Raw genomic sequence first — 133,903 nt, forward strand, 5'->3', positions numbered from 1 at the left:
GGCAGACGCACTGGTGGCTGCCAGAGACTTGGGGCAGGGGGGAAGAGATTCACAACCAAGGGACACAGAAGAATTCTCAGGGGTGATGGAATGTTCTATCTTGACTATGGTGGTGATTATATGAATGTGTGTATTTGTCAAAACTCACAAACCATGAACTGAAAAGAATGTAAATGTTTAAACTGGTGTGGGAGGAGCTGTTTTTCAGTCAAGTTTATTCCTGCCTGGGAGCCTCTGCCCTCGCTGTGCCCTCCACTGGAACCCTCCTGCCCAGAGCTTGGCGGGCTAGTTCCTGCGCAGCATCCAAGCCTCTGCTCAGAGCCCCTTCCTGAGAGAGGTGGTTGTAACCACCCTAACTTCAGCAGCACTTCCCCAGTGCCACACCACACACACTGGCCCTCCCTCCATCACTCGCTGTCCCTTTACTCTGCTCTTATTACATAGTTTCTTTGCAGAAGCTATCACTGCATGGCCTCATAGGATATAGGCGTTTCTTGGTTGATCTGCATGTGACCCACTCCAAGGTGCTTCACAGGACTGAGTCTGCCCTGCGCTCTACATATTCCCCCCTCAAATAATACTTAGCACACAGTAGGCCGGCATGAAGTATTTTATGAATGGTGAATGGGTAAAATGCTTAGGGCACTGCCCGCCACAGGGAAAGAACTCCTTGAGCCTTAGCTATGGCGATCACTACACATTATTACAGTCATCACTATGGTACTAGCAATGGGTCCAGCCCATATGTCGCCTTTACTAAAATGACAAATGCTACTGAGGGTAATGTAAATAGGCGTCTCTTCCTTTCCAACTGAAGGACCACACACACTGCAAAGGCTCAGCCAAAGGCAGGTCCTTTTTTTCTGGCCATCCAGGCATAGAACAGTTGCTGCAAAACCCCAGCAGCAATGTGGGGTGGTGCAGTGTAGACCATCATGCGGCCATGGGCCTCTCCCTGCCCCATGCGCCGCTGTGATAAGTTACCTTTCTTGGGTGCCAGGAATTCAGCCATGCTGAGAAGGGAGCAGGGTGTGTGTGTGGCGGGGGGGGGTGGGGGGAGCAATTAGGCCTCCTGGCTCTGCTCTCAGCTCTTGCCCCAACTACAACCCAAGAGCCCCAGAGCTCTTTCTGTCCATCCTCAGCTCCTATCCACCAACCCTCCCACCTGCCACACACACCCATCAATAGCAAATAAGAGCTCTAATCTCAAAAGGTGGAAACAGACTGCACTTCAGGCAGTTTGGGGCCTGGACTGCTGGTGGCTATGAAGGAAACTGGGCTGCAGGGGTTCTACACTAAGTCAGACTGGCCATGGGACAAGCTGGGAACTCACGCTTAGATACATTTGTGTGGGGACAGGGAAACTTAAGGCCTGTACCAAGTAATACCCTAGGTGTCTATTTCTTTAAAAGTTATCCGAGTCTATTTTCTGTGGTTAATGTTAAGATCAGCTAGTTAAATAAAGTCATGTATTTTGAGATACCATGCAGAAAAAATGAATATTTATAATTCTAGGGTGGCTTAAGTGAAAATACTGCTTCTGCCCCCCAAAATATTTTAAGGTAAAATAAAAGCCTCATTGCTCACATAAAGCCATGACTAGCACCTTTTCAGAAAGTTAACCATGAACACTGCATCTGCTAAGCCTATTTCTGGTTTATAGTCCTCTCTCATCTCCATCCCTGGGCTTTCCTGCTTCTTGTCTCTCCTCTCACCTAAAGTTCCCCTGCCCGGATCCACCTCCTCTCCCACATCCTTCTTCACTCCCCTCCCTTTTACTGTCTGGCCCTCCTGCCTCCCCTGTGAGCCCTGCGGTGCCCTCTCCATGGGGGGCTCTGGTGCTTACTGTCTCCCTGCTCATCCTGACACACTCCTCAGTGCAGACCCCATCCTCCTCTGTAGCTCTGCCCTCATTTCTCCACTCAGACCTTGGCCTTGGCACCAACTTCCCACTGCCCCCTTGGCTGCTGTTGACGGAGGCCCTGGCTTCCTGCTTTTTCAGTCCAGGACCTCTAGAAAGCAGAGCCTGAGGCAAGGGTCATGTGCTGCCACTTTATTTGGAAGCGCTTGCCCAGGAAGGTGCAGGTGCAAGATGAGAGAAGTGAGACAAGGGAAGCTGTGAGCAATGTGGTGTGGCACCAGCCGTGCAGGCTAGCACGTCACAGCAAGCGTGAAGAGATGCCGTGGAAGCGTGGCAGCGGCAATTGCTCAGCCCTGGGACTCTCCAGAAGAAAACTTCACCTCAGAGCAGCCCACAGGGAGGAAGAAGGAGAAGACTTCCTCATCTGTTCCCTCCCTCCTCCCCTGTTATGGGTTGAAGTGTGTCCTCCCAAAATGATATGTTGAAGTCCTAGCTCCCAGTACCTCAGAACGTGACCTTGTTTGGAAATAGAGTCTTTACAGAGGTGATTAGGTTAAAATGAGGTCATTAGGGTGGACTCTAATCCAATATAATGAGTGTCCTCACAACAAAGGGAAATTTGGACACAGACGTGGATGGCAGGGAGACGATGCCAAGAGACAGAGAACACAGGCAGAAAGGCTTGTGAAGACAAAGCAGAAAGTAGAATGATGCATTTACAAGACAAAAATTGCCAGCAAACCACCAAAAGCCAGGAAAGAGACAGGGAACAGATTCTCCCTCCCAGCAGCCAACTCTGCTAAAATCTTGATTTCAAACTTCTGGCTTCCAGAACTTGAGGCAAAAAATTTCTGTTATTTTAAGCCACCCAGTTTTGGGTATTTTGTGATGACAGCTTTAAGAAATTAATACATTCCCTTTCCCTTTGGACCAAGGTTCTCACTGGTCGAGTCCCATGGGTGGGTGCTAATTCCACCACATTTCTGGGTGTGTCAACAGTAGCTCAGGAAGCCAGACCTCATCCCTGCCATGTAGCATTTTGTCAGATTCCAAAAGCAGAGGGACCATTGGCTGGGATGGGAGGCAGTCCAGGGACCCTGAGAAAGTACCCAAGGTTGGGGTCCACACACCCTGGTGACAGTGGCCACCTGCCATTCACACCTGTTCCTCCGTCCTTCACACCTGCCGAGGCTCAGGCAGTTCACAGGAGGCAGGGCTGAGGCAGAGGGGAGGTGGCTCTCCAGCAGGCTCTGATGACAACCTTGTAAGAACAGAAAGAGCCGGGTAGATAATAAGAAGAATCCTGTGTAACCAGTTTCACTGAAGGAAACCTGGAGGGGATAAATGACAAGTCCTCGGCAGTGAAATTATTTGTCCTTGGCAGGCAGTCCCCATGGAGGCCACAGTCACCGGCACCGCTAGTCCACCAGGCCCCTTTGTGATTCTACTGCCCATCAGCCCAGTGTCCACTTACTTCCCTAGGACTTTCCTTGGCCTGCACTGGGGCTCCCACCTGCCACGCCCAGGGATCGTGGGGCCGCTGAGAGGCCTGGCCAGCATCCTGGTTTGTGTTTCTGCCTCTGGCCAAGGCCACCAGCCCAGGCTCACACAGTGATTGTCAACAGTGTGCCCTCCTTCCCAGACACCCTCACCAGCTATAGGGTGCAGGGAAGAGGGAGGAGGCACACAGCTCCCCTCTTTGCCAGGTGTGGCTGGAGAAGCCTGTGAGCCTGCTGAGTTCGGCCCGGTGTTGCCTTGGGCAGACAGGCTGCGGGTGGCACAGGGGCGCGAGTGGGCACTAACTCGCGTCCTCACCCTGCAGCCAGGCACCACCCCCGCCCCACAGACCCCCCAGCGGGGGCAGAGCAAGGAGAGAATCTTCTGTCTTAGGTTATCTCTGTGGAAAACAGGTGAACGAAAGCCTCTTTTAGAAAGAAAATATAAGAACAGAAAAGGAGTATTTTCCTTTAAGAATTAAAGTCTACTTTTAGTAGTAAAGTTCTTGCTGCCCGAATGTTTTAAAAAAGACTCAGAGCACAAGCTTTTTGATTTCACTACTGTTATTGTTCTCAAATTTCTAACAAAGCACGACAAAGAGAACTCTCCTAATCCAATGAAACTTGCTGATTTCTTTTTGCAAATAATACACATTAAAACCTTTATGTTTCATTTGTACGAAAGACTGAAATATTTTTAGATAAGCTATTTAAGTCATAAGAGAATAGCTAGAGAAAATTAACAGTGATTTTAAAAATTGTATGCAATGATGCAAATGATTCAGCAGTAAACTTATCAAGTGTTTTTTTAAATGACTAGTATTCAAGGACTTATTTTTCATACTGCAAAGACCATTGTGGTGTCAAGGGAACAATTTCACTGCTATCTTCCAATAAAAAAAATTTTTTAAATGATTTCTTCATTTTCCATTAAAACCTAAACCCAACATACTGATTTTTCTTCCGATAGTTGCTGTCTTCTACATCTCAGGCAAACCATGCCCTATCCTCAGCTCCCACCGTTGGGGGACAAATACACCCGAGGCTTTGGCTGTGACCCCAGCCTGTCTCCCTTTCTCATGTGGACAGCTACCCCAGGGCCTACCTACTCTGAGGTTTTCACAAAAACCTCAGCAGCTATTAACCTTCAGGTTACATCTATAAGAATTCTTGAACTTTGTAGCTTGCCTGCTTTTGTAGCCCTCATCTGTATCCACAGAGCACAGACCTTTAAAATCCTGAAAACAACGAGCCCAGGAATAGGCAAGTGCAAGGGAGCTGAGTCCAAAGTCAGGGTCAAGAGAAGCGAAAACCCCAGTTACAGTAGCTGGTGGAAGCTTAAAAGGAAAGAAAAATAAGCTGGGCCTGGGACTCTGTGGGAAAGGAAGGGGTCACTGGGGACTGGGATTCCTCCCTGCAGGAAGGCGGTGGGACCTCAGACTCACCCACAGCTGGGAGCCAGACCCCTGAGCCACTAGCCTTAGGAAGGAAGGAGCCTCCCGGTCCCGCCCTTCACCTGAGGTGCTGGACAGCTGGTAGCCTGTGTGGTGGCCACGATGGCTCAGGTCACTGATACAGGGGTTGGAGACATGACTGCAGCAAGAGGAGGGCCGCTGGCAGCAGTGAGTGACGCCCCGAGGCAGGCTCCATCATCCACAGTGTTTTCTAGAAGAGTTTCTAGAAGAGTCAGTTAGAATAAGCATCAGAGCAGAATTTTCTGTAACAGAAAGCACTAAATGAAATAGACAAAGCTTGAGAAAAATACACACCAACAAATACATAAGGGTCTTAATTGATCATTTCAAAACTTCTCCAACAGAGCAAAACAATGCTAACAGAGCCCTTCTCAGAGGTTCCAGCTGCCCCAGGCTGCCCATTCTGGTAGAAAATTAGATTGGAAAAGACAAACAAACAAAAAACTCACATTAACACACAACAATGAAATGTTGTCATGTGGACTTGGAGGAATTGTCAGATGTTGCAGGGCCTGGTGAATCTGAGTAAGACACACAACACAAATCTCCCAGGTCCATTTTGGGGTCAGCCTGATACTGTCACACGGAGATAATCATTTTCCTAAGAGGAATGTCAACTTTTTTTTTTATCACTGATGACCTAACGTCTGAAGCCTCACAACTCCACACTTGGATGCAAAATGCTTTTTGAGTATGTTTTCTAGAGTCACAGCTGTGTCCTATCTTTTGTGAACAACTGATTTCACGGGACTTCCAATCTAAGTGATAAAATGAGTTCTTCCTAAAACAAACCAAAAAAAAAAATAATAATAATAACCTGGCAAAAGCCCTCAGGATAAATGATATGAAATGAAGATGGAAAGATGCTTGACTAGGACGAAAATATCATTTTGCAGTGTCTGTAAGAACATTAGCTTGCCCCCGCACACGCGGAAGAATTTATTACCCAGCCAGGCACAAGCTGCACCACGTGGGCTAACACCAGTATTCCCGTGAGCGCTCAGCAAAAGAGCAGGGCTATGTTAAAAGGGAAAGAAGGAGTATAAAGAAAACTGAGCAAGTACTTTACTTCCAAAGCCCAGAAGCATCCAGATAGAAAGCTGCTGGGTAGGACAGTGGCAGGGAGGAGAGGTGTGATGTTATGAAATACATATTTGGTCTTCATCCAGTGACAGCTCCCAAAACTCTTTGGCACCTCTGAAGTGATGAAAGTCTTTTGCATGCTATGAGGTGGCTGGTAGCCCCCAGGTAGCTTCAGGATGAGGGCTGGTCGCAGGAAAGACCAAGGCATGATAAGGGGGTTGAAACTTTCAGCCCACCCCTAACCTGGGGTGGGGGCAAGCAGCTAAAGGCCAAGTTGATCACCAGTGGCCAGTGATTGAATCAATCATGCTTACATAATGAAGCTTCCATACAAACCCCAAGGGACTGGGTTTGGAGAGCTTCTGGATAGCTGAAGACGGGGAGGGTCCAGGAGGGTGGCGCCCGCAGGGCGGGCATGCGAGCTCCACGCCCCTTCCCATGCACCCTGCCCTGTGCATCTCTTCCATCCGGCTCTTCATCTGTATCCTTTACAAATAAGCTTTGTAATGAATGGGTAAACATAAATAGTTTCCCTGAGTTCTGTGAGCCTCTCTAGCAAATTAATCAAGCCCCAGGAAGTGTTGGAGGGAAGCCTAATTTGTATCCAGAGAGTCAGAAGTTCCAGAAGCGCTGACTTGGGACTGGCGTCTGGAGTGGGGAACAGCCTTGTGGGTCTGAGCCCTCAACCTGTAGGCTCTGACACTACCTACAGGCGGATGGTATTAGAAATAAATTGAATTAGAGGACACTCGGCTGGAATGTGCTGCAGAATTGACAGCTTGCCGGCTGTGCGAGGGGGGCGGGGAACCCCACACATCTGAGGTCACAGAATGTTCTGTATTAAGTGACTGGCTGAGAATACGAAGAAGCACTTTGGTTGGCTTTTTCCTGTATCTACTCAGGAGGCACAGTGGCTCAGTGTTGCTCAGCTTGCTGTCCCCCGGTCTTTGGGCCAACACCGTGACAGACTGAAAGCCCTCCCCTTGTGCCCGCATGAAGAAGCTGAGCTGTCCGTCCCAACAGAAGAGGGCATACCTGTGTCTGGCACGCTCCAAAGAGGCCGTGTGTGGTTTCCTCCCAGGTGGGGGAAGAGGTGAGAACAGTACACAAGACAAGTTCCTTTCATTTGTTTACTTGTTTTGTCAGCCGTGAGGTTTGAAAGGGTGGAAAGGGGAAGTGGTCGTAAAGCATTGAGGTTTCCTTAAAACAGAGGCACACAGCCATTTCCTTACCACAGCTCAACTCTTGTCATTTTGGTCCGTAGCATCAGCATGTGGGCTTCACATCTCATGACAAGAAAGGTCACAGAACGCCAATACAAATCATAGATGTGGCACCACGGCACTGTGGCGGCCCCAACACCTCTGGAAGCCGTTAACCACTTGGTGGACCGCAAGCCCTACTGCACAAGGGGACCCGCCTCTGAGAGCGCCGGGAGCCTTTGCTGCTCCTGCCCCTGCACGACAGCACACATTCAAATCTGGGCAAAGGTTCACAGGGGACAAGGACCATCCAGGACACCCTAGATAACTGCTAAGAGCTGTCTGGGCACCTTTCAAAACCCCAAACTCATATCTAAGGAACCTTTGGGGCAGGCTCCCTCCTAGCCCCAGAATCACGCTTCCATTTAGAGCCAGGTGTTTCCTGTGAATATTCTCACAGTACAAGTCAACAGCCTCTTTGTCCTTCACCAAAGTGTTTCTCTGATTTGAGAGCCACTTTTCACATACATATAGACACACACACACTCACGAAGACCAGTAGAGAACCACCAAGACATGTTTTTAGGATTGCTGACCAGTCTATAAGGCCCACTCACTAGCTACGCAACTTATGACACACACCAACATCACACACAGAACACATGATTCAAATTTTGTATTTGCAAATTTACGAATGGCTGTATGCTATAGAACTGTAGGTCATTCACGGATAGTCAAATTCACTGATTACAGAATTCTAAAGGTCATTATAGTCTTTACAACGTTCCCTCCTCAGCAGCCTGTGCCTGAATCCACTCCCATTACCACACAGGCTTTGCTACCCAAGTCACAGGCCATCCTGAAAAAGTCGTTCGTGGTGTCATGGATATGTCAAACACCTCTGGACTTTCATAATTGTCTTTTTGCAGCCAGGGGTTGGGGAGAGGGCCAGGCAAGGAATTGCCACATAACTGGTTGCTGTTGGCTTCCTAAATTTTGTAAATCCAAATGATAGTCATAACCCAAACCATTTAACAATGTTTTATAGCATAAGCTTCCTCTTGTGAAATTCCAGCACAACCACATGGACCGCTCTACTCTGGCCCTGGTCTGTCTCACCCACAGGAGTTGCAGGAACTCTAGCTCACCTCTGCCAAGGTCCCAGCACGGGCCTGGCCCTGAGCTAGGCACCTCGCTGCATTATTCCACGCAACCCTATGGGGCAGGTACAATTAATTTAGTCATAGTCCCATTTTAGAAAGAAGGGACAAGTTCAGTAACTCATTCAAACTCACCCAGTTAGGAAGTGACAGAGATAGGTGTCTGTCTGCAGAGCCTGGATGCACAACCTCTGTTCTCAGAGTATTTCTCCAGGTGGTGGTCACAGTTGGGACCCACAAACCTGCGCCTCACCCCAGGCCATACGAACCTCCTCTAATCTTTGCAGGACATCAGGCCCCCCTGCATCTCCATAGGGACCATCCCTGTTCCCAGATGGAATGTCTGCAATTGCACTCAATTATTCTGCCTTGCTGCCAGGGGCTCCCCCAATGGGCCCCAAACTCAGAATCCCTGAAGAAGACTGCATGCTTTCTGAAGAAAAGGTCACAGTGTCACTTGATTCCAAGGAAACTCTTGTCAAGTCTAAGTGGGTCACACACAGTCTTTGGCTGATCATTTGTAGACAAGAAACCAAACATGGAAAGGAAGGTCAGGTAGCCCAGTACAACACGCCCAGAGAGGGCAGCACCTCCCGCAAACAGCACAGGTCCCGAACACGCACAACTTAGACCATGTGGCCAGAAATCTGATGCCAAGGAGAGGCTGCATTGCTGAGAAGGCCTATGCAGACACCATTTGTGTCTGATTTCTTCCTAATTCTGGAGAATCCTACCCTGAGGCCCCACATTCCTCTTAATTTGTTAGGCTGCCTCCTTCATTTAATGCGAATTCTTTTGTTCTGCCCCCATTCTCCAAGTCTATAGGAAACAAGGCAGTTTCTTTGTTTTGTTTTTAATGGTTTTTTGTTTTGTTTTGTTTTTTGTACAGATTCTTCTTCTCTCAGGATCCCCATAAATCTCTTCTTTCTAAACAGGACCTTGGTCATGGAGGTACTTGCGATGAAGCTTTTAACTGCATTTTGCCCATGACCTTCCTAATCTTATCATATTTGTTTGAAACAAGTTGTCATCACTCCTCTTCCTGGCCTCTGGATTTCCCCTTAAGGCATCACGGTTGATGGGCTTCACCCTTGCGAGGTGGGTCTCTGGGTGCTGCACCTACTGTTCTCACTGTTGCTCTGTAAATGTACAGCTCTGACTCCTGACATATTGTTACATTTTAAGTACACAGCCACCTTCGGTTCTTTCATAGTGACAAAGGTGCAATTCTTCCCCCATCTGTTCACAATTTGGAGCACATCTGCTCTTTTCTCTAGAATAGTAATTCTTAAAACTCTAGGCTACATCAGAATTACCTGAAAGGCCTGTAGGATTACAAATTTCTGGGACTCACCCCCTGAGAAAAGAAGAGAAAAGAGAAGAGAGGAGGGGTGGGGAGGATAGAAGCAATTAGAGTTTATCACATGCCATAGAGTCAGTGGTGTAATATATAGTTATTGTCTGTCGGGCAAAAACTCTCACGAACCACTATTCTGTAATCCCTTTGCTAAGAGTTCCTCCAGCTTCTGCTTGATCACATCCAGGGCGGGAGAAGCCCGCTGCTTTCCAAGGGGGCACCTTCAACCTGGGGGAGCTGGGAAGAGTCACACCCTGTGTGGAAGGCAGGAGTGACAACCAGGAAGTCAGAGTCATCTCTGAGGATAACCTTCCACACACATCTCCCACACAATAGTCTATCTCGTAGGGGTTATGTCCTCTTATTTAATGAATTTGAGGCGTCATATCCCCAACTTTTTGTTAATCTTGTACATAGTTTTGACTTCCTTGGTCCACAAGTACTAGATATAAAATTAAAACAATGACACATTTGTGATCTGTAACTTCATGTAATCGAGATTCCTCATGTAAAAAAATGGGTCTTATTTTTCAGTTATTACTGACTATATAAGTAGGAGCTTCCACTTTTCTCCTTTTGTTCCTTGTGCTACTCAAGACAGGGTATAGAAAGGCCTCTTTGGCTTCCACTCAGGGAAACTCTGTCTCAAGCTCCACGGGACACCCGCACTATACCCAGATGAGGGCCAGGCCAACCTCAACCCTCAGGACAAAGATTCTGATTATCTCCTCACTCATTTGGCAAAAGACCCCATAAGACAGACAGATGCCTCCTCCAGCCTAGGCTGTAAATAGTCCAGCAACTAAGTATCTCTGTCCCCTGGCAGGGAAAGTGACTTCTAGGACACTCTTGGGGAAAGGGGACACTAGCAATATTTTATTCATTGGCCCTACTAAGAGCTCAAGTGGCATGGAGACAGTGAATAAGGACACATGAATGGACACTTTTCGGAAGGAGCTGGAGCAGAGTGGGCCTGAGACCCATAGCCTGGCATCAAGGGCACTGACCACCTGCTCTGGGGCAGCCTCCTCTTCTTCCTCCTGCTTACATGGAGCAAAGGAGCTGGTATCCAATCCTGAGCCCATAAAGTTACAGGGCTGCAATGGGGCCGGGAGGCCTTTCAATCCATCCTCCTGCTAAATGCAGAAGACCCTTCAATAGTGTCCATGACCCTGGTCACTAGCTACTGTTTAAATGCTACCCGGGGAGGAGAGCATATTACCCACAGGGCACAATGTCAAGAATGTGAGAGCTACCAAAAAAATCAAATATAGGAAATTTCATAGCCACACTGTGTATGTTGTTGAACTACTCTAATTATTAAAAATGCCTTCCTGAAAACTTTCTCACTCTAAAAGTCATCATTTGTTTCCACATTCTGTTCCTAGCACACGAAGTCAAATCCCCTCCTCCATTAGAGTTGCCTCAAATAGCTGAAGAGCCACAGTGTAGAACAGGCCACTATGGGAGAGACAAGGGACTGGAGGGCCCTCATGTCAAGACCCCACCAGCAGGCCGGGAGCGGTGGCTCACGCCTGTAATCCTAGCACTCTGGGAGGCCGAAGCGGGAGGATCGCTCAAGGTCAGGAGTTTGAGACCAGCCTGAGCAAGAGCAAGACCCCATCTCTACTAAAAAAAAATAGAAAGAAATTAACCGGACAACTAAAAATACATAGGAAAAAAAATAGCCGGGCATGGCCAGCTACTCGGGAGGCTGAGGAAGTAGGATTTCTTGAGCCCAAGAGTTTGAGGTTGCTGTGAGCTAGGCTGATGCCACGGCACTCTAGCCCAGGCAACAGAGTGAGACTCTGTCTCAAAAAAAAAAAAAAAAAAAAGAGAACAAAACCCCACCAGCAGAATGCAGACATTATCTAAGGGGGGCCTGTTTTTCATTAAAATGTCACCATTCAATGAAGTTGCAGTTCTGCGTCAGACTACTAGGTGGCACTGACATTATGCATGGCGGACACTGTGAGGGCTGAGAATGAGATCTCTTTTAAAACTGAAAACCTACACGCACTTTGAACCCCAATTTTGATGTAAATTGTTTCATTATAACATTACTCAGAGGTATACAAATACAAAATCTATACACTTTATGCTTATCTCAAAACAATATAATTAAAAGTATAAAAATAGAAACAAAGCAATAAAATTCAAGTTAATGTTAATTTAATGTGGTGGGTAATGTTATTCTGCTGGAACTAAATTGGTGATTTGGAATTTAACAGGACTAATGTACATTCACTTTTTTTGGTCCACTGGTTATGGACTTAAGTCTATTTACAATACACATGATGGACTATCATTTAAGTCATTTTTAAAATTCCTATTTAAAAATTAACTAATTTTAAACCGTCAACTCATCATTTTGATGAGCCAATAAATTGACAAATACAACCCCAATAATTAGATTCACCCATACCCCATTTTACACAAGCTCTTGCTGTACTGATTCATTATAATGCTAATTAACTTTGAAATACTTCCCAAAAAGGGTTATATATAAGTGCAAACCATTGCAGTAACTATTAATATTTTTCTTGTGCCTTTCAGCCAATGGGAGCTACCCAGACCTTGGGGAGCAGAAACTGTCCGATCCACTTCATCCTTCCTGACACCCCCACAGGGTGCAACCCGAGCCAAGAGATACAGCTGCTTCACCCCTGCCAGGGAGGTCCTTGTGATCCTAGGGCCTGACCACAGCTGGCTTTTTCATCAGAAACGACTTACCCCAGAACCCTGAGCTACATCTCCTAGGTGAGGCTAAATACGTGGCTTCCCCTCCCTACGCAACTCAGCTCAGCTCAGCTCAGCTTAGCCACCTCAGCTCTGGGCCTTAGGGTGCAGGTCTGAAAGAAGTCTTAAGCAGAACAGCATGCAGAACAGCATGATGTCCTGGGAACACAACTGGAAAGCTGGGGATTCATGCCAGGGCTCCCTTCAGCCCTAGCCTCTGAAAATGAAAGCATCAGGAGCAAAGTGCCATCAGTTCATCCGAGCTGCCAGTTCTTTCCCACAGTGCTGTTGCACACAACAAATGTGAGGATGTGGCCAGGCATCTATGGGAAAATTCCCAAATATTCATTGTCATTCCAACATTCCCTCCAATAGTCCGCCATGGGAGCTGACCTGCATTGAGTGAGCATCTCAAGAGTGAAGAATTACTTAATTCCGAGTGAACCCAAATCTCAGCTCTGCAATGGCCAAGCTACCCTGCTCTGCGTTTTGTTCCAGTAAAACCAACTTTGTGACTTCTGCAAAGCTATTCATTCTCACCCAAGAACGTCTCCCAGAAAGGTCTGCTATGAGCATTGTTCGCCAGCCTTCTGTTTTCCTTAAGCTCTGCTCCTGGAGATAGTAATGCCAGTGATACTGGTTACCAAGGGGGTTGGGCCTTGCAGCAATGAAAATACCCTCCCCCCTCCCCGCCCCACATATGTGCACGTGCGCAAAAATCAAAAGAACACTAATGTCCCTGGAGAGCACAGTCAGCGCATAAACCCAGGGCCGTGGCCCGAGGTGCAAGTGTTTCCAACAAATCCAGAGAACAACCACAGAGACCAAGCTCTCAGAATGTAGCTACCACAGTCCACTCTCTAAACCCACCTGTGTCAATGACTGAGTAGCTTGACAGAGAACATCAACATCTGACCTTCCCACTTAGGTTCTAAGGGAAAGTTGCTAACAGGAAAAGAGGTGCGGTTTTACTCATGATATCTTTAGGCAAATGACACACTAGATTGTCCCCGTGCCCATATTGAAAGTAAAAAACCTCATGAATCTAATACAGTCGTAGAAAAGTTAAAATTGTTCTCTAAGGAACACAAGGAAATCTTGTTATACACTTAAAATTGGTGAATTTTACTCTACATAAACTGGATCTAAAAAGCCATCAGCCCCTGAAGAAGAACCGTGCTCCCTCCTACCTCAGGGCTCTTCACATGCCTCCCCCTCTGCCTGGAATGCCATGTCCATTCCCTCCAGCTCCCAGCTCCTTCATACTAGATCTGGTCTGCAGCATTTTACTTCGCTTTTGAAGCATTTATCATTTGTAATTAAGGACTATGTGTGCCTGTTCCTTTAGCTTGTGGTTCTCTATATCATATGCTTCTCGAAGGGCCGTTCTCTCATCATCGCATGAAACTGGTACATCTCACCCCATCCTTGGTGCAAAACAGAGGGTCCCCCCAAGAAGACTCTGAGTAAATCCTTGTCTGGCATCTGGGGCCAGTCCCCACCAGTCTATACTGTCCTGAGCCCCCAGGGCCTGTAGACCTGTCTCAGGGATTCGACAAGCTCTGTTGGCCTTTGAAGGATGTATTCATTCATACGTTCATTCAAACCACCACCACAATCAAGATATAGAATATTTCCATCACTTCAAAAAAAATCCCTCGTGCCTCTTTGCAACCAATCCCCTTCCCTTTGGATCCCCCTGGGTCCAAGCAATACTGGTCTGCTTTCCTGCACTAAAGTTTTGCCTTTTCTAAAAATATATGTAAATGGAATCATACAGTATGTACTCTTTTGTTTCTGATTTCTTTCACTTAGCATAATGCCTTTGAGGGTCCTGCATGTTATTGTGTGTGTTGGTAGTTCATTCCTTTTTGTTGCTGAGTACTATTTCATTGTATGGATATCATACACTATGATCATCTATTCACTGAGACACATTTGAGTTGTTTCTAGTTTTTGACTATTACAAAAAAAGCCACTGTGAACATGCATGTCTTTGCGTAGACACATTTTTCTCAGGGCTGGGCTAGAATGAGGCAAGGTAGGCATCTAGACTACAAAATTTAAGGAGGCACTCGCTCTCAGAGTCGTGCAAGTGCAGCCCTGGGTTGAGTGCCTCCTTAAATTTTGTACTGTCTCACCTATTCCCAGCCCTGGTTTTCATTTCCTTAGTAATGGGATTGTTTAGTCAATATCTTAAGAGTGGGATTACTAGGTCAGGTGGTAAATATACGCTTAATGTTGTAAGAAACTATAATACCAATTTCCCAGAGTAGCTGTGTCATTTTGCATTACCTCCAGCAGTGTAAAAGAATTCCGGTTCCTCCAAATTCTCTCCACTACTTGGTATTTTCAGCCTTCTTACGTTAGCCATTCTAGGGATAATATCTCATTATGATTTTAATTTGCATTTCCCTAATGATTAATGATGTTAAGTGCTTTTTCATCTTTGATATACTTCTTTGCAACCTGTCTATCTTCTTTGGTGAAGTGTCTATTCAAATCATTTGCTCATTTTTTGTTGGTTGTTTATTTTACGGAGATCTAACAGTTCTGTATATAGTTTAGATATATATCCTTTATGAGATATATGTTTTGAAAATATTTTATCTCACTTTGTGGTTTCCTTTATCATTTTTCTACAATATCCTCTCTCAGTTTGAGGAAGTTATCTTCTATTCCTAGTTTGCCAGCAGTTTTTATCATAGTATTAAATTTTATCAAATACATTTTCTAGAACTATTGAGATGATTACATGGTAGTGTGGAGAATTATGTTGCTTGATTTCAAATGTTCAACCCACCTTGCATTCCTGTAATGAACCCCACTTGGTCAAAGCGTTATATCCTTTCATATGTTGTAAGATCCAATTTGCTCATATTTTGATAACGGATTTTGTGTTTATGTTCATGAGGAATATTGGTCAGTAGTTTTATTTTCCTGTCAAGTCTATGTTTGGTTTGGGTATCTAGGTAATGCTGGCCTAATAAAGTGAGTTAGAAACTGTTACCTCCTCTCCTATTTTCTGAAAGCATTTATGTAGAATTGATGTTATTTCTGCCTTCAGGGTTTAGCAGAATTCATCAGTGAGCCATATGGGCCTGGAATTTTCTTTGTGGGAAGATTTTTAACTATAGATTTACTTTCCTTAACAGCTATAGAACTATTCAAATTATCTATTTCTTTTTAAGTAAGTTCAATAAATTGTATCTTTCAAGGAATTTATCTGAATCATCAACATAGTCAAATTTATTGATAAAATTGGTTGAGATACTTCTTTTTTTTTTATTTCATCTTATTGTTATGGGAGATACAGAATTGCAGGTTACATATGTTGCCCATGTACCGCCTTTCCCCCCAAGTCAGAGCTCCAGGCGTGTCCGTTCCCCGAGATACTTCTTTATTATCATTGCAATCTGTGTTGGGTCTGTAGGTAATGTTCCCTCTTTTCTGATGTTGGTATTTTGTGTCCTTTCTCCACCTTTTTACTTATTATCTAGCTAGAAGGTAAATAGTTTTAATGATCTTTTTTAAAAAATCAATGTTTGAGGTCAGGTGTGATGGCTCATGTCTATAATCCTAGCACTATGGGAGGCTGAGGCAGGAGGATCTCTTGAGGCCAGGAGTTTAAGACCAGCGTGAGCAACATAGTGAGACCCTGTCTCTACAAAAAATAAAAAATTAGCTGGGTGTGGTGGCATGTGCCTGTAGTCCCAGCTACCCTGGCAGCTTGAGCCTAGGAGTGTGAGGTTGCAGTGAGCTGTGATGATGCCACTGCACTCTAGTTTGGGACACAGAGCAAGACCCTGTCTCAAAATAAATACATAAGTAAAATATAACATTCCTTCTGTGCTAGTATCTAAAAAATTAAAAAAAAAAATCAGGCCAGGCACGGTGGCTCATCCCAATAATCCTAACACTCTGGGAGGCTGAAGTGTGAGGATCCCTTGAGGTCAGAAGTTAAAGACCAGCCTGAGCAAGACTGAGACCCATCTCTACCAAAAATAGAAAAATTAGCTGGGTACAGTGGCCTGTACCTGTAGTCCCAGCTACTTGGGAGGCTGAGGCAGGAGAATTGCTTAAGCCCAGGAGTTCGAGGTTGCAGTGAGCTATGATCACACCACTGCACTCTATCCCTGGCAACAGATAGACCCTGTCTCAAACAAACAAACAAACAAAAAACAACAAAAAATCAATGTTCAGTTTTGATAATTTTTTCTCTATTGTTTTTCCACTTTCTGTTTCATTGAGTTCTATTCTTTTCTGTATTGTTCTCTTTCTTCTGCTTACTTTGGGTCCAATCTGCTCTTGTTTCTCTAATTTGCTAAGATAGAAGCTTGGATCATTGATTTGAGAAGTCTCTTACTTTTTTGTATCAGCATTAAATGCCACACTGCTTTAGTTGCATCCTCCCAAAATTAATATGTCATGTTTTTATTACCACTTACTTCAAAAATACTTTATAATTTCCTTAATGATTTCTTCTTTGATCCAAGGGTAATTTAGAAGTGTGTTGATAGTTTCCAAATATCCATGGGGTTTTTTAGATATTTTATATTTTTTGATTTTTAATTTAATTCTGTTGTGGTCAGAGAACACATTCTATAATATTTCAATATTTTGAAAACTATTGAGACTTGTTTTATTGTGATCCAGAATATAGTCTCTCTTAATGAACATTCTATATGTGCCCATGAAAAGAATGTATATTCTGTGGTTGTTGGGTTCATAAATGTCAATTAGGTTAAGAAGGATATGTCGATCAGACCACCTATATTCTTACTGATTTTTTGTCTAATTATTCTAATAATTTCTGAAAAAGATGTATAACAGTCTCCAACACAGTGTTATAATTTTTGCTATAAATGATTATGTTTTTTTTCCAAGAATCAAGAGAAGAAAACCAAAATTATGTATATAGTCTTTTATGTTTATCTGTCTTACTCATCTTTTGTGTACCAGTGCCTGACATCACCCAGCCCCTGGAAGGTGCCAGAAAATGTTTGTTGACCTAAAATTAAATGAGGTGATTGGGGTCAGAGCCCCAGCAAAAGCAGGACTTGATATAGGCCTGTATCTGGGGTGTCAGAGGAGAGAGTCAAAGACAACACTGAGGTTTGAAGTCTGGGTGAACAAGAGAATGTGGAACTGTTGGCAGAGAATGGGAAGTTGGGAGAAGCAGACAGTTTAGGACTGAGAAGAAAGTGGGGGATGGGGGAATGCGAAGGTCAGATTCAGACAGGTTTTGATGGAGACGGGGGCCATCTGGTTAGAATAATGTGCTTAAAAATCCACCTGGCAGTTCCCCCACCCCCTTCAGATCCACCTGGCTTGTGACCTGACCTTGAGGTCCTGCCCTGGAGCTGCTCCTAATGGGAGAGACCTGAGCCACACCCAAGAAACCCAGGAGACACAGCCACCTATCAACACCTAGCAATGCAGAGTGTTCGGTCAGGGTGGTGTAGAGCCCTGCAGTGAGTGGATGGGAGGGGTCAGTCTAGGAGAGCTTCTTGGAGGAGGAGGAGGAGGAGGAGGAGGGTTGGCTTGACCAGGAGGGGAGCAGTTAGCTGCACAGGAGGGGAAGAGGATAGGGGTGGGGCTTGCTGACTGCAAGGAAGATGGGGCTTCCTGCCCTTGGCTGGGATTCTGGGCAGGGTCCCGTAATCCATCAGCAGGAGTGCTGGAGGAAGAGCAGATCACAGCTGCTGTGAGAAGCTGCAGTGAGATCTCTGGGGAAACAAGGACAAGAATAACTATTCTAATGTCCAGGACCGTTCCCTAGCTCAGCTGCCTTCTCTCCCTGCCATGTGGTCACCCCCCACTCCCAGCGCCTCATTCCTCATTCCCTCCTTCCCATGGTAACCCAACTGTGGGCCCAGAGAAGAGCAGGTTCGTGGGCACAGTCCACACGTGGCCTCCTCCTGAGACATCCAGAGTCAGGAAAGGAGGGTAGCTGGAAGCTGGCCCTTTTCTTTGGTCCGTCTCTCTCCTCTCTGAATCTCTCCTCTGCCCTCACCCTCTGGTTGCCCGTTCCCTGGCTCCAGATGAGCCCCTGGGGACCCCTCGGCAGCAAACACAACAGGGAAAGAGCAAGAGCCAGCCCCCAGGGAGGACGGGCAGACAACACTGGTGACTGTGCACATTCCGCACCGCCCTCCCCCGCCCCGGCCACCCTTTCACAGCCCCTCTCCCTCTCCCGCCCTCCGACCCAGGCTGGGGTCCCTTTTTCAGGGCTCTTCTTGGGGGCTGGGCTCTTCCACCCGATACTCAGGGGAGGAGGGAAGAGAGAGAAACTGAGGCACAGGGGCAAGCATGGGTGGAGGGAAATGCTGGGTGGGCGGGAGTCAGGGTCATGGCGGGATGTGGGCAGTGTTAGGGTGGAAAGGCTAGGAGGTGCTCACAGCGAGGGTGGGGAAAGATTTCTCACACAGAGATCAGGATATAAAAGTAAAAAAAGTTTATTTTATCCTTTTAGAGGAGGGAGAGAGACAGAGAAGGGGGTAAGGGAGAAGAGAGCAGGGCGATGGCGGGGCATCCTAAAGAAAGAGAAAGGTGATGCCAGCAGTGAGGCCAAGTGGCTCGCTGAAGTTAAGGGGGATGAAGAGAGAAAAAAAATAGTGACAGCTGTCAGCTGATAGAAAAGCGACAGCAGGTAGATAATAAAAACTGCAAGGATGTCAAAGTCCAAGACTTGGTTTCCTGCCTTCCTTGGAGAAGGGATTATCACAGGAGAGGTGACTCTGTCCTTGAGATATGGTTGAGGCTGTAGCTCGTTCTTCTGCTGTTTACTCAGGAACTCTGTAAAAGCAGATTCTAAAAAAAAAAAAAAAAAAAAAGATAATTTTGAAAGAGACAAATTTACATCTCTTTTCTGTTCATTCAGCTTTTTCAGAAGTTGTGCAAAATAGAACTCCTGACCGTCTTTCCTGTTAGTGAGAGAACTCACAGGATTGATCCTTAACCGTTCCTGCGGAAATTGTAGGGTTAGGTATTTTCCTGTTATTTTTGCAAGGCCACCTTTACAGGCAGCACTCCAGAGCCCAGAACTGGGGGTTCCAGGGGATGGAGGGAGGAACAGTGTGGGTGGAAAGTGCTGCTACAGCAGCCACCCTGAGCGGGGTCTCCCAGCCCCGCTGTTGTGGTCACGTGGGCCATATTTCCTGGACACTTGGTGGTGGTGGTGATCATGGTAGTGGTGGAATATATCATAAACAGGGCCTCCCAGATCCGCCCACCCTGCAGAGAATGGGACAGTGGACTTGCCTCCCATCCTCTGCACATTCCTCAGGCAGAAGGTTCAGGGTAAAGGAGGGTGGACAGAGAGCAGAACCGTTACCCGATGGACCAGGCAGGGGGCAGCTCTTCCTCAGGTCTTGATGAGACTCGTGCAGATCTCAGTGGATGGAAGGGCCCAGCCCAGAGGAGAGCCCTCCCTGGGAGGGAGAGGTTCTTCCATCACCCGTGTAGGGAGGTTTTGAGGACTTTGTCAATAGATGCCAACATCATTTTAACTGACAAATTGCCTTCTAAACTGGCCCCACCTGCTCTGAAGGCCAGTGGGGGGAAAAAATCCACTGCTTGATGGAGCTGGTGACTCAAGTGATGTTCGTGGCAAGAACAGGGCTGCTCTCTCTACACAAATCCAGATAGGAGCAGGGGGAGGGGGGACCATCTGCCTCATTGCTAGACTGGTCTTATCTCAGTGCTATTCTGCTTGGGGAGGCACTTAGGGTCATGCCATGCACTTAAAAGTCCACCCCAGAGCCAGCAAAGCTGGGACAAACCTTATCCAGTCATATCATGGTTTATTCTATTGCATGTGTGAAGTAATTGCCTTTCTGATTTTCTGACCTGTTTTGTCCCATCCTCTGGCCACAAATGTCTATTTTACTCTGCTTATCTATTTGCTTAGGTTTAATGACATTTCTTTCTAATGAGTGAAGAATCCCTGTGTGTGTTGGGGGGCAAGTGCCCCATAGATACGCATTTACCTTTTACTTTCATTGTAAATGGGTTTCAGCGGCTCATACTCTACAACACAGAAGTGAGTTGCCTGAAGAAATTAGTGGGTATCTATCCTCAGGTCTCCTATCCCCAAGGACAGTTTTATTTTTTAAAGAAAATTAGGAAAATGTAGTGCCACAAGGGGGCGCCCCGAATTCTGATCTAGTGTAACAGTAAAGCCGGCACATTCGTAATGCAGGAAGTTTCTCCTGCACAAGGGATTCAGATGAAATAGGAGTATTTGTCGAGCAGCTGCACTGGGCGCTGGCAAAGGAGGGCCTCACCTACTAAACCCAGAGACTCCCTGAAGTGGGTGCAAATCCCCGTAGCTGTGATAAGCCCACAGCCTCAGATAAGTTCAGCAATTTTTCCAGGGTCACTCAGGTAATAAGTGAAAAATGAGATTCAGACCTAGTTCTGTTCAGTTCTACAGCCCAGGCTTTCTCAGGACAGCGGACTAAGGCACGGGCACACCTAGGGAGGGCTCCGCAACCTGAAGGGCACTGGGCAGCACAGAAGCAGGGCTGGTCGGTGGGTGTCCTTGGGAGGAGGGTCACAGACGATCTGCCCACCAGAGAGGTGTTTCCTGTCGGGGTCAGGAAGTTTCCGGATGTTCCTGAACATGGGAGAACTAGTCCCCCTGCCCCGACCATCTCAGGGTCAGTGCCCAACAAGCTCTTGTTATTTAGAAGGGAGTTTGTGAATGAGATTAGGGTATCTTTGCTCACTGGCTTGATACCTGTCCCGAGACAGGGGTGTCTTTTGTCAAAAATGAGTAACTTGGCATTCTATTTTGTATATTATTGTTGACGTAATTTTGCCAGTATGAGTGTATTGTGCTGACAAATATTGTAAGAATTTTGAGTTTTTAGAGCTGAAGACTGAGGATAAGACTGCAGACCTTGAGGTTATACCTCTGAGGGGTAAAGTGTTTGGGGGGAAATTATCACCACTGAGAAAGAGTTGAAAGGATGTGGCCAGGGGGAGCTACGGAGGGGTCCTGCATATTCAAACATCGATGCATCTGCAGACGGTGGGGTGCTGAACTAGCTGGAACTGGCTTCGAGAGCTGGCTTTGTGCGTCTCCTCCCAACTCCCATGACGTTGGTAGTTTGAAATCAGCCACAACGTGAGTACTCACAGCACAGAAATTGGCAAATGCTAGAAACCAGAGCTCTTTCCTCCTAAAGGGCTGGCCTTGAAACAGATACCAGCACACCAGCAGCCCCCGGAAAGGCAGGTGGGAGCAGAGAGATGGACCCGGAGAACCATGGATCTACAAACCCCATCTCATACTCCAAGGCTTTCAGTATTTGAAGAGAGTAGATTCTACCAGAGTAGAATTGCCATGCAATTTAAATTGCTATTTTTTCCTCTCTTATTTTTGGTTGCTGAGGGCACATAACTGCATTTGGGGAGTTTTACCTGCATGTGATCTGCCTCTACTGGAAAGCAATTTGTCTGACTCTGGGCTTTGTCTGTGGGCCCGACCTTGTGATGGAGTCTTGCCTGTGTCCCAAGAGGGTGGGGCCCCCGCACAGCACAGGCTGGGCTGGGGTGTTATCTATGGAAGGACAGCACACACATGACTGCTCAGGGCCACACTGCAGCAGATGGTGACCGGGCAGGAAGGAAAGGCCCTGCCAGTGCCAGGCTCAGTCAGGCGTGTTCAGTAAATATTTGCTGAATGAGACGCAGTCCAGGCTGCCACCTGTAGTTTAGCTGAAAATTGCTTGTCCCTGAGCATACGTGGCACCCCCAGGATGTTCACAAGTAGCACTGGGACTAGGGCAGGGCAACAAGACACCCACTCCCAGTGCCAGCCCTGCACTAGCCTAAGCCTGAGTGCTATTGTGTCCCCCTCAATTCATATGCTGAAGTCCTAACCCCCAGTTACATACCTCAGAGTGCAACTGTATTTGGAGGTAGGTCCCCTAAAGAGGTAACGAAGGTAAAATGAGGTCATAACCAATATGACCAGTGTCCGTATGAAGATTAGGAGGTTAGGTGGGCACACGTGGAAGACCACGTGAAGACACGGAGAAGACAGCTGCCTGCAAGCCAAGGAGAGGGGTCTCAGAAGAAACCAACACCACTAACACCTTAATCTTGTTCTTCCAGCCTCCAGAACTGTGGGAAAATAAATTGCTGTGGTTTAAGCTACTCAGTCTGTGGTACTTTGCTATGGCAGGCTGACCTGACTAATATACTGAGAGTGAGCGCCTCCTCGCCTCACCTGTTCACGGGGCCTGGCCCAGCGTCAGAAGGGAAGGGCCAGAGCCAGTGCACCCGGCTGGATCACAAATAACTGCCGACTGCTAAGAGTGCCATGAGAGCCCAGAGCCCCTAATTCCGTCAAAAGAGGGTCAGGGCCGGCTCCCCAGGGGCCATGTGAGCTGCATCTGGCGTCGTCAGCAGACATTTGACAGGGGTCAGAGGGAGAGGTCCTACTCCAGGGACTGGGAACAGGTGGGCAGTCTGGAGGCTGACCTGGTGTCCTTCTGACGTCCACAAAAGACAGGATTGGCCCCGTAAATGGGGAGTAATTTTCCCAGGGAACAGCCCTGCTGGCTCTCTCCCCCCTCCTTGCCCCATCGGGAGGGGTCTCAGAGGCCTGTGGGCACGTTCTGGGGCTGCGATGGGGACTGTGGGGCCCACACTCTTCCCTGTGGGGCACAGTGGCTGTGGCCTGGGCCCTGGTGGTTTAAGGTTGTGTTGGATAATGTGGTCTTTCCTTCCTGCCGGACGGAGGAGAGAACCAAGGAGCCAAGGACTGTGAGGGGATCTTTGTGACAAAGGAAGGGCTGCAGAAAGACACCTGACTGATGTGGTTGGCGTGTGAGTGTCACCAACACACTGAGGTTGGGCAGGAGCCATGTGTGGAGCTGGGCAGGAGCTCAAGGCCAAGCCTTCTCTCCACAGGGGTTTCTCCCACCTTAGAAGGTAATGTGAGCCTCCCAGGGAGGCAGCGTCCACCCCACGGAGGAGGGCAGGGCTCACCGCCTGCAGCTCACAGATATGCCGGTCCCCAGCCTGACTGGAAGACCAGCAAGGCTTCTCAGGCCAGCAGCCTTTGCAGGTCTGGGCTGGGTTCGAGGTTCAGGCCTGTATGTGACTCACTACTGCAGGGGGAGGTGGCTGTGGTTGGCCGTGGGCCCCACTGGGACCCAGCAGCTGCTGAGACGCAGCCCTAGGCCTCAGTTCCTCTGCCTGGGGGTGGTGTGAGGGAGGCGAGATGCTGCTGGGACAGGCTTGGCCTTGGTCCCCCTCAGTGTGGCTGCTCAAGGTCTGAAGCCACATTAGTGCGGGAGACTCACGTCACTGACGAGGCACTGGGATCTGGAAAGACCATTGGTCTGGGAGGCTGGAGACCTGGACCTGGGCCTGGCTCTGCCACTTACTGACTTCCTGAACCTTGGGTTTGCCAATGCACCTCTTTGGAACCTCAACTTCCTCACCTGTAACATGAAAAGGTGATCATGATGGTGCCCGTGTGCATGTCACAGGTGATATGCCCCCACGTATGCAGGGGTCAGCCTCCTCCCATCCTTACTGTGTGGGATGTAGCCCAGGGCAGGCTCCCATCTCATTGCCATGGACACAGGGGCCCATCTCATTGCCATGGGCACAGGGGCCCATCTCAGTGACAGGAGCACAGGACCTTCCATTGCCCACCTTTGGGGGCCTGTCACCCCCAGAGCTGTTAGTCTCAGGCTGCCCAGCCTCACAACATGGAGAGTCCCCAATTTTCTTACACAGAACAGTGCAGCCATTTTCATTTTCTCTTTTGTTATTAGAGGAAATACGTTAAACAAGATGTACTAGCAAATAATATTACAAATTAAAAAAAAACTTACCCTACAAGCAAAAGACATAAAAATCTAAATAAAGTGTCATCCAGCAACAAACTCCTCTGTGGCTAACCTGAGACTGTGCACATATTTTGCATTTTATCTGTGCTCAGTCGGTGCTGTTGAGTTGTTTGATGACGGTCACCCTGTTGAGTTTCCCACCCTTCCTGCCATTCTTCCTCTCCCTGATCCCTCCGGGCCGCATATATCTGAAGTGAAGCTCTGAGCCCTGGCCACAGAGGGAGGTCACCATCTCCCTGAGACCTGTTTCCAGGTCCTGGGACCCTTCTCTGGAGGGAACAGAATTGTCCAGGCTCTTCTGGTCACCCTCAGGCTGTGGACTTGCAAATGTCACCTTAGGCTTGGAGAACGGAGATAATTTATAGGGGGCAGGAAAGATGTCCTCGGTTTGATGCTGCAGCCAGAACCTACAACGGATGCAGGTTCCGGGTGTCCTCCTAACAGGGGACTTGTTCTGTTGTTTGTTGGTGACGGATGGCTCCTGCCTTTGGGTCACTTCCTCACTAATTTCCACCCCTTCTGAACTCGCTCCATGTTACCAACCACTGAAGCTTCCGAGGGCTCCTCACAGCCAGGCCCCTGGCCAGAGGCTCCCCTTCCTCCCCAGGGTCTCCAAAGGCCCCGCATTCTCCCAGCTTCACAGCTGGGTGTCCTTCCTGCCTTCACCCTCATAACCAATCTTTGCCACGTAATCCTGTTGCAGCAATGTCCCTCTCGCCGTCCCGTCACCCCTGCCCTCCATCACTGCCCTGCCTCGGCCTCATCTTTCCCCTGGATTGTTGCAACCTCTCCTGTCTGGCCCTGAGGCTCGAGTGTCTCTCAAAAAGCCATGCTGCACCGACCAATCCCCCTGGAGCATCCTCCAATCCTGCCTCCCCCCTGCTCAAAGAGCTTCGGTGATTTCCAGTTATCCACAGAGTTTATTTCAGATGCCTCAGCCTGGCATCGTTTAGGGTCACTTACATCCTTGCTGCTCAGAGTGTGGTCCCCAGACCACTGGCATCACCATCACCCAGGACCTTGTAAGAAATGCAGATTCTCAGGGTCCCCGAGACTAACGGAATCAGAGTCTGCTTTTTTTAGAAGACTGCCAAGTGAATTGCATGCACATTCAAGTTTGACAAGGGCTGTTTTACAGTCTGATTTTTTGTTTTTAAATCTATATATATGTAATCAGCTACATATTAAATATGTATTACAAATGTATATGTATTCAAAGTCATATATATACGTGTTTTTTAAAAACGTACTGAAAAATTTCAGTCCCCTGCTAGTCCCAGTTTCTCCCCGGAGGAAACCACTTCTGTTATTCTGTCTGCTTTTAGTTTTTCTGTGGCTACTTCTATGACTCTAGGTAATGCTTTCGAGGCTATTTGTGGAGTTTTCAATCTGAGCCATCACCTCATGCCTTCCTGCTGCTCACACACAGGGGGATTTAACTCACTCACACCACCCCCAACCAGGGCTGGAGTTGTTCCTTGTGCTGCCAGCTTTTCTCACCTGTTCAGTGATCCTCGGTTGTCCTCTTGTGTTTAAAAAAGAGTCAGGTTGTCCTGTCAGGATGTACTTTAGGGAGGGGCCAGGGAGCTGGCTTTTACCCTGGGGAACCCCTAACTGTTAGAATGCGGGGAGCTTTTCTGAGTTTTCATTACCCACACTAGCTGCCCACGTTCTCTCCAGACAGCACATCCAGGGATTTTTTGTTTTTGTTTTGGAAGAGCCAGCCCTCCTCTGTTGATGTCTGAGAAGGAAATGCCTGGTTTCTGCACGTTCTGTGCCTGGAGTTGGCAGAGGGTGAGGGCCGACCACTTCATACACGGACCTCCCCGCGAGGATCCCTGTCTCAGCCCCGCTTCTCACCCCACCCCCATGCCACCTGGCCTCTCTGAATTTAAAGTCCCTTTGGGTTCCTCTGGGCAGATGGCTCCTTCTCTGCTGTGCCCCGTGTGTGTTTTCTTGGTCAATGATTCTCAAACTTAGCTGTGCATTGGACACACTGGGCTCATCTGCGTCATTAACATCCTGCTGTTCCCTGGGCACCACCCCAGAGACTCTGATGGGATCGGCCCAGAGTCCGGCTCTGCCTTCCCAAGCAACCCCCCTCCATCTGTCTCTGAGATTCCCGCATCCCTCGTCTGCTGCTCAGCTGCCTCCCAGTCTCTCTTTCGCATTGTGACCTAAACACTAAAACAAAATGAATTCACCATAGTTTTAAGGGTTTGGGGAGGGATAGGCGACACGTGCACATACTTGTTTCACGAACATCTTGAACAAGAAGTCCAAAGCCCAACTTCAATCTAATGTCCAACTATGTCCAGCTATTCCTCTGCACTCTATAATTGAGCAGAGAAAACAAACCAGCAAACTCCAAGACCTCCCCCTCGCACCCATCCACATCTGTAACATCTCTCATGCTGCTACTCTGGCAATTTCTCAGCCCAGAGACAAGCCGTGGCTGGCTTTGGGTCAGCACTCAGGGATGCCAGGGCTCTGGCTCGGCCTCTGCCCTGTGGTGGCTCTCACAGTCCCGGGCACCACAGTCCTCATACAGCCACATTCAGGGGCAGGAGCCAGCAGGCAGCGTGGGGCCGGAGTTTCTCTTCACCACGTGCTATGCTTTGAATGTGTCACCAAAATTCCATGTGTTGGAAACAATCCCCACTGTGGAGTATGAAACCCACGTCTTTAAAAGGTGACTGGGTCCTGAGGGTCCTGCCCTCATGAATGAATCAGTTCAACTCATGGATTAATGGTTGCTAAAGTAAGCTTAGCCTAAAGCTGCCTCCTTACATATTTTAAGTTCAGCCTAAAGGTTTCTCGATTGGTAGTGAACTGTAACCTAACTGGATGTGTAAACAGACTGTAACATGCTCTTGTGCCAATCACAGAGTTGCGGCAGTGACCGGCAGTCAACTGTTCAAACCATGTTCAAATCAGGCAGACACAGAGTTGTAACCAATCCAGCTGTTTCTGCACCTCACTTCTGTTTTCTGCACATCATGTTCCGTTTTCTGTCCATAAATGTTTTCTGACCATTTTGCTCAATTAAATTCTGCTAAATTTAATTTGTCCAAAGTGTTTCTTTTAACACAGGTTAACGATTGATGGGTCATCACGGCAGGGGACCTGGTGGCTTCATAAGAGGAGGAGGGACCTGAGCAAGCGTGCCAGCACACCCAGCCCTCTCGCCACGCGATAGGTCAGGACACTGTGTGGAAGAGTCCCCACCAGCAAGAAGGCTCTAACCTGATGCGCACCCTTGACCTTGGACTTCCCAGCTTCCATAACCGTAAGGAAATAAATTACTTGTCTTTATAAATTACGCAGTTTGAGGTATTCTGTTATAAGCAACAGAAAACAGACTAGGACTCCCTCCTTCCTCTTGTCGGGATGGAAGTCATTCTGAGAAACCTCGCAGTAGACTTTTTCTTATCCATCATGGGGCAGAGTAGGGTCGCATGCCCACCTCATCCCTTACACCAGGCGTCTCCTCTTGACACCTGAACCGGCCAGGGTTCTGTAAGTGAGAAGGGGGCTGGCTTTGGAGGAGGACATGGACAGTGTTGATGACTGTATTTCCACTTCTCCGTTCCTTCCATCTCTTCCTCGGGGACGCCGCGTACCCATGTTTGAGCCCCACCCCCCATCAGTCCAGTGCTCTCTTCCTGCTGATTGCTTCCCCCTGCTGCTCTACGTTATCTTCTCATCCTGTCTTCCTTCTATGTCATCGATATGGTCGATTCAGTTCTTTGCATTTTCAACTTCAAAAGGATTACTTTTCTCTGTTTCAGCAGTCGTGTGCAAACTGATATTCCTTTCCTTTATTTTGGAGGACAAAATAATTGTGTAGGTCTCATGTTTGTTTTTTCTGCTTTTCCTCATGTTTGATTGAGGTCTTTCTATTTGGTTCTGCTATTTGCCTCAAAATAGCATATTTTGACTCCTTTTGAGTTTGCTTTGTTTTTTAGGGCATTGTTTGAATCCTTAGCATTCTTTAACATGAGTTAAAGAATTGATATAATGGTTTGTATTCCACATAGAAAAGGATTCCATCCCTTTCTCCCTCCTCCCCATTCAGACTGGGCTAGCCATGTGGTGTGACATCCTTGTTCATTGGCTTTCGATTAGGTATAGATCAAAAGCTCCCCCCACCCCCACTCCACCCCTCCTGCTCTTTTTTTACCGCCCCTTTTCTGCCAGGTCAGTTGCTCCTAGAATGGCATTCCCCTAACTAGTATACTTTGCAGTCTAGGGTCTGCAAGTGCTCTGCTGGAATTTTTATATTCCATGCTTTCATTTTGGTAATGATATGAATGTCAATATGTGCATATTCTGGGTCCTGTGGACGACCACATTATAACCAAAGTGTTTTCAGGGCTATATTTGCTTTTGCGTTAAAGCACCTTCATGTGAGAACATGAGGACACAGAGCTCAGTTCTGACGGGCTCTGTTCACACAGAGGTGACAGGAAAAATGAGCCATCAGGTGGGACACCCAGAATGACAATAATGACACCTACTGAGCACTTGCAAGTGCCAGCACTGCTCTAGGTGCTGTAAGTGTATTGACTCATGGACTCTTCTAACAATTCTGTGAGGGAAGGCACTTTGGTTTTTATAGATGAGGAGGCTGAGGCACTGGGAGGTTGAGTCCCTCATCAAGAGTATGCAGCCTGTAAGTTCAGGAAGGGTTGTGACATGGACAGCTTGGCCCCAAAGCCAAATTTCTTACCATTGAGCTGTAAGGCTCACATCAGTTTGCCCAAAGGTCAATTAATCTAAAACTAATTTGCTGACAGACAGTTTACCAAAGAATCCATTTCCTAAATGAGCAAATCACTGAATGCCCAATTTGATGAATTTGCTAAATTTATAAAAATCTTAATTTCTTTCAAATATCAAACAAGTTCATGATTTGAATGAGATGGGTTAATAGAACCTATGAGAACTTTGGAGAGAAAAGACTCCAGGGTTCTGGCTTCAGATTTCCTCCCTGGGCCCCATTCCTCCCCCTCTCTGTCAGTCTCCCCACCTCTCTGCCCCTCAATCTTCCCCTTTAGGAATCAGCAACTCTGGCCCCTTATGAACTGACCTGTTCTTTCTCTTAGCAAGGAGCTGGGTAGCGAAAAATCGAACAGTGCTTAAGGTGTTCTTAGGAAGGAATAATGAAAACCAGTCAACTAAAATGACACAGAAATCTTCAAAAGCTGTTTAAACCATTCTATCCAAGATGAATTGCTTTAAGCTTCATACTGAAAATAAACCATTGATATTGGAATTCAAGGAAAAAACTAGCCTCATATCAAATTTCAGCAAAACAAAAACACCTATCACATTACATTAAATTTGTAGGTTTGAATATTAGTTTAAATAACTATTGCTTCATTGTTTTAGTTTTTTATTTACGTTATATACATGTTTTAGTGTATAACATAAAAGCTATATCACAAGACATTTATATATAGTTTTATGTTTGTATATCTTAAAGTAACATTATAATAAAAATAATTTAAATCACTGTGTGATGAGAACTCTTTTCTTTAAATGCGTTATTTTTTTACTACAAAGCAAATTTTTATTGAGTTATTATAAGTGAGGATAAAATGATTTCGTAATAAGCATAACATAAATACCAAACTGACAAAGTAAAGCATAAAAAACTACAAGAGAATTTCATTTACAAATAATGATACAAAAATCCCAAATAAAAATATTAACCAACAGTAGCAAATTAAAAGAATAATGCATCAGCTGGAGCTTATTCCAATAATGCATGAAAGGTTCAATATTAGGAAATCTAATAATATATTATTAATATATGAAAAAGAGAAAAATGATATATTCACAAATGCAGAAAGGGAAATGACAACATTTAACATTTTATTTTTGGTAAAACTTTTGATAAAATAAGAATAGGCATATACTTTCTGAATGTAATAAGATATATATGCCTTAGCCAAAAAACAGCATCATGCTTGGTGGGGAAACACTGGAAGTATTCATATTAAAGTTAGGGACAAACCAAGGATATCTTCTATCATCACTATTATTTAACATGGTTTTGGAGGTATTAGTTAATCCATTTATGCCAAAGAAAGGAATAAGGCATAAAAATTAGAAACAAAGAAGCAAAAATTATAATTATTTGTTGATAATATGGTTATCTATGCAGAAATTCAAGTTGATTGAAATGAAACACTATTGCAAATGGTAGGATTTGGCATGTTGTTTAATATATTTTGTGCATATTGCTTTAACTAATCAGTAAGAAGATCTACTGGGAATAAGATCACATGTACTACAGCAACAAAATTGACGAAACATCATAATTTCAATGACATGCCTTTTGACTTTTGTTATGTAATAAAAGGAAAAGGGTCTGTGAGTTCCTTGAATTTTGACAAATCCTGAGATAGTACATTTATTATACTTAGAATTAAGCCTGGTAGACGATGGAGCTCAAGAAATGTTCTCTTCCCTTTCCATCAGTCACCTCTACACTGCAGCTGACCCCTAATCTTGTATCTGCAGGCCTTGTGCTTTCCACAGTCAGGGGCCAACTCTCTCTTCTTGGGTAGCGGCGGCATCTTAAAGGTCCTCCACCCAAGGCTCATCTTTCTCAAGCCCAGAACCCTCCCTGTTCTGCGAAAGCATCTCTGCCCCTTGACCATGCCTGCACAGGTCCTGCCCGACCAAGGGCGTGCCCTAATGGGGATTAAGCCAGTCAAAGGCCAGAGGTCAGAGGCTGGCTGACCGCTGAAGGGTTTCCCTTTCATGCTTTGATGTTTGAGTAGCAGAGTCACTGTTCACACCTGTGGGGGAACCCAGGGAGCAGCTCATGCTGCCTGCTGTCTCAGTGGGATGGGTCAGGAAGACTTGGGGTCTAGTTCCAGCTCCACCTTAAAGAAGGATAATGGGACCCAGGGGTGAAAGGTGGGGTAGAGCAGATCTTACCAAGTGCCCCCATTGTCCCAGTGTCTTCATGGTCTAGGTGTCCCCCTTGGCCTCTGGGTTCGGCCGGATCTTCTCATAGACAGTGTGGATTGCCGGAGTCAGCTTGGGGCTTTGTGCATGGAAGCTTCTCTTCTCCATGTTGTTCTACAATTCAGGTGGGATGGAGGAGTGGTCTCAGTCAGCCTCTAAGAACTATGTACAAGGGCCAGTTGGGCTACCTCTCTCCATGTGCTTCTTGTCCTCGCCAGGTAGTTCTGGGTCTCAACCCTGATAACTCCCCAAAATCTAGCTTCAGCCCAGACGCCTCACTTGAGCTCTGCAAGTCTTTGCATTTGTTCTGTCCTCTGCCCAGGATGCTACCCCTCTCCTCTCACCACGCAAGACCTCCACATGCTTTCTCCCTCACCCCTGCAGGCTCTTCCTCTCGGTGAGGCTTGCTCTGACAGCCCATCATGTCCTCTCTGCCTTTCCCTGCTTTATTTTCTCCTTAGCATTTATTATCATCTAACACCTCATAGTTTATTTATTTTATTTGTCATTCTCCCTACCCACCCCCACCCCCACTAGTATGCATATTCTGTGAGGGCAAGGATTTTTTTTTTTTTTTTTTTTTTGCTTTGCTCTTGTTTTGGTCTGGAATTCTGTAGCCCAGATCAGAACAATTATATTCATAGGAAGACAGTAGGCACTCAATAAATATTTCTTGAACAAATTTGTAGGCCACCTTGACTGCTCGCATTGCAAAGTGCTTTGAAAAACTGCAGATCATCTGCTAAATGTAAGGTATTACTGTTATTATTATAATTCACATTTTATAAAGGAGAATACTGAGGCCCAGGGAGGTAAAGTAACTTTTTGAGGTTGAACAAGAAGTCAGCGTCAGAGCTGGGTCTCACACCCATCTCTCCTGATCTGCTCCTTCTCCCCACTCCCATCCTCTTCTGTGCTCGTCTCCATGTCCAGGAGTTGTTCATTTTTTCCCAGCAGCCTGGGAACTCCCCAGGGGCAGAGACTGAGGTGGCAGGGGGCTTCGGGACAGGGCTGAGTATCTGGATTAGATGCCACCTGGTTTGTTTCTCTATCCTAAAGCTACATATTGGCCCCCTACTGTGTGTCTCTGGCAGGGGGCTATTGGGGCTTGGGTCCCATTATATTTCCTGAGGCCTCTGCAGCCCAGGTCAGATGGGGACATGACTCAGAAGGGCTGAGATGGGAAGCCACAATGCAACCGACACTGAGGCAGTTGGGGACAGAGGACAGGGCACTGGAGCGGGAGTGAGGAGACTCCATTGGGCCTTGTGTTTGCCACAGTTCTCTGAGTAAGTCCCAGTGTTCCATCTGGGAATTGCTCTCCCCCACCAAGGCCCCTCCCTCAGCAGAATCTTTCCATGTGACCATAGCACCAACTTCCAGCCAAGGGCCAGGAGCCGCATGAGGTGCTCTCCCAGTGGCATTGCTTCAGCGGGGGCAGCTACGCCTTTACACAAAGTGGTGGTGTTCGTGGTAGAGGCTCAGGCAGGTAGGCGGCAGAGGGGTCGGGGTGGGGGAGAAGTGGGGCTTTCCTGGTGCTCCCCAGACCCTGGTGTCTCCGCCTCCTCCACGCCCTGCTGGACCTTCTGCTTTTACTCCCATTGGGTCTCGCACAGACGGCCGGTCCCACCAGGTACCTGGTCATTTACACTCTTGCCTCTCCCGGGGCCCGAGTTTCAGCCTGTGGAAAGTGAGCAGGGTTCTCGTCCCATTTCCTCCACTGCCAAGCTGGTGTGTCCTTGGGCCAGCCACTCACCTCACTGAGCCTCAGTCCCCCTCTGCCCTGCTCTGCCATTCTTCCTCACCAGGCAGCCGTGAGGCCTTGATGAGATTACGCATGTGGAGCTATAGGAGCGCGGTCTCCTCGCCTTGCACCACAGCACACAGCATGTGTGGGCACCCAGGGGTGCAACCATATTGCCCAAGGCAAGGACTGGCCCAGAGCCTCACGGTGGGGCAGAGTATCCTGGACCTCCCAGCTGGCCTGATTTGATTCCCTCAGACCTACCTTAGGGTGTCTCGGGAGGCTGATCTCTGCGTAGGGAGGGTCATGGCTGTTGACCCTTCCAGTCTGCAAGTCAGCAAAGTTCTCCGCGGAAAGGACGTGGGGAGCAGCCGCTGAGCTTGGCACCACTGGCAGGAGAGTGGACCCACCTGTACACAGCAGACGCTCAGTGAGGGCGTGTGGAATTGGAGCCAGCGTGAGGGCAGCTGTTGCTCCCTGAGCTGTAAGTGCAGGTCCCGGACGCCTGCTCAGTCTCTGCCACCCACCACCCCTTCCTCCCGGTCCTTCACACACCTCCCACCCTCAGTACTGCTCCCCCAGCCTTCTGCCAGGGATCCACAGGAGAGGCTAATGAGCCTCTATCTGCCCACTGTGTCCCCAGCCTGTCCCCCTCCCTGGGGGCTCCTCCCTCCATGGCCCTCTAGCCCAGCACTCCCCTCAGGGTCTCCCCATTACCCACCTCTCTCAGCCTTCATGCTCTTCCTCTTCCAGATCCACACTCCAGCCACCAGGCTCACCATCAGAAGTGGGACAAGGATGCCTATCCGAAGCCATTTGCTCTGAGAAGAACCTGGGGTCAAGGGCTGGTGTCAGATCTGCCTCAGTCAGGCCTGGTGGCAGGCAGGGGTGGGACCACGCTGGCTCAGGGTCTGTCTCCCAAGAATGCATCCTTTCTGCAGCCCAGAGGGATTTCCTCCTTTCTAGTCTCGCAGCACACTGTCCACTGCCACTTTCATGCTGCTTCTGCCAGGCCTTCTGCCATCTCTGCACAGGGACCTCGGGGCTCCCACCAGCTGGTGTGCCATTGTTTTATCTCCTCCACCTGCCTCTCACACCTGCAGAAGGTTACTACATTCCAAGAAGGAGAGGGAATGGAAGAATCTGGGGTCTCCAGACCTCAAAGCATGCTATGCTCTTTGTCTGGGATGTCTTTCTTATACTGCCACAGGAAAACTCCTATTCATCCTTCAAGGCCCATTTCAGGTATTCCCTTCTCTGTGACACCCTTCCTTCTGAACTCCTATAGCAGTTATTCAGTTTTTTTTTTTCTTGGACCACAAGAAAAAGTTGTGTTTACCTCAACTTCACTTAACATCTGGCTTTGTGTTTAGAAATATACCCCTCCAGCCAGGTGCAGTGGTTCACACCTGTGATCTCAGCATTTTGGGAGGCTGAGGTGAAAGGATTGCTTGAGGCCAGGAGTTTGAGACCAGCCTGAGCAACATAGCAAGACCCTCATCTCTATAAAAAAATTTTAAAGTGAGCTGGGCATGGTGGTGCATGCCTGTGGTCCCAGCTACTCAGGAGGCTGAGGCAGGAGGATCACTTGAACCCAGAAGTGGGAGGTTGCAGTGAGCTATGATTGTGCCACTGCACTCTAGCCTGGGAGACAGAGTGAGATCCTCTCTCTAAAAAATTAAAAATAAAAATAAATAAAAATATTCCTCCTCTTCTTCTATTTAGTATCTAATAATTACTGACACGCTACATGTCATATACCATGCTGATAGCTTTGCACAGATTACCTCTTTTAATTCTCATAACAACCCTATAAAGTAGGTAGAAGTATTACCCATCTTACAGATAGCAAGGCTCAGAAAATTAACTAACTTGCCCAAGGTCACACGGCCAGTATGTGGTGGTGCCCCCCTGCACTGTAAGTTACTTAAGGGCAGGGGCTTGTCTTATTTTACACTGTGCCCCACCCCCAGCACATAGTAGGCACTCAGTGCAGGTTTGTGGGTTGAATGCTGAGTGGAGGAGTGAATAAGGAAATGACAAAGAAGAGACTGTTCAGAGGAGAGCCCCAAGGATGTAAGCAGAGCTCAGGAGGACATTGGAGGGACAGGGCAGCTGACCTGATGATTATGCCTCCTTTCTACATCAGTTTTCCTGCTGTGTAGTCCTGGCAATGTAGGGGTTTGGTATTTTATGAAACCAGGGCCTGAGGGTGCTGTTCCTTTGTAAGAGCTCCCTCCCCCTGACACACCCTCTATAGTCCCTTTATTTAGCTTGGGTGACCCCTTAGGCTGACTGGGGGAAGTTGGGTAAATGGCAGTAGTGACCACAGGTACTCACACTGCTCAGAGGAGGCTGACTGTGGCTTATGTACTCAGAGGTGGTAGCCATTCTCAGAAAGGGGATGTCTGGCATGGAAGGAAAAGGAAAAGAAAGGAGAGGAAAGGAGAAGACAGGAGAGGAGAGGAGAAGGGAGGGGAGGGGAGAGGGAAAGAAAAGGAAAGAAAAGGAAAGAAAAGGAAAGAAAGAAAGAAAGAAAAGAAGGAAGAGAGAGAGGGAGGGAGGGAGGGAAGGAAAGGAAGGAAAGAAAAAGAAGAGAAAGACAAAAAAAGAAAAACCAGACATCTATCAGCCTCAACAGGCCATGCATGTCCAACCCAGCCCATCCAGGGAGAGAGCCTGAGACCGGGGGACACAAGCATTCTGGGGCCAGAGGGGTGCCCTAAGGATTCGTCAGCCTCAGTCCTCAAATCCTCCTCCCCTGCTTGGATACTGATGACTAATTCAGCCTCCACCCTCCTTGATTCTGGGAACGGGGGTGTCCACATGCCAGTCCCACATTTATGTCATGGGCAATTTGGCAATCTCCACATACTGGCCCAACTTCTGGACTTGCAGGTTTGAAGACTGTAGCGAGGATATGGTTGTTCACTGAGGGGGGACCTTCTGGTTGCACCATGTGAACAGCCTTATGGTATTCTTCGGTTCCATCCTTCCCTGAGTCCTCCAGTCTTATCCCCAGCCCATCCTCTGCCAACCCATTTTCATCACCCTCCCTAGTAGATCACACTCACCCCTCCAAGGACAGATGGTCTCCAGGTCTAAGGTCACGTTCTTCTGGTCTGCAGGGTTGCTGACCACACAGGTGAGGTGCCCATTCAGCTGGCTCAGGGGCAGGTTCAGGCTTAGATTCCTGGAGTTGGGGGCTGGCATCAGTGTCCCTTTCTGTTCCAGCTCCCTGGGGAGGCCCTTGCTCAGCCAGGTCATTGTCAAGTTCTCTGTGGCCCCTGGGGTCCCACACTCCAGGCTGACATTGCACCAGCCTGATGTGTTGGATAATGAATGAATCACAATTTTGGGTTGGGGGATGGGCTCTGGGGTAAGAGAGGACAAAAGAGAAACTGAGCTTCAGGATTGGAGGCTCACCCAAGTATATCAACCACTCTCACCTACGTGATGCAGTAGTATGACATTACCCATTTTCTAAATATAAGCCTGGGGAAGTAACCAATCCACCTGGCGCAGGGGTTCTGCCTCTCAGCCCAGGAGTAGGTAGCTGAGGCCCTTCCTGCTCAGAGAGGGGACGTGGAGCAAGCACCTCACCACCCCTCTCCTCTAAGGAGCAGAGTGAGGGTCACTTCCTGGACTTTCCCTAGGCTGCCCTGACTCTGCACCACTCTCCTGACTCCTTGGCTCCTTCAAGCCACCCTGCTCAAAGATTTTCCATGACCTCTGTGGGAAAATAGATTTGAATCTAGAATTTATACCCTTCCCATTTAGCCTTAAACTAAAAGGGCAAAACAAAGACACTTTAGGACATGAAAGTGCTTACGATGTTAATCACCTCTCTAAAAGAAACTCAAAGATGTGTAGGAAAAAAATTAAAAATGAATTCAAAATCAAGGAAGAAATAAGATATAGCAGTGATCAAAGAAGTCAATGAAACTTACAGTTCGATCTAATTAAATAATCATTATATATGATTATCTATACCTATATTAATATCTATTGATAACTGTATCTATATATAATGATCACAATACAGAAGAGTTGACAATACAGTGCAAAAAAAGATGTTAAAGTTCTTGTTCTATTCAGAGGAAGAAAAAAATACTGATTATCTGTAAATGCTAAAGTAAAATTTAAGCTTAGTAACCAGTAGGATAAAAGTACAAACTACTGGAGAAGTTTAGACAGAGGAAAACACCATTGATCCAACAAAATATAAGGAAAAAACAATAATAATAGAAAACATTAAATAAGACATCAAGAGTAGGTCCATGCATGAAAGAAACTGAAATACATTTGAATGCATTATATCCCCCTATTAAAATCCACGACTCTAAGGTTAGGTAAATCCAGTGTGTGCTATATATATTATCTAATGACGCAGAAAGATTAAAAAGAAAGAGATACAAAAAGATAGACTAGGAAAATGTAACAAAGATTTCAAGTGTGACAACAGTCACTGCAGACCAAATAAAATTTAAGATTAAAAAAATTAAGTGGGACAAAGAGATATTTTAGATTAATATATACCTAACAACATGGCTTAGAAATGTAGAACTATTACAAAGCAAAACAAAACAATAAGAACCAAAAAAACTACTGGAAATTCAAGGATAAATTATCAAATCCACTATTAATATAGTGAATGACTTTACTATGATGGATAGTCCTCAATAGGTTAGAAAAGAGGATGTAATACAGGGAAAACAGACATTAATAGCCAGGTGGCCCATCTAACGGGGCGCTCACTCTGCACCCATTCCCAGTCCCTGCTCTGTCCTTGCCTTCACCAATGGTAGAGTCTGGAAAGCTAAAGTCTTAGTTTCTCAGTCTTTCTTGCAGGCACAGCTCTGACTAATGAAGTAAGAGGGAATTTGCTAGGTGGGAAGAAAGATCTTTGCTCCTGAAAAGACAAAGCCTCAAAAGAAGAAAGGCTTTTCCCCTCTTCCTTCTCTCTTTTGCTGTCTTGATTGTGGCATAACATCTAGAGGAAACACTTGGCAGACCCCAAAGACAATAAGACAAGGACCCTGATCTCGAGTAAAGAGGAGACCACACACAAATAACTCTGGCGCAAGACAGAGGGAAGCAAAATCCATAAAAATATTAGAAAAAAATGTTGAGACTTCAAAATGGAAAGGCTCATTTGCAAGGGATCAGAAAAATCTTTATTTAGGACAGGGCAGTTCTGAAAGCCAAGAGGTAAGGGAGAAAGAGCCTATAAATGAGGAATGAGGTTGCTTGCCTAGAAAGAAGGGGAAAGATAGCATCAGCTACCAGAGGGTGCCTAATGCTGAGACAAATATTTAGTTCTACAGGCGATGGGCAGTGAGCAAGTGGTGTTGGATGATTTAATCTAGGCACTGATGGATTGCTGGGAAATGGAAAGCAAGATGAAGAGAAACCAGCTAGTAGCATTTCTACTTTTTCTAGCAACTTCTCTTCTGCTCCAACCTCGTGTTTTTTACATGATTGTCACTCTAAGAACACCCTGACCCTGGTTACAGGGGAAATACAAGTCCCAGGCCTTGCCAATCAGAGTATGCTGTTCCCCTGGCCAGTGACCAAACGAGGGGTGGGCATATGATCCAAGCCTAGCCAACAGGAGTCCTTCCTTGGAATTGTGTGGAGCAGACAAGGAAAGTCCCTTTGCTCTCTGATGGCAGGAGTGAGGGGGCGGGACTCATAGCTGCCAAAGGCCATGTTCCTTACCATGGGAGAAGCCCAAAAGAATAAAACTGACGGGAGAAAGAGAGAGAGAGAGAGAGCGAACTCACACACAGACTTGGCATACTGTGTGGCTCCTGGCAGAGAGAGGAGAGTGCCCACCAGCTCTCTAGTTCATGCAAGCATGAAGGCCAAAGGAACTCCTTTACTGATCGTAGCTCCTGTGAGATCTGTGTATCTTTAAGATGAAACCCCTCTTAATCAACCTAATTTGAGCAGCTTTCCATTCTTGCTGCCAAAAAGAGATAGGAAGAGACTGTATTGTTTTGATGTTACTCAGAAAGCTATGCAATGAATTTATCAACCAAGCAGGGGAGAGAGAGACAAGATCAAGAACCAGCAGCTGGAGGCCAAGGATGCAGCTGGTGTTTTCTTCACACTTCATTACCTGGAAATCCCATTTTGGACTCTTAATCCAGTCAACCCTGTCTCTTCTTATAAGCTTTCCCATCTCCCACATTGGAGTCCCACGAGGTGAGGAATTGTTGGTTGTGCAGGGGAGGTGTGAGAGATGGATATTCCCTGGAGAGCCGACAATACATGTCAAGGAGGAGAGAAAGGGCCAGGTGCAGGAGGTGAAGAGTAGGGAATGTAGAGCATAGAGCATGGGGAAAAGTGTCAGCAAGTGAGGCTGGAGAGGCAGCCAGCGACCAGATCCTGTGGGGGACTGGACTTCTTTTCCTGAGTGTTATTGATCCTGTGGAGGGTAGGGGTGGGAGCATTTTAGGGGTTTAATCAGGAGAATAACAGGAAGAGAAGTGCATTTGATAAAGCTCAAAATAGCAGCTGTGTGGAGGGTGATTTAGAAAGGGGAAGACACTGGTTAGGGAGCCACTGCAATGATCCATGCAGGGGTGATGGAGGATGGGTGGGGGCAGAGAGGACCAGCAGGAGTGAGCTCTGGCACGTTGGATACCTTCAGACTCTGCTCCCTCTCCTACCTTTCCTCCAGCTTTCTCCACTGCCCTGTCTGCCCAGGGCCCTGTGCTTCCTGGGGGAGGATGTTGGCTTGCTCATTGGCCTGGGAGATCCAGAGGACAGGGGCTGGGTCACCTTCTGCATCTTCAACTTGGGTCTAGGACAGACTTTGTCCTGAGAATTCTCCAACTGGCCCTCAGGTCACTGGTATAAAACCATTTTACCAAATGACCAATTCTAACAGTTGATCTTCTTCTTAGTGTTTTTCTCACCTTTCTTGATGTCCGGTTTTATTGTTTTGTTTTTGCCAACTTTTTTGGGTCACTTAAGAATTTTTAAATCAGTTTTTGAACCAACCAAATTAGGACATTTCTGATACAATTTTGTATTTGTAATAACCAATTTTGCAGTATTTTATGATTGAAGAATTTTTTTTTAATCCTTTTGTGTGGTTTCCCTCTCTTCCTCATTTCATGTGCATTTTGTACCTTTTAAAAAAAATTTGGCTAGTTTTTCTTAAGATACTATTTTTAAACTTCAATTTTATTTAAGATATCAGAGGATATTTTAAAATTTTCCCTTAAAAGGGTTGGGTTTTTAAATCTGATTTAAGCTAACTTACTTTAGATAAAGTGGTTGTTGGAATGCCTGGCTGGGTCATGGTCCCACAGCTTACCATATACACAGAGTCTAAAATATTCTTGCTGGGATTCTCCTGAGAAGAATTTGATTGTCGCTACATATAGTCCACTCATTTCCATAGTGAGATCTTGGATGTTCAAGAAAGACATCTCTGTCAGGTAGAATCTATGCTTGTATTTGTCTTCAAGGTCATACCATTGAGGATTAAGGTTATTAGGCTTCAAGGATACCAGAAACTGCTTTTTCTTATACTCAGAATCCCAAATCCACTCAATCTCCCGAACGTTAGGGCTCAAGAAGGACTGTGAAGTCAGTTGCAACTGGACGGATCCCCCCAAGGTCCTGTTCAATGTGCAGGAAGAGCTGGGGTCTGTGACAGCCTGGAAACCTGGTAAAGGAAGAGGCAAGATTAGCAGAAGAAAGGAGCAGAGGGAACATTATGTTGTATCTACTCTGTGCTTTCATATCACATTATTTGGATATTTACAAAAAGAGAATCATCTCCATTTTTACAGACAAAGAGCCAAAGCTGCAGAGGTAACTTGCTTAGGCGCTGGTCTTGCCTAGCACATGGCAGTTTGGATTCAAGCATGTCTGTTGCCCGCCCAGACTCCTGCTCTTTCCTTCTCTTGGAGCTTGCATCCAACGTGGCCTCTGTTATAATTTAAGGAAAAAGAAGCTGAAAATATTCAAGTTGATAAACAATAATCCAGTTTCCCATTTGTCAGTATGAAAGACAATAATTTTGTATTTCCTACTGACAATATTTTTTCCTCAACCCACTGCAGCATGGCTTCTGGCCCGTTACTCCTCTGAAATTGCTTCTGATTAGGTCCTAATTACCCCCTAACTATCAAAACCAATAATCCCTACACAGTCCTAGTCTTATGGTATTTGACATGTGACTAATTCTCTTTTTCTTGAAGCTTTATTTGTTTGGTACAAATATTTACCCTTCTGGGCCCTCCATCTGCCTTTTTTCAATAAATATTTAACCAGCTAGGCACTGTTGCAGCTGCTGGGGACACAGTGGTGAACAAACGGACCAGGTCTCTGCTCTCATGGAGCTTCCATTCTAGTGAATGAGACTGCTGAAAGAGACAAGTAACAACAAAAATGAATTCAGATAATTATAAGTGCTATGAAGAAAATTAAAGGAATGTGGCACAGACTTTCTGTCTGTTGCCTGGCATCAGAATGTCCTTATTATATTTGTGGAATATTCTACCCTATGAGTCAGAGCCCGCTTCCTGCTATAGAAGGTAAAAATGCCACTTGCTTTCCCAGCTTCCTTTGCAGCTGAGACAGCACATAACCAAGGATCCTCTGATCAGAGGCACCTACCCCAGCCTTTCAAACACACGTGAGCGACGTGAAGAGTGGAGGACCATGAAATCTGTACTATTGACCATGGTAGTCATGGCAGCAGCTACATCCAGTTGCCCGAGGCATGGCGGCAGCAGTTCTGGCGCAGGGCAAGTGTCCAAAGTCAGTGGTGGTGTGGTGTGAGCTGTGGTGTCTGCACCAGGCGTGACAGAGCAGCTTCCACTAGACTGGCTCTGGCGGTATGACTTAGGGTGTGGTTCCTGGACGAGTAGTCTCAAGGCCTGGTCATCCAGACCCCACAAAGGTCTATGGGAACCTGCTATTCTCTAATATATAATCAATTAGTCAGTTGATTTCTGTTGCTTGTAACCAATAACCCCAAGCAAAATGAATGAAAAAGAGATCTGAAGATAGGAGACAGAGAGGCAGGGAAGGCTTTGTAGGGTAAGGGGTGCAACATGAAGCCATCAGATGGTTTTTTTAATTTACATTTTTAATGGTCACTTCAGAATAGATGTTTTATGGAAAATGATTTATAGAAGGGCAAGAGTAGGAAGAGGGGTTCCAGTTTGGAGACTCTTGCAATACGGTAAAAGCAGGATGGTGGCCGGGAAGGGGGAGAAGTGGAGGGATCAGGAAAAATTTTGGAGGCAGAGCTGACAGGAATTGCTAATGGACTGGATGGCAAAATGAAGAAACAGAAGACTCAAGGATGACTTTGAGGGTTTTGGCTTAAGCAAATGGGTAGATAGTAGTGGTGACATTTATTGAGCTGGTAAAGCATGGCGGAGGAGCAGGTTTGGGGTGAGAGCTGGCGTAAAACAAGAATTTGGTTTTAGACATATTAACTCTGGCTTCTAAGAACAGGTGCTGAATAGACAATAGGGTCCGGGTCTGAGACTCGGGAGAAAGGGCAGAGCTGGAGACTTGATGATCGACACAGTCATGCTACTTAAAGCCATGGGATTAGCTCAAATCCCCCAGGAGGAGATAATAGCTAAAGAAGAAAAGAGGACATAGCACTAACTACCAGAGGGTTTGAGCCCATTAAGAGACATGAAGAAGACACTGCCAGGGAAAAACCAGGTGATTATGATGTCACATAAGCCAAAGAAGGGAAGGGTTTCAAGAGGGAAGCGATGGTTAACTATGGCAGCTCTGCTGAGAGGTAAAGTCAGGCTGCCATCTAGTCATTTCCTTCCCTCCTTAGTAGTTTCAAAATTCTTTTGTGCTCCTCCATTCCATTAATACTCACTATCCCAACACATGCATTTCTCTACTAGTACATTAAAATATTTGAATGTTGTCTCTAACCAACCCCTCCCCTCACCCTCTAATTACCACTGCTGCCAGCACCTCCAGTAGGGTGACAAGCAGAACATTCCCCAGCCCACTCTGTACCCACTCAATCTTGTAACATCCTCACCCCTCTCCCTGCAACATCCTTCCAACTTGGATGTTTTGCTGAAATAGTCCTCTTCTAATTCTAGACCATTATTAGATTTCCTCTGAAAATATGGCTCGTTTATTTCAAGAATCTTTAGTTATCACTTAACTTACAAGTTCCCAGTCACATTACCATCTCCATTAGGTTTCATCACATTTGTTGTGTGGCTCCTTGCTGACCACTGACTACTCTTTATCTTTCCCTACCCTTGAAATCTTTGTTATGATTAATTTGTTGTTTGATGCAGAACTTTTTTCAGAATTTTCTTCAAATGGGCTCTGTGGGTGATGCACTCTCCAAACCATTACTTATCTAGTAATATCTTTCTCTCACCCTGACAGTAAGTGATATTTGTGGATTATTGTCCTTCTCATCAGGTGGTATACAGAAGTCATTGCACTATCTTCAAGCTTCCAGTATTGCAGGTGAGAAGTCAGATAATTTTTCCTTTTTTGTTGCATTTCAGAAATTGTACCAGCATATGCTGAAGTGCATGTCTTTATTTTTTTTATGTTGAGGTAAAATTCTCATACATGCCATTAACATTATAGTGTACAATTCAGTGGCATTTAGTGTATTCACAATGTTGCTGAATTGCCACCTCTCTCTAGTTTCAAAACATTTTCATCATTCCAGAAAAGCACCCCATACTCATTAAGTAATCACTCTCCAGTCCCCTTCACCTCATCCCCTGGTGAGCACTAATCTGTTTTCTGTCTCTATGGATTTGCCTATTCTGGATAAATCATATAAAAATAATCATACATATGTAACCTTTTGTGTCTGGCTTCATTTACTTAGCACAATGTTTTCACAGCTGATTCAAGTTGTAGTGTGTGTCAGTGTTTTGTCCCTTTTATGGCTAAATATTACATTGTGTGAGAGTGTGTGTGTGTGTGTGTGTGTGTTTATACCACAGTCTGTTTACCCCATTCGTCCATTGCTGGACATTCCTGTTGTTTACCCTTTTGGCTATTATAAATAATCCTGCTGTAAACAATCAAATACAAGTTTCTGTGTAAACGTGTGGTGTCTTGAATACTCTTGAATACACACTTGGATATGGAATTTCTTGGTCACATGGTAAATCTGTGTCATTTTGAGGAACCACTTAACTGTTTTCCATAGCAGCTGCACCATTTTACATTCCCACCGGTAATGCACAAGGGGCCCTGTGAAGCCACATCCTCACCAACAGCCAGTATTTTCTTTGTTTTTTTCATTAAAGCCATCCTCGTGGGTGTGAAGTGGTATCTCACTGTGGATGTCTTTCATCATTTAGGTTTTCCTTAATTTTTGTCAGCAATGCTTTGCAGTTTTCAGTGTACAAGTCTTTACCTCCTTGCTTAAATTTATTCGTAGGTATTTTTCCCCAATGTTATTATTATTTTTAAGTTATTTTTTAACTTTTCTTTTCAGATTATTCATTGCTAGCATATAAAAACACAATAGATTTGCTCATATTGATCTTATACCTTATAGCTTTGCTGAATTGTTTGTTAGCTCTTGTAGGGTCTTTTGTTGGCTCTGGTGTTTTCTGCACACAGAATCAAGCCATCTGCAAACAGAAAGTGTTTTATTTACTCCTTTCCCATTTGGATATTTTTAAACTTCTTTTCTTGCCTAATTGCTCTGGATAGAACTTCCAGTCCAATGTTGAATAGCAGTGGCAAAAGTGGACATGCTTAAAAAAAAAAAAAAAAAAAAAAAGTGGACCTCCTCCTCTTGTTTGTGACCTTCAAGGGAAAGCTTTCAGTGTTTAACCATTGAGTATGATGCTTACTGTGGGTTTTTCATAAATGCCCCTTATCATGTTAAGGAAGTTAACTTCTATATCTAGTCTGGTGGGTGTTTTTATTACGAAAGGGTATTGAATTTTGTCAAATTTTTTTCTGTATCTAAAAATTATCAAGTGCTCTTTTTTTCTTCATTCTATTAATATGGTGTATTACATTGATTTTCTTACATAAAACCACCTTTACTTTCCTAGGATAAATCCCATTTGGTAATGGTGCATAATTCTTTTAACGTGCTGTCAAATTCAGTGTACTAGTATTTGGCTGGGAATTTTGTATCTATATCCATGAGAGATATTGGTCTACAGTTTTCTTGTGGTATCTTTGTCTGATTTTGGTATCAGGGTAATGCTGGCTTCATAGGCAAGTATTGGCAAGTGTTTCTCCTTCTTTTGTTTTTGGATGAGTTTGCTAAAATTGGTTTTAATTTTTAAAAAATATTTAATAGACTTCAGCAGAGAAGCCATCTCATCCTAAAATTTTCTTTGTTGGGAAGTTTTGGATTACTGACTCAATCTTTTTATTTGTTAAATTCTGTTAAGATTTTCTATTTCTTGTTGGGTCAGTTTTGGTACTTTGTGTGTTTCTAGGAATTTGACCATTTTATCTAGATTATTTAATTTGTTAACATAAAATTGTTCACAGATTCTCATAATCCTTTTAATTTCTGTAAGGTCATTAGTAATGTCCCACCTTAATATCTGAAGTTATTTGCATCTTCTCTCTTTTATTCTTAGACTAGCTAAAGGTCTGTCAATTTTATTGATCTTTTCAAGGAATTAACTTGTGGCTTCATTGATTCTCTCTATTTTTCTATTCTCTATTTTATTTATCTCTGCATTAATCTTTAGGATTTCTTTCCTTCAGCTGCTTTTGGGTTTAGTTTTCTTTTCTTTTTCTAGTTCCCTGTGGGCATTTAGGTTGTTCATTTGAGATCTCATTTTTTTAACGTAGGCATTTATATCTAAAATCCCACCCTCTGAGCACTGCTTTCACTGCATCCATAAGCTTTGGTATATTTTGTTTTCATTTCCATTCATCTCAAAGTATATTCTAATTATTTTTTGGTGTATTTTCTTCTTTAAAATCCATCAGTTGTGTAAGAGTATATTATTTAATTTCCACATATTTTCAAATTTTCCAGTTTTCTTTCTGTTATTTATTTTTATCTTCATTCCATTGTGATCAGAGAAGATAGTTTGTATCATTTTAATCTCTTTAAAATGCATTGAGAATTGTTCTATGACCTAACATGGTCTATCTTAGAGAATGTCCATGTGCACTTCAGAAAAATGTACATTCTGTTGTTGCGTGGAATATTCTCTATATGTCTGTTAGTTCTAGTTGGTTTATAATGTTGCTCAAGTTTTCTATGCCTTACTGATCTTCTTTGTAGATGGTCTATCCAGTATCAAAAACAAGGTATTGAAGTCTCCATCTATCATTGCAGAACTGTCTGTTTCTTCCTTCATTCTGTCAGTGTTTGTTTCATATTTTGGGGGCTCTGTTGTGTGGTGTAAGTATATGTATAATTGTTATATCTTCTTGTTGAGTTGATCCTTTTATTAATATATCTCATGTTGGGTTTTTTTTATTCTATCATCCCAATGTATCTTTTAATAGATGAGTTTTATTCATTTATATTTATTACTGGTAAGTAACAACTTCATTCTGCCATTGCGTTATTTGTTTTCTATGTGTCTTATATGTTTTTTGTTCCCCAGTTTCTTCAATACAGCCTTAATTTGTGTTGGATTGATTTTTTTAGCATACTATTTGGTTCCTTTTTATAATTTCTACATCTTTTTTTATATTTCCTATTTTTTACACATTATTCTCTTGGTTTCATTTAGTTTTGTTCATGGTTTGTTCATCCTCTTTGAGGATATTTAAGACAGTTAATTTAAAGTCTCTGTCTAATATGTCCAATATCTAGGCTTCTTCAGTGATAGTTTCAGTCAATTTCTTTTACTTTTTTACTATGAATAGTTCATACTTGCCTGTGTCTTCGTATTGTAAATTTTTGTTGAGAACTGGAAATTTTGAATGTTGTAATGTGGTAATAGATTCTACGCTGGGAAATAGATTCTACCCCTTCCCCAGGGATTGCTGTTGTTACTTAATGAAGGCTGCAGTTGACCATTGGTTTGGTAACATTTACAAATCAATTTTGCAAAGAAAAAATTCCTTATCATGTGTGGTCATTGAAGTGTCTGTTCTATTATCTCCATATTCATCTAGTGACTTAATAAGGATATTCTTAATGCTTGAATGCATTAAGAAAGGGGGAAAAGGCATTTTTTTCTCTTTAAATCTTCTCAACAGATGCCACTGGGAATGCTGCTTCAGTATAAAAGGCAGATCTTCCTATACTCTACCATCTTCTGTGATGTCACTCCAAGACCATGCCTTTTTTAATTTAAAAAATTCTATCTATATCTGTGAAATATGACATTGGTATTTTGATGGAAATTGTGTTGAATCTGTAAATCATTGGGCAGTATGGACATTTTAACAATGTTCATTTTGCCAATCCATGAGCATAATATGTATTTCCATTTCTTTGTGTCATTTGCAATTTCTTTCATTAGTGTTTCATAGTTCTTGTAGAAAACTTTCACCTCTTTGGTTAAGTATATTCCTAAATATTTTATTTCTTTGTAGCTATTGTGAATGGTATTGAGTCTTTGATTTGACTCTCAGTTTGACCATTATTGGTATATAAAAATGCTACTGATTTGAGTACATTGATTTTGTAACCTGAGATTTTGCTAAATTTATCAATTCTAGGAGTCTATTGGTGGATTCTTTAGGGTTTTCTAGATACAATATCATATTGTCAGCGAAAAGCAAAAGCATGACCTCCTCTTTCCTGATTTGGATACCCTTTATTTCTTTCTCTTGCATGATTGCTCTGGCTAGGACTTCTAGTACTATGTTGAATAGAAATGGTGACAGTGGGTACCCTGTCTTCTTCCAGTTCTTAAGTGGGCACCTTGTCTTCTTCCAGTTCTTAGGGGGAATATTTTCAACTTTTCCCCATTCAGTATGATGTTGGCAGCTGGTTTGTCATATATGGCTTTTATAATTCTGAGATATGTTCCTTCTATGCCTAGTTTGTTGAGGGCTTTTATCATGAAAGGTGCTGGATTTTGTTGAATGCTTTTTCTGCATCTATTGAGTTCATCATATAATTTTTGTTTTTGCTTCTGTTTATGTGATTAATCACATTTATTAATTTATGTGTGATGAACCATCCTTGAATCCCTGGGATGGAGCCCACTTGGTCATGGTGGATTAATTTTATTGATGTGCTGTTGAATTCGGTTTGCTAATATTTTATTGAGGATTTTTGCATCTATATTCATAGCAGTTATTGGTCTATGGTTTTCTTTCTTTGTTGTGTCCTTTCCTGGCTTTGGTATCAAGGTGATACTGGCTTCACAGAATGAACTGGGGAGAATTCCCTCCTTCTCAATATTATGAAATAATTTCTGTAGTATGGATACCAGCTATTCTTTGGGTCTGGTAGAATTTGGCTGTGAATCCATCTGGTGTGGGCCTTTTTTGTTGGGAGTTTGTTTATTACTGCTTTAATCTCATTGCTCATTATTGGTCTGTTCAGGATTTCTATTTCTTCCTGAGTCTTGGAGGTTGTATGGTTCCAGGAATTTGTCCATTTCCTCTGAATTTTCTAGTTTATGTGCTCAAAGATTTTTGACATATTCGTGGATGATATTTTGTATTTCTGTGGTATCAGATTTAATATCTCCTTTTTCATTTCTGATTAAGTTTATATTTAACAGATCTAGAAAAAAAATAATTCTACACTTTGGAACCAAAAAAGAGCCCAAATAGCCAAAGCAATTTTAAGCAAAAAGAACAAATCTGGTGGCATCACATTACCAGGCTTCAAAATATATTGCAAGGCTATAGTAAACCAAACAGCATGGTATTGGTACAAAAATGGAGACACAGACCAATGGAACAGAACAAATAGACTAGATATAAAACCATCTACCTACAACCAACTGATCTTAGCAAAGCAGACAATAATATATACTGGGGAAAAAAGCCCTATTCAATAAATGGTGCTGGGAAAATTGGATAGCCACATGCAGAAGAATGAAACAGGACCCCTATCCTTTGCCACTTACAAAACTTAATTCAAGATGGATAAAAGACTTAAATGCAAGGCATGGAACCATAAGAATTCTAGAAGAAAATGTAGGAAAAATTCTTCCAGATATTGGCCTTGGCAAAGAATGTATGACGACCCCACAGGCAGTTATGACAACAAAAAATATAAATAAATGAAACTTGATTAAATAACTAAAATATTGAGACTTGATTAAATTCCGCACACCAAAGGAAATAATCAACAGAGCAAATGACAACCCACAGAATAGGAGAAAATATTTGCAAACTATACATCCAATAAATGGTAAATATCCAGAATCTAAAAAGAACTCAAGCAAATCAGCAAGAAGAAAACAAACAACCCCATTAAAAAGTGCAAAAGACTTGAATAGAAGTTTTTCATAAGAAGATAGACAAATGTCCAACAAACATGAAAAACTGCTCAGTGTCACCAATCATCAGGGAAATGCAAATCAAAACCATAATGAGATATCTTGCTCCACAATGAGATATCTTACTCTTGTCAAATGGCTTTTATTAAAAAGTCAAAAAAATAATAGATGCTGGCATGGATGCAGAGAGAAAGGAATGTTTATACAGTGTTGCTGGGACAGCAAATTAGTACAACCTCTATGGTAAACAGTATGGAGATTCCTCAAAAAACTAAATGTAGACTTACCATTCAATCCAGCAATCCCACTACTGGGTATCTACCAAAAGGAAAAGAAGTCACTTTATCAAAAAGACACCAGCACTCAAATATTTATTGCAGCACAATTCACAATCACAAAGATATGGAATCAACCTACGTGTCCATCAATTCAGGAATGGGTTAACAAAATGTAGGAATGAATGTCTTTTGCAGCAATTGGGATGGAACTGGAGACCACTATATTAAGTGAAGTTTCTCAGAAATGAAAAAGCAAACACTACATGTACTCTCTAATAATTTGGAACTAACCGATAGACACAAAGAGAAGTAAAAGATATTGGAAATCAAGAAGGGGAAGGAGGGAGATGGGGAAGGGTAAAAACCTATCTAACAGGAACAATGAACACTATTCAGGTGATAAGCATACTAATAGCCCTGAATTAAGCATTATAAAAGCTATCCATATGCCAAAATCATTTGTATTCCCTTAACATTTTGTGCCAGTAGGGGTGGGGTGGGAGGGTAAATTCACAACTAATGGAAGTGGAATGCACTGTATGAAGGAGGGACACACTTGTAGCCCTGGCTTGGGTGGGGCAAACAGCATTACATGTAACCAAAATGTTTGTACCCCCACAATATCCTGAATAAATAACAAAATAAAAAAATCTATACAGAACTTAGTGAGTTGATCAGTTCCTAAACACTTCTTTTTAGACAAGAGGGAGTACTTTTCTGCCCTCAAATGAGATGCCAGCTGGGGCACATCACAAGGTGTGTTGCTGGTGTTCTCTGATTTACTGAGCCTTAGCATTACTGCTAACTGGCATCCACCTCACTTCTACTTTTGAAAAAGAGGCCATCACTTACTATTGTCCCAGACCGTAGCGTTTAAAGATCTAAGTAGTGTGAAAATAAGTATAATTTAAAAGCTTTTGGGTTCCTGTGATGGCAGAGTGGAGGTGACTTCCTGGATTCGTGCTCCCCGAGAGGAAGGCATGGATCTCAGCCTGCCACAACTCTGGAGGATCACTCCCCCACAAGAACAGCGGTGTGAATCCACGGAGAATCAGCGTGGGGCACAGAGAGCAAGAAAAGACTGAGGTGAACGGGAAATAGGATCGCAAAAATCTGGAGAGTGTGGGACAGACAATAGAGAGTGGAATGCGATACCCGCCTCAACAGCAAGTGAGGTGGGTTCAGCCCCACAGGAAAGTGGCTTGTTTTCCCCACTGACCTCCACATCCACTCAATTAGGGATCTTCCTGAAGTCAGTGCAGAATCATCATGGGAGACGTGGGGCTCTGTGGAGAGGAGACATCAACAGGAAACAGCTTGGACTCTAGGGGTTCTGTGCCAGGACAGCGCTTGGCAGGGCAGTGACGGAGCTGCGCAAATGCAAAAGGCAGCTTGGAGATGCTGAATTACAGCTTTTATTCGGCGGCCCTCTAGCTGGGGAGCTACTGTGGGCTCCTGAGCCTGCCAGGCCCCCAGCTCTGGTGCCTGCCAGACCCTGAACATCGACCCCCAGAGCCAGTGATCTGCGGGCGGGCAGTCACCATCTTGGGGTCAACAGCCTAGCTGCTGCGGAGCCATAGGGTGCCGTGCGGCTCCCTGGGTGGCTCCCTCCCTTAGTCCGTGGACCCTCTCTAGGAGCCCCACCCTTGTGTGAACACTGAGTGCTTCCCAAGTCACAAGAGTGTGGAGCCTGGACCTTGGGGACATTGGGGCAGGGCAGACCTTTACTCGTGGGAGCTGCAGCAGCTGGGGCACTGAGCGAGTGAGGGCACTGCCCCCCACGCCTAGCCAGTGTCTTTCCTGCGGAAAGAGGGAGAAACCACCCCTCAAGAGGAAGAGCCAAAAAAAAAAAAAAAGAGAGAGAGAGAGAGAGAGACTTTCTGCCTGCAACTAGTGTGAATCCTGGCTGCTAACTGAAATTCCACAACACAGTGACTTAACTCGCCAAACCAGTCTTAGGTCAAACCAATCTTCTGGGGCTGGACCCATCAGGAGCAGCCCCCCAACTGAGGTAGAAAAAACTCTAAACAATACACAACAGTCTCCCCCTCTTAACAAAGGAAGCAACATACCTAGATTGCTTCACAGCCTAAGAACAGAGTACAAGATGTGCTGCTATCCAGACTAAAGCTGTAAGAAGACATCTAATGATTGATCCAGATGGGAAGGGCTCAGCGAAAGAACATGGGGAGTATAAAGAATCAAACAGAAATCTCGCCCCCAAAGAGGAATACCAGCTCTCTACTAATTGACACAAACCAGATTCAAAATACCAAGATGTCACAGGAAGAATTTCAATTATGGATTATAAACAAGCAGAATAATATACAAGAAAAAATTGAGAACCAACACAGAAAAAAAAAAATCCAGGATTTGGAAGAAAAAAATCACTAAAGAAATCAAAATATTGAAGAAAAACCAAACTGAACCCCTGGAAATGAAGAGGGAGCTACAAAACACAGTGGAAAGTCTCAAGAGCAGGGTAGATCAAACAGAAGAAAGAATCTCAGAGGTTGAAGATAACTCTTTCCAATTAAATAAGTCAGCCACAGAGATAGAGCAAAGAAATAAGAGAAAAGATCGGAGTCTACAAGAAATGTGGCATTATGTAAAGAAGCCTAATGTGAGAGTTATCGGCATTCCTGATGGAGAAGAAGAAAATAAGGAAGGGTTGGATAAGCTATTTGAAGACATAATTGAGGAAAATTTCCCAGGCCTTGCTAAAACTCTAGATATACAGGTTCAAGAAGCTCAAAGAACCCCTGGGAGATTCATAGCAAATAGGAAAACACCACGCCATGTAGTCATCAGACTGACCAAAATATCCACTAAAGAGACCATTCTTCGAGCTGTAAGGAGAAAGAAACAAGTAACATACAAAGGAAAGCCCATTAGAATTACGCCAGATTTCTCAACTGAAACCTTACAAGCAAGAAGAGGTTGGGGCCCCATTCTCACTCTTCTGAAACAGAATAATGCCCAGCCTAGAATCTTCTACCCAGCTAAGCTAAGTTTTCTATATGAAACAGAAATTAAGACATTCTCAGATAAACAAGGACTGAGGGAATTCACCAAGACAAGACCAACCCTCCAAGAAGTACTCAAAAGAGAGTTACACACGGACCAGCACAACAAAGACCCAGGAATATAAAACTACTCAAGAGCTAAAGATCAAATTCCAGCTACCACAATGGCTCAAGACAGAAAACATAGTAATGAAGTTCTACCCAACAAGATGAATAGAATTCTGTCCCACTTGTCAGTTTTCTCAATAAATGTGAATGGCTTGAATTCCCCACTCAAGAGACATAGACTGGCCCAATGGATTAAAAAAAAACACAAACCAAGTATCTGCTGTCTTCAGGAAACTCACCTAACCTGCAAAGATGCATTTAGACTGAAAATAAAAGGATGGAAATCAATATTTCAAGCAAACGGTAGCCAAAAGAAATCTGGTGTGGCAGTTTTAATTTCCAATAACTTAGTTTTTAAACCAACAAAAGTAATAAAAGACAAAGATGGTTACTATATACTGGTGAAAGGCACAATTCAACAAGAAGACATAACTATACTTAATATATATGCACCCAACTTAGGTGCACCCAGATTCATAAAGCAAACCCTACTTGATCTGAACCAAATGATAGATAACAATACTGTAATAGCTGGAGACTTTAACACCCCACTGACAGTACAGGAAAGATCCTCCAAACAGAAAATAAACAAAGAAATAATGAACTTAAATAGAATGCTAGAACAAATGGGCCTGACTGACATCTACAGGACATTCTACCCAAAAACCACTGAATATACTTTCTTCTCATCAGCTCATGGGACATTCTCTAAGACTGACCATATCCTAGGACATAAAGCATGTCATAAAAAATAGAAATTATACCATGCATCTTCTCAGATCTCAGTGGAATAAAAATAATAATGAACACTAACAGAAATTCTCATTCCTACTCAAAGTCATGGAAGCTATACAACCTTCAACCTTCTCCTGAATGATTATTTTAAAAATGAAGAAATCAAGATGGAAATCAAAAGATTCTTTGAATTAAACGACAAAGGAGACACAACTTATCAAAATCTGTGGGACACACTAAAGCAGTCCTGAGAGGAAAATTCATTTACATAAATGCCTATATCAAAAACACAGAAAACTTACAAATAGACAACCTAATGAATAGACTCAAAGAGCTGGAGAAAGAAGAACAGACCGACCCCAAACCCAGAATAAGGAGAGAACTTATTAAGATCAAATCAGAACTAAATGAAAAGGACAATAAAAAGAACCATAAGGGAAATTAATAAAACAAAAATTTGGTTCTTTGAAAAGATAAACAAAATAGACACACATCTGGCTAGACTAACCAAGAGCAGAAAAGAAAGATCTCTAATAACCTCTATCAGAAATATGAAAGGAGAAATCACTCCTGATGCCACAGAGATACACGATATCATTTATGAATTCTATGAAAACCTTTATGCACATAAACTGGAAAATGTGGAGGAAATGGACAAATTTTTAGAAACACATAGCCCTCCCAGGCTCAACCAGGAAGAAATAGAATTCCTGAATAGACCAATATCAAAAACTGAAATCAAAACAGCAACAAAAAACCTTCCCAAAAAGAAAAGCCCTGGTCCAGATGGGTTCACACCCGAATTTTACCACACCTACAGAGAAGAACTAGTGCCCATCCTACATAAACTATTCTCCAACATCGAGAAGGATGGGATTCTCCCCAACATATTTTACCAAGCCAACACAATTTTGATACCAAAAGCAGGAAAGGATGCAACAAAAAAAGAAAACTACAGACAAATATCCCTTATGAATATAGATGCAAAAATTCTCAATAAAATTCTAGCAAATTGAATCTAAGTGCTTATCAAAAAAATAATGGAACAGAACAGAAAATCCAAATATAAAACCATCCTCATATAGCCATCTAATCTTTGACAAAGCAGACAAAAACCTACTCTGGGGAAAAGATTCCTTATTCAATAAATGGTGCTGGGAAAACTGGATAGCCACATGTAGAAGACTGAAACAGGACCCACAGCTTTCACCTCTCACAAAAATCAAATCACGGTGGATAACAGACTTAAACCTTAGGTGTGAAACGATTGGAATTCTAGAAGAAAATGAAGGAAAGACTCTTACAGACATTGGCCTAGCAAAGAATTTATGAAGAAGACCCCTAAGGCAATCACAGCAACAACAAAAATAAATTAATGGGACCTGATTAAATTAAAAAGCTTCTGCACAAAGAAACAGTCCAGAGAATAAACAGACAACCTACAGAATGGGAAAAATTTTTCACATACTACACCTCAGATAAAGGACTGATAACAAGAATCCATTTAGAACTCAGGAAAATCAGTAAGAAAAAAATCAAACAACCCTATCAAAAAGTGGGCAAAGAACATGAATAGAAATTTTTCAAAAGAAGATATAAGAATGGCTAACAAACATATGAAAAAATTCTCAACATCCCTAATCATCAGAGAAATGCAAATCAAAACCACAATGAGATATCACTTAACTCCAGTGAGAATGGCCTTTATCAAAAAGTCCCAAAACAACACATGTTGGCAAGGATGCGGAGAGACAGGAACACTCATACACTGCTGGTGGGACTGCAAACTAGTGCAACCCCTGTGGAAAGCATTATGGAGATACTTTAAACAGATTCAAGTAGACCTACCATTCAATACAGCAATCTCATTATTGGGCATTTACCCAAAGGAACAAAAGTCATTCTATGACGAAGACACTTGTACCCAAATGTTTATAGCAGCACAATTCACAATTGCAAAGATGTGGAAACAACCCAAATGCCCATCAATTCATGAATGGATTAGTTAATTGTAGTATATGTATTCCATGGAGTATTACTCAGCCATAAGAAATAACGGTGATACAGAATCCCTTTTGTTCTCCTGGAGAGAGTTGGAACCCATTCTATTAAGTGAAGTATCCCAAGAATGGAAAAACAAGCACTACATGTACTCACCAGCAAATTGGTTTCCCTGATCATCGCCTAAATGCATATTTGGGAATGACACTAATTGGGTATCAGACTGAGGTGGGGGTTAGGGGGAGGGGATGAGTGTATACCTACATGATGAGTGCATTGCGCACTGTCTGGGGAATGGACACGCTTGAAGCTCTGACTCAGGCGGATGGGTGGTACATGGGCAATATATATAACCTGAACTTTTGTACCCCCATAATAAGCTGAAATTAAAAAAAAAACGAACTTAGTGAGTTGTTTTAATCTTCTCATTCAATTGTTTCTTTAGGTCAAGGAAATTTCCCTCTGCTACTTCTGTAATATTTCTCCTCCCTTTTTTCCATGCTATCCTTTCAGAATTCCCTTTGTTCACATGTTGGGAGTCCTGATTATTTCTTCTGCATCTTTTATATTTTTTCATCTCTTTTTCTTTTAGGTCTATGTTTTGAGATGTTTTTTCTCTTGATCTTCCAGGCCAGCCCCAGTGGACCCAGGGTCCAGACCACTCTCAGCATCAGGCCAGCTCCTGCAGCCCAAAACTTCAGTCCTGCCTCAATGCCGGGCTTCCCCTTCAGCCCTAGACACCAGGTCAGTACCCATAGACTCCATCTCCAGGCCATCACCCACAGCTCCAGCAAGCCCACACCTTCAAATAAAGCTCCTAGGCCCACTCAGTACCAGGCCAGTTCCTACAGCCCCAGACTCCAAGCTGGGACCCACAGTCTCAGTCTCTAGACCCATCCCAGAAGCAAGCTGGCTCCATAGCCTCAGGCTTCAGGCCCATCTCAGAGCCCCAGTGACCCCAGTTTCAATACCCTAGGTCAGCCTCCCACAGACTCAGGCTCCAGCCCACCCCTTCTCCAGGCCAACCCCTGTGGTCCCAGGGTCCATACCACCCTCACACTAGGCCAGCCTCTGTGACCCCAGACTTCAGCCCCACCCAACTGTCAGACTACCCCTACAGCCCTAGATACCAAGTCAGTACCCACAGACCCAGCCTCCAAGCATACACCAACTCCAGACCATCCCCTACATGCTCACACTCAAAGCCAGCACCCACACAAACAGCCTCTATGCCAGCCCCAGAGACCCAAGACCCAGACCTTCCCCTGTAGACTTAAGTTCCAGACCTACCCCAGTATGAGGCCAGCCCCTGTAATCTCAGGATTCAAATCCAACTCCATGACCCAAGCACCAGGCCCTTTCAGCACCAGGCCAGTCCCTGATGTCTCATGTTTAAGGCCTGCTTCAATGCCAAGTCAGCTCCTGTGTACAGGCTTCATGCCAGCCCCCATGGATATGGGCTTGAGGCTTACCTCATGAACCCAAGCTCTAGGCTCACCCTATTGGACCCAGGTTCCAGGTCAAACCTCAATAACCCAGGCACCAGGCATACCCCTTTGCTGACCTAAGTACCAAGCCAACCTGTGTGAGGACTTCAACAGCAAGCATACCCTAGGACCATGCCAGATGACCTGCTCAGACTCTCTGGATGAGCTGACTGTTGAAGTGCTTTCCTTACCAAAACTAGTCTGTAATAACTGAAATTAGTGCCTACTTCTTCAAATGTGCACACACCAATGCATGGCATAAGGATCACAAACAAGCAGGGAAACATGACACCACCAAATGAAAAAAAAAAATCAAGCACCAATAACTGACCCTAAATAAATGGAGATCTACAAAGTCATTGATTTAAAGAAGCTCAGTGAGTTATAAGAGAACATAGGTAGAACTAAATGAATTCAGGAATATACAGACAAAATTAGAAGCTCGAGAGAGATAGAAAATATTTTTAGAAAAAGAAACAGAGAAATTCTAGAGCTAAAGAACACAATGACTGAACTGCAAAATTCCATAGAGAGGATCAACAAATGATTCAATCAATCAAAAGAAAGAATCATTCAGCTTGAAGACAGGTCATTTGAAATTACCCAGTTGGAGGAACAAAAAGATAAAAGAATGAAAAAATAATAAAGAAAGACTACAGGAATTATGAGACATCAAGTGAACCACTATATGCATTATGGGTGTCCCAGTGGAGCAGAGCAAGAGAAAGGGGCAGAAAAATGTATTTAAAGAAATAATGACAGAAAGCTTCCCAAATCTGAAGAGGGAAATAAACGTCCATATTCATGAATCACAAAGAACCCCAAATAGATTAAATATAAAGACATCATCACTGAGATACATTATAATAAAATTCTCAAAAGTCAAAAACAAAGAGAGAAGCTTGAAAGCAGCTAGAAAAAGCAACCTGTCACATAAATGACACCTCCATAAGATTATCAGTGTATTTCTCGGCAGAAATCTTGCAGGCCAGGAGAGAGTGGGATGATATATTCAAAATACTGAAAGGAAAAAAAAAAGCAGCCAACCAAGAGTACTATACTCAGAAAGGCTGTGTTTCAGAAATGAAGGAGAGATAAAGATATTCTCAGAGAAACAAAAGCAGTGGGGGTATATCACTACTGAATCTGCCTTGCAAGAAATGCTAACAGGAGTTCTCAAGTTGAAATGAATGGACACCAGCTAACACATGAAAACATATGAAAGTATAAAACTCATCCTAAAGGTAAAAATATAATCAAATTCCAAATACTGTAATAGTGGTACATAAATCACTTTTAACTGTAGAATAAAAGTGAAAAGACAAAAGTATTAAAAATAATCATAGCTATAATAATTTCTTAGTGGATATACAAACATATAAAATATGTAAATTGTGACATCAATAACATAAAATGTAGGGCGAGGAGAAGTTAAAGGGCAGAATTTTTGTATGTGGTCATAGTTAAGTTATTATCAGCCTAAAATAGACTGCTATAACTATCAGGTGTTTTATCAAAGCTTCATGGTAACCACAAAGAAGAAATCTGTGGTAGATACACAAAGGAGAAAGAGAAATCAAAGCATACCACTACAAAACAAATTATCAAATCACAAATGAAGACAGTAAGAAAGGAAAAAAGAAACAAAGTAGCTATAAAATAGTGAGAAAACAATTTTAAAATTTCAGCAGTAGTCCCTACCTATCAATAATTACTTTAAATCTAAAAGGATTAAATTCTCCAATCAAAAGACAGTTACTGAATGGATAAGGAAATAAGATTGAACTATATGTTGCTTACAAGGGACTTACTTTAGCTTTAAGACCACACATAGGCTGAAAGTGAAGGGATGGAAAAAAGACATTCCGTGCCAGTAGTAACCAAAAGAGAGCAGGGATGGCTTTACTTATACCCAGCAAAATAAACTTTAATTCAAAAGTGGGCATATGAGACAAAGAAGATCATTATATAATGATAAAAGGGTCAATCCATCAAGACAATACAACACTTATAAATATATATGTGCCTAACATCAGGGCACCTACATATATAAAACAAATATTAACAGAACTGGTGGGAGAAATAGACAACAACACACTAATAGTAGGAGACTTTAATATCACCCTTTCAACAATGGACAGATCATGCAGACATAAAATCAAGGAAACAGTAGACATGAACAACACTGTAGACCAAATGGACCTAACAGACATCTACAGAACATTTCAATCAATGGAAACAGAATACATGTTCTTTTCAAGAGCACACACAACATTCTCCAAGATAAATCATATTTTAGGCCATAAAAACAAGTCTTAACAAATTCAAGAGATTGAAATCATATCAAGTATTTTTTTCTAACTACAATAGTATAAAACTAGAAATCAATAAGAAGAGAAAACTGGAAAATTCACAGACAGATAACATTAAACAACACTCCTGAAAATCCAATAGATGGAAGAAGAAATCAAAAGGGGAATCAAAAAACATATTGAGCCTAATGGAAAAGAAAACATAACATATCAAAACTACTTTTGTTTCATGTGGGATGAAGAAAAAGGAGTTCTAAGTTTATAGAAATAAATGCTTACACCAAAAAAAGAAGAAATCAAATAAACAATCCAACTTTACACCTCAAGGAACTAGAAAAAGAAGAACAAACTAAGCTCAAAGTAAACAGAAGGAAGGAAATAATAGAAATCAGAACAAAAATAAGTTATATAGAAACTAGAAAAATATTTGAAAAGATCAACAAGAGTAATAGTTGATTTTTTTAAAAAAATGAAATTGACAAGCCTTTAGTGAGACTAACCAAGATATAAAAAGAGAAGACTCAAATAAATAAAGTCAAAATTAAGAAGACATTACAAATGATATCACAGAAATGCAGAAGATCATAAAACTGCTGTAAACAAGTACATGCAAACAAATTCAATGACCCAGAAGAAATGAATAAATTCCCAGAAACACGCAACCTACCAAGATTGAATTATGATGAAATAGAAAATCTGAGGAAACCAATAACAAGTAAGGAGGTTAACTGAATAATTAAAAGCCTCCCCAAAAAGAAAAGCATGGGGCCAGGTGGCTTTACCACTGAATTCCACCAAATAATCCTTCTCAAACTCGTCTAAAAAATTGAAGAGGAGGGAATCCTTCTAAATTCATTTTAGAAGGCCAGCTTCACTCAAAGCCAGAAAAAGGCACTACAAGAAAGGAAATTACATGGCAATATTAATAGATGCAAAAATAGATATTAATAGATGCAAAAATCCTCAAAATACTAGCACACTAGATACAAGAGCACACTAAAAAGATTATACCCCATGATAAATGGGGATTTATTCCTGAAATGCAAGGATTTTTCAACACATGCAGATCTATAAATGTGAAACAACACATCAATAGAGTGAAAGACAAAAATTATATGATCATCTCAGTAAATGTAGAAAAAGCATTTGACAAAATTTAGTATCCTTTCATGATAAAAACTCTCAAAAATTAAGTATAGAAGGAATGTACCTTAACATAATAAAGATCAAGTATTCGAGCCCACAGCTGATATCGTACACAGTGGTGAAAAGCTGAAAGCTTTCCTCTAAGATCAGGAACAAGACAAGGATTTCCATTCTCATCACATCTATTCAATAAAGTACTGGAAGTCCTAGCTGAGAATTTAGATAAGAAAAATAAATAAAAGGCATCCAATTTGTAAAGAAAAAAGTAAAATTGTCTTTGTTTGCAAATGACATGATCTTATACACAGAAGACCCCAAAGACTTCACAAAATGCTATTAGAACTAAGAAACAAATTCAATGAAGTTGTATGATATAAAATCAACACATAAAAATCAGTTGTATTTCTATACACTAACAACAAACTATGCAAAAAAGAAATTAAGAAAACAATCCCATTTGTGATACCTTTAACAAACCATAAAACATTTAGGAATAAATTTAAGGAGATAAAGCCTTCTTTTTCCCAGTGTACATTGTTGTCTGCTTTGTCTAAGATCAGTTGGTTGTAGGTAGATGGTTTTATATCTGGATTCTCTGTTATGTTCCAATGGTCTATGTCTCTATTTTTGTACCAATACAATGCTGTTTGGCTTACTGTAGCCTTGTAGTATAGTTTGAAGTCTGGTAATGTGATGCCTCCAGATTTGTTTTTCTTTTCTTTTTTTTTTTTTTTTTTTTGTTAATATTTCTTTGCCTATTTGGGCTATTTTCCAGTTCCAAACAAAGCATAGAACTATTTGTTCTAGATCTGTGAAGTATGACGATGGCAATTTGATGGGGATTGAATTGAATTTGTAAATCACTTCGGGCAGTATGGACATTTTAACAATGTTGATTCTAACTAGCCATAAGCATAATAATATGTTTTCCCATTTCTTTGTATCCTCTGCAGTTTCTTTCCTTAGAGTTTCATAGTTCTCCTCGTAGAGATCTTTCGCCTCCTTGGTTAAGTATATTCCTAGGTATTTTATTTTCTTTGTAGCTATTGTGAATGGTATTGAGTCTTTCATTTGACTCTTGGCTTAACTGTTATTGGTATATAGAAATGCTACTGATTTATGTACATTGATTTTGTATCTTGAGACTTTTCTGAACTTATTTATCAATTCCAGGAGAAGAATGAAACAGGACCCCTACCTTGCACCACTCACAAAAGTTAATTCAAGATGGATAAAAGACTTAGATCTAAGGCATGAAAACATAAGAATTCTAAAGGAAAATGTAGGAAAAACTCTTCTAGATATCGGCCTAGGCAAAGAATTTATGAAAAAGACCCCAGTGGCAATCATGGCAACAATAAAAATTAATAAATGGGATTTGATTAAACTAAAAAGCTTCTGCACAGCTGAGGAACCAATCAATAGAGCAAACAGACAACTACAGAATGGGAGAAAATATTCACAAGCTACACATCCAATAAAAGGCTAGTAGCCAGAATTTGCAAAGAACTCAAGCAAATCAGAAAGAAAAAAAAACAACCCTGTTAAAAAGTAGGTTTTTAATTTTACTATCTGTGAATTTTCCAGTTTTCTCTTCTTGTTGATTTCTAGTGTCATACCATTATTTTTAATAAGGTAATTGTCTGTTTATATTTTCTTTCTCTTATGGAGTCACTATTACTAAATTATATTTTCATTTCATCTAGGTTTTCAATATACTTATATAAAGTTACACAAAATAATCTTTGAATTTCCTTTGTATATGTGGTTATTTCCTGTTTTTTAATTTCTTCTTTTGGGTATTTAATCTCTTAAGGAAGGATTTTTGAGATTGTGAAAACTAGATCATGCTTATGTGCCGGTGGGAATGACTCAAGGGTTTTTACCTTTTTCTGACAAAACACTTCAGAGAAGTTTGTTCTCCCAAAGCAATAGTTGGCCTTTGTACAGAAAACTAAATGATTAAAGGGAAGGCAAGGATGGCAGAGTGGTGGTGATGGCCTGAATCTGCGCTCCCGGGAAGAAAGGCATCGATCCGGACCTGCCACAACGCTAGAAGACCGCTCCCACACAGGAACAGCGGTGTGAATCCACGGAGAATCAGCGTGGGACAAACAGAGCGAGTGAGGTCTGAGGTGAACGAAAATTGGGAACGCGGGACAGACAGTAGCCAGCGGAGCGCGGGTCGGATACACCCGCCCCCAGCCGGGGTGGGTGCAGCCTCTCGGGAAAGCGGCTGGCCCTCTGCTCCCAATTGAATAGAGCCCTGACCCAGGCCAGCGCAGAATCACTGAGGGATACGTGGCGCATTGGAGACAGGAGGCTTTTTTGCGAAATTACCTTAGAACCTGGGGGATCTCAGCTGAGACAGCGCTTGGAGAGGAGGGACGGATCTGCCCCAGGGCGGAAAAACACAAAAGACTCCCGGACAGCAAATAGCGTTGTACCCCGTGCTGCCTTTTTCGGCAGTTCTCCAGCCGTTCACCCCCGGTGCGTGTCCTTGCTCGCCAGCCCCCGGGCAGTGGCGGTCTCTGCCTGCCGGGGAGCCGGTCCCCTCCAGCCCCGGAGCTCGGCAGGCGCCATCTTGAAAGCGAAGGCAAAACCGCTCGGGAGCCAAAAAGTGCCCAGCGGCTCTTTCTGCCCGTGCTGCCTTTTTCGGCGGTTCTCCAGCCGGTGACCCCAAGTGTGCGTCCTTGCTTGCCAGCCCCCGGGCAGTGGCGGTCTCTGCCTGCCGGGGAGCCGGTCTCCTCCAGCCCCGGAGCTCTGCAGGCGCCATCTTGAAAGCGAGGGCGAAACCGCTCGGGAGCCATAAAGTGCCGAGCGGCTCTCTCTGCCCGGCGCCCTCCGCTGGTCTCTGAACCAACGCCAGGAGTGCGGGATATGCCGGGGCCGTGCTCGGGGTGAAGGGGCAGAGCTGCACTAAGGCAAAAAAAAAAAAAAAAAAAAAAAAAAAAACACGAACAAGAAGAATAGGCTCGCCGAACTGTATATTTTATTCTTGGTAAATTTCTTCTGGGTTTTGTTGTTTGTGTTTGTGTTTGTTTTTGTTTTTTTTGGTTTTTTTTTTTTTTCCTTTTCTTTTCTTTTTCTTTTTTTTTTCCGGCGGCTCACGAGCCGGACAGCCTCGGCGGACACCTTTGCCCTCTGGGCCTCTGGCTGCCGCGCCTTTTTAAGCGGGGAGGTTGGATCCCCACCACCCTCGGAGCTGTGCGGGCGGGCAGACCCCATCTTGAAATCCACTGCGAAACCACCCGGGACCCAGCCGGGCGGGCGTGAAGGGGCGGAGCTGTGCTAAGGCGTAAAAACAAAAACATTTAATGGCCACTCCGGACCCAGCCGAGCGGAAGTGAAGGGGCGGAGCTGTGCTAAGGCGTAAAAAAAAAACATCTAATGGCCGCTCCAGACCCAGCCGAGCGGAAGTGAAGGGGCGGAGCTGTGTTAAAGCGTAAAACAAACAAACAAACAAAAAAACATTGAGTCGCTGAATTATATACTTCAGATTTGTGTATCTTTCAGCCTTGCGGTGTGGTGAGGTGCTATGTAGTTTGTTTTTGTTCATTTTTGTTGGTGTTTTTGGTGTTTTTTGGTTTGGCTTTTTGCGTTTCTTTTCTTTTTTTTTCTTTTTTTTTTCTTTCTTTCTTTTTCTTCTTTTTTTCCTTTTCTCTTTCGTTTTCTCCTCTTTCTTTTCTTTCTTTCCTTTTCTTTTTTCTTTTTTTTTTTTTCTTTCTTCTCTCTTTTCGCCTTCTAACTGGGGACCCACGGTGAGATTCGGAACGGGCCAGGTCCCTGGCTCTGGTACATACCGGATCCTGAGGAGTCACCCCCAGGGCCGGAGATCTGCGGGCACGCAATCGCCATTCTAGGGCCCACAGCCAAGTCACTGCGGAGCAATAGGGTACCAAGAGGCTCCCTGGACGGCCCTCTCCCCTGGTCCACGGACCTTATATAGGATCCCTGCCCAAGTGTAAACACTGAATACTTCTCCAGAAGCGAGAGTGTGGAACCTGATCCCTGGGGACATTGGGCCAGGATAGACTTTTGCCCGTGGGAGCTACAGCAACTGGGGCGCTGAGCAAGCGAGGTCACCGTCCTCTCCCCATAGCTAGTATCTTGCCTGCAGATAGAGTCAGAAACCTCCCCTATAGAGGAAGAACCAAAGGGAAACAACAAACAAAGAGAATTTCCATCTACTATTAGTGTGGACCCTGCCTGCCTTCTGAAAGACCACAACACAGTGTTCTAACTCACCAAAGCGGTCTTGGATCACTCCAATCCTCTAGGATTGGACCCATCGGAAGCAGTCCCCCAACGGAAACAGAAAAATCTCTAAACAATACACAACAGTCTCCCCCTCTTGCCAAAAGAAGCAACATACCTAGACTGTTTCACAGCCTAAGAATAGAGCACAAAGAGTGCTGTTAACCAGACTAAACCTATAAGTAAAGATCCAACGATAAATCTAGATGGGAAGGGCCCAGCGAAAAAACACGGAGAGCACAAAGAATCAAACGGAAAGCTCATCCCCAAAGAGAAATACCAGCTCCCAACCATTTGACACAAACCAGACTCAAAACACCAACATATCACAGGAAGAATTCCAATTATGGATTATAAACAAGCTGAATAATATACAAGAATCAATGGATAAACAACACAAGGAAAACACAAAAAAAATACAGGATTTGGAGGAAAAATTCACTAAAGAAATTGAAATATTGAAGAAAAACCAAACTGAACTCCTAAAAGTGAAGAATTCACTCAGAGAGCTACAAAACACTGTGGAAAGTCTCAAGAGCAGGGTAGATCAAACAGAGGAAAGAATCTCAGAAATTGAAGATAACTCCTTCCAACTAAATAAGTCAGTCACAGAGATAGATTGAAAAAGTAAGAGAAATGATCTGAGTCTTCAAGAAATGTGGGATTATGTGAAGAAAACTAACTTGAGAGTTATTGGCATTCCTGAGGGTGAAGAAGATAACAAGCAAGGGTTGGACAAGCTATTTGAAGACATAATCGAGGAAAATTTTCCAGGCCTTGCCAATACTCTAGACATACAGATTCAAGAAGCTCAAAGGACCCCTGGGAGATTCATAGCAAATAGGAAAACACCACGCCACGTAGTCATCAGGCTGACCAAAATATCCACTAAAGAGTCACTTCTCCGAGCTGTAAGGAGAAAGAAACAAGTAACTTACAAAGGAAAACCCATCAGAATTACGCCAGATTTCTCAGCTGAAACCTTACAAGCAAGAAGAGGTTGGGGCCCCATTTTCACGCTTCTGAAACAGAATAATGCCCAGCCTAGAATCTTGTACCCAGCTAAGCTAAGTTTTCTATACGAAGGAGAAATCAAGACATTCTCAGATAAACAAAGGTTGAGGGAATTCACCAAGACAAGACCAGCCCTCCAAGAAGTACTCCAAAGAGAATTACACACGGATCAGCACAAGAAAGATCCACGAATGTAAAACTACTCAAGAGCTAAAGATCAAATTCCAGATACCACAATGGCCCAGGAGAGAAAACATCACAATGAAGTTCTACCCAACAAGCTGAACAAAAAACTGTCTCACCTATCAGTTTTCTCAATAAATGTGAATGGCTTGAACTCCCCGCTCAAGAGACATAGACTGGCCCAATGGATAAAAAAATACAATCCAAGTATCTGCTGTCTTCAAGAAACTCACCTAACCTGCAAAGATGCATTTAGACTGAAAATAAAAGGATGGAAATCGATATTTCAAGCAAATGGTAACCAAAAGAAAGCTGGTGTGGCAATCTTAATTTCCAATAACTTAGCTTTCAAACCAACAAAAATAATAAAAGACAAAGATGGCTACTACATACTGATTAAAGGCACAATTCATCAAGAAGCCATGACTATACTCAATATATATGCACCCAACCTAGGTGCACCTAGATTCATAAAGCAAACCCTACTAGATCTCAACCAAATGATAGATTACAATACTGTAATAGCTGGAGACTTTAACACCCCACTGACAGTACAGGACAGATCCTCTAAACAGAAAATAAGCAAAGACATAATGGACCTCAATAGAATGCTAGAACAAATGGGCATGGCTGACATCTATAGGACATTCTACCCAAAGTCCACAGAATATACATTCTTCTCATCAGCTCAGGGGACATTCTCTAAGATTGACCATGTCCTAGGACATAAATCATGTCTTCAAAAATTCAAAAAAATAGAAATTATACCATGCATCTTCTCAGATCACAGTGGAATAAAAGTAACAATGATCACAAACAGAAACCCTCACTCTTACTCAAAGTCATGGAAGTTAAATAACCTTCTCCTGAATAATTATTCTATAAAAGAAGAAATCAAGATGGAAATCAAAAATTTCTTTGAATTAAATGACAATGGAGATACAACTTATCAAAATCTATGGGATGCAGCTAAAGCAGTCCTGAGAGGAAAATTCATATCCATAAATGCCTATATCAAAAAGACAGAAAACATGCAAATAGACAACCTAATGAATAGACTCAAAGAGCTGGAGAAAGAAGAACAGAACGATCTCAAACCCAGCAGAAGGCGAGAAATTACTAAGATCAAATCAGAACCTAATGAAAAGGACAACAAAGAAACTATAAGGGAAATTAATAAAACAAAAAGTTGGTTCTTTGAAAAGATAAACAAAATAGACACACCTCTGGCTAGACTAACCAAGAGCACAAAAGTAAAATCTCTCATAACCTCCATTAGGAACATGAAAGGAGAAATCACAACCGATGCTACAGAGATACAAGATATCATCTATGAATTCTACAAAAATCTTTATGCACACAAACTGGAGAACGTGGAGGAAATGGACAAATTTTTAGAAACACATAGTCTTCCCAGGCTCAACCAGGAAGAAATAGAGTACCTGAACAGACCAATATCAAGAACTGAAATCAAAACAGCAATGAAAAACCTTCCCAAAAAGAAAAGCCCTGGTCCAGATGGGTTCACACCTGAATTTTACCATACATACAAAGAAGAACTGGTGCCCATCCTACATAAACTATTCTCCAATATTGAGAAGGATGGAGTTCTCCCCAACACGTTCTACCAAGCCAATATAACATTAATACCAAAACCTGGAAAGGACACAACAAAAATAGAGAACTACAGACCAATTTCCCTCATGAATATAGATGCAAAAATTTTCAATAAAATACTAGCAAATCGAATCCAAGTACTTATCAAAAAAGTAATCCACCACGACCAAGTGGGCTTCATCCCCGAGATGCAGGGGTGGTTCAACATACGTAAATCTATAAATGTCATTCACCACATAAATAGAAGCAAAAACAAAAACCATATGATATTCTCATTAGATGCAGAAAAAGCATTTGACAAAATTCAACACCCTTTTATGATAAAAACGCTTAACAAAATAGGCATTGATGGAACCTACCTAAAAATGATACAAGCCATATATGACAAACTCACAGCCAACATCATAGGGAATGGGGAAAAACTGAAAGCACTCCCACTTAGAACTGGAACCAGACAGGGCTGCCCATTGTCTCCATTACTTTTCAACATAGTATTGGAAGTCCTTGCGAGAGCTATCAGGCAAGAGAGCAGAATCAAGGGAGTCCAAATAGGGAAGGAAGAGTTCAAACTCTCACTTTTTGCTGATGATATGATGTTATATCTGGAAAACCCCCAGGATTCAACCAAGAGACTCCTGGAATTGATTAACGAATACAGCAAAGTCTCAGGCTACAAAATTAATATACACAAATCAGAGGCATTTATATATGCCAATAACAGTCAATCGGAAAACCAAATTAAAGACTCAATACCCTTCAAAATAGCAACAAAAAAAATAAAATATCTAGGTATATATCTAACTAAAGAGGTAAAGGACCTCTATAAGGAAAACTATGAAACACTGAGAAAAGAAATAGCAGAACTTGCAAATAGATGGAAAAATATACCATGCTCGTGGATCGGAAGAATCAACATTGTTAAAATGATGTGATCTACAGATTCAATGCAATCCCTATTAAATTACCAACATCATTCTTTACAGACATAGAGAAAATAATTATACACTTTGTATGGAATCAAAGAAGACCCCGTATAGCAAAAGCAATTTTAAGCAACAAAAACAAAATGGGAGGTATTAATTTGCCAGACCACAAACAATACTACAAGGCCGCGGTTCTTAAAACAGCCTGGTATTGGCACAAGTGCAGGGACACAGACCAGTGGAACACAACAGAAAATCCAAATATAGAACCATCCTCATATAGTCACCTAATTTTCGACAAAGCGGGAAAGAATATACTCTGGGGACAAGAATCCCTATTCAACAAATGGTGCTGGGAGAATTGGTTAGCCACTTGTAGAAGACTGAAACAGGACCCACAGCTTTCACCTCTCACAAAAATCAAATCACGGTGGATTACAGACTTAAACCTTAGGCGTGATACAATCAGAATTCTAGAAGAAAATGTAGGAAAGACTCTTACAGACATTGGCCTAGGCAAAGAATTTATGAAGAAGACCCCCAAGGCAATCACAGCAGCAACAAAAATAAATGAATGGGACATGATTAAATTAAAAAGCTTCTGCACAGCCAAAGAAACAGTCCAGAGAATAACAGACCACCTACAGAATGGGAAAAAATTTTTGCATACTACACATCAGATGAAGGACTGATAACAAGAATCTATTTAGAACTCAGGAAAATCAGCAAGAAAAAATCAAGCAACCCTATCAAAAAGTGGGCAAAGGACATGAATAGAAATTTTTCAAAAGAAGATATAAAAATGGCTAACAAACATATGAAAAAGTGTTCAACATCTCTAATCATCAGGGAAATGCAAATCAAAACCACAATGAGATATCACTTAACCCCAGTGAGAATGGCCTTTATCAAAAAAACCCAAAACAACACATGTTGGCGTGGGTGTGGAGATACAGGAACACTAATACACTGCTGGTGGGACTGCAAACTAGTGCAAACCCTGTGGAAAGCATTATGGAGGTATCTTAAACAGATTCAAGTAGACCTGCCATTTGACCCAGCAATCCCATTACTGGGCATATACCCAAAGGAAAAAAGATCATTCTGTAACAAAGGCACATGTACCCAAATGTTTATAGCAGCACAATTCACAATAGCAAAGATGTGGAAACAACCCAAATGCCCATCAATACATGATTGGATTAGTAAACTGTGGTATATGTATACCATGGAATATTACTCAGCTATAAGGAATGATGAAGATACAACATCTCTATGGTTCTCCTGGAGAGAGTTGGAACCCATTATATTAAGTGAAGTATCCCAAGAATGGAAAAACAAGCATCACATGTACTCACCAGAAAATTGGTTTCCCTGATCATCACCTAAATACAAATCTGGGAACGACACCAATTGGACATCAGACTGAGGTGGGGGGTGGGGGAGGGGATGGGGGTATGCCTACACAATGAGTGCATTGCGCACCGTTTGGGGAGTGGTAAAACTTGAAGGTGCTGACTCGGGAAAGGGGGGGTGGGGAAAAAATATGAAACTATTGTTTTTAACTTGCACTGTTCACTTAATTTATCATGAATATTTCCCATATTATTTCATATCATTGTACAAGAAATAATGTATAGGAGATCAAAGATGGCGGAGTGGTGGTGACGGCCTGAATCTGCGCTCCCGGGAAGGAAGGCATCGATCCGGACCTGCCACAACGCTAGAAGACCGCTCCCACACAGGAACAGCGGTGTGAATCCACGGAGAATCAGCGTGGGACAAACAGAGCGAGTGAGGTCTGAGGTGAACGAAAATTGGGAACGCGGGACAGACACTAGCCAGCGGAGCGCGGGTCGGATACACCGGCCCCCAGCCGGGGCGGGTGCAGCCTCTCGGGAAAGCGGCTAGCCCTCCGCTCCCAATTGAACAGAGCCCTGACCCAGGCCAGCACAGAATCACTGAGGGATACGTGGCGCATTGGAGACAGGAGGCTTTTTTTGAGAAATTACCTTAGAACCTGGGGGATCTCAGCTGAGACAGCGCTTGGCGAGGAGGGACGGATCTGCCCCAGGGCAGAAAAACACAAAAGACTCCCGGACAGCAAATAGCGTTGTACCCCGTGCTGCCTTTTTCGGCAGTTCTCCAGCCGGTCACCCCCGGTGCGTGTCCTTGCTGGCCAGCCCCCAGGCAGTGGCGGTCTCTGCCTGCCAGGGAGCTGGTCCCATCCAGCCCCGGAGCACGGCAGGCGCCATCTTGAAAGCGAGAGCGAAACGGCTCGGGAGCCAAAAAGTGCCCAGCGGCTCTTTCTGCCCGTGCTGCCTTTTTCGGCGGTTCTCCAGCTGGTCACCCCCGGTGCGTGTCCTTGCTGGCCAGCCCCTGGGCAGTGGCGGTCTCTGCCTGCCGGGGAGCCGGTCCCCTCCAGCCCCAGAGCTTGGCAGGCGCCATCTTGAAAGCGAGAGCGAAACGGCTCGGGAGCCAAAAAGTGCCCAGCGGCTCTTTCTGCCCGTGCTGACTTTTTCGGCAGTTCTCCAGCCGGTCACCCCCGGTGCGCGTCCTTGCTGGCCAGCCCCTGGGCAGTGGTGGTCTCTGCCTGCCAGGGAGCCGGTCCCCTCCAGCCCCGGAGCTCGGCAGGCGCCATCTTGAAAGCGAAGGCAAAACCGATCGGGAGCCAAAAAGTGGCCAGCGGCTCTTTCTGCCCGTGCTGCCTTTTTCGGCGGTTCTCCAGCCGGTGACCCCCCGGTGCGCGTCCTTGCTCGCCAGCCCCCGGGCAGTGGCGGTCTCCGCCTGCCGGGGAGCCGGCCCCCTCCGGCCCGGAGCTCGGCAGGCGCCATCTTGAAAGCGAAGGCAAAACCGCTCGGGAGCCAAAAAGTGCCCAGCGGCTCTTTCTGCCCGTGCTGCCTTTTTCGGCGGTTCTCCAGCCGGTGACCCCCTGGTGCACGTTCTTGCTCGCCAGCCCCCGGGCAGTGGTGGTCTCTGCCTGCCGAGGAGCCGGTCTCCTCCAGCCCCGGAGCTCTGCAGGCGCCATCTTGAAAGTGAGGGCGAAACCGCTCGGGAGCCATAAAGTGCCGAGCGGCTCTCTCTGCCCGGCGCCCTCCGCTGGTCTCTGAACCAACACCAGGAGTGCGGGATATGCCGGGGCCGCGCTCGGGGTGAAGGGGCAGAGCTGCGCTAAGGCAAAAAAAAAAAACAACACGAACAAGAAGAATAGGCTCGCCGAACTGTATATTTTATTCTTGGTAAATTTCTTCTGGGTTTTGTTTGTTTGTGTTTGTGTTTGTTTTTGGTTTTTTTGGGTTTTTTCTTTTTTTTCTTTCCTTTTCTTTTCTTTTTCTTTTTTTTTTCCGGCGGCGGACAGCCTCGGCGGGCACCTTTGCCCTCTGGGCCTCTGGCTGCCACGCCTTTTTGAGCACGGAGGTTGGATCCCCACCACCCTCGGAGCTGTGTGGGCGCGCAGACGTCATCTTGAAATCCACTGCGAAACCGCCCGGCACCCAGCCGGGCGGGCGTGAAGGGGCGGAGCTGTGCTAAGGCGTAAAAACAAAAACATCTAATGGCCGCTCCGGACCCAGCCGAGCGGAAGTGAAGGGGCAGAGCTGTGCTAAGGCGTAAAACAAACAAACAAACAAAAAAACATTGAGTCGCTGAATTATATACTTCAGATTTGTGTATCTTTCTGCCTTGCAGTGTGGTGAAGTGCTATGTAGTTTGTTTTTGTTCATTTTTGTTGGCGTTTTTGGTGTTTTTTGGTTTGGCTTTTTGCGTTTCTTTTCTTTTTTTTTTTTTTCTTTTTTTTTCTTTTTTTTCTTTTTCTTTCTTTCTTTTTCTTCTTTTTTTTCTTTTCTCTTTCATTTTCTCCTCTTTCTTTTCTTTCTTTCCTTTTCTTTTTTCTTTTTTTTCTCTTCTCTTTCTCTTCTCTTTTCGCCTTCTAACTGGGGACCCACGGTGAGCTTCGGAACGGGCCAGGTCCCTGGCTCTGGTACATACCGGATCCTGAGTAGTCACCCCCAGGGCCGGAGATCTGCGGGCACGCAATTGCCACTCTAGGGCCCACAGCCAAGTCACTGCGGAGCAATAGGGTACCAAGAGGCTCCCTGGACGGCCCTCTCCCCTGGTCCACGGACCTTATATAGGATCCCTGCCCAAGTGTAAACACTGAATACTTCTCCAGAAGCGAGAGTGTGGAACCTGATCCCTGGGGACATTGGGCCAAGACAGACTTTTGCCCGTGGGAGCTACAGCAACTGGGGCGCTGAGCAAGCAAAGTCACCGTCCTCTCCCCATAGCTAGTATCTTGCCGGCAGATAGAGTCAGAAACCTCCCCTATAGAGGAAGAACCAAAGGGAAACAAACAAACAAACAAACAAAGAGAATTTCGGTCTACTATTAGTGTGGACCCTGCCTGCCTTCTGAAAGACCACAACACAGTGTCCTAACTCACCAAAGCGGTCCTGGATCACTCCATTCCTCTAGGATTGGACCCATCGGAAGCAGTCCCCCAACGGAAACAGAAAAATCTCTGAACAATACACAACAGTCTCCCCCTCTTGCCAAAAGAAGCAACATACCTAGACTGTTTCACAGCCTAAGAATAGAGCACAAAGAGTCCTGTTAACCAGACTAAACCTATAAGTAAAGATCCATCGACAAATCTAGATGGGAAAGACCCAGCGAAAAAACACGGAGAGCAAAAAGAATCAAACGGAAAGCTCATCCCCAAAGAGAAATACCAACTCCCAACCATTTGACACAAACCAGACTCAAAACACCAACATATCACAGGAAGAATTCCAATTATGGATTATAAACAAGCTGAATAATATACAAGAATCAATGGATAAACAACACAAGGAAAACACACAAAAAATACAGGATTTGGAGGAAAAATTCACTAAAGAAATTGAAATATTGAAGAAAAACCAAACTGAACTCCTAGAAGTGAAGAATTCACTCAGAGAGCTACAAAACACTGTGGAAAGTCTCAAGAGCAGGGTAGATCAAACAGAGGAAAGAATCTCAGAAATTGAAGATAACTCCTTCCAACTAAATAAGTCAGTCACAGAGATAGATCGAAAAAGTAAGAGAAATGATCTGAGACTTCAAGAAATGTGGGATTATGTGAAGAAACCTAACTTGAGAGTTATTGGCATTCCTGAGGGTGAAGAAGATAACAAGCAAGGGTTGGACAAGCTATTTGAAGACATAATCGAGGAAAATTTTCCAGGCCTTGCCAATACTCTAGACATACAGATTCAAGAAGCTCAAAGGACCCCTGGGAGATTCATAGCAAATAGGAAAACACCACGCCACGTAGTCATCAGGCTGACCAAAATATCCACTAAAGAGTCACTTCTCCGAGCTGTAAGGAGAAAGAAACAAGTAACTTACAAAGGAAAACCCATCAGAATTACGCCAGATTTCTCAGCTGAAACCTTACAAGCAAGAAGAGGTTGGGGCCCCATTTTCACGCTTCTGAAACAGAATAATGCCCAGCCTAGAATCTTGTACCCAGCTAAGCTAAGTTTTCTATACGAAGGAGAAATCAAGACATTCTCAGATAAACAAAGGTTGAGGGAATTCACCAAGACAAGACCAGCCCTCCAAGAAGTACTCCAAAGAGAATTACACACGGATCAGCACAAGAAAGATCCACGAATGTAAAACTACTCAAGAGCTAAAGATCAAATTCCAGATACCACAATGGCCCAGGAGAGAAAACATCACAATGAAGTTCTACCCAACAAGCTGAACAAAAAACTGTCTCACCTATCAGTTTTCTCAATAAATGTGAATGGCTTGAACTCCCCGCTCAAGAGACATAGACTGGCCCAATGGATAAAAAAATACAATCCAAGTATCTGCTGTCTTCAAGAAACTCACCTAACCTGCAAAGATGCATTTAGACTGAAAATAAAAGGATGGAAATCGATATTTCAAGCAAATGGTAACCAAAAGAAAGCTGGTGTGGCAATCTTAATTTCCAATAACTTAGCTTTCAAACCAACAAAAATAATAAAAGACAAAGATGGCTACTACATACTGATTAAAGGCACAATTCATCAAGAAGCCATGACTATACTCAATATATATGCACCCAACCTAGGTGCACCTAGATTCATAAAGCAAACCCTACTAGATCTCAACCAAATGATAGATTACAATACTGTAATAGCTGGAGACTTTAACACCCCACTGACAGTACAGGACAGATCCTCTAAACAGAAAATAAGCAAAGACATAATGGACCTCAATAGAATGCTAGAACAAATGGGCATGGCTGACATCTATAGGACATTCTACCCAAAGTCCACAGAATATACATTCTTCTCATCAGCTCAGGGGACATTCTCTAAGATTGACCATGTCCTAGGACATAAATCATGTCTTCAAAAATTCAAAAAAATAGAAATTATACCATGCATCTTCTCAGATCACAGTGGAATAAAAGTAACAATGATCACAAACAGAAACCCTCACTCTTACTCAAAGTCATGGAAGTTAAATAACCTTCTCCTGAATAATTATTCTATAAAAGAAGAAATCAAGATGGAAATCAAAAATTTCTTTGAATTAAATGACAATGGAGATACAACTTATCAAAATCTATGGGATGCAGCTAAAGCAGTCCTGAGAGGAAAATTCATATCCATAAATGCCTATATCAAAAAGACAGAAAACATGCAAATAGACAACCTAATGAATAGACTCAAAGAGCTGGAGAAAGAAGAACAGAACGATCTCAAACCCAGCAGAAGGCGAGAAATTACTAAGATCAAATCAGAACCTAATGAAAAGGACAACAAAGAAACTATAAGGGAAATTAATAAAACAAAAAGTTGGTTCTTTGAAAAGATAAACAAAATAGACACACCTCTGGCTAGACTAACCAAGAGCACAAAAGTAAAATCTCTCATAACCTCCATTAGGAACATGAAAGGAGAAATCACAACCGATGCTACAGAGATACAAGATATCATCTATGAATTCTACAAAAATCTTTATGCACACAAACTGGAGAACGTGGAGGAAATGGACAAATTTTTAGAAACACATAGTCTTCCCAGGCTCAACCAGGAAGAAATAGAGTACCTGAACAGACCAATATCAAGAACTGAAATCAAAACAGCAATGAAAAACCTTCCCAAAAAGAAAAGCCCTGGTCCAGATGGGTTCACACCTGAATTTTACCATACATACAAAGAAGAACTGGTGCCCATCCTACATAAACTATTCTCCAATATTGAGAAGGATGGAGTTCTCCCCAACACGTTCTACCAAGCCAATATAACATTAATACCAAAACCTGGAAAGGACACAACAAAAATAGAGAACTACAGACCAATTTCCCTCATGAATATAGATGCAAAAATTTTCAATAAAATACTAGCAAATCGAATCCAAGTACTTATCAAAAAAGTAATCCACCACGACCAAGTGGGCTTCATCCCCGAGATGCAGGGGTGGTTCAACATACGTAAATCTATAAATGTCATTCACCACATAAATAGAAGCAAAAACAAAAACCATATGATATTCTCATTAGATGCAGAAAAAGCATTTGACAAAATTCAACACCCTTTTATGATAAAAACGCTTAACAAAATAGGCATTGATGGAACCTACCTAAAAATGATACAAGCCATATATGACAAACTCACAGCCAACATCATAGGGAATGGGGAAAAACTGAAAGCACTCCCACTTAGAACTGGAACCAGACAGGGCTGCCCATTGTCTCCATTACTTTTCAACATAGTATTGGAAGTCCTTGCGAGAGCTATCAGGCAAGAGAGCAGAATCAAGGGAGTCCAAATAGGGAAGGAAGAGTTCAAACTCTCACTTTTTGCTGATGATATGATGTTATATCTGGAAAACCCCCAGGATTCAACCAAGAGACTCCTGGAATTGATTAACGAATACAGCAAAGTCTCAGGCTACAAAATTAATATACACAAATCAGAGGCATTTATATATGCCAATAACAGTCAATCGGAAAACCAAATTAAAGACTCAATACCCTTCAAAATAGCAACAAAAAAAATAAAATATCTAGGTATATATCTAACTAAAGAGGTAAAGGACCTCTATAAGGAAAACTATGAAACACTGAGAAAAGAAATAGCAGAACTTGCAAATAGATGGAAAAATATACCATGCTCGTGGATCGGAAGAATCAACATTGTTAAAATGATGTGATCTACAGATTCAATGCAATCCCTATTAAATTACCAACATCATTCTTTACAGACATAGAGAAAATAATTATACACTTTGTATGGAATCAAAGAAGACCCCGTATAGCAAAAGCAATTTTAAGCAACAAAAACAAAATGGGAGGTATTAATTTGCCAGACCACAAACAATACTACAAGGCCGCGGTTCTTAAAACAGCCTGGTATTGGCACAAGTGCAGGGACACAGACCAGTGGAACACAACAGAAAATCCAAATATAGAACCATCCTCATATAGTCACCTAATTTTCGACAAAGCGGGAAAGAATATACTCTGGGGACAAGAATCCCTATTCAACAAATGGTGCTGGGAGAATTGGTTAGCCACTTGTAGAAGACTGAAACAGGACCCACAGCTTTCACCTCTCACAAAAATCAAATCACGGTGGATTACAGACTTAAACCTTAGGCGTGATACAATCAGAATTCTAGAAGAAAATGTAGGAAAGACTCTTACAGACATTGGCCTAGGCAAAGAATTTATGAAGAAGACCCCCAAGGCAATCACAGCAGCAACAAAAATAAATGAATGGGACATGATTAAATTAAAAAGCTTCTGCACAGCCAAAGAAACAGTCCAGAGAATAACAGACCACCTACAGAATGGGAAAAAATTTTTGCATACTACACATCAGATGAAGGACTGATAACAAGAATCTATTTAGAACTCAGGAAAATCAGCAAGAAAAAATCAAGCAACCCTATCAAAAAGTGGGCAAAGGACATGAATAGAAATTTTTCAAAAGAAGATATAAAAATGGCTAACAAACATATGAAAAAGTGTTCAACATCTCTAATCATCAGGGAAATGCAAATCAAAACCACAATGAGATATCACTTAACCCCAGTGAGAATGGCCTTTATCAAAAAAACCCAAAACAACACATGTTGGCGTGGGTGTGGAGATACAGGAACACTAATACACTGCTGGTGGGACTGCAAACTAGTGCAAACCCTGTGGAAAGCATTATGGAGGTATCTTAAACAGATTCAAGTAGACCTGCCATTTGACCCAGCAATCCCATTACTGGGCATATACCCAAAGGAAAAAAGATCATTCTGTAACAAAGGCACATGTACCCAAATGTTTATAGCAGCACAATTCACAATAGCAAAGATGTGGAAACAACCCAAATGCCCATCAATACATGATTGGATTAGTAAACTGTGGTATATGTATACCATGGAATATTACTCAGCTATAAGGAATGATGAAGATACAACATCTCTATGGTTCTCCTGGAGAGAGTTGGAACCCATTATATTAAGTGAAGTATCCCAAGAATGGAAAAACAAGCATCACATGTACTCACCAGAAAATTGGTTTCCCTGATCATCACCTAAATACAAATCTGGGAACGACACCAATTGGACATCAGACTGAGGTGGGGGGTGGGGGAGGGGATGGGGGTATGCCTACACAATGAGTGCATTGCGCACCGTTTGGGGAGTGGTAAAACTTGAAGGTGCTGACTCGGGAAAGGGGGGGTGGGGAAAAAATATGAAACTATTGTTTTTAACTTGCACTGTTCACTTAATTTATCATGAATATTTCCCATATTATTTCATATCATTGTACAAGAAATAATGTATAGGAGATCAAAGATGGCGGAGTGGTGGTGACGGCCTGAATCTGCGCTCCCGGGAAGGAAGGCATCGATCCGGACCTGCCACAACGCTAGAAGACCGCTCCCACACAGGAACAGCGGTGTGAATCCACGGAGAATCAGCGTGGGACAAACAGAGCGAGTGAGGTCTGAGGTGAACGAAAATTGGGAACGCGGGACAGACACTAGCCAGCGGAGCGCGGGTCGGATACACCGGCCCCCAGCCGGGGCGGGTGCAGCCTCTCGGGAAAGCGGCTAGCCCTCCGCTCCCAATTGAACAGAGCCCTGACCCAGGCCAGCACAGAATCACTGAGGGATACGTGGCGCATTGGAGACAGGAGGCTTTTTTTGAGAAATTACCTTAGAACCTGGGGGATCTCAGCTGAGACAGCGCTTGGCGAGGAGGGACGGATCTGCCCCAGGGCAGAAAAACACAAAAGACTCCCGGACAGCAAATAGCGTTGTACCCCGTGCTGCCTTTTTCGGCAGTTCTCCAGCCGGTCACCCCCGGTGCGTGTCCTTGCTGGCCAGCCCCCAGGCAGTGGCGGTCTCTGCCTGCCAGGGAGCTGGTCCCATCCAGCCCCGGAGCACGGCAGGCGCCATCTTGAAAGCGAGAGCGAAACGGCTCGGGAGCCAAAAAGTGCCCAGCGGCTCTTTCTGCCCGTGCTGCCTTTTTCGGCGGTTCTCCAGCTGGTCACCCCCGGTGCGTGTCCTTGCTGGCCAGCCCCTGGGCAGTGGCGGTCTCTGCCTGCCGGGGAGCCGGTCCCCTCCAGCCCCAGAGCTTGGCAGGCGCCATCTTGAAAGCGAGAGCGAAACGGCTCGGGAGCCAAAAAGTGCCCAGCGGCTCTTTCTGCCCGTGCTGACTTTTTCGGCAGTTCTCCAGCCGGTCACCCCCGGTGCGCGTCCTTGCTGGCCAGCCCCTGGGCAGTGGTGGTCTCTGCCTGCCAGGGAGCCGGTCCCCTCCAGCCCCGGAGCTCGGCAGGCGCCATCTTGAAAGCGAAGGCAAAACCGATCGGGAGCCAAAAAGTGGCCAGCGGCTCTTTCTGCCCGTGCTGCCTTTTTCGGCGGTTCTCCAGCCGGTGACCCCCCGGTGCGCGTCCTTGCTCGCCAGCCCCCGGGCAGTGGCGGTCTCCGCCTGCCGGGGAGCCGGCCCCCTCCGGCCCGGAGCTCGGCAGGCGCCATCTTGAAAGCGAAGGCAAAACCGCTCGGGAGCCAAAAAGTGCCCAGCGGCTCTTTCTGCCCGTGCTGCCTTTTTCGGCGGTTCTCCAGCCGGTGACCCCCTGGTGCACGTTCTTGCTCGCCAGCCCCCGGGCAGTGGTGGTCTCTGCCTGCCGAGGAGCCGGTCTCCTCCAGCCCCGGAGCTCTGCAGGCGCCATCTTGAAAGTGAGGGCGAAACCGCTCGGGAGCCATAAAGTGCCGAGCGGCTCTCTCTGCCCGGCGCCCTCCGCTGGTCTCTGAACCAACACCAGGAGTGCGGGATATGCCGGGGCCGCGCTCGGGGTGAAGGGGCAGAGCTGCGCTAAGGCAAAAAAAAAAAACAACACGAACAAGAAGAATAGGCTCGCCGAACTGTATATTTTATTCTTGGTAAATTTCTTCTGGGTTTTGTTTGTTTGTGTTTGTGTTTGTTTTTGGTTTTTTTGGGTTTTTTCTTTTTTTTCTTTCCTTTTCTTTTCTTTTTCTTTTTTTTTTCCGGCGGCGGACAGCCTCGGCGGGCACCTTTGCCCTCTGGGCCTCTGGCTGCCACGCCTTTTTGAGCACGGAGGTTGGATCCCCACCACCCTCGGAGCTGTGTGGGCGCGCAGACGTCATCTTGAAATCCACTGCGAAACCGCCCGGCACCCAGCCGGGCGGGCGTGAAGGGGCGGAGCTGTGCTAAGGCGTAAAAACAAAAACATCTAATGGCCGCTCCGGACCCAGCCGAGCGGAAGTGAAGGGGCAGAGCTGTGCTAAGGCGTAAAACAAACAAACAAACAAAAAAACATTGAGTCGCTGAATTATATACTTCAGATTTGTGTATCTTTCTGCCTTGCAGTGTGGTGAAGTGCTATGTAGTTTGTTTTTGTTCATTTTTGTTGGCGTTTTTGGTGTTTTTTGGTTTGGCTTTTTGCGTTTCTTTTCTTTTTTTTTTTTTTCTTTTTTTTTCTTTTTTTTCTTTTTCTTTCTTTCTTTTTCTTCTTTTTTTTCTTTTCTCTTTCATTTTCTCCTCTTTCTTTTCTTTCTTTCCTTTTCTTTTTTCTTTTTTTTCTCTTCTCTTTCTCTTCTCTTTTCGCCTTCTAACTGGGGACCCACGGTGAGCTTCGGAACGGGCCAGGTCCCTGGCTCTGGTACATACCGGATCCTGAGTAGTCACCCCCAGGGCCGGAGATCTGCGGGCACGCAATTGCCACTCTAGGGCCCACAGCCAAGTCACTGCGGAGCAATAGGGTACCAAGAGGCTCCCTGGACGGCCCTCTCCCCTGGTCCACGGACCTTATATAGGATCCCTGCCCAAGTGTAAACACTGAATACTTCTCCAGAAGCGAGAGTGTGGAACCTGATCCCTGGGGACATTGGGCCAAGACAGACTTTTGCCCGTGGGAGCTACAGCAACTGGGGCGCTGAGCAAGCAAAGTCACCGTCCTCTCCCCATAGCTAGTATCTTGCCGGCAGATAGAGTCAGAAACCTCCCCTATAGAGGAAGAACCAAAGGGAAACAAACAAACAAACAAACAAAGAGAATTTCGGTCTACTATTAGTGTGGACCCTGCCTGCCTTCTGAAAGACCACAACACAGTGTCCTAACTCACCAAAGCGGTCCTGGATCACTCCATTCCTCTAGGATTGGACCCATCGGAAGCAGTCCCCCAACGGAAACAGAAAAATCTCTGAACAATACACAACAGTCTCCCCCTCTTGCCAAAAGAAGCAACATACCTAGACTGTTTCACAGCCTAAGAATAGAGCACAAAGAGTCCTGTTAACCAGACTAAACCTATAAGTAAAGATCCATCGACAAATCTAGATGGGAAAGACCCAGCGAAAAAACACGGAGAGCAAAAAGAATCAAACGGAAAGCTCATCCCCAAAGAGAAATACCAGCTCCCAACCATTTGACACAAACCAGACTCAAAACACCAACATATCACAGGAAGAATTCCAATTATGGATTATAAACAAGCTGAATAATATACAAGAATCAATGGATAAACAACACAAGGAAAACACACAAAAAATACAGGATTTGGAGGAAAAATTCACTAAAGAAATTGAAATATTGAAGAAAAACCAAACTGAACTCCTAGAAGTGAAGAATTCACTCAGAGAGCTACAAAACACTGTGGAAAGTCTCAAGAGCAGGGTAGATCAAACAGAGGAAAGAATCTCAGAAATTGAAGATAACTCCTTCCAACTAAATAAGTCAGTCACAGAGATAGATCGAAAAAGTAAGAGAAATGATCTGAGACTTCAAGAAATGTGGGATTATGTGAAGAAACCTAACTTGAGAGTTATTGGCATTCCTGAGGGTGAAGAAGATAACAAGCAAGGGTTGGACAAGCTATTTGAAGACATAATCGAGGAAAATTTTCCAGGCCTTGCCAATACTCTAGACATACAGATTCAAGAAGCTCAAAGGACCCCTGGGAGATTCATAGCAAATAGGAAAACACCACGCCACGTAGTCATCAGGCTGACCAAAATATCCACTAAAGAGTCACTTCTCCGAGCTGTAAGGAGAAAGAAACAAGTAACTTACAAAGGAAAACCCATCAGAATTACGCCAGATTTCTCAGCTGAAACCTTACAAGCAAGAAGAGGTTGGGGCCCCATTTTCACGCTTCTGAAACAGAATAATGCCCAGCCTAGAATCTTCTACCCAGCTAAGCTAAGTTTTCTATACGAAGGAGAAATCAAGACATTCTCAGATAAACAAAGGTTGAGGGAATTCACCAAGACAAGACCAGCCCTCCAAGAAGTACTCAAAAGAGAATTATACACGGATCAGCACAAGAAAGATCCACGAATGTAAAACTACTCAAGAGCTAAAGATGAAATTCCAGATACCACAATGGCCCAGGAGAGAAAACATCACAATGAAGTTCTACCCAACAAGCTGAACAAAAAACTGTCTCACCTATCAGTTTTCTCAATAAATGTGAATGGCTTGAACTCCCCGCTCAAGAGACATAGACTGGCCCAATGGATAAAAAAATACAATCCAAGTATCTGCTGTCTTCAAGAAACTCACCTAACCTGCAAAGATGCATTTAGACTGAAAATAAAAGGATGGAAATCGATATTTCAAGCAAATGGTAACCAAAAGAAAGCTGGTGTGGCAATCTTAATTTCCAATAACTTAGCTTTCAAACCAACAAAAATAATAAAAGACAAAGATGGCTACTACATACTGATTAAAGGCACAATTCATCAAGAAGCCATGACTATACTCAATATATATGCACCCAACCTAGGTGCACCTAGATTCATAAAGCAAACCCTACTAGATCTCAACCAAACGATAGATAACAATACTGTAATAGCTGGAGACTTTAACACCCCACTGACAGTACAGGACAGATCCTCTAAACAGAAAATAAACAAAGACATAATGGACCTCAATAGAATGCTAGAACAAATGGGCATGGCTGACATCTATAGGACATTCTACCCAAAGTCCACAGAATATACATTCTTCTCATCAGCTCACGGGACATTCTCTAAGATTGACCATGTCCTAGGACATAAATCATGTCTTCAAAAATTCAAAAAAATAGAAATTATACCATGCATCTTCTCAGATCACAGCGGAATAAAAGTAACAATGATCACAAACAGAAACCCTCACTCTTACTCAAAGTCATGGAAGCTAAATAACCTTCTCCTGAATAATTATTCTATAAAAGAAGAAATCAAGATGGAAATCAAAAATTTCTTTGAATTAAATGACAATGGAGATACAACTTATCAAAATCTATGGGATGCAGCTAAAGCAGTCCTGAGAGGAAAATTCATATCCATAAATGCCTATATCAAAAAGACAGAAAACATGCAAATAGACAACCTAACGAATAGACTCAAAGAACTGGAGAAAGAAGAACAGAACGATCCCAAACCCAGCAGAAGGCGAGAAATTACTAAGATCAAATCAGAACTAAATGAAAAGGACAACAAAGAAACTATAAGGGAAATTAATAAAACAAAAAGTTGGTTCTTTGAAAAGATAAACAAAATAGACACACCTCTGGCTAGACTAACCAAGAGCACAAAAGTAAAATCTCTCATAACCTCCATTAGGAACATGAAAGGAGAAATCACAACCGATGCTACAGAGATACAAGATATCATCTATGAATTCTACAAAAATCTTTATGCACACAAACTGGAGAACGTGGAGGAAATGGACAAATTTTTAGAAACACATAGTCTTCCCAGGCTCAACCAGGAAGAAATAGAGTACCTGAACAGACCAATATCAAGAAATGAAATCGAAACAGCAATAAAAAACCTTCCCAAAAAGAAAAGCCCTGGTCCAGATGGGTTCACACCTGAATTTTACCATACATACAAAGAAGAACTGGTGCCCATCCTACATAAACTATTCTCCAATATTGAGAAGGATGGAGTTCTCCCCAACACGTTCTACCAAGCCAATATAACATTAATACCAAAACCTGGAAAGGACACAACAAAAATAGAGAACTACAGACCAATTTCCCTCATGAATATAGATGCAAAAATTTTCAATAAAATACTAGCAAATCGAATCCAAGTACTTATCAAAAAAGTAATCCACCACGACCAAGTGGGCTTCATCCCCGAGATGCAGGGGTGGTTCAACATACGTAAATCTATAAATGTCATTCACCACATAAATAGAAGCAAAAACAAAAACCATATGATACTCTCATTAGATGCAGAAAAAGCATTTGACAAAATTCAACACCCTTTTATGATAAAAACGCTTAACAAAATAGGCATTGATGGAACCTACCTAAAAATGATACAAGCCATATATGACAAACCCACAGCCAACATCATACTGAATGGGGAAAAACTGAAAGCACTCCCACTTAGAACTGGAACCAGACAGGGCTGCCCATTGTCTCCATTACTTTTCAACATAGTATTGGAAGTCCTTGCGAGAGCTATCAGGCAAGAGAGCAGAATCAAGGGAGTCCAAATAGGGAAGGAAGAGATCAAACTCTCACTTTTTGCTGATGATATGATGTTATATCTGGAAAACCCCCAGGATTCAACCAAGAGACTCCTGGAATTGATTAACGAATACAGCAAAGTCTCAGGCTACAAAATTAATATACACAAATCAGAGGCATTTATATATGCCAATAACAGTCAATCGGAAAACCAAATTAAAGACTCAATACCCTTCAAAATAGCAACAAGGAAAATAAAATATCTAGGTATATACCTAACTAAAGAGGTAAAGGACCTCTATAAGGAAAACTATGAAACACTGAGAAAAGAAATAGCAGAACTTGCAAATAGATGGAAAAATATACCATGCTCGTGGATCGGAAGAATCAACATTGTTAAAATGTCTATACTACCCAAAGTGATCTACAGATTCAATGCAATCCCTATTAAATTACCAACATCATTCTTTACAGACATAGAGAAAATAATTATACACTTTGTATGGAATCAAAGAAGACCCCGTATAGCAAAAGCAATTTTAAGCAACAAAAACAAAATGGGAGGTATTAATTTGCCAGACCTCAAACTATACTACAAGGCCGTGGTTCTTAAAACAGCCTGGTATTGGCACAAGTGCAGGGACACAGACCAGTGGAACACAACAGAAAATCCAAATATAGAACCATCCTCATATAGTCACCTAATTTTCGACAAAGCGGGAAAGAATATACTCTGGGGACAAGAATCCCTATTCAATAAATGGTGCTGGGAGAATTGGTTAGCCACTTGTAGAAGACTGAAACAGGACCCACAGCTTTCACCTCTCACAAAAATCAAATCACGGTGGATAACAGACTTAAACCTTAGGCGTGATACAATCAGAATTCTAGAAGAAAATGTAGGAAAGACTCTTACAGACATTGGCCTAGGCAAAGAATTTATGAAGAAGACCCCCAAGGCAATCACAGCAGCAACAAAAATAAATGAATGGGACATGATTAAATTAAAAAGCTTCTGCCCAGCCAAAGAAACAGTCCAGAGAATAAACAGACCACCTACAGAATGGGAAAAAATTTTTGCATACTACACATCAGATAAAGGACTGATAACAAGAATCTATTTAGAACTCAGGAAAATCAGCAAGAAAAAATCAAGCAACCCTATCAAAAAGTGGGCAAAGGACATGAATAGAAATTTTTCAAATGAAGATATAAAAATGGCTAACAAACATATGAAAAAGTGTTCAACATCTCTAATCATCAGGGAAATGCAAATCAAAACCACAATGAGATATCACTTAACCCCAGTGAGAATGGCCTTTATCAAAAAAACCCAAAACAACACATGTTGGCGTGGGTGTGGAGAGACAGGAACACTAATACACTGCTGGTGGGACTGCAAACTAGTGCAACCTCTGTGGAAAGCATTATGGAGGTATCTTAAACAGATTCAAGTAGACCTGCCATTTGACCCAGCAATCCCATTACTGGGCATATACCCAAAGGAAAAAAGGTCATTCTGTAACAAAGGCACGTGTACCCAAATGTTTATAGCAGCACAATTCACAATAGCAAAGATGTGGAAACAACCCAAATGCCCATCAATACATGATTGGATTAGTAAACGGTGGTATATGTATACCATGGAATACTACTCAGCTATAAGGAATGATGAAGATACAACATCTCTATGGTTCTCCTGGAGAGAGTTGGAACCCATTATATTAAGTGAAGTATCCCAAGAATGGAAAAACAAGCATCACATGTACTCACCAGAAAATTGGTTTCCTTGATCATCACCTAAATACAAATCTGGAAACGACACCAATTGGACATTAGACTGAGGTGGGGGGTGGGGGAGGGGATGGGGGTATGCCTACACAATGGGTGCATTGCGCACCGTTTGGGGAGTGGTAACATTTGAAGGTGCTGACTCGGGAAAGGGGGGGTGGGGAAAAAAATATGAAACTATTGTTTTTAACTTGCACTGTTCACTTAATAATTTATCATGAATATTTCCCATATTATTTCATATCATTGTACAAGAAATAATGTATACATTATGAGGACATACTGTATCTAACAAGATATACTGTTAGACTCTTTGATTCTGTAAAATAAAAAAAAAAATAAAAAAAAAAAAATAAAATTGTCCTTAAGAACTATATTCCACAAATAAAAAAAAAAAAAAAAAAAGAAATAATGTATACATTATGAGGACATACTGTATCTAACAAGATATACTGTTAGAAAAAAAAATGATCTTTTAAAATATAAAAAAATAAATTAATTAATTAATTAATTAAAAAAAAAAAGGGAAGGCAAGCAGTCAGAGTTCAGGAAAACGTTGGAATGAGGGAATTTCCAGAGACCAAAAACTGAGTCAGCTTCACATAGCAGCAAAGTTAAGTTCTGTGTTATACGTGTGGTCTGGAGTGTATCTGAGAGCTGTTTGTGTGTGCATGCACACACTTTCTCTCCCCACCCCACCCCCACTCCTCTCTTCCATTTAGATTTAAAGAAATTTATTAAGGTGTTTTTCACAGACTACCGAAAGGATTCTTTACTATGATGTACAGGGAAATAGAGTTCCAATTTACAAGAAAATTGAGAAAAATCACAACAGAGAACTTGGTACCACACTCCCTATAAGATCCAGAGTTCCTATTTTCCAGTTCTCTTCCAACTGCAAACATAGAACAAAAGGACCAAATCCAGTAATGGCTGACAGGCTGGTAAGAGCAGGCCAGTTATGGCTGCTTCTTATTCTGTCTCTCGTACACCAGCACATCCTGTGCCCCACCTGAGGCCACATCCAAATGTACATCCGTAAAATTTTTTCCTTGCAAAATTGAAGAAATTAAGATTAAATATGATAATATGATGCCATATGCTTTAAATCTTAAGGACAATTGCTCATTAGTTCTGTCAACTTCAGTTCTTAATAGAAATAAGTTAATCATAAAACCAGCACTATCTGAATCTACATTAATCCAAGATGTGTTTACGCGAAAGAATTTTGTTTTGTTAATGTTTAAGGGATGAAAAGTACTTTGTGAGTAGAAGCACTGGAACCCAGCCATCTCCGCTATTACGTGGGATGCCAGGCAGCCCGGGTGTGGCTGTTTTGCATCTGCTTAGAATTCAGGTAAGGCTTGGCAAGGCAGGAACAGCTGCATCTCTTTATCTGAGGGACTTCCGGCTCTCAGTGGTTGTTGGGCAACCAACAACACACAAATGAGAGGGGTGCTGGAGGCAGAGGCGGTTTCCTGTGTACCCCTTGCTCTACCATCTACGCAGCTCTCTGAGAATAATGACAGGCACCGTAGTGGCAGAAGGGTGGAGGTGCTCTGGGAGCACAGAGGAGCCAGCCTAGATGTAACTAGAATCTTAAGGGAGTCGGGGTGTACAAAAGTGGGATCCCCTGAACTGATCACTGATCACACAGATTTCGCGACCCAAACCTGGAAACAACAGCATTTTTTGAGTAGAAAAAGGGAAAGGGAAGCTCTGACTGGGGGTGGGGAGGGGGCAAGGGCAATATACTGTAACCTAAACTTTTGTACCCCCATAATATGCTGAAATAAAAAAAAAAAAAAAGAAAAGAAAAAGGGAAAGGGAAGACTACCAGTGGGAGGTACTAAGGGAGCAGCTGTTTCCCTATTAAGAAATGTAAATGGAATAATTTTCCTAGAGGCTGGAGTAGGAAGGGAGGGACAGAGTTGTAAGAGAAGAGTAATTTCTTTTAAATAGTCAAGGGCCTTTTCTATCCATGCATGTGTATAGTTTTAATATTGTTTTTAATGGTGTGTAATTTCATTTGTATTATTTGTACAGTGAGATTAGAGGCTGTAATTGTTTTCCTTTTTATACTATTATGTGCTTTTAAAAAATGACAATTTATAGATACATGTTTTATTTTACACATTCAAAGAATATGGGAATTCTGGCTACTTAGGGCCCTTATTAGAGCAATGGATATAAGAATTTTTCAGGGGAGGAAGATGATGTGCCATATGTTTCAAAATTACTTAACTACGTAACCTTTTAAAACATATATATATGTATAAACAGAGACCAATATTTTATATAAGAACTGTTAGAAAATTCTGACTTCACCAATCAATCAAATATCAATGGAATGGAAAAATAAATAAATAAATAAATAGTAAAGGGCCATTTGGGAAGGTTCTCCTCGCCCCTTGATTAAGAGGGTCAGAGCCCTGCATGTGGGAGTGTGTAGGGGAGGACCAGGATGGTGAGGACAATGCAAAGTTCAGAAAGCTCTGCCTTCACACCCTGTGTCTCCACTTCTCTGCAATCTAGGCCGAACATGGTCTTGGAGCAACTGGAATCCTACTGTGCTACTTATCTGTGCTATGATCTCAGGCAAGTTAATTAATTGGCCTCCCTGAGCCTTGATTTCCTCAAATGCTAAAGGAGGGTAATGTCATCTACTTAAGAAGCCTTATGGATAAAGCCAGATTTCAGCCTGTTTTCCAGTGCCTGGTGCTGAGTAGGGGTCTTCCATTGTCTTGGCCTCTCCTGCTTCATTATCCTCCCGTGCCTCACAGGTAACATGAGATCACGCATGCAGCATCCTTACTATAGATGAGATCATGCATGCAGCATCCCTAATATAGATGAGATCTTGCATGCAACATTCCTAACATAGATCTTGCATATGGCAGATGCTCAACACATGCTTATTCCTGTCTTTCCTTCTAAGTCAGCCAGCCTGCCAGAATTGCTTACCAATAGCAGTCACTGTCACCATCTTAAAGAGTTGTAATGTGACTATACATAATTCAGCCTGTTTTGGGATTTCAATTTTTTAATTATTATAATACACCAAAATTAATTTCTTTGTGTATAAGCTCCTTCTGCGTCATGAGTTAGTTCCTTGGGATTAAATCCCAGAAATGGAATTATCATGGAAAAGGGTATAAAAATTTTAAATGTTTAAATGTTACTGACAACATTAAATAGACTATCAAGAAGCTTTTTACTCATTAAAAAAAAATGCCTACAGTATGAGAATTCCTGTTGCACTGCTCTATCACCATACCAAATATTCTCATTAAAAAGAAGAACCACCATCAATTTGATAGGCAAAATAGGATATCCAGTTTCCTTAATTTGCATGTGTGATTACCTGTGATGATGATTATCTTTCATTTTTACTTATCTTATCTGTTTTTTCTTTATGCTTCATCTGTTCATATCTTTTGCTCATTTATCAACAATGGCAGTAGTATTTCTCTTATTGATTTATTAGGGGGAACTGACTTTTTTTAAATGCCTACAATGTTCCCCATTGTGTAGGAGGTAGAGGAGAATGGGGAGCACAGAAAAGTTCCCACAACCCCCTTGATTCCCAGAAGAAAATCTTTTCTGTTTTTAAACTATTGGATCATGATAAAACTGTCAATTATAAAACAAGAAAATGACACTATTTTTTTCCTTTATCTGTCCATTTGTAAATTTTTCATCAGGATAGGAAAGTATAACACCACGTACATAGGTAAGTTATGTCCCTATGCCAGACAGTGGTCAGAATGTGCACTGTTTCATTTAATCTCCCAGTACCATGTAGACTTAGCTATTATTCTATCCATTTTACAGGTAAGAAAACTGAGGCTCAGAAGGGTAAAGCAACTTGCCCCAAGGAATATATGATTTGCCCAAGATTTTATAGCCAATATGTGGCAGAACCAGAGTTGAGACCCAGTAGTTCTACCTGCAGAACTGAGCCCTTCTTAAGACCATAAAAGGGTTTGTCGGCCAGGACACCAAGTCAGGGCCTGGTTCACAGAAGGCAGCATCTGCAGTACACACTGCACCACCACCATCGCACTGCTACCATAGAGCAGCTTGTATTAAAACTAGTCACCAGCAAAGGAGAGGGAGGGGCCCACCTCCCCCGCCTTTAGTTGGTGCGCAGTTCGCATGTTGCTGAATGGCTGAAAGACCGGGCAGCAGAAGGCTGTCCTGGACCCTCAGCCTGGGAGTAGAGAAGGGAATCAGGCTGGGGGCTGAATAGGGGAAAAGGGCCTGAGACTGCAAAGATTGTTTCTGCCAAAGCTACAGGAAACTGGAGGCCCAAACACTGCTCTCTTGGCCGCAGCTGCAGCAGCCAAGCAGAGCAGGGTGAATAACTGTCTTTTGAAGTTGGAGTTTGCTAGTGATTTTCCTGTGCTGGAAGCTGGTAACTTGGAGGAATCTCAGAAATCCCCTAGCTTCCTTTTCCTCCCCCTTAACCCTCAAAGATGCTTGGGGAATCAGGAGGCTGATACCATGGAAGCCCCAGCTGCCTGTCCGCCTGCCACTCACACCTGACTCCTTGTTCTCCCTCAGACCCACCCTGGAGCGCCCTGCCTGTTCTGCCACTCACCGAGAAGGAGGCTGATCTGAAGCAGGAGGACCTGGGTAGGGAGCCAGCTGCTGCCTGAGGAGTCCATTGCCGCCTGGTGACTGAGGTAAGACCCTGGCTCCTCCTCTGCCTGGCTCTGCCCCACCCTCCCTCCTGTCATGGCCTTTCCTCTTCAATCCTTTCAGTGCATACTAGAACCCCTCCTGATAAAGCAAATGAAATGCACATTTTTCAAAATAGGGATGTTTTTTCTGATCATAGTAATAATTCATGTTGATTATATAAAAGTTGGAATACATAGAAAATTATACAGAAGAATAAAATCACTTGTTATCACACCTCACAAAACTAACCATCATAAATTTTCTTGTGTAGTTCCTCTGGATATGTTTTTCTGTGCATTTTAAAGTAAGATTTTTTTTTTTTTTTTTTTTTTTTTTTTTGAGACAGAGTCTCACTCTGTTGCCCAGGCTAGAGTGAGTGCCGTGGCATCAGCCTAGCTCACAGCAACCTCAAACTCCTGGGCTCAAGCGATCCTCCTGTCTCAGCCTCCCGAGTAGCTGGGACTACAGGCATGCACCACCATGCCTGGCTAATTTTTTCTATATATATATTTTTTAACTGTCCATATAATTTCTTTCTATTTTTAGTAGAGATGGGGTCTCGCTCTTGCTCAGGCTGGTCTCGAACTCCTGAGCTCAAACGATCCGCCCACCTCGGCCTCCCAGAGTGCTAGGATTACAGGCGTGAGCCACTGCACCCGGCCCTAAAGTAAGATTTTTTAAAACATTATTTTTCTACATAAAGTAGCAGTTTCCAAAGAATGTTATGTGAGATGATTGTTGTCTAAGAAGAATACAGAATAAATGTCTATTAACATTTCTATTCACAATAAGAAAGAAATAAGCCCTTCCTAATATGTTAATAGATTTTCCCTGGCACCCCAGTTTGTTCTGTTTGTCAGACAGTCCGTGTGTGTGAACTCCTCCAAGAGAAAAATACAAGGCGCCAAGGCCAGGGTTGAGTGTGTCCCACAAACTCCTGGATTAATTTCAGATGATTGCTGTCTAGTGGGTAGGGATATCATCTAACTAACCCACACACAGTGGTAAAGATATTTAAAAATATTTTTCTTCTGATTTGTAGACTGAAGACACATAATACAAACCAATAAGAGAAAGGTAGAACCAACCCTTCTCCCACACCTTTTCAGCAGTAAATTATGAAGTAGAATGGATGATCCAATTAAATTGGACAAGAAACCACCTAAATTCAAAATGTTCAATAAGACCATATGAAATATGGAGTTGCCTCTACTATGATAATAATAACCCTAACTCTAAATGCATATTGAGCCTTGAGGTATTAGCTAATGTTATATGAGACCATTATGAACTGCAAGATATTATTATAAAATATTATTTATTTCATGCATATGCATATCTTATATTTGTAAAGAGTTTATTTTTTGGTGTATGCTTTAAAATGTAAAATTCATAAATCAATTCATATACATGTGGTGGAATTGCCTTCTTACCACCTTTTAACTTATTTTTCACAGCCCTGTCATAAAAAGTTTGTAGACCGCTAATACAGACTCTATTTCCTTTGCCTTCCCTGCCCCTAATGATCCTGAAGGTAAACATTTCATTTTTCAATTTTGCTAGTAGTGTCCTGTAAATCAAAAAAGAAAAATAGTTTGAATCTATTTTTTCTCTAATCATCAATGCTATGAAAAGAATGTTATCATTTACTTTCCCCTGTTAGATGAGAACTGAACAAGTCTCTCTCTCTTCCTCTACCATTTCCCTGTTTTTGTTGATATAATTTGGAGTTTTATATACAGTTTGTACCTACTGATTCCTGTTTACTTTATAGATTCTGTTTCAGATGTTTAAAAATATTTGCATTACAAATTTGGTTTTCCAGGAACTTGAGAGGAATATGTAGAACTGTGGCCAAACCCTAGTTTACTTAGGAAAAAAAGAAGTTCTATATAAGGTCATGTATTGAGACTGGAATTGGATCTGGAAAGCCTCACGAAGGTGAAGGCTAAGGTCATTTGGACTATTTAAATCATTCTTCTGTTTTAAAGCAATGTTACAACAAACATCTGTGTCAGTTAGAAATACACTTGGTTGCTAGTGAGAGAGACACAGTCATGGTAACCGAAACAAACTATGAGCTTTTTTTCTCTTGTATTCAAAAAACCCTGTAGGGAAGTAGTGCAGGGCAGGAATGATGACTCAATGTAGCATCATTGGCACCATATGTCTTAGGCACCATATGTTTTTCTGTTCCGTAGCATGTGGTCTCTATTCTCAAGGTCACAGAATAGCTGCTGGAACTCTTGTCATCATGTCCAAGTTCCAGACACCAGGAAGAAAAAAGATGTGGACGGGGAAGAGTTTTCCCTCAAGTCCCACCAAATGAGTTCTGCTTCCATTTTACTGGCCTTCCCTTTCTTACAAGGGAGTCTGGGGAAAGGAAATCGTTAGTTAGGCACATCACTACAACCAAATACACAGTTAGGAAGGAAAGGGATTGATAGTGGGTAAGCAGCTAGCAGTTTCAGCCACAACACACTTAAACATGTTTCTTTTTCATACATATCGCATTGCTTCTGTTTAGATATATCCCTGAAAAGAGAATTTCAAGATAAAAGTGCATTGTACATTTACAACATTACTATACTGTCAAATTGTACTCAAAAATGGCTGTGCACATTTATATTCCCACCAACAGTCTGTGAGAGTTCCCATTTTTCTGCAGCCTTGTCCATACTGTATATTATTAATCTGGTTATCAACTAATACATAAAAAATGGTATATTGTTTCACTCTTTATTTCCCTGATGACTAGTGGATTTGAGCATCTGCTTACAAGTTAATTTGTTGGCTTTGATAAAGAGGGCTTTGTCTAGGGAAAAGACTCTTCCCTTCTTTCCTGTCTATTCCCTCCTTCTCCCCCCACCCCCTTCTAACTGCCCCAAGACAAGACAAGACTTGACTCACAGGGAACGTTCAGAACTGGAGAACGTGTAAAAAGCTGATTGAGCTGATACAGACAGATTCTGTGACAGTGTCTCAGGGAGAAATTGAATTCTTTTCTGTACTGAGTAAAATTAAAACCAGGAGGAAAAGGTCAAAGGAGACATTTGCTAATCAGAGTCATGAGGGGCTGGATGAGGAGAGAGACAAAGAAGTGTTTGTTTAGAATGTTCTGGGAAATTGTTGATTCAATTTCCGTACAGGACTCATAAAGAAATCCCTATCTGGGATTTTCTTCTGTGGGAGGAGGAGCAGCCATGGCTGAGAAGAGGAGCATCAGCTCAGGGCCTAAGGCTGGATGGATTCATGGTACTGTGGCCTCATGGAGCTTGCATTAAGAGGGACATTTTGAGTTTCTATCTAGCACAGAAACCCTGCATGCACCACTGATTAAGGGGGCCCTTATCACAGAACAGTCCCAAGGATAGGGAGGTCACCTGACCCAGCATCTTTTCGTAACTCAGATATCAACTTCATTAAATTTGGTCTGAAATTCACTTTTAAAGCCCACGAGCCATCCTCTGTCTTCAGTAATTTTTGAATCCTAACCCTTCATAATCCCTTCCCCACACTTTCTCCACTACTAAATCCCTCCTGATGTTTCAGGTCTGCCCCATGTTTATACCAATAAAATGGTCCACTTGAGCCAATCATCTCATTAGCTTAATAACTTTACCAAATTATCTGGAGGTTGTCATGGAAGAAATTCCATTGCGCAGCCACTTCCGTACTGTTGGCACCTCCCTCACTGTCTCCTTTCAAAGCCAACTTCTCCCAGCAGGTGTCTCCTCCAACCAGACACACCCCCCTTGGAGGCGGGTATAGCCTCTCTGCTGCCATTGCTTGTCTCATGTCTTCCTCTTGCTAGTCAGCCTTGCTCGGCTTCTTTGGGATGTTGGTGAATAGAATTCTCTCCATCTCATTACATCTTCTCGGAAAAATATGTGTAACTCCTTGAAAATTCTCTCTCCCAAGGGTGAGAAAGGAGAAGATAAATCACAACATTTGCTTGTGATATGGGGCTCCTCTGTCCTGTGTGATATCACACTCCCTCTTTTTTCTAATGGTGGGGACAGAACTCTTCCTGGGGCACTATCAATGATCCTGTAACTAACTTTATGGTCTTTCATGTCTCTTGACCTCTCCTCGAGGGCACCAGCCCATCCAGTCTGGCTTTATCCATGCAACCCAGCCAGGCCAGGATCCCCCTTCATCATTAGGAGGTGCTAGGGGGTTCAAGTTGGGGAATGTGTGACTATTGTTTGATCAAAACATGCAGCATTCAGATTTGGAGCTGATCTTCTGCCACATGTCTCCTCTTTTCAGAGTCAGGGACCACGCTGATATCATGCTCCTACTTGCTGGAAGACAGCATCATTTATTGGGTGCCCTGCCTGCATCAGCCCCCCTTCCCAGGGTCTTCTCCTCTTACAAGAGGAGCAGAATAGTTTCTCTACTAAGGTCTTTTACCTCTAAGTCTAGAACTGTTCTTCACTGTGACCCCTCCCCCCTCATTTCCTGACTTTAATTTCTGAAAGCCTAGGATGGGGATTGTCTCCAGGTGCAGGCAGCTACAATTCAGCAGTCTCCAACCTTTTTGGCACTAGGGACCGCTTTATGGAAGACAATTTTCCATAGACCAGCACAGGGGGGCAGGGCAGGTTGGTGAAGCTCTGCAGCCGGGTCCCTATCAGGCCACGGACCTGGTACCAATCTGTGGCCAGGGGGTTGGGGGCCCCAGTGCTATATGATACCCTTTCTTGCCTGAAACAAGCACAAGGGACTTTGAGTCCCAGGATGGAGGCAGTGCATTGATTTATCTAAATGTATTCCACATATGCTAGGACTGGTAGGTAGTAAAGCCCGAGTGGTCACCCCTGTGATAACTCCTTGCCCCTACTCTATATGCATGAAGATTAGGGGACAAAGTATAATGCAATACCTCTTACACATTTGATCTGAGGCTTCTTATCTAGCTAGAGGTGGAAGTTCTTTATACCCCTCCTGCAGAACATTGCTTTGCAGAAATCTACCTATAAGGGTTCAACATAGCTGCATTGCCTCCATATCCCTAAACCAGAGCCAGTACCCCCCGCGCCCCATCTAGCCCACTCATTTGGTCTATTTGACAAATATTGTACTGTCTCTTCATGCTTCTCAAATAACTTTAATAGCTTTACCAAGAACAATAATTGGCAGGCCACTCTGGTGAATTCCAGGCCTCTTCTATAAGACTTTGTTATAGATTCTCCTGTAATGCTATGGTCTAGCTAGAGATCCCCTCATCACTTCTGGTATCTCACTGAATAAATCTCTCTAATGTCAAGCCCTGGGTAGGGGCCTTTCCTTCCTTTTGGTTGCTGTGTGATCAGAAACCCAACGTGTGAGTCTATCTGCCTATTGACATTGTGAAACACCTGTCAGAATCCGGCCAAGTATTGACTTCACAGAAAAGGAAGCATTTGTGGCTTCAAACCCAGGTATTAATATGTTTTTTAATACTGGACATTGCGAACTTTCCCTTAGTCTCTGTCACTTCAGTGATTTGCACTATACTTCTTGCAAATGTCTCTTGTTTCTGGTAACAAGTTTCTTCAGCATAGTCCTAGGATTCGCCTGGTAGGTGTTCCTCCAGCAGCAACAGTCTAGCCTTCCAGAAACCCTGTTCCATCAAGTGAAACAGGTAGGAGACCCAAGTTAGCCTAATGCTGACCACAGACCTCTGTTCCCCTTCCAGGAAAGTTTCTAGTTTCTTAAGGAATTGTGGTTCTACTGGGTAAACACCAATTTCCAGCTTGCAGATTCATGAGTAATTTCTTAGAATTTACTCATTCAAGTACACTCACACGACAATATTTCAGGGCAAGAGAACTGAACGTATTTTATTTAACATTTATTAGCTTGATTTATAATTTTTCAATATGTGGACATGTGATGTGGATCTCCCTTTGTACTCTTGCCCTGGGTTCCACAAATGTCAGAGATGGTCTTGGCAGCAGGTGTAGGTGCATTGTTGTAGGTAACCTGCTCACGTAACTTTTTGTGTTTTGAAGTCCTACTTGAGCTGCTCTTGTACATGTAACTTCCACTTGATAATGAAATGCTATTGGACATACCTGATTATATGGTTTCATGATTAGAAAATACCCAGTTGAGAGTGGGCAGCTCAGGTTGCATGGTCAATGTGTGTCCCATGATCAGGTATTAGACTCTACTAGAGTTCAATAGCAAACCTAAAGCTATGTGAGAAGAGTTACTTTCCGAAGAAGATGTGATTCTGCTTAACATTCAAGAAATCTCTGTTAGGTTTTTTTTTTTTCCATCCCGGTCTGCCATAGTTCCAAAGAACAATCAGATGGCTCAAGGTCACTTCAAACATCTTTGGGTTATGAAATAAAAATAAAATCCTAAGTCCCCCAACCAACTGAAGAGACCCCCTCTTGGCCAAGGGAACCCCAAAGAAACCTTAAAAACTGAATTTCTGGCCATGACAGAATGGGAGATCAGAACACCTTGTTATACTCCCTCCCTTGCTAACTGCCATTAGACTTCCTTTCTTAAGAGTTAAACAGAAACCAGCCATTTCCAAAGACTTGCTTCACCACTGATTTCAACCAACTGCCCAGTGCTGCTGCTGGATTTCCTGCCCTTCTCGCCGTTTTGAGATAGCAGCTGACCAGCTGCACAGCACATTTCTTCCTGATTTTTGACCGTGGACTGATTCTGGCCAGTTTACAGTGGCTGTGCACAAGATGCCTCTGTGTCCTCCATTTCACATTTTGACATATAGAGCCTAATTTTAATGGATTAAATGTTAAGTCTTCACTCCAAAGTGAACATGGGACAAAAGTAACAGGCATGTTTGCTTACTACACATGCATGTCACTTTTTCGTGAATATTCATAGCTACTCCTATGACCTGTTGAATATGTATAATTAGTCAACCCATTCAGCACAGATTCCTGTCTCACCCTTCTTCCTTTGAAGTGCCTGCTTTTGGTCCTGTAGGAGGCTATGCTTGCCAGCCTGCAGGGTGACCAGTCTGCAGATTCAAAGTTGATCATCTAATGCAGCAGTCCCCAACATTTTTGGCACCAGGGACTCATTTGATGGAAGACAATTTTTCCACAGACAGGGGGCAGGACAGGAGGTGATGGTGAGTGTCGGGGAGTGGTTGTAAATGTAGAAGAAGCTTCGGGGGCTCACTCCCCACTCACCTCCTGCTGTGCAGCCTGGTTCCTAATAGGCCACAGTCTGAGGTCCCAGGTCTAATGAGTACTTAGTGAATGTGCTGACATAGTACACCCAATTGTCATGTATGTTGCCTTCAAATACAAGAAGACCTACAAAGTATGGTGTCTCTTAATGATAATACATTCAAGGGGAAGCAAATTTACTTTTACCTTTGAGGGAGTGTGCTAATATTCTCCAAATGACTGAACTCCTAGAAACTTCACTAAGGCGTCAGGCCCATTAACTTTCATAAGATTTATCTTCCATTCTCTGGTGCTTCTGTGTTGTATTAGGGCATCTAGGGTACCTGCTATTTGCTTCACACTATATCAAATCAACATGACGTAATCCCCATGGTAGCTCAGAATGATGGCAGATGGGATTTGATGTGATCAAGCTCTCTGTTACAATTCTCCTTTCTTGGTCTAATACCTTGTTAATCTATTCTCACTAGTGTTTTCCAGATGTTTGCTAGTATAAATTAACAAAAGCTTGCAAGTCTTTTGGTGTGAAAGCCTTCTCCTCCCAAGTTTGACTATCTAATTGACCCCTGGGACATGCAGGGACCTATAGGCCTGGAGGATTAAGGAGTGAGAAGGGCAAGGCATGAGGAAATTTGGTATTTTCCTTCAAGAAAGAAGGAACTTACCTGAGGTGAGTTTATTCCAAACTGGGAAGGCAGGACTAGTTTCCCAGATGGGAAACTGGTCCACTGCCATGTCTGTTGGTAAGGGAAGCCCTGATTCTCAGGGTCCTATTCTTTCTCAATCAATGTGCTACCTTTTAACACAAGAGAATTCAGAGGCTGAGAATTCAACCTACTTTGAAATCCAACAGATTTCAGGACCAGAGTCTGCATCTGATTTTTGGCTATAAGAGATAAGGGATTATTTTATGATAAGCATGGAAAGTCCCTGGTTTTCTAAACTTTCCTTAAACTGAATTTTTAAAAAATTTTTGTAGAGATGGGGTCTCACTATTGTTGCTCAGGCTGGTCTCAAACTCCTGGCTTCAAGCAATCCTCCCACCTCCGCCTCCCAAAATACTGGGATTATAGGCATGCGCCACCACACTTGGAACTTAAACTGAAAATTTTTAACCTTGAACTTGTCTCCAGCACAATTAGATACATCCAGGCCACCCCATAAACCTCATATTTAGTATGACTTTTCCCCAACAATTTTTCATTACAGTAACCACTTCAATCCTCCAACTTCTTACCTTTAATAAACATTTTGTTCCAGGTGATTACAGGTGACGATTTAAGTAACTTTTACAACTAGATGCTATGAACTACCACTGTCTCATCATATAATCCTAATATTTGTAAATGGCTCAGATTAGTTCCTATTACACAGTAAATACAATATAACTTTTAAATCAGTTAAATAGAAATTCCATATCCTTCAAACCCACCCAGGTCAGTTAGAGAATTCCATATCTCCTTTTCCTTTACAGTCTCTTACCAGCAACTCTTTTGATATCATTTTGTATTAATACTAGTCAAAGTTTATAGTTGAGACAACAACATTCTGTTTAGCTACTCTAAGGAGAAAAAGATATGCTAATGGGTACATTTTAGCTCCATGATATTTTGATGTAGGAAAACAGCCTGTTGTATACCAAGAGTGACACCATCTGAAGCGAAGCCACCATGAGGACTGATGTTTGACCACTGCATCTGCAGCCATGCCTTTAAACAGCCCTTGGTATAGATAAGCCCTCATAAAGATGTTTATCTAACCTTTCTAGTGGTCACAAGTTTCACAAGAAAGTCTGACATGTGATCAATTGTACATATTTAACCAAAAAAGTTTGCTATATAAAGGATACTTTCTGGAGGGCAGGTGCGGGGATCCACCATGTCATGGCCATCCAAGGCACCACTTCTGTTCATAAGTCCCTATTATGTGTTTCTTTCTGAGAAACTGGATTTGTCAGCCCCTTTCTTCAGCCTCTCAGCTCCCTCAGCCTCTGGGTGTAGGTTTGCATATACCTGCTCTTCATGGAATATTTGGTGGAGGTGAAGAAACAAACTCAAGCTAGAGATCCCAGAAATGGCCTCCAGAGCCACACTGCAGAATTGGGTTGCGAAGAGAGCTGCTGCCTGTGCCATGGCCAGGAAACTGCAAGGGTAAGAACTTGTGACCATGGTCTGTGACCATGCCATCTCCGCCAGCATTCCAAGCCTGCAAAACCCACCTGTCCCTTGCCTTGACCCTTGTGTCACTCATCTCAAATAAAAGGCTCATGTATGTAAAATGACTGCGGGGACCTCAGCTGACATGAGTCTGGAAATGTGGTTTGACCTTTCCATCCACTGTGGTACCCTAGATCAGGGGTATGAGGGGTGTTGGTTGAGCCAGGTCATGGCATCTGCCAGTCTGTCCTCAGAGATCTGCTTGAGCCTGGTTTGACCCCTGCTTAGGATCTGGCACAACGAAGTCCTCCTGTAGGTTCTGTAAATGTCCAACTCTACTGTCTCATACACCCACTTCCCTTCCCTTCCACATGAACCCTTCACACCTCACCCACACCTGCTGTCTTGGCTCTGTTCTGCCCTGATATCATGAAAAAAATCCAGTCTATCCAAGAACTTGCTGGATTATTGACAGGCCTGTAGATCCAGGTCTATCTCAGGGAGGCATCAGATCTCATTGGCCACACACAGGCTTCCTCTCCTTGCCATCACTTTCGTACTCTGCCTCCTGAGTCCCCACGCAGGACCAACGTGCTGCCTGGGACACCCTCTGGGGTGGGTGACCCAGTGCCCCTTCCCCAGATTAGTTTTCTGAGGGAGCAGCCTGGCCAGGCTTTCAGGCCCCTCAGCCTCCCCCTGGGGAGCTGTGGGGAGTGAAACTCTTCTCCCTCGCAGGAGAGCCAGGGACGGAGGGGAGTGAGTCTGAGGAAGTGGAAACAAAAAATGTGCATTTCAGTGATTTTTCTTTCGCCCAGGTAAACCCAGTTGAAACTACTCCAATCTTTTCCACGAAACAAAGCATACGTTTATTGTCAGATAACATACCTAGTAATTGCTTCTGCTTTCATTTCCTATGGGAGTACCAATATCCATTCTCTTTCATGCCAAGTCCATAAAATACAAAAAAGGAACCTGGCTCATTGCAATACAGTGTAATGAGAGAGGAGTGGGGAATACAAAAGGAGCATTTCTCATGGTCTGGGGCCAGGGAGAAGGGTGAGGATGGGGAAACCTCTTCCAGGTGCCACAAAATGGAGGGGAAACTGAAAAAAGGTGTGATGGCTTAGGGAGCTCTGCTTCAATGTCCTCACCAATAAGTGCTAGAAACAGCTGAAGTTTCCCTCTTTCTTTCCTCCCTCTTAAGATTGTGACAATAAATTATATCCTTGCATGTGAGGTGCTGAGCAATGAATCTGACACATTGTAGGTACTGGATCAGCTGCCCCTGGGCATCAGGAGAGGCAGGAGCCAAGGACAGGGCCAGGTTTCTGGATAGGGCCACTGACTGAGAACAGGAACACTGGCATAGGTCAGAAGATGAAAGTAAACGCAGCCCTGGACACGTGGACATGAGGAGCCCGTGGAGACGTCCAGTAGAGAGCCGAGTGCAGGTGCGATGCTGAGCAGAGGTGTGGGGAGGAGACACAGACCTGGGCATCAACAGCACGTGAGTGATCACTGAAGCCAGGGGAGCAGATGTCCTAGTGAGAACATGGAAAATAAGACAAAAACAAGATAATTACAAGACACTTGTAGGCCCCAACATTAAAGGTAAGGATTGAGGTAGAGGAAGAGGAGTTTGCCATGGAGCCTGAGGAGGATGGCAGAGGGGAAGGGGGAGGCCCAGGAGAGTGTGAGATCAGGGAAACCGAGGAAGGAGAAAGGGGTCGACGGTGCCAAATACTGGGTGCTGGTCTCCTGGTGATGATATGAGGAGTGCTGGAGGAGGAAGGCTGAGGAGTGTCTCGGAGCCAGTGTGGGAGTATGTCTGTGACGTGGAAGCTGGAGAAACAGGGCAGTAGTTGGGGTGTGAGGCCAGGGCATGTTAGGAAGGGAGAGCACTGGGCATGTTTAAGGGCTGTAGCAAAGGAGTGAGCAGGGTCAGAGGAACAAACCAGAGAAAGAGGAAATGCATCAGAGAGCCATGCTCCTGACACAGGGGGAGGAAAAGGAACTTGAACCATGGGTGAGGAAGGTACTTACTGCAGACAATAGGTGTGCATTGTCTTCTGTGGGGACAGGAGAGAGTTAGGACAGTTATAAATAAATGCAGCTGGGTTGGAAGTTTGGTGGTAGGAACTTGAAGGCATTCCTTTCTGAGTTCTATTTTTTTCCTGTATTTTGCTGAAAGTAGAGGAGGTTTGGGAGAATGTGGGAGGCAGTCAGTAGTTGATGACAAGGTGGTTTCTAAAGCCAAACCACCTGGATTTGAATCCTGGACTGATACTTTCCAGCAGTGTGGACTTGAGCATATAACTTAGTCTATGTCTCCCTTTTCTAATCTGTAAATGGGGATAATTGCACCAATCTTACAGAGTGTTTATGAGGATTAAATGAGTTAAAACATGAAGAATGCTTAGGTGAGTCATGGTATACAGGAAGTGCTCAATAAGTGCTAGCTCTTGTTAATTTTTCTTATCTTTAAATAGCTGTCATGAATAAATAAATAAATAAATAAATAGCTGTCATGCACATAACTGATTGCTGAGTGGTGTTAAAGATTGGTTGAGATTAGATTGTGTGAATTTATAATGGTGTCATCTGAGGGGTTGATGATCATGTCAGGCAGCATGAGTGTTGTGCAGAGATGGACAGTAGGATCAATCCAAGGCTTATGATTTGCCAAGAGCTCCTAAAACCCTTGGAATTTCCTGAGGGAAAGGAGTGTCTCTGTTATTCATTTGAGACCCTTTTAACTTTATCAGAGTGTATACTAGTGAGTTGACACTTAGCAGGTCACTGGATAGCTTCATGATGGTGACTGCTTGCCTGAAGACCCAAGCATGTGATTAGATGGTTGGAACTTTCAGCTCCACCCCTACTCCAATCTCTGGGGAGGGGAGAGGTGATAGAGATTGAATTCTCATGAGTACTCATAAGCAGGCTCTTTTCCCCAGGGGCCGACTTTGGAAATATCTGAGGAGCTGCTGGAAACTATGACCACTTGGAACACTTGGAAAATGCCCTATGAACAACTCTCTGTTGATCAACAAAGATCTTCTTGCTTAATGGATGGTGTGTTTTATGGTTCCCAGGTGAATGGACATCCTGTTTGGAAGGGCACCAGCTTTATTGAAGAAGCTAAAAATAAATCAGCTCAGTGGTGTCCATAGCATGTGCCATGTTTGGATGGCACCAGTGTGTTAACAGTATGTGCAGTTTGCCAACCTGAGTCTTCATGATCAAAATTATTATTTGGGCTCCATCATGTAGGCATGGGTGTGATTAATTGCCCATATGGGTAACCTTAGTCTGCAGCCATCACCTGATACCATGTGAGCCAAAGCTCAAACTCTAAATCACATTTTTGGTCTTTTCGCATGGCCAGCCCCCATCCTAGGACTATCTGATGTGACCAGCAACCACCCCAAGTGACCCAAGGCCTCCAATCACCCAAGGAAACTCCTAACAGGCATGACATTCCAAGGAATAAAAGATTATCTCCCCGAAGTCAGGGGCAAAGACAGACCTCACTTTGGGCGACGTTTCCTTTACTGCACACACCTAGAATCAGTTAGTCTACCAGTCATTGCCAAGGGACTCCATGTGCATGTGGGGGCATATCTTCAATACTCAGCTCAGCAGCTGACAGATCTGCCTTAGTCTTCACCTCCCTGCACAGAGCCTCAAGGTCAGCCAGAGGTGAGAGCTTAGGGTCTTTACAGGCCTTTCCTAAGCACCAACACGATACTAGGAATGCAGACAGCCTACGAATGTGTGTAGTCTTCTAGATTCCCAGGAGTATGTCAGAGCTTTTCAATGCTCCAGTGAACATCTCATCCCAAGCTTTCTGATTACTCTGTTGTTTGCATTAACTGTTATCCACGACTGCACATGGCCATGAAGTTAAACAATCACTAGTGGTTGCTGTCAATGAATGTCCCTAATTATAGGGCTTTTTGCAGTAAGAGGCCTCTGAGTTAGGTCAAATACAGACATCACTGCATGTGGGGTCTTCCTGGGAACCACTGAGAGGTCAAAGAATGACAATTCTTTGGGAATGAATCTCTAAAAGAGGTTCAGCCATTTTCTGCTCCCTCGGGTAGCTGCCAGACTGCTGGTTTTCACCATGAATGCAAGCTGATATTTTTCAAGGCTACAATGGAGCTGGAGAGTGGAATGTGAGACTGGAGCAAGTTATAAAACACAAAGCTCTCTGTTCTTACCATGATTAAGCTGTTTTTCTTTTTTCTTTTCTTTCTTTTTTTTTTTTTTTTGGAGACAGAGTCTTACTCTGTCACTGGGGCTAGAGTGCCGTGGCATCAGCCTAACTCACAGCAACCTCGAACTCCTGGGCTCAAGCGATCCTACTGCCTCAGCCTCCCGAGTAGCTGGGACTACAGGTGTGTGCCACCATGCTCGGCTAATTTTTCTATTTTTAGTAGAGATGGAGTCTCAGTCTTGCTCAGGCTGGTCTCAAACTCCTGAGCTCAAGCAATTCTCCTGCCTCAGCCTCCCAGAGTACTAGGAGTAGAGGCATGAGCCACCGCACCCAGCAGGAGGCCATTTTTCTTGAAGAAATACTTCTTAGGTTGCTGCAAGTCATTAGATAATTTTCAGAATTCTGAGGAAGTTCTCGACAGTTATCAGGTTTTCTCATTGCTTTAAGGAAGAGATCATTTTTTTTAATAGGAGCCAACTTTACCGGAAAACAGTCAAAGGTCTCCAGCAACCAGTGACAGCCCAACCCAGAAAAAGCCACATCAAAACAGTAGGAAATTCCATTGTATTTTTGTTTGATTTGACCTCACCCCTCCCTGATATGGCATGGCCTTGGTATGGAGGAAGAGGCAGCCTAATTTCTAATTCCCTCTCTCAAACTGAATTGAGGGAGCAGCACACACCTTCTGCACAATGTTCTAACTTGTCCAGGGGCTGCCTCTCGAAGAGATCTTAGGTGGGGAGAAGAAAGACTTACATACAGATGTCTGGAACAAAAGATTGCAGGTGCAGAATACAATAGACCTTCTAAAGCAGTATCCCAGTTCCCACTTTCTTCCTTCAAACTGGAGGGAGCACATCAGACATTATTTACAGGGCTTTAACCTGATAGGGGCTGCCTCAAAAGCTCGTCTCTGCTTTGACTAACTCAGATCTTAAGAAGGGAAAGGCAATCAGAAGAGAGAATTTTTGAAGGTCTTTACACCATCATTTTTAATATACATGTTGAATTTTAAATTTTTTAATATTAAAGCCAAAGTTATTCATAATTTGTATAATCTCCCCATATTAACCCATTGAAACCATCCATCGTTTTATTATTTTCTGAAGTTTTAGTCCTAACACTTTTAATTAAAAATCATTAGTAGTAATAGTATTAGTATTATTTAGCAGCAAATAGGCCGTTGAGTATAGAGGAGGAGGGAGGAGAAACAGGAGGGACTATCCTATGGTCAGTTTGCTTCTGCAGCTGCAGCTTCTGTCCCCAGCCCCGCCAGCACTGCCGACTATGTATTGCAAACCCCTCAGGGCTGGGAAGATGGCTCTTCTCCTTCACCCAAGGCACACTTGTCATGGAAAAGACCGCAACTCAAAGCTTCTACTCCAAACTTTCCTCCACTAGGAAACTAGTCTTTATCCCCCCAGGCTGCAGTTTCCTCCTCATATCAGGAAACAGCTATCCTGTCTCTCTTCAGGGTTTCTCATAATCCTGTCTTGAGTTTCTCAGAATCTACACTCTCTTTTCCCTCCTGGGCCATGTCCATGGCTGGGTGGATGTTGACAGTTGTGAGCACCTTGCCTTTTACCATAGGTGTGCACCTGGATGAGTTCATCTCTCTGGAAATCCAGGATGTTATATCATCCATAAGGTACATGTAATGCTTAGACAAGAGTGTTATTCGAGAACTCAATTTAATGTATATTGTGAATTAATTGAAATAATTCACATAAAGCCATAGGGTATAGTAAATATTTAGTAATTGCATTCTTCAGGTAACCCAGTTCTCAGCTGGGACATCCTATGGTTTGGGATTCAAATAAAATAGACATGACCACCCCATATCACATAGAGGTCCAGAGATTTTCCCACAATTTCTCTGAATTCTGAGGGTTGATGTTCTCATGGTCACCAAGTGATCCAGATCACTTATTCTTCCTAGACTCTCTACATCACTGTGCTCTGTGTTTCTCTCCTATCTGGCACTTCCTCCCACCCACACTTTGCTGCTGCAGATCCAGATCTGCCTTCCCCAAAACATTACCAGCAAACAAGAAGCATTTATATAAGAAAACTCTCGCCAAAGGTCTTGTGGTTGGCATGCATACAACTGTATGTGTTATGCCTGAGAAAAGAAAAGAAATTTTATCTGAGGAAGGATAGTCTTTTTAAATTATGAAGCCCAGAGAGATACTCAAAATGAGACAGTAATCACTTCCTACTTCCCCCCTTGAGCTATGTATTCTTCTCTAGAAACTGCTTCTTGTTGCCACAGGTAGCTATAAATTGACCTAACAGTGCCACACCAGACACTATAACCCACACCATAAAAGTGGAACAATGTATAGGCAATCACTAATCAATGTTATTTCTGTAAACAAATGAGAATTTGGATGAAGAAAATTTATGCGTACAGAGTCACACTGTGAACTTTATCCAAGAAATTACACCAAGGTTCAACAGAAAGGCAAAAGAAAACCTCAGATACTAAAGAAGAGAAGGTGGGCAGGCAGCCTGCAGGGCAGGGTGTGGCTGAAAACCACGAGTGAATCACCAATATGGGAGACGGAGAGTGAATGTCTCTCTGCAATCCACCTTCCCACTAGGGAACCACTCAGTCCAGGCCACAGGAGAGCACCTTGACCCTCCCAGGCCCTGGATCTAAACTGGGGAGTGGCCAGGAGACTGTGAGAAGGAACAGCCCCTGGAAGCATCCCACACATTTTCCCAGACCTGAGGCTGATAGGAGGATGCCTAGCTCATAGCTAGCTGTGCGGGATCCTGCAAGCTAGCGGCGGCAGCAGCTATTGGCATTAGAGAGACTCAGGGATTGGAGAACAAGGTCTTAAGTGGGGAATGAGCTCCCACAGCCAGAACTGAGAAACGAGTGCAGTGTGGGCTCCAGCCAGGGCACTGGAATTGGGCTCCTCTCAAAAGTGAGGGACGGGAGCAGAAGGATATTTGCCTGGGAGGCATGATTTTGACCCAGACAACCTAGTTTTATGGCCTGGGGCAGCTTTGCAGACTGGCAACAAACTTCAGTGACTAAACTAAGTGTCCTGTCTGAATGTTATGGTCAGAATGGGGAAGTGAACCACACCAGGTCAGAAGCGTAAGAGGGAAGTGGGTCCCATTCCCGCTTGTTTGGCTATAGTGTGAGAACCACCCCTCCCTTCTCATGCTGAGACCTTGGCACAGCAGCAGTCATTCTGTTCTATGCCCAGGCATTTCTCCAGGGGACTGAGGACTTCCTCTGTACCCCAGTCAGAGCCAGTGCTTGTGCCTGCCATTGGGGAACCCAAGTATGACCTTTCCCACTCCAACTTTGCCCAGCTTTGCCACCCCCAGCCCCACCTTGTGACAGGGCTTGGTACCCAAACCACCGAGCATTCCATGCCCCAACCCATCAGCTGGGAGACCAAGCATTTCTACTGGTTAACAAAGGTCAAACATAAACCCTACTGCTACTACCACAGCTGGTTCTTACCTATAAGAGCCACCCACTGGCCTGGAGGTCAACCTGCACAGCCCATTACAGCATCTGCTGACACAAGCGCACAGGGCTTGGGAGCAAGAGAAACCTCTCATGACCTTTGCAACCACCATCACACACACCACCATGGCTACTCAGGAAGTCACGAGCCCACTCACCTGCCCAGTATACTGCTATTACAACTGGCATTTGAGAAAGCCACCACACTAAAGCTAATTATAACAGTCTTTACCACTGAATGCACCCAGAAGAAAAGCCAAACAGCCCTGTTCAACATACATCATGGTCACATCCTCAAGAAGAAAAAAAGCCCTGTCCCAACAAAAGTAAATTCAAAAATAAAATGCAGCACCTGTTTCTCAAGATGCAAAGAAATCAGTGTAATAATATAGGAAGTACGGAAAAGCAAGGTATTATGACACCCCCATAGGAACACAGTAATTCTCTAGCAATGGATCCTAAGCAAAAAGAAATCCTCAAAATATCAGCTAAAAAATTCAAAATATTAATTTTAAAGAAGCTCAATGAGATGCAAAAGAAATCTGAAAAACCAACACAAAGAAATAAAAAATCAATTCAGGATATGAATGAGAAATTTACCAGGGAGATAAATATCTTCTAAAAACAAACAAGCAAACAAACAGAACTCTTGGAAATTAAAACTTCATTAAAGGAAGTATGAAATATATTTGAAATTTTCAACAATAGACTGGGCCAAGCAGAAGAAAGTCTCAGAACTTGGAAACAAGTCTTTTGAATTAATCCATTCAAACAAAAATAAAAAAAAAAAAGAATAAAAATAAATGAACAAAGCCTTTGAGAAGTATGCTACTACATAAAGAAACTGAACTTACAAATCATTGGTATTCCCAAGAGAGAAGAAAAAGCAAAAAGTTTAGAAACTCTATTTAAGGAAATAATTGACAAAACCTTCCCTAGTCTAGCAAGAGATTTAGACATCCAGTACAGAAGGCCCAATGATCACCAGGAAAATACATTGCAAAATGGACATCTCCATACCATGAAGTCATCAGACTGCCTAGTCAACATGAAGGAAAGAATCCTAAAATGGGCAAGAGACAACATCTAGTTATCTATAAAGGAAACCCCATCAGACTAACAGTGGACTTCTCAGCAGAAATCTTACAAGCCAGAAGAGAATGGGATCCTATTTTCAAAGTGATAAGAGAAAAAACTGCCAGTCAGAAATTTTATATGAAGCTAGAATAAGCTTCATAAATGAAAAAGAAATAAAATATTTTCCTGACAAGCAAACACTAAGGGAATTCATCACCACTAGACTAGCCCTACAAGAAATGGTCAAAGGAGTCTTAAAAATGGAAACAAAAGGTTGATATTCACCGTCATAAAAACACATGAAAGTATAAAACTCACAGGTTTTATGAAACAATTACACAAAGAAGGAAGAGAATGGAATCACATGGTAACATGACAGAATTCCACCAAACCACAAAGAAAAACAGAGGGGAAAAAAAAGAATTTATAAAATAATTGGGTAACAATTAACAACATGACAAGAACTAAACCTTACATATTAATATTAACCTTGAACACAAATGAATTAAATGCTCCATGAAAAGATATAGATAGAATAGATCACAAAACCAAGTATGTGTTAATTACAAGAAACTCACCTTACCCATAAAGACACACATAGACTGAAAGTAGAGTTGTGGAAACAGTACTCCATGCAAACAGAAACAAAAAGTGAGCAGGTACAGTTATATTTATATCAGATAAAACAGACTTTAAATCAAAAGCAGTAAAAACAAAAGACAAAAAATGTCATTTTATAACAATAAAGGGATCATTCAGCAAAAGGATATAGCAACCATAAATATTTATGCACCCAGCGATAGAGCACACAGATTCAGAAAACAAATATTGCTACAGCTAAAGAAAGAGATAGATAGCAATTATAGTGTAAGACTTCAACCCCTACTAACAGCACTACACAGATTATCAAGAGAGAAAACCAACAAAGAAACATAAAATTGGGCTTTAGACCTGACGTACCTGACAGATATTTACAGAACATTCTACCCAACAACTGCAGAGTATACATTCTTCTCATTAGCACATGAAACAGTCCCCAAGATAGACCATTTGTTAGGCCACAAAACAAGTCTGAACAAGTTTAAAAAATCAAAATTATATCATGTATCTTATTGGACAACAGCAGAATAAAATTAGAAATCAATAACAAAAGGAACTTCAGAAACTATACAAATACATGGAAATTAAACAACATGATCATGAAAAATCTTTGGGTCAATGACAAATTTAAGATGGAAATTAAAAAATTTTTTGAAATGGGCCAGGTGTAGTAGCTCATGCCTGTAATCCTACCACTCTGGGAGGCTGAGACAGGGGGATCACTTGAGGTCAGGAGTTTGAGACCAGCCTGAGCAAAAGCGAGACCCCGTCTCTACAAAAAATAGGAAAAATTAGTTGGACATGGTGGTGCATGCCTGTAGTCCCAGCTACTTGGGAGGCTGAGGCAGGAGGATCACTTGAGCCTAAGAGTTTGAAGTTGCAGTGAGCTGTGATGATGCCACTGCACTCTACCTGGGGCAACAGAGTGAGATTCTGTCTAAAAAAAAATTTTTTTTTAAATGAATGAAAATGGAAACAAAACATACCAAAACCTCTGGGATACAACAAAAGCAATGCTAAGAGAGAAGCTTATAGCTAGGCATGGTGGCTCACGCCTGTAATCCTAGCACTCTGGGAGACCAAGGCAGGAGGATTGCTTAAGCTCAGGAGTTTGAGACCAGCCTGAGCAAAAGTGAGACCCTGTCTCTATTAAAAATAGAAAAATTAGCCAGGCATGGTGACACATGCCTGTAGTTCCAGCTACTCAGGGGGCTGAGGATCACTTGAGCCCAGGAGTTGGAGGTTGCAGTGAGCTACAATGACACCATTGCACTCTACCAGGGGCAACAGAATGAGAGTGTCCCCCCCAAAAAGGAAATTGAACCCCCCTTATCACTCTCCTGCTTCATATTCTTAAAAAATAATAAAAAGAGAGAAGCTTACAATGTTAAATGCCCAAATCAAAAAAAATAAAGTAAAATAGAAAAATCACAAATTAACAACCTCACATCACACCTCAAGAAACTAGAACAAAAACAAACCAAACCCAAAGCTAGCAGAAGAAAAGAAATAGCAAAGATCAGAGCAAAACTAAATGAAATAGAGACCAAAAAAATGCAAAGAATCAATGAAACAAAAAGTTAGTTCTCTGAAAAGATAAACAAACTTAATAAACTGCTAGCTCAACTAACCAAGTAAAGAAGAGAGAAGATCCAGATAAACAAAATCAGAAATAAAAAAGGACACATTACAACTGATAACACAGGAATACAAAAGATCATCAGAGACTATTCTGAACAACCATACACTCACAAACTAGAAAATCTAGAGAAAATGGATAAATTTCTAGAAACATACAACCCCCAACCTTGAACCAAGAAGAAATAGAAATCCATAACAAATAACAAGTAGCAAGATCCAATAAGTAATAAAAAAAAAACTCCTAAGAAAAGAAAAGCCCAAAACCAGATGGAGTCACAGCCAAATTCTACCAAATGTACATAGAAGAACTGGTACCAATCCTCCTGAAACTGTTCTCCAAAAAATAAAGAAAGAGGGAATTCTAACTCATTCCACAAAGCCAATATCACTGTGACACCAAAACCAGACAAAGACACAACAAAAAAAAAAACTACAGATCTATGTCCCTTATGAACATAGACACAAAAATCCTCAAAAAATACTATCAAACTGAATTTAACAGCACATCAAAAGGATAATATGCCATGATCAAGTAGGTTTTATTCCAGAGATGCAGGATGGTTCAACATATGCAAATCAATAAATGTAATTCATCACATAAACAGAATTAAGGACCAAAAAAATCATCTTAATAGATGCAGAAAAGGCATTTGATAAAATTCAGCATCTTTTCATCATAAAACCCTCAACAAACTAGGCATCGAAGGAACATACTTCAAAATAATAAAAGCCATGTACAACAAACACCAGCCAACATCATATTAAATGGGGGAAAGTTAAAAGCATTCCCTGTAAGAACTGGAACAAGAAAAGAATGCCCAGTTTCACCACTCTTACTCAAAATAGTACTAGAAGTCCTAGCCAGAGCAATCAGAAAAGAGAAAGAAATGATAGGCATCCAAATTGGAAAACAGAAAGCCAAATTATCTCTATTCACCAACAATATGATCTTTTATTGAGAAAACTCTAAAGACTCCACTAAAAAAAACTCTTAAATTTGATAAATGAATTCAATATAGTTTTAAGATGCAAAAGCAACACATAAAAACTAGTAGCATTTCTATACACCAATAACAACCAAGCTGAGAACCAAATCAAGAAGGCAATTCCATTTACAATAACTATATAAAAAAAAAAAAACCCTAGGAATATATTTAACCAAGAAGGTGAACGATCTCTACAAGGAAAACTAAAACCACTGATGAAAGAAATTGTAGATGACACAAACAAATGGAAAAACATCCCACATCCATGGATCAAAAGATTTAAAGTCATTAAAATGACCATACTGGCCGGGCGCGGTGGCTCACGCCTGTAATCCTAGCACTCTGGGAGGCCGAGGCGGGTGGATTGCTCAAGGTCAGGAGTTCGAGACCAGCCTGAGCGAGACCCCGTCTCTACTAAAAATAGAAAGACATTATATGGACAACTAAAAATCTATATAGAAAAAATTAGCCGGGCATAGTGGCGCATGCCTGTAGTCCCAGCTACTTGGGAGGCTGAGGCAGTAGGATCGCTTAAGCCCAGGAGTCTGAGGTTGCTGTGAGCTAAGCTGACGCCACGGCACTCACTCTAGCCTGGGCAACAAAGTGAGACTCTGTCTCAACAAAAAAAACAAAAAAAAAAAAAAAAAAATGACCATACTGCCCAAAGGAAATTATAGATTCAATGCAATCCCTATCAGAATACTAAAACCGTTTTTCACAAAATTAGAAAAAACAATGCTAACATGCAGATGGTATAAAGAAAAGCCAAAATAACCAAAGCAATCCTAAATAAAAAAGGACAAAGCTGGATACATCACATTACCTGACTTCAAATTATAATACAAGGCTGTAGTAACCAAAACAGCATGGTACTGGTATAAAAGTAGACACATGGATCAATAGAACAGAATATAGAACCTAGAAATAAAGCCACAGATCTATAGCCAACTGATCTCTGACAAAGTCCACAAAAATACACACTAGGGAACGGATGCTCTGTTCAATAAATGGTGCTGAGAAAATTGGACTGCCTTATGCAGAAGAATGAAATTGGACTCCCATCTCTCACCATATACAAAATTAACTCAAGAAGGATTAAAGACTTAAATTTAAGACCTGAAACTATAAAAATAGTAGAAGGAAACTTAGAGAAAATTTCTGGACATTGATCTAGGCAAAGAATTCTTGAAGAAGAGCTCAAAACTACAGGCAACAAAAACTAAAAAGCTTTTGCACAGCAAAAGAGATAGTCAACAGAGTGACAAGACAACCTGCAGAATGGGAGAAAATATTTGCAAACTATGCAAACAACAGGGGACTAAAAATAAGACATACAAATGCCTAATAAACATGTGAAAAAAAATGCTCCTCATCACTAATCATCACAGAAATGCAAAGTAAAACCACAATGAGATATAATCTTACACCAGTCATAATGGCTATTAATAAAAACCTCAAAAAATAACAGATATTGGGTGACAATGCAGAGAAAAGGAAACACTTATACACTGTTGATAGGAAGCTAAATTAGTATAACCTCAATGGAAAATAGAAAGGAGGGCTGGGCGTGGTGGCTCACGCCTGTAATCCTAGCACTCTGGGAGGCCGAGGCGGGAGGATTGCTTGATATCAGGAGTTCAAGACCAGCCTGAGCAAGAGCAAGACCCCCGTCTCTGCTAAAAATAGAAAAAAATTAGCCAGTCAACTAAAAACAGAAATAAAAATTAGCTGGGTGTGGTGGCTCACACCTGTAGTCCCAGCTACTTAGGAGGCTGAGGTGGGAGGATCATTTGAGCCCAGGAGTTTGAGGTTGCTGTGAGCTAGGCTGACGCCACAGCACTCACTCTAGCCCAGGCAACAAAGTGAGACTCTGTCAAAAAAAAAAAAAAAAAAAACCAAGGAAAATAGAAAGGAGATTTCTCAAGAACTAAAAATAGAATCACCATTTGATCCAGCATTCGCACTACTGGGTATATGTCCAAAGGAAAAGAAATCATTATATCAAAAAGATACCTGAATTCATATGTTTCTCACAGCACTATTCACAATAACAAAGACATGAATCAACTTTGCCAATGTAAAATCAACTTATGGAATCAACGTAAGTGTCAACCAACAGATAATTGGATAAAGAAATTGTGGCATATATACACAATTGAATGCTATTTCAGCCATTTAAAAAAAGTATGAAATCATGTCTTTTGCAGCAACATGGAGGGAACTGGAGGCCATTTTTTAAGTGCAACAACTCAGAAACAAATATTCAAATACCACATGTTCTCACTTAGAAGTGGGAGCTAAATAATGTGTACACATGGACATGCAGTGTGGAATGATACACATTGGAGAGTCAGAGGAGTGGGGGAATGGGAGCAGGGATGGTGATGAGAAATTGCTTAACAGGTACTATGTACATTATTCAGGTGATGGATACACTAAAAGCCTAGACTTCACCACTATGCAATATATTCATGTAACAAAATTGCACTTGTACCCCTTAAATTTATACAAATAAAAAAGAAGTTTATTGCCATGATACACAAACTGCCTTTGGAAGATATTTACCCATTAGTGGAGGGGGTAGGAGAGAATCCGGCCAATTTTAAATATTCCCTTGTCTAAGATGTTGCAAAGCAGTTTTGAGAGAGCACAGAGAGATTTCAGGTGACTTGAGGCCGCACAGTACAATGGGATAGCAGCTGTGATGTTTAGAAAGGAGTCCCAAGTTTGTGGCCAGGATCCAGATCCTGTCCCTTGATTAGCTGTGTGACCTTTCACAGGTTGCATAACCCCTCTATGTCTCAAGCTTCGTATCCCTAAAATGAGTTTATAAGCAGTGCCCCAACTTCCTTGAGTGTGTGGGAGTAAAACCAAACCTGCAGGCTATAGGAGCTTGAATACTAGTTCCCAGCATAAGATAAATGTCGATATTTGCATTGAGGATGTGGGGAGTTAACATCACCCAGAAGAGCTTTGTTCTTTTGCCCACAGCTTCTTACTTAGGCAACTGACAGTTGAACTTTGTGAAAAATCAGAAAGGAAATTCGACTCATTAAGTAAGGTAAGGACAGAGGACAGCCACCAAAACCAGGAAGGGCCTAACCCAGACTTGCTGAAAGAGTGTGACTTCTGTGCCTGACCATAGGCTGGCATTGGTGCCCAGGACCGCCTATGGCAAAGATGGTAACCCAGGATAAGCGTCAGGGAGGGTGTGAGAACACCAGCTGGCTGTGCCTGCAGGGAGGGGTCTGTTCAGTGCAGTGCCAGGAGCGTCACAGAGTATGTTCCTTTAAACACTTATTCGACAGTTATCTACTGAGCGTGTACTGCAGGTGCTGGGGTAAGATGAAGGAGCTTTCTCTGCAGTGGTGGACTGTCACCACAGAACTAACTTGCTAGAGAGAGGTCAAGCAAGAACTAACTTCCTAGTTTCACTGTGTATAAAAGTGTATAAAAGCCTCCTGGAGCTGAAGCTTGCTCTCTTTTCTTGCCTCTGTCTCCTCCCATGTTTCCTCTGCAGCTGAACAGGCCGTCAGAGGCTCTGCTCAGAGGACCACCCACTCTGCTAGGCCTCTGGGTTCCTAGAATTCATCAGCCTCCTTAGTGAGTGGTCTGGGTTCCCAGGGAAGGAAGAGAAATTGGGTGGGGCTGGGAGAGCTGGGCCCCTGACCACTGGGAGGGCTGTTCCAGTGCTGATGTCTTTGGAGAAGAGAAAGAGAAAACCACTCTGTAATAATTTACAAATGCAGCATATTTGTTAGAGCCCTGGGGTAAACAGAAAGAGTGAAGTGGACTTTTGGTGGTGAGGAGGCTGGGAACCCTGAGCTGGGGAAGCCTTGGCTGCATTAAGGAGAGTCCTACCCGGAGGTGACCCCGCTTCTGCTGCATTAGCAGGGAAACCATGAGAGCCTGGAGTGTCCCTGCATCTGCTGGCAGGGAGCTGGAGAAGACAGAGTCCCTGCCATTGCGGGCTCCGGACAGGGACATGGGGCCAGTGGAGGCAGCACCAAGACATGGAGTTTGGGTGTCACACAGGAGTTGAGAGGGCACTGCTGTTGGTTTGTGAGTGTGGTGATGGGCGATGTGGCAGACAAATGAACAAAACTTTATGTCGATCACAGAGTATTAAATTTTATATGATTTAAGTGGATTTTTGACTGCACATTGTATAATCAATGACCACATGCTCCCTGGCTTGTTTTTTCTTCTTCTTCAGGATTAGCATTATTGTGGACCAGAGAGCTCCTGTGCCTTCCTTCCCTCTCCAAGTCTTCCTTTATCCTCCTTGCAGCTGTGCTCCCCACCCTCCTGCTGGGGCAGATAGGCCTGGTAGCCTGAAGGCTGAGCCTCCTCTCTCTGGTTCCCTCTTCCAGGAACCGGGGAGTTGGCCAGGCTGGCTTTAACCTTTAGCTAGCCAGAAGCCCCTGCTCAGCTAAGCCTCTCAAAGTATTTGCTTCCCCTTCCCAGCGAGGGCCAAACCTAGCCATCTCCTTGCATCTGATCCCGTACCTTCTGCCTTCTGCCTTCTCCCTTGTGATTATGAACAGCTCTTGCTCTTGTTAAGTCTGGTGCCCCTCTTGGACCGGATTCTGTCTCCACTTGTCTACTCAGTAGCATCACCCTGCCTCTCTCTCCTCCCATGTTTCCTCTGCAGCTGAACAGGCCAGCAGGTAGCCTGAGATGGGGCCCCGCTCAGAGGACTACCTATTACTTTTATTTTTCTAATCTTTACTGATGTATCTTCATTAGCATAAAAGCATAAAATAATCCTATGAACTCACACCCTCTCCAGTACTGTGCCATTTTTCTCTTCCACTTTGTAGCAAAATTTTCTTAAAAGAATTATCTATATTTCCTGTTTTCAATCCCCTCCTCCCTTTGTCTCTTTTATAAATTGAGATCTAACTCAGACACCATAAAATTCATTATTTTAAAATGTACAATTTGATGATTTTTAGCATATTTGCAAGGTTTTACAATCATCACCACTATCTAATTTCAGACTGTCACCCCAAAAAGAAATTCATACCCTTTAGTAGTCACTTTCCATTTTCCTCTCCCCCAGCACCTGGCAAACTTTAATCTACTTTTTGTGTCTACAGATTTGCCTCTTACGGATACTTCATATAATATATGACCTTTGTGTCTGGCTTCTTTCATTCATCTTGATATTTTCAAGGTTTATTCATGTTATAGCATGTATCTATACTTCATTCCTTTTTATGGTTGAATAATATTCCACTGTATGGATATACCATGACTTGATTCATTGATCAGTTGATGTAATATGGGTTGTATCTAATTTTAAGCTACTATAAATAACTCTGCTATTCAAGTTTTTGTATAGATATGTGTTTTCAGTCTTTTGACTATATACCAGGAGTGGAATTTCTGGATCATATGATATATTACTCAGGGTTCTGTAGAGAAACCTAAAAAATAAGACATGTAGAGATACATGTAAGAGAAGACTTACTATAAGCTTACACAGTTATGGAGGCTGAAAAGTCCCACAATCTAGAGAACGAAGAAAGCCAGTTGGGTGATTCAATCCAAGTCTGAAGACCTGAGAATCAGGGGGCCTGATGGTGCAAGTCCTGGTCTGAATCTGAAAGCCAGAGAACCAAGACCCTGTAAGTGCTGACACCTGAGGGCAGGAGAAGATGACTCAGCTCAAGCAGAGAGAGCAAATTCACTCTTGCTCCATCTTGTTGTTCTACTCAGGCCCTCACGGACTAGATGACACCTACAACATTGGGGATGGCCATCTGCTTTTCTCAGTCCACCAATTCAAATGCCAATCTTTTCCAGAAACAACCTCAAAGACACACCAAGAAATAATGTTTTGTCATCTATCTGGCCATTTCTTAGCCCAGGCAAGTTTCTGAGGAACTCAAACTGCTTTCCACAAGAGCTGCACAAATTTTATATTCCCACCAGCCATGCACGAGGATTACTCCACATCCTCTCCAACCCTAATTACTATTCATTTTTTACATTATAACCACCCTAGTGGGTGTGAAGTGATTTCTCATTGTGCTTTAATTTACATTTTCCTAATAATCAATGATGTTGAATATCTTTTCATGTGCATATTGACCATTTGTATACCTTCTTGAGAGAAATCCTTTTCTGTCTTGAAATCTCTCCTGTAATACATTACTGTCACCACTCTATGGCAGCTGCTCTTTTTCAGGTCACCACATGTCATTAAATCCAGCAGTCAATTCTCAGTCCTCGTTGTCTGTGACATCTCACCAACAAGTGACATAGTCCTTCCTTGAAACCCTGTCTTCACCTTGTATTCACCACTCACATCCTTTCCTCCTACTCTGTGGGTGCTTCTTAGATTCCTTTAGCAGTTTCTTTCTCATCTCTCTAACTTAATTCTGGAACGTCCAAGGGTTCCAAGCAAGACCACCGGGACCACCTCTTGCTACCATCTGTACCACTTACTAATTTCTAGACCCTGTGACTACCATACGTTACAAAAGGGACTTTACAGATGTAATCAGGGTTAAAGACTTTGAGATGAGGAGATTATTCTGGGGTACCTGAGTAGGCCCAATCTACTCACGAATCCTAAAACGTTGAAAGAAGAAGCAGAAAAAATGAGTTCAATGAGATACATAACATGTGAAAAGTACTTAAATCACCATTGCCGACCTTGAAGATGGGGCAAGGGGGCCGCAAGCCAAGGAAATATGGTGACCTCTAGAAGCTGGCAAAGCCCCTCTCTTTACCACCAGCAAGAAAATGAGTACATCTATCTTACAACTGCAAAGAACTAAATTCTGGCAACAACCTGAATGAGTAGGAAATGGATTCTCCCCCAGAGCCTCCAGAACGTAGCCTAGGACACCTTGAGATTAATCGAACTAGACTCACACTAGACTTCTGACTTCCAGAACTCTCAGATAATAAATATATGCTGTGTTAAGCTATTGTTTGTGATGATTTATTATGACAGAAACAGAAATGAATACAGATGTTGTACCATCTCATGGTTTTAAATACATCGGCTACTCTGAAGTTTCTAACCCCAATCCCTTCACTGGACTCCACGTTGTAAAGATCCAACTCTTTACCTGACATCTCCACTTGGATGTCTGACAGACATCTCCAACTTGCCATGTCTAAATTCCAACTTCCTCAGCATGCTTCCCATACGATATTCTCATCCCAATAAACGTCACCTCTATCTTTCCATTTGTTCCAGCCACAAAACCATAGTGTCATCCTTAACTTCATTCTTTTTCTCACATCCAACATTCTGTTACTATCAGCAAATACTGACATATTTTCATTCAATGTATATATTCATGTACAAATTTTTATAACATATGTATTTATAATAGAACTACCTCTCATCACCCCCCCATCAAATATAGCCATCATTGCTCTCCTACATTACTGCAATACCCTCACAGTCTTCCTGCTTCTGTTCTTAATCCCTTAAGTCTATTCTCAAAATAGCAGCCAGAGTGATCTTTACAAAGTGTGAGTTATATCATGTCACTCCTTAGTTCAGGACTCCCACCATGGATCCCACTTTACCTGCAAGGCCCTGCACTGTCTTACCAGATCCCCTACATTCCTCTCAGTCCTTATTCCACTCTAGCAACCATGGATTTTTGCTATTCCTTCAACAGACCAGGCATGCTCTGGCCTCAGAGCCTTTGCTTCTGCTGGAATTCTCTTCCTCCAAGTATCCACATGTCTCATTTCCTGATTTTCTTTAGGTCTTTTAACACATTTCATCTTCTCAGTGAGGTCAACCCTGACTGCTCTATTTAAAATTATGCAACCTCCTTCCTGCGCCCTCTTCCTTCCTCCCCACTCTATTTTGGTCCGCAGCACTTATCACAGGGATGTGAGGTAAGTGCATTTAGTCTGGGTCGTCCTTTAAAGATAAATGGGCCAATGAGGCCTCAAAGAGTAAGCTGCAAACCCTAGTATGCAGATACTGTTGCTATTCCCAGGAAACTACAACAATAATAAGTTAATGAACTTGCCCATGACTCATAGTAATAAGTGGCAGAGCTGGGATACAGACTTTGCAGTCAGTTTCTAAAGGCCCAGCTCTTCACCACCAGGTTACACTGGTTAAATCAATTATAGTCTATCCACATGCTGGAATACTGTTTAAGTAATAAAAAGGATAAATTATATCTTTACATATTTGATTGGGAAGGTGTCCATGAAATTGCAAGTTATGGAACAGCATGTATAGTATTATCCTGGCATTATAAATATATACTCACATATGTTTTTGTAGGCATAAAGGAAGTCTAAAAGTCGATAGGTATAACAGTCAGCAGTGGTTATCTTCTGGGATCTGTCTCTTTTTATCATCAGATTCTCTGTAACACTTATCAGAAAGAAAGATCATCGCAGTGATATGATCACAACTGTGCTTCAGAAAGATTAAGCCACATATACACCAACAGGAAGATTGTCATCTTAGAAACCAGTGGAAGTATTTAATCTGACTTTCACTTTCCATTGTGTTAAAATGACCCCTTCGGGTCTTTATTAAAATCACTTCTAAACATCTCTGGATCTATCTAGATAATAACAGAAAAGTGGAAAATTTGATCTCACAGATCCAAATGGGCAATCCCCATGAATCACTCACAACCCTAGCTGTTCATTAGACCACCTGCTGAGCTTTTAAAAACAGATACCCCAAAGTAGCTATCATGAATATTTTTTAAAATGTCAAAAGGTCATTCTGACACATGATCAGGATTGAGAACTAACAACTTTGGCCCATATGTAGTATTTATAAAATTCAAATGGGATGTACATGGCAAGGAGAGGCTGAGACTGTCAACGTGTCCTCAGTGCACAGCACAGTAATGGTGGTTGAATGAAGGAATGAATGAATGAATGATGAGACCCCACTGGTTGGCATTTCTTTGATATGTTCACTGTGATTCAGAGTCTGATCCTCAGACTTTGAGCCTGAGCCCAGAAGCTGCATCTCATCTATTGTCCAGAACTGACATAACTTAGGAAAGCAAAATATTGCTGACAAATGTCATAAGATACTGATAGAAAAAACCACATTGGTCATTTATTAATTTACAGTAAGAAGTATACTTGTCACCTGGACTGGATATCCTTGTTAGCCTGACCAATGTGTCATCGTCTTCCCAAAGACAGGTCACTTGGGAAGCCAAGACACCCATAGGCTGCCTGGGGAGCTAGGAGTCAGGGCAGATGAGCAGACGCAGCTGGTGTTGATTCTAGGGCTTTCTAGAGTCTGAGCTCTCCATCTCCATGGCAGGATTTACCTGCCCAGGGCCTGGGATTATCCTTCATTTGTCTCTCTGTCACTCACCTTTCTTTATGCTCTAAATAACCCTCCCCCTGACTGGCATATTATTTCTTTGATCATATTCATATGAAATTAAGTCTTGCCCTGGTGTATGAGCTGTACTCTCTATACCTCTCCTATGATCTAGGTATGTGACGTTATATTTAATTACCAAAAACAAACAAAAAAATTCACCTTTACTTCCCTCATTTCCAAGTCCTAGCAAAGGGAGTGGAGGGAGAGGACTGCCCCTCAATACACCACAAACCATCAGTTAAATCACCAAAGTGTGTTTGCAAACAGACTCAATGAGAAAAACTGAACTGGTGAATGAGATTCTAAAGCTCTAAAGGTCACCTAATTTATAAATCACCTAATTTATCACTAAGCCATTCAAAGAATGTCTCATATTAAAGACAGCAAAACAAAAACAACAAAAGTCTAAGAAAATGTAATATATAATTAATATCTAAGTTAAAGATCATCGTGAAATGACAAATTTCTGGAAAATATACATATAACTAAAATTGATTTATATGTGTATATAACCCTCAAAAAATCACAGAATATATTGTAAAACTTATATATGTATTTTCTCATTCAAGTGCTTAAAAGCCAACTCCTATTAACAGTGAATTTCTTCAACACTTTAAAGAATAGCTTGTTTCTGTGCTAAGAATGTGTTTTAAAGCTTGGAAGAAGGTAGAAAGCATTTATTTATGATTTACAATACTTGACAAATTACCAAAAAAAATGAAATAAAGTCCCATCTATTCATCAAGGCTGTTTGGGCAGCTCTCACTTCCCTTCCTCTACTGGAAACTTTTTCTTGGTGAGCTCAATTTCCCCTTCCCAAGAAGCCTGATGAGCAGAAGGCCTTTTGCCAGCACCATCCACAGCAGTGGGAATCAGAATGGAGCTCTAGTCCCTGCAGGGTCAGACACAGAGCAGGGAGAGAGAGGGAGGCTTCTGGGTGACTGGACCCTGGGGCTTCTGTGCTTCCTGCACGGGTTCAGTGCTCAACTGCTTTACTTAACAGTTCTGGGGACCTGGGACTTTGGGGCTGGGAATAATCCTACGTGGTTTTGACACAGAGAGTTGCAATGTTTAAATTTATGTATTAACTTTACTGGGTCATTGTGCCCAGAAATATGGTCAAACGTTATTCTGAAAGTTTCTGTGAGGTTGTTTTGGGATGAGATTAACAGTTAAATCAGTAGACTTGGAACACAGCAGATTGTTCTCATTCAATTGGCATAACTCAATCAACTGAAGACCTTAATAAAACAAAAGGCTGACTTCCCCAGAGCAAGAAAATTCTCCAGGAGATTGCCCTCAGACTTTATCTGCAACACCCACTTTTCCTGGTTTTCTAGCATACTGCCTTAGACTCGAACTACAACTGTTTCCTGATTCTCCAGCCTGATGGCCTCTCCCACCATATTCTCAACTCACCAAGCCTCCACAATCACATGAGCCAATACTTAAAATTCAGGTATGCGTGTGTGTGTGTGTGTGTGTGTGTGTGTGTGTGTGTTGGTTCTGTTTCTCTGGAGAACCCTGAATAATACAAGAGTTTGCTAAAATCTAAGAATGTACCATTGGAAAGAAACTCAACATGGAGTCCTACCTTATCCTGTACTTTATAACAACCCCACTCCCTGGCTATGCCTGTGCTTACATTCCAGCCGTGACAGGGACTTCACTGTGTCCCAAAGCTTCTATCTGTTTTTGGACAACTCTGACTATAGAAAGCTTTCCTTTAATATAATGAGTCAAAACATGCCTCCCTCTATCTTACTCCTCCAATACTAGTTTGTTTGCTTCTGGAGGTCACCTCCTACAAGTATGATTCCTTTCACTCAATAGTTCTTCAAGTGAAATTTACAACAAAGTAGAGGTAAGTGGCCATTATGGCTGTTCTTTTCTCTTCCCAAAAGCCCTACTTTCTCTCCTCTCCCACAGTTTCCTGTGATGCCAACTGTGCTGTCTCTGCATCTCCTCTCCTGGTATGGTGGTAGGGGCTGGACAGGTTGGATATTTCATGGGGAAGGTGAACACCAACCCACTGCATCCCCAATGCCTGGGAAAAGAGTGTCTCCAGAGCTGGGCCATACTCACATTGCTAGGCAATTTCTTGAGCCCAACATAATTCCCCAAGATCTAAAATAACAGTTTTCTGGTCCACATGGGTGCTGACCACACAGGTGAGGTTGGCATTGGGCTGGCTCAGGGGCAGGCTCACAGCCAGAGCACAGGGGTTGGAGGCTGGTCCTGGTATCCCTCCCTGCTCCAGCCCCATGGAGAGGTCCCTACTCTCTCAGGTCACTTCAGATCTTCTGTGGCTCCCAAGGCCCTGCACTCCAGAGTGACATTGCACCAGCCTGGTGTGATGGACAGTGACCCAGACAGTATGTGGGGAAGGGACACGGGCTCCAGAGCAGGAGGGACAAAAGAATTATTATTGAAGTTGTAGAGCATGTTCTTCATCCATTATCTCAATAGATTCAGGCAGGGTATTTTTGCAGCCAAAGAAACTGAGGCTTTGAGAAATGAAACAGTTTGCCCAAAGTCATATATACTGAGAAAGTAATACAGAGAACCCAGATTTAAAGAAAAAAAGACAGCCAGAATCTCTCAGCTCTCTCTACCATTTCTACACCTTTCCCACACCACACAGCTGAATTCATATCCACTTAGCCTCCACATGCATCTTCAGATCCTTCACAAATCCTAAAGTATTTGGAGGGTACAATCAAACCTCTTGGGGAATAACATTCACATGCAGAATTTGCAAAGCAGGTTCTGAAAATTGGTCGTAAGACTCTTAAGCTCTCATTGATACTGATGACATAAAAGGTTAGGAATTGGACATGAAAGGAAGAGAATTTCTTTGAAGAAAGCTATGTCATGAATCCCCTCCCACCTATGGGTACTTGGCCCTCACCCCAAGCCTGGTGATAGGAGCATCAACGAGACCATTCAGAGACTTTGATGCAGCTTGGGGATGCACTGGACAGGTGCCTGGCTCACATCTGAGAAACCCGAAGGGGGAGATACTACTGAAACAGACTATGGTAGAGTAGGAGCTTGTGTTTGGGAAGAAATTGTCTCAACAATCATGAGTTGTTTTTCATGAACTAGAGGTGGAACCTTAAAATAATTTTGTTAAGAGGGCCATCTGGAGAGGAAATAGAACCCCAGCAGAGTCTGTGGGGACATGGACCAGCCAAGAACAAGGGGCCAAAGAGAAAGATAAAATGGCCACCCTGAGAATGTGTTATCTATGACAAAGTATGTGACAGATCTTCAGCATGGGGCGGGGGGCGGTAATCCAAGAAACCTATGAAAATGCCACATGACAAAAAGGAAAAGCCTCAAATTTTCAAGTACAGGGAACCAAATTCTTGTTGACCACAATAGGCCTAGCCAAGGAAAGCCTTTCCTGTTACCTCCTCCAAGAGTTGCAACCACTTCACATAAAGTCTGTTCAAATATTCTGATTTTCATCCATTTTTCAAAGAGCCCCAGACATTGTCTTCTCCACCCCCTAACCATTTTACATACTCATGTGCCTATGGTCTTGGGTCCCCAGCCAGTGCTGGGCCAAGAGACCCAGGCCCTTTGGCCAATCCTAATCATGAGCAAATTGAGGGAACATCACCCTAGGCACTTGAAGGACGGGTTTCTCATTGTCATCTCTGCCTTCTGGATTTTTTAATTTCTCCAAAGTTAGAGGAATACACAGACTAGTTTAGGGCCCTTCAATATTAGAGGACTAGCAGTGACTTCCATTGTTCCACTCAACTCCCAAGGGTGCTGCATTAAGACTCCATTAATATTCTCTTTATTCCTATCACATCTTAATAACCACTTACTAAGGATGAAGTTCCTCAACTCTCCCTCAACTCTCCTGTTCCCTACCCCTCTTTCTCTTTCAAATCACTCTAATTCTCTTTGTTATCTGTTGTTTCAGCATTATTAGAGGCCCTGAGGCTTCTGGCTGTGGCCGAGGCTGATCATTATCCCAGCCTGGCCCAGCACCAGGAACCACTCCAGTGCTTTTCTTTCCTTTTCTTGTGACTTTTCCCATTGGGAGTAGCCCTGCAGCCAGTGGTTATAGCTTGAACCACCCAAAATCCCAGCTTGGCCCAACATCAGAATCCACCCTAACATTCTCCTTTACTTTCATGTTGGCTATTGCAGATAATATTAATAATAACCAAGGGACTATATATTTAGCTTTTTTCTTATTACTTTACATTTCCTTATGCATCCAGTGAAACTCCAACCCAAGAGCTGAACCCATCATTTCTAAATTCTATTGGTAAATTTTACCTCTGGTAACTAATCACAGCACAAGTGCAGTCCCATATCATAGATGACCCTGTTGCCATGCAGAAATCAAACGTTCATTATCCCCAGCCCTCTCATCCTTCCTCTTCCCAAACCACGTTTTAGTGAGTCAAGGTCATTCTAGCGAATCCCACTTCTGATGCCAACTGTTTGAGTCTTGGACCTGATACACAGTTAGAGGGTACAGTCTATGCAAGACCTCTGTCACTTCTGACACCAACTGCAAGGTCAGGGAGTTCCCAAAACTCCTGAGGTTCAACAATTTGCTAGAGGTTTCAAAGAACTCACTGAAGCTACTACACTCAAGGTATGGTTTATTACAGGGAAAGGATATAGATTTAAAATTGGACAGTTAAAATCAGACAAAGCAAGAGACTCCTAAGACAGAGTCCAAGAAAGTATCAAATGTAGAATTTCCTGTTGTTCTCTCCTCATGAAGTCAGGATACCATTGCTTTCCAGAGTGTTCACAGAGTATTGCCAACCGAGGAAGCTCACTCAAGCCTCAGTGTTGAGATATTTTTATTGGGACTCCAACATGTAGGTGTGATTGATTGTCTAGATGATAGATCTGTCTCCAGCTACTCCAGAGGTCGGTCGACAGACACTGCATGATCCAAACCCCCACCTTAAATTGCATTTTTTGTTCTTTCTGGTTTGGCCAGACCATACCTAACTCAATGCTATCAGTGACCCAAAGTTCCCCTGGCAAACAAAGACTCTTCTGTCAGACATGACATTTCAAAGAGTGAAAGATTGCCTCCCAGAAGCCAGAGGAAGAGGTCAGACCTCCATTTTGGCACAGTAAAATCCTTTAATACACATAACTGGAAATAATAAGTCTCCCAGTCATTACTGGGGAGCTCTATATGCATGTTGGTGGCATGATTTCATCACTCAGCCAGGCAGATGACTACTCTGTCTTAGCCTTCACTTCCTGCTTGTGCAGAGCCTCAAGGTCAGCCAGAGATGAGTGGTTAGGGTCTTCTCAGATTTTTCCTGAGCAGCTGTACAGCCCTAGAAATGCACACAACCCCATGTACACAAAGGACCTTCAAGATTTCTAGGAATATGTCAGAACTTTCATAGCCCCTCTGGACATCTCATCCCCTAGCTTTTCCTTTTAAGCTTTTTGGTTGGTCTATAGTTTGCATCAACAATTATTCACTGCTTCAGGTGGCCACAATGCTAGACAATCGCCTCTAATTTCTTTCAACAAATGTCCCACAGGTAAAAGGCTATTAGAAGTAGGAGAGCTCTGAGTCAGATCAAAAACACACATATTTAGAAGTGGGGTCTTCCAAGGTACCACAAGACAAGTCAAATAATGACAGTTCATTGGGAATGAGCCTTTGAAAGAGCTCCAGCTCCATTCTACTCCTCAGGTGGATGCTGTACTGCTGGTTTTCGTCACGAAGGCAGGCTGTTATTTTTGAAAGCTGCGGTGGAGCTGTGGAGCAGAGCTGTGACTAGGGGAAGCTAGAACACCACAAAGTGCTCTGTCCTTCAGTTTACTGCAAGTCATTGGTTAATTTTCAGACTTTTGAAAAATTTCTCTACAAAATTATTAGACACTATTGCTGTTTTTATGAAAAAGAGAATTTTCAGATTCCCTTCAATTTCCTTATGGTACAATTTTTGCACCTGATATTTTCACATTTACATTGAATTTTAATTTTTTTCTATTTACAGCCAAAGTTGTTTTGTAATTTTGTACTTTTCTCTAATGACCCACTGAAACCACCCACCAATAAAACTTTATTATTTTCTAAAGTTTTAGTTATGTTTTAATTTAACAAAAAAAAATTTTTTTGCCAGGCATGGTGGCTCACATCTATAATCCTAGCATTTTGGGAGGACAAGGCAGGAGTTCAAGATCAACCTGAGCAAGAGCGAGACCCCGTCTCTACAAAAAATAGAAAAATTAGCCAGATGTGATGATGTGAGCCTGTAGTCCCAGCTACTCAGGAGGCTGAAGCAGGAGAATCACTTGAGCCCAAGAGTTGGAGGTTGCAGTGAGCTATCATGACGCCACTGCACTGTAGCCTGGGCAACAGAGCAAGACTCTGTCTTAAAAAAAATAATATTTTTTTTACCAGCACATAGTTAGGTTATAGAGGAAGAAGGAAGGAGAAAAGGGTGGACATCAAAAGCCAGACAACTGTCAGTCTGCACCTGCTGCTCTCTGCTCCTCTCCCCAACCCAGCTCTGGGGCTATCCTGCGGCAAACTTCACTGGTTGGACTGGCAGCTCTTCTCTTTCTTCCAGGCAAGGAGGTCAGGGAAAAGACCATAACCCAGAGCTTCTACTCCAACCATTCCTCTGCCTAAGCACCTAGCCCTCCACCCAGGGCTGCAGTTCCCTCCCACAGCAGGAAAGTCACGCTGTCCTTCCCCCAGGTCTCTCACAATCTTGTCTTGAGTTTCTCAGAATCTATGCTCTCCTTTCCCTCCTGGGGCCTGTCTATGGCTGGGATGATGTTGACAGCTTCTCAGCACCTTGCCACTTATCATAGGTGTGCACTTGGACAGCTGGGATCTCTCTGGGCATGCAGGATATTATATTGTCTTAGAGTGTTTTGTGCTGCTACAACAGAATACTTGAGGCTGGATAATTTATAATGAACAGAAATTGATTTGGTTCAGAGTTCTGGAGGCTTGGAAGTTCAAGAATGAGGGCCCACATCTGATGAAATCCTTCTTGCTGCTTCAATGACGGTAGGGCAAGAGACTGCACGTGAGATAGAGCAAAAGATTGAACTTGCAGCCTCAGGCCCATTTATAACTGGTGTAGCCCTTGTGACCTAACACCTCTCATCAGGCACTCCCTCCCAACACTGTTGTATTGGGATTAAGTTTCAACACATAAACTTCAGAGAACACAACCAAGCCATAGTATATATCATCTGTAAGGTGAATATAAAGATTAGTCAATAGGGTTATTTTGAGGATTCCATTTACTGTATATTGTGGATTAATTGAAATAATGTATGTAGAGCCACTGGATAGAGTATTCAATAAAATACATGCTTCCTGTAACCCAGCTCTCAGCTTGAGTGTCCTGTCATTTGGGATTCAAATAAAATAGGTATGATCACACACCCTATGTCTTTAAAAAGTCCAGAGCCTTCCTTATAAATTTGTAAATTCCTAAAGGATGACATTCTCATGGTCACCTCTCAGATCTCTCTCTTCCTGGACTCTCCATCTCACTGAACTCTACATCATTCTCTCTTATTTGTTACACACACACACACACACACACACACATCACACACACACACACACACACACACACACACACTGCTGCTGATGATGATAAGGACATCGAGATCAGACTTTTTAAAAAGTCCCTGGCATTTTGCCAGCATGGAATGTCCGTTGGCTGACTCTCCTGCATTGCTGGCCTCCAGCCACATTTCTGGGTCTCTCTCTCCAGTTCCTCCTCCTTAACCCCCCTCACTCATGTGGTCTTCCTAACCAAACACTTCCCAAACAAGAATGCCTCCGGGACTGGATGAGCAGAGGAAGGAGTGGGATGTGGGCAGGAGAAGATGGAGAGGGGCCTTGGGTTTGGGAGGAAGCTTACCTGGGTGGCCCAAGGTAGAAACAGGCACTGCACTGATGCCAGTGAGGCAGGTCCTGAAGATGACTCCTTCAGGTCATCTCCAGGGGAGCTGAAGGGAGTGGGATGCTTCAGCCTGGAGAAGTAGTCCACATGACACTTCCTCCAAGAACACTTTTCTGATTCCACCAGCAAGACACGGCCTCTCCTTCCTTTGAACTGCCTTGTATCATTTTATACACACAAATAGCTTTTGTGGTACTCAGCCTTGTAATGAGGCTGCTCCATATTGAATCTCTCCCAATCCATGATTCCCTAGGGCACGGATCACATCTTAAAACCTGGTGCAGCTCCTGGGGACTTGATCCTAGTAGGTACTTGGTGGAGTGCATTGATTAATAAGTCGGAAGAATCTATCTGACAGGGTGCTGCCCTTGAAGCCATGGCAGGCACAATTCTCTTCCCCCAGTGAGGGCAAGGAATCGTTCAATTTAAGTTAAACAGGAAGGAAGTAGGCCAGATACAAGGAAAACGTAACTGATTCAGTAAGCTGGTTACACTGCCAGGCAGCGGCAAACCAAAGTAAATCCTGCACCTGCTGAAAGGAGAGAGGAGGTCAGCTTCTATGGTACCTTTCCCTGGTCCTGCTCTGGTCTGAGTGGTGGCCATGGGGCAGGTCAGGGCTCAGGAGGAGGGCCTGGTGTGGTTCATGGTCACAACTCTGCAGCTTGGAGCAAATGAGGGAGCCTGGGGGGAGCAGGCAGCCTGGCTGGGACTGTTTATGGCACTGCTCCCAAGAAGCAGAAAACATGGATCCGGCACTTCCCACGTACCAGACACCGCACTAGGTGCTTGGGACTTGGTCTTATTTCACCTGAGCAGCAACACTGTGAAGTAAGCATTGTCACCCCCATTTTGTAGGAGAGCAAACTGTGGCTTCAATTTGAAATTTGAACACAGGTCTACTTCAATTTTATTATACTGATTTACCTTACTAGAATCAATGGGATAGACGGGATGGATTCCATTCAAAAAGGATAGTTCTGTGTCTCTCTCACTTGTTTTCAATGAGAAAACACTCCCATTTCCTGTTTCCAATGCCCCAGGCGTCTGCAGCACTGTGGCTGAGAGTTCTGGGGCACGTGGCTCCCGAGCTAAGGATTCTGGAGCCCACATTCCTCTGAAGGGGATGCGAAGAGGTTCTGTCTTGTTTCATGTGACCAAGAAGCCAGGAGTAGCTCCAAGAGCCGAGATGGAGGAGCTCCCCTGGGGCTTTGTCCCTGGGTCAGACTACACAGTCCAGAGGGGGTCCAGCGTCCAACCTGAGTCAGCCTCCAGGACAAGTTCAAGCAGATGATCCAGGTTCCCAGCATGACGTCTCTGAGGACTGAGAACCTGACCCCTGAGGACAGTGGCCAGTCTTGGGCTCAAGCCACATTAAATGGAAGAAGAGCATTTTATCCAGGTTTTCCACCTCTCTGACTATGGAAGGTGACACCCCACACTACTGTCTACTACACGTCCCTCCCCACTCTACCCTCCCCAGTTCAGACACGGACTAGGCCTTCCAGGGATGAGTGCACCTCAGCTGGCTCCTAGCACTGCTGTTGCTCTTTCTTTTCCTTCCTCACTGTACCACAACAACCTCAGGCCAACATAGATGTTTCCCTCTCTCTCTCTCTCTTTCTCTCTCTCTCTCTCTCATACGCACACACATTTTGGCTTGTTCTAACATCCTGTTTTCCTATTTTGCCTGCCAGAAGCTGAATATTTTTGTTCTTCCTCTTTCCATTCCTTTATGTCAAATCCTAATCTCCCCTGGGCACATGTTTGGCTCACACCTACTAAGTTAAAGGTCATGAACTCAATATATTCAGAAAAGCCAAACAGAAAAAAACTATTAATAATTTTCAAAATATTACTGCATTAATATTTTTTAAAAAAGAAAAGAAATACCACTTAAAGCTTTAAAATAGCATCAACCACTAAAAATTATATTGGAACTAATCTCTAAATAAGAACACGTTTACCGAAGAAGCATTTATTAGCTCATTGAAGAAATAATCATTGTGACTATTAGGTTTGTTCCAGGTGGGAACCCTAAAAGTATGTATAGGACAGAATGTGGTTAATGCAAAACTTAGGCTTGGAAAACAGTAGCCACAGGAGTCTGGAGAGTCCCTGAACTTTGAAAATCTAAGAGACAGCTGCAGCCAGCATTCCTTCTCCCTCCCTCCCTGGTGGAGAGGAAGTTTACTCCTCCGTATCTCTCCTGATAAGGATGACGCCAGAGCTGAAGGATGGATGTGACAGGGGCAGGGGTCCTAGGAGCTGGTTGTTTGATAAAGAATTAATTACAGACGGCTGTTCTGGCCCACTTACTCTCCCAGGGAAAACCGTCTATAAAACCCAAGGCTCCCCACTTTTCTCTCTTGGAGGCTCTTTGGCCTCCACCCATCTGCACCCAGACGCTCAAAATAAACAGCATTTTGCTACACATGAGGTTTTGTGAATCTCTCTCTCTCAGCTGCGGACCTAACAGTGACCATTTCTTAAGTGCCACCTATGAGCACTATATAATGTATGCTATATTTACTACCTCTAATTTTCAAAAACAATTTTTTTAAAAAAAAAAAAAGAGAGAAAATGAGATGAAGAGACTTCACAATTTAAGTCAATTATATAACTAAGGTTGTGCTCAAAGTCAAGCAGCTTTTAAATGTAGAGCCAACAACACAAGTCAGAACTTTCTCACTTTAAAGTTGACTATTTTCCACTATAGACTAAAAATATCAAAAAATGTTTAAAGGTAGAAAAAAGAGGAAAAAATCACCCAGTAACATAATCTGACAAAGAGCTACACAGTAGAACTTTCAATGATGACAGAAGTGTTCTATATTTGTGCTGCCCAACATGGTGCCACTAGCCACATGTACACTTAAAGCGTGACTAACATTAATAAAGAACTGAATGTTTAATTTTAATTTAAATAAGCCATTGTTTCACTCTAATCTCAATGTAATTCAATATAATTAATGTCTGTGGGACCCTGTTCCCTTCTTAAGTGCAAACCTGGTACTCAGGGTCTTCCTACATGGGAGAAAGGATACAGAGACACAAGAATAAGAGAAGAATAATGGCCAAGCCCATACATATCTCTTGAAACCCACAAATAAACTGCAGTATCTAGAAGACACACCCTACAATATGACCAAATTAGCAGTCTCTGCTTTAGGTAAGCAAGAGTGGGGAAATGGAACACACAGCTATAGCTCTCCATAGTCAGATGAGTAAGCTGCTGCCGTGAACGTGGCAAACATCTACACGTTTATTTTTTTTTTAACTTTTTTCATAGCAATCTTTGCCAGTAAGAAATTTTGCATATGTGTATGTGTGTGTGTGTGGTCATGTGTACTGAACCCTCATCTTTATTATTTCTGTCTTTGGGATGAAGCTTTATCTTTGACTATAGGGTGTGCTCAAGCTACAGTACGTCTGGTTTAGGTCGAGAACTGCCCAGTCAGAGGCAAAGCTAATGTCAAAGGAGGAGATGAGAGAGTTAGACCAATTGATAGGTTAAGAGGAGAAAATGAACGTAATGAATGCTTCCAAGACAATGATGTACATAGGAAAGGATTAAGAGGCCCTTGGGGCAGCTGGGCAGCCCATATCTGGAGTAGGTGCTGGGGCTAACCGGGCCTTCTGCTTCTACCCCAGGGCCAGAGCGCCTCCTGCCCCAGGGGTTCCTAGAGGCACCTGATCCCACTGTGGCCCTTCCTGTGATACCCAGTCAACGGAGGCCCACTGCAGACAGGCACAGGCTCTGAGGTTATGACTCCCTGGGTTTATTCACAGCCACTTCCCTAGAAAGCAGGACTGCAAATAAGTTTGAAATATTATCTGACCATGTATATATATATTTACTAACTACACATTTTTAAAAAAATTTTTTTAGATTTACCAATGTCTTATTTTATTTTATTATTTTTTTTTTTTTGGTTCAATATTTCTTCTTCTCACTCCCTCTTGCCTGTTCTTTCTTCTAAATGTTTTGTTTTTGTATCACAGGCTTGACTCCTCCCTTTAGCTCTTTGAAGAGTGTGAGTGTAGTTCTCTGAAGGTTCCTTCTGCATTTTACTGCTAACTGTGGTTCCCAGACTGTGGCTTCCCTTCTGTGGCCTCTGCTGACTCTCAGTGAGATGTACATTTCCTAAAATGTTGGTAATTAATTTTTTACTGTTACCTGTTCAGCAGCAATTGTTCTCTGCAAGAATCTACAGAGGGATTCTCTCTCCATGGGTCAGTTCAGTGTTTCCACTGCTAGGGCACTGAGGCTTCACCTATTTTTAAGGTAGTTTCTGGGCTCAGAGCTCCAGCACGCAGTGAGATTTCACACGCGCACCCATGCACGGTGCA

At 43.1% G+C, this 133,903-nt stretch overlaps 1 protein-coding gene across 1 annotated transcript; it reads right to left on the bottom strand.

The window, feature by feature from the left end:
* Nucleotides 1–30,448: 30,448 nt before the first annotated feature.
* Nucleotides 30,449–90,880, bottom strand: LOC138389895 (SLAM family member 9-like). The gene is made up of 6 exons (XM_069478550.1): nt 90,829–90,880; nt 40,308–40,661; nt 36,052–36,351; nt 33,699–33,809; nt 33,242–33,387; nt 30,449–31,347 (listed from the first exon to the last, which is right to left on the bottom strand). The coding sequence occupies exons 2-6, from the start codon at nt 40,420–40,422 to the stop codon at nt 31,237–31,239; spliced, it is 783 nt and encodes a 260-aa protein (XP_069334651.1). The 5' UTR covers nt 40,423–40,661; nt 90,829–90,880; the 3' UTR covers nt 30,449–31,236.
* Nucleotides 90,881–133,903: the final 43,023 nt, after the last annotated feature.

The sequence above is a fragment of the Eulemur rufifrons genome, chromosome 8, assembly GCF_041146395.1.
Source record: "Eulemur rufifrons isolate Redbay chromosome 8, OSU_ERuf_1, whole genome shotgun sequence".
In the NCBI taxonomy this organism is placed as follows: domain Eukaryota; kingdom Metazoa; phylum Chordata; class Mammalia; order Primates; family Lemuridae; genus Eulemur; species Eulemur rufifrons.

Excerpts from the sequence above, each read along its gene's own strand:
- LOC138389895 (XM_069478550.1), bottom strand. The coding sequence starts at position 40,422 with ATGTCTTTCTTGAACATCCAAGATCTCACTATGGAAATGAGTGGACTA. Across the intron at positions 36,352-40,307 it reads TTTTAGACTCTGTGTATATG|AGCCCATCCCCCAACCCAAA; the intron begins GTAAGCTGTGGG and ends CTCTTACCCCAG. Across the intron at positions 33,388-33,698 it reads GAGCATGAAGGCTGAGAGAG|GTGGGTCCACTCTCCTGCCA; the intron begins GTGGGTAATGGG and ends TGCTGTGTACAG.